The 144,179-nt window shown below is 38.3% G+C and overlaps 1 protein-coding gene, 2 long non-coding RNA genes and 1 pseudogene across 6 annotated transcripts; 3 read left to right on the top strand and 1 right to left on the bottom strand.

Moving 5' to 3' along the window:
* The first annotated feature begins 7,485 nt into the window (after window positions 1-7,485).
* LOC141488032 (PRELI domain-containing protein 1, mitochondrial pseudogene) lies at window positions 7,486-15,535 on the top strand (annotated as a pseudogene).
* Window positions 15,536-15,619: 84 nt separating this feature from the next.
* KCTD20 (potassium channel tetramerization domain containing 20) lies at window positions 15,620-61,119 on the bottom strand. Of its 4 annotated transcripts, none has more exons than XM_074236410.1 (8): window positions 61,022-61,119; window positions 44,392-44,598; window positions 35,140-35,413; window positions 26,602-26,704; window positions 26,142-26,262; window positions 23,983-24,180; window positions 17,595-17,705; window positions 15,620-16,167 (listed from the first exon to the last, which is right to left on the bottom strand). In XM_074236410.1, the coding sequence occupies exons 2-8, from the start codon at window positions 44,549-44,551 to the stop codon at window positions 15,875-15,877; spliced, it is 1,260 nt and encodes a 419-aa protein (XP_074092511.1). In that variant the 5' UTR covers window positions 44,552-44,598; window positions 61,022-61,119; the 3' UTR covers window positions 15,620-15,874. The 4 variants fall into 4 exon arrangements, with proteins under 4 accessions (XP_074092511.1, XP_074092510.1, XP_074092512.1 ...); XM_074236409.1 differs by lacking the exon at window positions 61,022-61,119 and adding an exon at window positions 60,868-60,971; XM_074236411.1 differs by lacking the exon at window positions 61,022-61,119 and adding an exon at window positions 59,524-60,343.
* A 4,644-nt stretch (window positions 61,120-65,763) lies between these two features.
* LOC141523327 (uncharacterized) lies at window positions 65,764-75,983 on the top strand. Its single transcript, XR_012478456.1, has 3 exons — window positions 65,764-66,020; window positions 66,278-66,405; window positions 75,590-75,983. It is a non-coding gene; the product is annotated as an uncharacterized LOC141523327 (long non-coding RNA).
* Window positions 75,984-89,487: 13,504 nt separating this feature from the next.
* LOC141489582 (uncharacterized) lies at window positions 89,488-109,809 on the top strand. Its single transcript, XR_012468943.1, has 3 exons — window positions 89,488-89,765; window positions 92,523-92,659; window positions 107,418-109,809. It is a non-coding gene; the product is annotated as an uncharacterized LOC141489582 (long non-coding RNA).
* Window positions 109,810-144,179: the final 34,370 nt, after the last annotated feature.

Genomic DNA, 144,179 nt, shown 5'->3' on the forward strand with positions numbered 1-144,179 from the left:
GCACTCCCATATCTTTGCCAAATGGGATCATGAAGAGTCAAACACATCTGAAAAATGACATAACAATAGCTCATGTGCTTTCTTTTAAGTGATGGGCTTGTCTTCCTGAATGTAGTTCATTAGTCTGTGATTTCAGCAGGATCAATGTGAGGGTTCTGGTTGGCCACTGACTCCTCCCTTCTATTATTTACAGTACTGTCGCATTTTGCTAGCCTTGAGAGCTTTCAGGCTGAAGTAACTTATGCAATCTCTGGTCTGTTAGAGCAGAGTGTGCTGGAGAAATCCATGTGTCTAGTTTGCATCCCTGATATCTTTGAGCCTTGGGACTTGCCCCTAATGAAGCATTTCTGCATGGAGAGCAGGAGAATAAGGAGAGAGCAAGAGGAAAGACATAGGATAAAAATCAATCTTGTCTGTTCATTCTGACAAAGTCTATGAACGCCCTCTCAGAAAGTTATCTACATTAATACCTGAAAGAAATGTTAAATTTCAGTCAAAGGTTAGTGAAAATAAAGATGTGATTTATTTCCCATCCAGGTTCACAGACCTTTTCCCCCTTACCCTGAAATATAACAATGGATCCCAAGTTTCAAAAAGCCCTGTTCTTTTAAACTGCCAAAATCTTTTTAAAATACTGGTTTGTCTCAATATAGTAATTGGGAAACTGACTTGTGAATGGATCCTAATTATAGTAAACTGTTACCGTGCACTGTTGGTAAACTCAATTCAACAAACACCTTTAAGTGTCAACTCTGTGCTGGATGTCCAAGATGATGGATGAAAAATGACATGCCTTTATAGAACTTAGTCTAGTAACCTCTGCCCTGGGGTTCTCTGTCTTGGTAACTTCCCCAGAACCACCATTTTGGGAAGAACCTCAGGCATGTTTCACCTCACTCTTACCTTGATTCTTTTGCTTTGTGTCATTCAACATTTATTTAGTCCCTGCCAGGCATTGTACTAAGTGCTGGAAATACAAAGAAAAGCAAAAGACAGTCTTTACCTTCAAGGAGCAAGGTGGTGCAGTGGATAGAGCACTGGCCTTGGTTTCAGGAGGACAGAAGTTTGAATCTGGCCTCTTGTCACTTGACTCTTACTAGCTGTGAGACCTTCAGCAAGTCATTTAACCCTGATAGCCTCCTATCCAGGACCATCTTCAGTCATACTGATTTTCATATCTGGCCACTGGACCCAGATGGCTCTGGAAGAGAAAGGCTGATGACTTGAGAGGTACAGCATCCCCTGACTCAAATCCAGTTCACGTGCTTATCATGGCATCACCTCCCTAGTGTCGTGATCATTTTTAAAAGTGAAGGACAAACAAAAATCAGTAAGATATAGACAGAAATAAGTTCCTTCAACGGAAAGATGGCACAAGTATTAAGGGTGTGAAAGAAGTCTTTGTATGCTACCCACCCTCTTGAAAGTACCATTGCTCCTACGTCCCGTGTTGCCAGCCAGCACCTCTGTTGTCGTCTGTTGAAAGTGATGTTCTTGAACTCTAAGGTAGGAACTGCTTTCTTTTTATTTGTATTTGTATCCCCCAGAATTAAAATAACAAATGCTTTATCTGTTTAGTAGAGGATGTATGCAGGAATAGACATGGGACAAAAAATTTAATGAGTATACCAGAAGCTGCAAATGAAGCATTACATGAAATTTTGGGCTAGGTATGGTAAAGGAAAACTTCCACTACCTCATCTCTCTCAGCTGAGAACTTTGCTTCATATTTTACTGAAATAAGTCAAGGCAATGATTCACTGGAAATTCCCTCTATCCTCATTGTATCACCCAGATGCCTTCTGCCACTATCTCCTTCACCTGAAGTGGTCTTTCTCCTTACCAAGGCAAACCTTTCCACGTGTATTTTGATTCCCATTACATCTTACCTTCTCCAGAAGACTTTTCTCCATCATCCTTTCTTTCTCTCTTCCTCTCTATCAGCTGCTTCTCTTACATGCCTGTGTCTCTCCCACTTGAAACAACTCTCACTCAACCCATCCATTCCCTATAGCTATCATTCCATATCTCATCTGCCTTTTTACACTTATTGAAAGACCATCTACAGTTGATGCCTTCAATTCTTGTTGCTGTCTTAACTCCCTATAATCTGACCTTATTAACCAACCAAAATTGCTCTTAAAAGTTACAAACGATTTCTTAGAGCCAAATCTGACAGCTTTTCTCAATCCTCATCCTTGACACCTCTTCAGTCTTTAACACAGTTCTTCAGTCTCTTCATATTCTATTTTCTCTATGTTTTCATGACACTGCACTCTACTGATTTTCCTAAATGACCTCTCCTCAGTTTCCTTTGGATCTTTGGGACATGCCTGCCAACCATGGATGTGGCCTATGTCCTCAACCTTCTCCCTCTGTACTATTTCATTTGATCATTTCATCAGCTCCCAAGAATTCCTGATGATCTCTATCGTGATGATTCTCAAATCTGTGTATCCATCCCCAACCTCTGCTGATCTCTGATCTTGCATCTCCAACTGACTATTGGATATTTTGAACTGGATCTCCCAAAGACATCTAAAACTCAACACATCCAAAACTGAGCTCATTATCTCTGCCTTTGCCCCAATTTCCTTATTACTATTGAAAACACCACTCTCCTTAGAAGTCATCCACAGTGACCACCTTGGTGTCATCCTTAACTCCTTATTCTCACTATCACCACCATTCTCAGTCTGTTGCCAAGTACTTCCCATTTTACCTTTGGAACATTCCTTTTTCCTTGACATTGCCATATAACTGGGACAGGCCCCCATCACCTCATGCTTGAACTATTGTAGTAACCTGCTGTCAGATCTGTTTTTCATAAGCTGTCAAAGTGATCTTCCCCCAAGAAACTCCAGTGACTCTGTCACCTCAAGGATGAAATCTAAGCTCCACAGGTCTAGATAACCTGCCTCTACCAAACTACCCAGTCTTATACTTTACTATATTCCTGGAATAAGACACTCCCTTTTCCAGACTTGACATTTTCATTGCTCTCCACCTCTTGGCTCCCCTCCTTTCCTTTAGGTCCCATAAAGACTTCCACAAGATTTCTTGGTTCTAATTTTAGTGTTTTCATACCAAATTCTTTCCAATTAATCTTATATACAGTTTGCACATAGTTGACTCCCATTAGACTGGGCTCCTTAAGAGCAAAACCAGTCTTTAACTTTAGTATCCCCAGTGTTCAGCACAGGTTTTGCCTCAGTTCCTCATTGGTAAAATGAATTGGAAAAGGAAATGGCATGCCACTCCCATATCTTTGCCAAGTTTAAAATCTCAAATGGGATTAAGAAGAGCCAGGCACAACTGAAACAGCTCAACAATGACAACTTCACCTTTAAATTTGCCTCTATAAGGACCTTCACAAATCTTACTGATTTGTTATGAGCAGGGAAAGCAATTTTATTTTTTTTAATTTATAGAATAAATAATCATTTCCATAATGCAACTAGTTGGAATAAAATAATTGTTTATTGACTGGAGGAGTAAAGGAAGACTTCTAGGAGGTGGCATTTAAATTTAGTTTTAAAGGATGAATGGATGGGACAGGGAGGAAGAGAGGGAGAACAACCACTTTTTAAGTACCTACTGTGTGCCAGAAAAAGAGCTTTTATGGCTTAACTGTGTATGAGGTCAAATTTGAACTCAGATCTTTCTGAGGCCAGGCCAGTGCTCTATCTACTGTACCACTGTACCTGAGGCCTTTGTGAGTAATAATTGATTCTTTTTTTGTATTTTAATCCCTAACTGCTAGTACCAGGCCCAGTGTTTCATAGGCACTTAACTAACTTTTATTGTCAGATTGTAGCCATCTAAGGAGGGTGGTAACAAGGGCCTGTACTAAGTAAGGGAGTTAGATAGTAGGAATAGATAAGAAGGAATGAATGTATGAGACTGTGAAGGTAGAATTGAGAGGCCTTGGTAATGGTTATTTGTAGGAAGGGAGAGAGGGAGTCAAAAATAATCCCAACTGGTGTATGGTTGATGCCATTGACAGAAATAGTGATAAATCTGTGGTTCTAACCATTCTTTTTTTTAATTAGTTTTTTTTTAAGGTAGTAGGGTTTAAGTGGCTTGCCCAAGTCTGAGGCCAGACATTCTTAAAACCTTACTGCTTTTACTGTGTACAGTGTTTGCCTCTATAAGGACCTTCACAAATCTTACTGATTTGTTATGAGCAGGGAAAGCAATTTTTTTTAATTTATGGAATAAATAATCATTTCCATAATTTAGTACAATAAAAAAAAGATGATTACATGTGAAACTGCAAATCTACTATGTACAACTTGTTCTTCGTTTCAAATATACAACAAAAATTATCATGTAAATTTCCCCATTTTTTCTTCCATACTCTCCCATCCTCCTTCCCTAAGACGTGGCAACTATTAGACACAAATAGAGATATAGATATAAATAATAGATATGTAAAATTATTCTGTACTTCAATTTATCAGCTCTTTCTATGGATGCAGATAGCATCTTTTCTTCATGTGTCCTTTATAGTTAATTTTGGTCTTTATAATAGTTAAGATAACTTATTCACTTAAAGTCATTCTTTTTTTTAATTAGTTTTTTTTTAAGGTAGTAGGGTTTAAGTGGCTTGCCCAAGTCTGAGGCCAGACATTCTTAAAACCTTACTGCTTTTACTGTGTACAGTGTTCTCTTGGCTCTGCTCATTTCATTCTCATTTCAGTCAAATCTTATCTATTTTCCTAAGATCATTTAACTTATTATTTCTTATAGCACAGTACTATTCCATCACAATTTTTTCAACCATTTCTCAATTGATGGATATCCTGGCACTTTCTAGTTCTACCATAAAAAGAGCTGCTATAAAAATTTTAGAACATAGAGTTTTTTTTGCCCTTTTTTCCCTAATCCTCTTTGGAAAGAGACCTAGTGTATTGCTAGGTCAAAGGGCAAATACACTTTGGGTATAATTCCACATTGCTTTCCAAAGTGTTCACAATTCCACCAACAATGAATTAGTGTTCCAATTTTTCTACATTCCCTCCAACATTTGTTGCTTTCCCTTTCAATCATTTTAGCCATTCTGGTAGGTGTAAAATGATATCTCAAGGTTGTTTTAATTTGTATTTCTCTAATTAATAATGATTTAGAGCATTTTTTCATATGACTTAAATTGTTTTGACTTCTTCATATTCTTTCATATCATTTGGGGAATGACTCATATTCTTAAAGATTAGACCAAGTTCTTCATATATTTTTGATATGATCTTTATGTAAGAAATTCTCTATAAATTTCCCCCTATTTCCTGCTTTCCTTCTGATCTTGATTACATTTGTTTTAGTTGCCCAAAATCTTTTTTTATTAAAGATTTTATTTATTTTGAGTTTTACAAATTTTCCCCCAATCTTACTTCCCTCCCTCACTCCCCACAGAAAGCAATTTGTCAGTCTTTACATTGTTTCCATGTTTGTACATAATCTTTTAAATTTAATGTAATTGAAATTATCTATTTTACATCTAACCTTGCTTTCTATTTCTCATAAATTGTTCACTTATCCACAAGTTTGATTAGTAATATATTCTGTAATATTCTCATTTTGTTGTAATAACTCTCCTAATATTTAGGTCATCTATTTTGACCTTATCTATTCTATGTGATCACTATGTCACTTGTTCTACCAGTCTACTCTGTGTTAGTCCATACAAGTCTTTGAAGGTTATTCTGAATTCTTCATACTCTTCTTTTCTTATAGTACAATGCTTTTCTGTTACAGTCATATATCATAATTTGTTTTCATTCACTAGTGGTGGATGCCTACTTTGATTCCAATTCTTACAACAAAAACTGCTGCTATAATTTTAAAATGATTCCTTCTCTTCATCTATAACCTCTTTGGAACAGCTGCCTTGTGGTTTTATCACTGAATGTGTGTAGTTAAGGATTTTTTGGATGTAGTTCTACTACTAGTACATTAATGTACTTGTCCTCCTATTGTCCCTTCTACAATCACTGATCTATAAGCATTTATCAAGTGCCTAGGCAATCTGTTAGGTGCTGGGTATACATATACAAATGCAAAGTTATTTCATTTTGTTATCTTTACCACTCTGGTGAATATGAGGTAGGATATTGCAGATCTCTTATTAAAGCATCATATATGATTATTAATAGCATTTATTTCTTTATGTGAAAACTGCCTACCCATATATTTGGTTATTTATATATTGGAGAATGGCTCTTATTCTTATATACCAGAATCAAGTGAAACAGTATTTGTAAAGCACTTAGCACAGTTTCTGGAATGCAGTCAAGTGTTGAATAAGTGCTTGTTCGTTCCTCTTCCACTAGTTGTAACAGCTTCCTATATATCTTAGGGATCAGATGTTTATCAATTTCCTACAAATATTTCCCCCAGTAAACTATTTTCTTTCTATTTCCAATTACATTAATATTGTTTTGCAAAAATTTTTAATTTTTCTGTAATTGAAATTTCTGCTATAATCATCTCTAAATATAGCTCATGGTCACATAGCTAGTAGATATCAGTTGCAGATTTGAATTCAGGTCTTCACCCCAGTCACCGTGCTTGATAAATGCTAAATTAAATTGAAATTTTTAAAACATACATAATAGTAAAGGCTTAAAAATAATTCCTGGAACAGTTTTAACAGGGTTTTAAAAGTCAAATAAGAGGGGTAGAGGAAAAACTAGGAAAGAAATTAGAGTAATGTAAGAAAATCATGAAAAGAGAGTCAACAGCTTGATAAAGGAGGCATAAAGAAATACCTTAACAGAATAGGTCAAATGGTAAAAGAAAGGCACAAAAATCACTGAAGAACACTCCTTAAAAAGTAAAATTGGAAAGTAAAAATGGAAAAGAAGATAAAAAGCATACTAAAGAAAATAGTTCCTTCAAAATTAGAATTGGACAAGTGGAAATTGATGAATCCATGAGACAACAAGAAACAATGAAACAAAATGAATGAAAAAAGAAAAAAAAATGTGAAATGTCTCATTGGAAAAACAATTGATCCAAAAAACAGATCAAGGAGAAATCATGTAAGAATTATTGGACTACCCGAAGGACAAAAAAAGAAGCTAGATATGAAATATCAAAAAGTTACCAAAGACAACTGCCCTGAATGTCAGTCAACAGTTAGTCAAAAGGCCTACCATATATGAGGCACTATGCTAAGTATTGGATGTAGCTTATTTCCTTCAGGAATATATGAATTTATTGCTCACTGTACAAAGGCTATACATTAAGATGAAGAGTGGTTAAAAATCGTATAATTTTAAAATTGTGATTCTAAGGTTCACAAAACACTTCTTTAGATAATTGGCCACCATCTCTTCAGATGTGGTAGAGGATTGCACTATACTGAAGGAAAATTTGAAAATTTTGTACATGTTAAGGTTTGCTGTGGCTCAAAAAAAAATATCATTGCCTGGTAATTGACCTGTTAATTAGCCTTTCTGCTAGATGGTCTTAAAATAGTAAATTGTAGGTTGTGTAGGAGAAACTCCTGACCAGAAGCTGCTGTCCAGGCGACTTCTGACAAAGACCAACAGGATGCCCCACTACATACTTGAGGACTCTATCATGGACCCACAGAACCAGACCATGACCACTTTCACCTGGAACATCAACCATGCCCGGCTGATGGTGGTGGAGGAAAGATGTGTTTACTCTGTGAACCCTGAAAACAGTGGCTGGGACTGAAATCCGAAGAGAAGAATGGGTCTCCTCTAGTTTGTTTGGGGTTTCCAGAGCTGTACAGGAGTTTGGCCTAGCTAGATTCAAAAGTAATGTGACCAAGACCATCAAAGGCTTTGAGTACATCTTGGCCAAACTGCAAGGTGAAGCTCCCTCTAAGACACTTGTTGAAACAGCTAAGGAAGCGACTGAAAAGGCAAAGGAAACTGCCCTGGCAGCTACCGAGAAGGCTAAGGACCTGGCCAGCAAGGCGGCCACCAAGAAGCAGCAACATGTTGCAGCAGCAACATTATGTTTAAAGGAGTCACCATACTGCTTTTCCTACAACAAAAAAAAAAAAGCCCTGCTGCCCTCCCAGATTGCCAGTTCCCAAGGCTGTGAGCCTTTTAGCAAGACCTGGCATTGGTCCCAGAGCCCCAGTCCCTGAGCAGACCATCAGCACAATGCAAGCCCATAGACAATCCAGCTCTTGTCCTTGTTACCCACCCAGTGTCCAAGTTGTAGTTTATCATTAAAAATCAATTTTCAGTCCTAAGCTCCTAGAATTCAGTATTAGACTTAGTATTAGACTTTGGAGAAGACTAAAAATGTTATGGATAAGTAATTGACTGGACTTGATGATAAGTTGTCTGAGGTAAAGGAGAAAATAACTGAAAATGAAGTTCTGAGTAGGGGATTGAGGAAGCAATGATATAAAGGGGAATTTAGCAAAGGCTAACTGGGGTTAAAAGTACACTTCAATTTTTGACACTAATAAGGTGCTTTGGGAGACCTTGGAAAGAAACTGAAGATTTTAAGACAAAAAACGACAGAACCATTGAAATGTAGAGAGACACATCCAGGGGCATTTTTTTTTTTTTAGGTTTTTGCAAGGCAAATGGGGTTAAGTGGCTTGCCCAAGGCCACAGCTAGGTAATTATTAAGTGTCTGAGGGTGGGTTTGAACCCAAGGTACTCAAGACTCCAGGGCCGGTGCTCTATCCACTGTACCATCTAGCCACCCCAAATATTTCACATTTTAAGGAAGGGTTTGAGCCTGATGGAAACAGCAAAGATGATGAAATTGCCTCTAAACTACAGGAGGCACCTTTGTCCTTACTTAGCCAGGCAACTACAGAAGACTACAAAAGGATTCTGGGAAGTATAACTAGCTGACCTGGAAATGACTACCACAAGCCAGGATAGAGTCACTAGCTGAAAGAAGCAGCTCTGAATCAGAAAGCATTTATCAAGCACTTCCTATGTTCCAGATCCTGGACTAAATTCTGGGGATACAAAGCAAAGGGATGGGGGGTCCTTGTCCTGCAGAAGTTTACACTTCTTGGAGTTGGAGAGACAACATGTAAATAACAAGGTACATCCAACATACATAAAGAATGGAAGAGGACCTTGTGGTTGTTGGCTGAGCTGAGTGTTGAAGGAAGTCAGGGGAACTAAGAGGTAGAGGTGAGAATGGAGGGCATTTCAGTTATGTTGGCCAGCCAATGCAAAGACCTGGAGGTGAGAAATGGAGAGCCACACAGAAGGCTAGGACAGACCCCCCCCCCCCACCTGTCCAGAGCTGACAAAGCTCGGGATTGAAGCCGAATCAGACACTTCTGCCAAGCCTAGGGCTAAGACTCATGGCCTTGGGTGAGGGACCATTACTGTTGAAAAGATTGCAATATTCTAGGGGAACAAAGTACCACCACCCAGTCAAGCTGTTTGTTGGCTGAAGGAGCTGGAAGACTGCAGCTCACTGAAGAATGATCCCAAAAATCCAACCCTTCAGCAGGGATCTCAGCTACAACCAAGTCCAGTGATGAGCCAGCTCAGGAACAGGGACTGCCTGCCCCAGGTAATTAGCAGATTGACCTGTTCAGTTGAGACACTGAACCTAAGGGGCAAACCTAGTTGAATCACCATGTCTGTAGAAGGCCAGCTCAGCTCAGCAGTGGAGTGACCATCTCCTCCCCCCCCCAAGAGGACTATGTAGGAAAAAAGTGCTTTGTTGCCCTGCATTTTTGTAATTGGGAGTTACCTTGTCCCTCATGTATAAGGAGCATGCATGCTATGCCACTTTAGCATTTTTAAGTATGTACTCAGTCTTCCTATCATGTTCTTCCATTCTGCCCCCCCCCGCCATGGATTTTGTGTATGTTGATGATTTGGGGAGAAAGTTTATAACCACTGTTCTTGCTATGGCATTTGAGTAAATACCTTTGCTAAAGAATTTAATCTACTGCCTAGATGTTAAGGGAAAGCACTCTGGTGGGGGTGGGGTGGAGGGTCCTAAGGCTCATCAAGTATGAGTACAGTCATCCACAGAGTTGCCCCTAGAAAAATGAAAGTAACAGCAGATGTGTTTCTGGGGAGCCGATCTTTCTGCTCCAATGTGGGTGGGCTGGTGGAATGAGCCTGGGGTGGATGCAGAAGGCATAGAATTTAGAGGGCGGGAGGGGTTTGGGGATTTAATCCTCCCTCATTTTACAAATAAAACCAAGGCTCAGGGGGAAAAAGTGACTTGTCCTTTAGTAAGGAAACTACTTCATAATTAAATGGTGCTTTAAAGTTTGCAAAATATTTTATGTTTGTAATAAAATAAAATTGGATCCTCACAATCCTTTGCAGTGGCGGTTAACATCTCCAATAGATGAAGAAACTGAGGTCAAGAGGGTAAGTGATTTGCCTTGTGGGTCATATAGAAAATAAATGCCTGAGGCTAGATTTGAACCCAAGTTTCATGATCCCAAGCCAAGATTGGAGTCCACTACACTATATACTACAACCAGTCTCTTAAGTCACACAGATCTGGAATTTAACCCAATGCTCTGTCTCCAAATCCTTTCCTATTGTAGTTGTGGTTTCAGTTGCATCCAACTCTTCATGACCCTATCTGGGGTTTTCTTGACAAAGACACTTGAGTGGTTTTCTATTTCCTTTTCCAGCTGACTTTATGGATGAGGAATTGAGACAAGTTGGGTTAAGTGACTTGCCTAAGGTCACACATTTAAGAAAGTATCTGAGGCTGGATTTGTACTAAGTTTCTCATGACTCCAGGCCAGGTACTCTCCCATAAATCTTTATAAGAATAAAATTAGAAGAATAATAAGGGATAGGAAAGGGGCCATCAGAGTGGTTCCTATTCTGCTTCTGTTTCTTAGTCTTAAAACTTCTGGTTTTCATTTTCAGCTTTTCCTTTTTTTTTTAAATCCCTGGTACCCTTTCCCATTTATTTGAAATAGATGAAAACCTTAGATGGTCATGCCTCGTTTCCCCCTTTAAACTTCTATGTGGATCTGATATCCCCTTCTCTCTAGCAAAGGATGTCTTAAAGAACAAGCAGCTTTAAATATTTGGGGGGTCTTGAGAATGAAGGATAGGAGAGCAATGGTCACTGAGGGCCCCTAGACCTGCTAGGTCTGAGGAAAAAACTTGCTATTATATAGTAGACCAAGGCTCAAGGCACACAGTGATTAACAATAAGCTAATATTTACAAAATGACTTACAAATATCATCTCATTTTATCCCACTGCGAAAGGAGGTTCTGATGTATATGTAGTTAACACATTTCAAGCTGGAACAAATAAATTACCATTAGGTGCTCAAGTTTCATTTTCCCCTTAAAAAAACACTCAGGCACACAGAAATAACTTTATTATAGAAAAAAGGCATCCTGATTATAGGATCTCTCATAAACACTGTAGGTGAACAAGTGCAACATTAAAACTAAATACAAAATAAAACCAGCATCCCACTTGTAAATAGAAGGTAGCATTTAAAGGTAACACTTTCTTAGAGTCCATCCTAATCAGGGAATCTTTATCAGTAAAGTTTAATCATTTTTATTTTTTAACATGATAAAAGGGATTGGCTCTTGATCTAAAAGAGAGAGATGAGGGAGAGGTGTCTGCCATATTTCTCCCAGTCCCTTTTCTGACCTTCCTAAAGCTTTAGCCTCCTCTAATTTCTGATCTGGAACAATTTGTCCCTCCTTAGGCAACTTTATTCCAGACCCCCTTCACTACCCCCCTCCACCTTCCCTGCCTGCCATCCTGTTAGTACCTGATAGCATGCATACGTATTGGCCAAACCTACTGCAGCTCATATGCTCCACCAATCTCAGCTTCCCCCAGTAGCAGACATTGTAGGCATGTCTCACTAATTATCCCCACCTCACCTCCCCTAATTCTTAAATTTCTGTGACATGACTTTTCATAAAGGACTCCACATCACACTTTTCAGACATAGTTTGGTTTAAGGCCTATATGTCAATTCAGATTTGTTTGCGTATTTTTAATGGAGGACCCTGGATCAATATTCTGGGAACCCTATTTGTAAATGGTGCCCATTCTTTTAGGTCCCTCTCCATTGTAATTTGTATACTTTCACCTCAGTCAACATTTTTCTCTTGGGTGAGGCTTAAAATAATTCTTGCTCTGTATATTAAAGTGTGGAATTCATTATTCCCAACTATTCTTTGGAGTTTAATTTCTCCATTTGGTGTCACTTTCTTTTTCCCCAACTCTTTGCATTTCTCTAAACAGAAATTCAATCATACATAAGGAGCCTACCCTCAACCCCTCCTTATCAAAACACACCCTGGCAGAATGACTAATTTTCAAAAATTTGAGGAAACTAGCATGAACCTATATAGATGGCCTCTGAGGTTACTTCCAGCTCTGGATTTATATCTATCATCCCATGATGAACTGAGAATGAAAGTGTTCACTAATATAAAATTTCTACCCTATTCTTCCTTCCTTATTCTTGTTCCATCCTTATACTGGAAATATGTCCAAGCCTGAGATAATGCAGTAAACAAACAGAAAGGAACTATCATTTTTCTTAAAAATTCTCACCATGGTCACCAAGGAAGAAAGATAGTCTGAGTACAAATAAAACATCTTTGGAAACAATCTTTCTTCAGGTAATAACAGAACCTGACTAACTTATTTAGGCACTTGGAAAATAAATTGAATTGGATTCTCCCCATTTATATTAGGGAACAAAACATGTCTACTCCAATCCCAGGGTTCTTTTAATATTGGGACTTAAAGAGATGCCCTAGAACCAGCACCTAGAACCCATCTGTTATCTCTGACATCTTTATATGACTTGGAAAGGTTTAAAGAGAAATGATTTTCTGCCCAGGGGATCATTACTTTGACCCTTAAAAGATATCACAATTAACTTGGTGATTCAGGTATTGGTGGGTGTACAGACATCATATAGATTAGATTAGAACCATTAGCATTCAATCTAGTGGCAAAGAATAACACCTCTCTTACCCAAATGAACTCCCCAAAGTTTCTCAGCCATCAACCCTACTGTACCCTCCCTCATTTTGATGACACTGAATAGATAACAAACAAACAATAATAAGAAACTACCAGCTCTGGGAAGAAACCCCAGTGCAATACCAGTTTTCCCTTTATCGATTTTTGCTACCTTGTTTTAGCTCAACAGTCCATGGGCTAGATAATGGGCAAAGTAAAATACCATTTGGGAAAATGATGATGATCTAAGAAAACTTTCTTTCAAATAGTAATAACATCTTCCAATAGATGCAATACAAGTTGTACCTTTTTTTTTAAAAAAAAAAAACCAAAACAGCAATTCCTTTTTGGAGTGTTTGCATTTAATATTAATAATATATAAGCTAAATACTGAGGGGGAATAAACATATACTTCAACAAGAAAATAAATCTTCATTAATGTCTTAAAAATATACAAATAAAGGTTGTAGAATCTGAATGTCTTTGCAGTGATGGGTTTGTGCATTCAGAAACACAAAGGAAGCACCATTTTAGAAGATGTCTTAATGTGAATTAATGCTAATGAGGTCAAGGTTGTACATTTAATTTGAGGATATGCCAATTCCATACAGAGGAAAATATGGTTCCTCACACATGCTGTTCCCCTAACAATAGCTAGCTGACGACTTCACAAATATAAGTTATTGGTTTAAAAAAAGAGATGGAAAAGAGAGCATGGATGGCTCAGAATCAATCACCCCCAATAAAAAAAGCAATTGAGTATCTATCTTTCCAATGGTGGGCCAATAGAATCATTTTAAATCTTAAGAAGACATCATATTATGCATTCTGGATTTTGATACCACAAATAATGTAGCTTAAAAAAGTAGTAAACATAATTTCTAACTTATGAAATCACTGGGTCAAGAAGAGTTACTCTTTCTCTGAGAAAACAGCTGCTACAAAGTGTGTCTCATCCACTATTTTCTTGACTTAGATTACAAAATATTTGAGTCACCATTACAAATTAGAGGAGGGTACCTTGTTCTGTAGTGTCTTCAAGGAATTTGAAGGGTGTAAAAATATAAAAGTAACATGCAGTTTAGAAAGAGACTGTGGAGGGCTACAACTAGTCAACTTGGGATACATCACACCAATGGAACTTAAGAAATAAAATGCCAGAAGAGTAGGACAGATAATACACAATAGAAGATAACTGCTAATCATTTATATTTGGCTCTGGAATCCAATTTGGTTTACAGTTACAAAGTCATCCCAAGAGACATAAGAAATCAGCTCACAATAAATAATCCCCTAGAATGGTCACATCTATTCAAATTCACACTCCTAGAAGTTATAATTAGATAAAATAGGGTCATTGGTTCCAGCCCAATGGAAATATGCAGTACGAATTTGAATGATGGGATCACTTCAGAAGATTAATTATTTGCACAAATCTGGACCTAGTTGTACTCACAGCATTGTCTCCTACTCTATCTCCTGAGTCATAGCCATTGTCTAAGATCTATTGTCCAAGTTGCATATTTAGGAACATGGCAGTTAGGGAACAACATGGGCTCTGGGTGAGTATGAGGTTAATATACTTGACATACCAAAAAAAAAATACTCTTAATTTTCTCTGTCCTGAGCTATTGCAGGTGACACTTGTATAGAAAAACTCCACAACAAACATTGTTTCTTCTCACCTGGCATCTTCTATTACCCTGAGTGAAATGTGAGAGGCTACTTCTGTAGTTGAATGTGCTATCACTACATCCCCCACCTCCCCCCACCAACACACACTTAGTTCCATGAAATAGAATCTGGATAATAAGACCATTTAAGTCTCATCTCTGGAAGGAGAGCTGGAATGAACCTTTGGATGGTATGGAAATGAAAGCCTTCTAAAACTCATGAATGGGGATGCATAATTTCAGCCAGAGTTCAAGTCCCTGATTATTTTCCCTTACCTAGCACCAGGACAAGGCTATATTCTTTGAATCCTGGGATCCTGGCCTTTTTCATCCTGGTAGTAATCTTTTAAGGCATCTTAAAATTCTTTCATTTGAATAACTGATGAGGTTTTGTGAGCTTCTAACTGTGGCTGTATTCATTCCAGCCACATTCCCAGCATAGCTCTGAACTGGTAGCAAAGACAATGGCTTTCCTCGGGATTCCCGAATTTCTAGCCTTGGCTGGGGAATGAATGAACAACCAGGATGGTTTCATTCACCTTAATTTTCATTCTATAATGCACAACCAATTCAGGTCCCCATAATTTCAAAGTTAAAAGCATAAATCCTATTACTATTATCACTTACCCTCTCTCTACCAAAAGATAAACTAGTGCTATATTTTGTTTGTTTAATAAAAAGAAAAAGAAAATTTAATTTAAGCTTTTGAAGGATTACCTTCTGAAAACTCAACTGTTTTGTAAACAAAGCCTCATTCCTCCTAAGTAAGTTGAATTCTGGGTGCATTCTTTAGCTATCTTCAAATAGTCTTCCATGGATATATCTATGCATGGGATGGTGGTCTGGTCCCCTTGCAACTGGAAGTTGCCAAAAAACAATGGGATGTGAACCTGGCAGGGAAAAGGGGATAAAAAGAATGGGAAGAAGGGCAGGAAGTGTTTTGCTTTATAAGGAAATGGACTTCTTTTTAGTTCCTTTTCAGCTTTCTCAAGTTTATTCTAGGACAACACCAATCCTGAGAAGCTTCCTATGTGCCCAGGGTCACTAAAAATGTTTGGTGATTCAGTGACCAGGACTCATTATTCATTTCCTCTTAGGGGCATCAGCTTGCTTCAAAGAATACACCTAAATAATATTAGTGACATGGGGAAGGGTTTGGGAGAAAGTATGTCTCATATTCAGGGTGAGACAAATGAGTGCATCCCAGAAAGGACCTTAGAGACATGGTTGAATGAATGGCTGGCCCTAATCTGGGAAGTCATTAGGGGCCATCTGGGAGAGTGGAGCATTCAGTCGATCAAGTTCATCTACTTGTGGTGGGTGGTGCATGAGGTTCTCCTGGTCTTCAGTGACATCTTCCTCAGCTGCCACTAGGTTGGTGAGGGATTTGCTTCGGACACACTGAAAATCAACATGGCGGCTCTTTCCCTCCTCCTTTTCCCAAGACATCTGGATAAATGGGCGTTGTACATAGTTGTATATGACCTCCGATCGGCCACCTGGTCTCCTCTTAATTTTTTCCTTACAAGTGGGATAGCCTGAAAGAGAAAAGCAGAATTCCTCATAAGCTCTGCCTGGCATCTCTACTGTCTCATTATCTTCTGCCTCAGACTATCTGATGTCCTCCATGACACTTAGGGAAGCAAGGTTCTTGAACTAGCTGTGCTACGAATCACTCTCTCAGTACTCCCCTTCCCACCACTACACTTTTCCTCATCCTTCCTGATTCAGATCATTTGGTTGAAACGGACCTATTTGCTCAAATGAACGTTCTATCAATGAAAACATCTAGACACCCTAGAGGTTTCTAGTTCATGTTTTAAAAAGTGCTTTCAAAGATTACAAAGTAATTTTTTAAAAGTACAAGGATTATGTGATGGAAAGACTATTGGATCTTGAATCAAAGGACCCAAGTTTGAATCTTGGTTCTTCCACTTACCACCTGTCTGACCCTAGGTGAATTCACTCCTCTCTCTGGGCCTTAGTTTCCTCATTTGCAAAAACGAGGGGTTTGGAATAGACACTTCTTTTACAACTCTAAAGCTTGCAGCAAACATGTGGGGTAAGTACTATAATTATTATCATGCCCATTTTACAGTTAAGGAAAACGAGGCTGAAAAAGTTTAAGATTCAAGTTCAATTATCTTGACTTTCAAATTCAGTGCTCTTTTTATTAAGTCACATTAAGAAAAGGCATAAAATTTGGGAAAATCTATCCTACCCTTCCCAGTGAAATTGGTAGAGAACACTCCCATCAGCTTTAGATGTCCTCATTATTGTCAACTCTGGAGACTGATAAAATTTTAATAGTAATAGCTAGTATTAACATAATGTTTAAAGGTTTGCAAAGCACTTTCAAAATATTATTTCACTGAGGATCATACAGTCAGCAAAGAGAAGGAAAGAGAAAGAAAGAAAGGAAAGAAGGAAAAAAGGAAGGAAGAAAAACAGAGAGAGAGAGAGAGAGAGAGAGAGAGAGAGAGAGAGAGAGAGAGAGAGAGAAAGTAAGAAAATAGGGAGCTTTTAAGGTAGATAAGCTCCCAATATATGGCAAGGCACTTCAGAGGGAATGTCAACTTTATCTCCTATCCCAAGACACACTACCCCTAACTTAAACCAGATGCAGTATATTGAGGAGAGAAGGCAAAGAGAAAGGAGGAAGGTGTCTTTTTCTCTCAGCTGTTGTCACCTTCCAGCCTAGATGAAGGAATTTCACTTGTCTTTTTCTTGATAACAAATGTAAATTACTACATTAATGTTAACTATTAGCTATCATTTCTCTGGAAGGGTCGTAAAGGTCTCCATTTAAAGCAACAAAAAACAGAGAAAAAGGAAAATGGAAATTTTGGCAAGAGAAAACAACTAAAACACCATTGATGAAAATGCCATTATTTGTGACCTCTCTGAGGTCCATGGTAGTGTTTATGAGGCTGTAGGATGAAGTCAGAATTACAAGATTTCTTACCTTCAATACCAATTCGAATATTTTTTAGTCCCCGTTCCTTTAATACAGTTTTTGCAACATCTCGATTCTCAATGTACTTGAAGAATCTGTATAGCTTGGAGCTATAAAGAACTAGAAAGAGAAAACCAGGGGTTAATCATAGGGTAAGTAAGGCTTCCAGGGACATCCTTCCTGCCTTACTCCAGTTAGATGGTAAGGTTCCAGAGAACTGAGTCTCTTTGTAGCCTCTCTGACCTCTATATGCTGTGGCTGTGAATCATGAAAACTGTCTGTCCAAATTAAAGAAATGGCATGTGACCCAAAAGCCAATGAAAAAGACGGATGGCATCAGTAGACTGCATTATATTACCAGTATGACTTGCATGCAATTAATTGGACACAAATGAACCAGAAAGAACATACATGTCTGAAAAGGAGGTGAGCTTGTTGAAAAACAAGGGAAACAGACAGTTTCAATGCTTTCCAAAGAATTTGTTTTTTTATTTTTACTGATATTTTTGTTTTATAAAAAGAATATCTCCTAGTACCTTCCTCCTTCTCCCCTTCCCAGAGAACCATCCTATTTAGCAGTTTTTTCTTTTAAATGATATTTTATTTTTTCAATTACATGTAAAGATAATTTTAAAATTTTCTTTTTTTTCTTTAGAATTTTTATTTAAGGGATAATGGGGTTGAAGTGACCTGCCCAAGGTCACACAGCTAGGCAATTATTAAGTGTTTATAAATGTGTTATATCTGACTATCCTTTCCTACGATCTACCCTCTCCTCTATCCCCTATACCCCCCCCTCCCCCTGGTCCCCTTCTCTCCTTTTTCTTTTAGATGTCTATACCCTGTTGAGTGTGTATGCTGTTTCCTCTCTGAGCCATTTCCAATGAGAATGAAGGCTCCCCTATTCCCCCTCGCCTTCCCCCCTTCCATATCATTGCAAAAGCTACATGAAATATCTTAGCCTATTCTACCTCTCCTTTCTCTTACTCCCAGTACATTTCCCTTTCACCCATTGACTCCATTTTTACAATATATTATAAACTTCAAATTCAGCTTTCTCCTGGGCCTCATCTATAAAAGCTCCTTCTACCTGCTCTATTAAATGAGAAGGTTCATATGAGTATTATCAGTATCATCTTCCCATGCAGGAATACACACAGTTCATCATCATCAAATGCCTCATAATTTGCCCTTCTTGTCCACTCTCTCTATGCTTCACCTGAGTCCTGTGCTTGAAGATCAAACTTTCTGATCAGCTCTGGTCGTTTCAACAGGAACATTTGAAATTCCCCTGTTTTAGTGAAAGTCCATATTTTCCCCTGGAAGAGGATGTTCAGTTTTTCTGGGTAGTTGATTCTCGGTTGCATTCCAAGCTCTTTTGCTTTCCAGAATATTATATTCCAAGCCCTACAAGCCCTTAATGTAGATGCTAAGTCCTGAGTAATCCTGACTTTAGCTCCACAATATTTGAATTGTTTCCTTCTAAAATGCCACCTTTTCTAGGAAGCTCTCCCTCAATATTTCCAACCCCCTGAAAAATCAGCCTTTTCCCTACTCTAGACTTCACATAGCAATCTCCTTACATTTTAGAATGTCATTTTCATATATTTCTGTGCAAAAGAGTTATTCATGTAGGTGCTACCCAATGAGACATAAACCCCATAAAGGCAGGGACTGGCTTATCTAAACTCTGTATCTCCGCCAGGGCCTAACATAATATTCTGTACACAGTCGGCATTTAATAATTGAAATAAACTGAATATAAGGAATTTCCTATTTAATAATAAAAAGTAACACAATACCAAGAGGGCTGCCTCTGGAGATGGTGAACACTTTGTCATTGGAAATATTTAAGTTAGAGGCTGGATACCTAGATAGCACATTAGATAGAACACTTGATTTAGAGTCAGAAAGACCTGCATTTGATGATTCTGGGCAAATTAACCTCTTGTAGCCTCAGTTTCCTCATATGAAAAATAGACTAAGAGAAGTTAATTCATAGAGTAAGGCTATTACCTTAAAAGTGAAATAAATAATGTATCTAATGCACTCTGTAAACCTTTTATTTGTTGATTTAAAATATTGTCTTTCTGGTTCATTTCTAGTTCATTGAAGAGGCAAGGAATGGGAATAAGATACTCATTATACATGTAAAGTCATTCTGCAACCCTTTTAAAAGCACAATATAAAATGCTAGGTGGTACGGTACATAAGAGTGTAGGGCCTGGAGTCAGGAAGATTCTTTTTTGAGTTCAAATTTGGCCTCAGATATTTACTAGCTGTGTGGACCCTGGGCAAGTCCCATAACCTTGTTTGCCTCAGTTTCCTCATCTGGAAAATGATCTGAAGAAGGAAATGGCAAACCACTCCAGTATCTTTGCCAAGAAAATCCCAAATACCATCAACAAGCATTATATTCAATGGGGAGAGGCTAGAGGCATTCCCAATAAGACCAGGGGTCAAATAAGGGTGCCCATTATCACCACTACTATTCAATATTGTATTAGAAATGTTAGCATCAGCAATTAGAGAAGAAAAAGAAATTGAAGGAATTAGAATTGGGAAGGAAGAGACAAAACTCTCACTCTTCACAGATGACATGATGGTCTACCTAGAGAATCCCAAGAAATCATCTAAAAAACTAACTGGAAACAATTAGCAATTTTAGCAAAGTTGCAGGCTATAAAATAAACCCTTATAAATCCTCAACTTTTCTATATATGTCTAGCAAGAAACAGCAGTAAGAGCTAGAAAGAGAAATCCCATTCAAAGTAACCTCAGACAGTGTAAAATATTTGGGAGTCTATTTGCTAAGACAGACTCAGAATCTTTTTGAAAACAATTATAAAACACTTCTCACACAAATTAAATCAGATTTAAATAACTGGGCAAATATCAACTGCTCATGGATAGGTAGAGCTAATATAATAAAAATGACAATTCTATCCAAACTAAACTATCTGTTTAGTGCCCTACCAATCAAAATTCCAAAAAATTACTTCAATGAGTTAGGAAAAAATTGTAAGTAAATTCATATGGAGAAATAAAAAGTCAAGAATTGCCAGGAGCTTAATGAAAAAATAAAATGCAAATGAAGGTGGCTTAGCACTACCCGATCTAAAATTATATTATAAAGCATCAGTCATCAAAACTGTTTGGTATTGGCTAAGAAACAGAGTGGTGGACCAGTGGAATAGACAAGGTGTAAAAGCAGGAGACGATTATAGTAATCTGCTGTTATAAGATCCAAATGGTTACAGGACATAGACATAAAAAACAATACTATAAGCAAATTACAAGATCAAGAACTAGTCTACCTGTCAGATCTATGGAAAGGGGAACAGTTTATGACTAAGGAAGAGTTGGAGAATATCACTAAAAACCAATTAGATGATTTTGATTACATTAAATTAAAAAGCTTTTGCACAGATAAAACCAATGTAACCAAGATCAAAAGAAATGTAGTAATTGGGAAACAATCTTTACAACTATTGATTCTGACAAAGGACTCATTTCTAAAATATACAGAGAACTGAGTCATATTTTTAAAACAAAAAGCCATTCCCCAATTCACAAATGGTCAAAGGATATGCAAAGGCAATTTACAGATGAGGAGATCAAAGCAATCCATAGCCATATGAAAAAAATGCTCTAAATCATTAATTATTAGAGAAATTCAAATTAAAGCTTCTCTGAGGTACCACCTCACACCTCTCAGATTGGCCAGTATGACCAGGAAGGATAATGATCATTGTTGGAAGGGATGTGGGAAATCTGGGACACTATTACACTGTTGGTGGAGCTGTGAACTCATTCAACCCTTCTGGAGAGCTATTTGGAACTACGCCCAAAGGGCAACAAAAATGTGCATACCCTTTGACCCAGCAATACCACTACTGGGTCTATACCCTGAAGAGATGAGGAAAAAGGGTAAAAACATTACTTGTACAAAAATATTTATAGCAGCCCTGTTTGTGGTGGCAAAGAATTGGAAATCCAGTAAATGTCCTTCAATTGGGGAATGGCTTAGCAAACTGTGGTATATGTATGTCATGGAACACTACTGTTCTATTAGAAACCAGGAGGGACGGGATTTCAGGGAAACCTGGAGGGATTTGCGTGAACTGATGCTGAGTGAGATGAGCAGAACCAGAAAAACACTGTACACCCTAAACAGCAACATGGGAGTGATGTTCAAGCTTGAAGGACTTGCTCATTCCATCAGTGCAACAATTGGGAACAATTTTGGGCTGTCTGCAAAGGAGAGTACCATCTGTATCCAGATAAGGAGCTGTGGAGTTTGAACAAAGTACAAGGACTATTCCCTTTAATTTGGAAAAAAACCCCAGATATCTCTGAGAATTCTGTTCTCTTTAAGGATATGATTTTTCTCTCTCATCACACCCAATTTGGATCAAGGTACAATATGGAAACAAAGTAAAGACTGAGGGAGTGCTATCTGTGGGGTGGGGGTGGGGGGAGGGAAGCAAGATTGGGGGAAAATTGTAAAACTCAAATAATATCTTTAATTAAAAAAAAAAAGAAAATCCCAAATATTTTGTGACCCAAATAGGTCACAAGGAGTTTGACACAACTGAACAATAAAAAATTTATTTTTATTTTTATTATTATTTTTATGTGGCTTATTTCTTCGATTGGATATTTGAACTAGCAGGCCTCTAAGGTTTTTGCTACTCTAAAATTCTAAGATTATAGAGGATCATGAAATAATTAGGAAGATGACAACTATCATCAATATTAGCACCACATGTGTGCTATATTCTAAGTACTAGAGTGGAAGTAGAGATCCTCCAGCCTATGAGATTAACATAAATTAGGAGTTCATTGCATACTCAAATGTATAAATTTAGCAAACTGTTGAGGTTGGGTCTGATTTTTGGTTCACAGATTGGAATCAATGAAAAAAATATGAAAGAAGATGACCTAACTGTATAAGACCTCAAACTCTATTATAAATCGGTAATCATTAAAACAATATGGTACTGACTAAGAAATAGTGTGTCAGATCATGGGAATAGATTCATACACAATGACATTATAGCAAATGACCATAATAACTTAGTGTTTGATAAACCCAAAGATTTAACTGCTGGGAAAACTAGATAACAGTACAGCAGAAACTAGGTATAGACAAGATCTCAAATCATATACCAAGGTAAGGTCAAAATAGGCATGTGATTTAGACATAAAAGTGATACCATAAAATAGGAGAGCCAGGTTTACCTGATAGACCTATGGATAAGGGAAGAATTTAGGACCAAACAATAGGATAAATTTGTGCCAACAAAACCAATGCAACCAAAATAAGAAAAGCTGAAAACTGAAAAAAATTTTTACAGCAAGTATCTCAAATAAAAACCTCATTTCTCAAATACAGAAAACTGAGTCAAATTTATAATAATACTAGTCATTCCCCAACTGATAAATGGTCAAAGGATACGAATACGAATAGGCAGTTTTCAGAAAGAAACCAAAGCTATTATCACATGAAAAAAATGCTCTAAATTACTATTAGAGAAATGTAAATTAAAACAATTCTGAAATGCCATCTCGCACCTATCAGATGGGACACTAATGCACTACTGATGGAGTTGTGAATGGATCCAACCATTCTGGAGAGCAATTTGGAACTATGCTCAAAGGGCTATAAAACTGTGCATATGCTTTGACCCAGCAATACCACTACTAGGTCTATATCCCAAAGAGATTTTTTTTTAAAGGGAAAAGAACCTAGCTGCACAAAAATATTTATAGCTCTTCTTTTTGTGCTGGCTAAAAATTGGAAATTAAGAGAATACTCGTCAATTGAGGTATGGCTGAATAAGTTACGGAATATTATTGTGCAGAATGATTTCAGAAAAACTGGAAAGACTTATATAAACTGATACAAAGTTAGATGATGAGAGCTAGGAGAATGTTGTACACAATAACAGCAATACTATATAAAGAACAAATGCAAATGTCTTAGCTAGTCTCTGTAATACAATGATCCAAGACAATTCCAAAGGACTCATGATATAAAATGCTCTCAGTCTCCAGAGAAAGAACTGATGGCATCTGAATACAGTTCAAATAATACTATTTCCCTCCCTCCCTTTCCTTCCTTTCTTCCTCTCTCCCTCCACCCCCTCCCCCTCTCTTTGTCTCTGCTTCCACAAAATGACTAAGATGGAAATGTTTTATATCTACTCATGTATAACCTATAGCAGCTTATCATCTCAGGGAGTGGGGAGGAAAAGAAGGGAGGGATTGAATTTGGAATTCAATCTTACCAAAAAAATACAACTGAATGTTAAAAAATTCTTTATACATGTAATTGGGAAAAAAATAAAATATTATTTAAAGTAGAAAAAGAAAATCTGTACAGAGTACCTACTTTGAGAATATTCCTCCCCCATGGGTGGAGGATGATCCTCATCCCAGTCTACAGAGTCCTCATCAGTCAGCACAACGATGTGGCATTCCCGTTCCCCTTTCTTGGCACTGCCCACCATGATGGGCAAGATCAGCTCCTCGAGGTAGTGATCAAACTGCTTGTGAGCTCCATCATTGGAAAGTTCATGCAGTAAAGCACCTGGGGAGAAAATGCATGTTCAAATCCTTTCTTGCAGTCCGGTACTGAGCACAGTACAGGCACTAGATACTCAGTGAGTGACTGACCACTCATAGTTCTAGAGGGAAACAGGCTATGGAACATGAATGATCTTTGTTTTTTGGAGTGACAGTAGAGTAAGGTTATTATCTCACAAATGAGATAATTCATGGATATGATGTACTTTGCACACCTTTTATTTGTTCATTAAAAAAAATTTTCTCTTCCAAGTCCAGCTCCTTTCCCCATCAAGAAGGTAAACAATGGGAATATGATCCCATTATCCACATGAAGTCATTTTGCAAATCATTTAAGCGCTACATAATGCTTCTCTTCCCTCCCCTTTCTCCCATCCCTATCTCCACCCCCCACTTCTTTATATTGGAAGGGGTAGAGCAATGAATGAGAATAAGGGATAATACTAATAACACAGGTAGAATTTATACAGTACTTTTTGATTCATTTCTTTCGATTCTTATGGGAGGTAAGTGTTAATATTGTTCTCATTTTGCTATCAAGTAACCTAAGCAGTGAGAGAGGGAAAGAGAACAGACATCTTTTTGAAGAGTTTGGCTGCGATGAAGGAGACTGGCATATTTGTAGGAAGCAGGAAATAAGTCAACAAATAGGGAAGAGACTTGGATCTGAGTGAGGGGGAGTTGTGCTAAGTCACCAGTCTCACTTTCTCCTCCAGAGTCCTCTGGATCCAGTGGCTAGATAAAAATCGGGATGACTAGAGAGTATTAGATGGGAGGCAATCAGGATTAAGTGACTTGTCCAAGGTCACATAGCTAGCAAGGGTCAAGTGTTTGAAGATTTCACTGAAGATATTTTGACACTGAAGAATGATTACTCTTTTGGGGCATAGGCAATGATGATGATGGTGGTGGCTTGGGACTTTCTTGAAAATAATCACATTATTGGGTCTTCTTGACTTCAGGGCCAATGCTCTATCCACTTTGCCTCCTAGCTACTTCCATTTCTCCCTTTCCTTGAGGGAAGCAAGATGGTGCAGAGGATAGAGCAATGGCCTTGGAGTCAGGAGGTCAGGAATTCGAATCCATCCTCAAACATTTGACACTTACTAGCTGTGTGACCCTAGTAAATCACATAATACTGACTGCCTCATATCCAGGGCCAACTCTATTTGTCCTGATTCTTATCCAGTCCCCTGGACTCAGCTCTGAAGGAGGTGAAACTGATGACGTAGCACAGCCCTTTTAACACTCAAATCCAATTCATGTGCTTATCATGGCATCATCTCCCTGATGTCATGGTCTTCAAGAGTGAAAGATAAACATCATCATCAATGGAAGACTAAGAGAAAAAAGGAAGTTAAGTGCTGGAAATTTGTTAGAGAAGACCGAAGAAGGAATTTGGGGGCTGCTAGGCAAGGAGAAGGGTCACTTCTTTATCAAAACTAGCATTGAGGAGAGAATGGAGGGGAGCTTTCAAGAAATTCTGACCAATAAGACAAGAGGGAATGCATGGTCAAAGGCTTTTATTTTCTTAGTAAAGTAGGAGGCAAGACTTAATGATAATGATAATAATAACAACAACAAAAGCATTTATGTTGTATGTTAAAGTAGACAAAGTGCTTTACAAATATCATTTCATTTTATTCCCCAACAAGTCAAGGAGGTAAGCACTATTATTATCCTATTTTACAGATGAAGAAATTGTGACCCCATTTGGGGTTTTCTTGGCAAAGGTCCTGGACTGGTTTGCCATTTCCTTCTGCAGGCTCATTTTAGAAATGAGGAAACTGAGGTAAACAGGATAAAGTGACTTGCCCACAGTCACACAGCTAGTTAGTGTCTGAAGCTGGATTTGTTCTCAGGAAGATGAATTTTCCTGACTGCAGGCTCAGTGCTCTCTATTCACTGTGCCACCTACCTGCTCTGCATAAAGCCCAGCTAGCTATTAATTTCTTTGGTACTTACTCAAATCTTGACACTTGATGGTGTTGAAGTCAAAGTTAATGCACAGATAATCACAGGTGTCTCTAAGGTCAGGGATGGAAATTCCATCAGGACAGTTAATGATTCCAGTTTTGTAATAATCCTGTAAATAGATAAAGGAAAAAATTGTGGTCACAGAAAATAAAAAATTGCCCCTGTTCCCATTTTATTCATGGTTTTATCAAAATGACATTTAGATTAGGTAATGCCAAATGGCTTTGTAAGGTGAAAAAATTGCAAAAGGGCTCCCTGCTGATCTGGCTGTCCTAGAACTTGAGGAGAGGGGACATGCAGGTCAAGGGGGCAGAAAGTGAAGCTGGAAAGTCAAAGCAGGTAAATCTTGGACTGAAACCTTCTGTGATTTTTGTATGCACTAAAGTGGAATCTCATTTTGGTGGCCTCAGTAGTTTCTGAGAAGGAAAAAACAGGGTAGGTTCCTTACCAGCACTGTTCGAAACACAGTGGCGCTGATCCCTTCAGCAATCTCAAATTCTCCTTTTTCATTGGGCCGGGTAAAGTTATACTCTCTTCCTGGTCCAAACATCCTAAAAGATAACAGGGTTAACTTCCCCAGGGGCACCGAGGTGACCCCTTCCTTCCTTATCCCATCCTCCCTCAGACTGCCGCCAGAGGGCTCCAGGCCAGTCTGTCAGACAACAAAGGGAAAAAACTGGGGAGGCCCAGGAAGGCTTTGACCATCAGGGTAGTGACACCCCAGAGTCGATGACAAATTGGTTCAGGAGCCTGGCTCTTTATGAGTCAAGGGTCCCAGGGAATGAATATGGATGGGGCAGGCCCAACTCCACAAGTAGGGTTGGACTTTGGAGAAATTCTTCAGGAGGCAAAGTTTACTTCTCTGTCCTTGATACTCCAAAACCCTGTGCCCTATACAGCCCCTGAGGCCTTACGCTGAGGCAAACCCTGCCTAGGCTTGTGCTCATCTTTTCTTCCATGTCCACTGAAATGTACCTGTATTTTTTCTAGGTGGCTTTGCTTTCTGCTTTTCTAAGAAGGCAAATGGATTCAAGAGCTAGAGAGAGCACCCTGGTCAATAATAGCTACTGTGGATGTAGTGCTTGAAAGTTTGCATGAGATTTTCCATATCTCATTTAATCTGCACAGCAACCCTGGGAAGCAGGTGGTAGTATTATTCCCATTTTATAAATAAGGAAACTGAGGTAGAAAGGTGACATGACTTCTTCATGGTCATAGATAGTGAGTGGTAGAGCTGTGATTGGATCCAGGTACACTAACTACCAGGCAGCTATAGGATGCCAGGGTGTACAGACTGTCAGTCCTGGGACCAGGGAGATATCTTCCCAAGTTCAAATTCAACCTCAAGACTTCCTGTGTCCCTGAGCAGATCGCTTCACTCTTATTCCCTTCATTCCTTTTCTATAAAATGAGCTGGAGAAGGAAAGATTCCAGGATTTTTGCCAAGGAAATTCCAAATGGGATCGTGAAGGGTCAGATATGATTGAATGAATAATTGTCATTAACTCTTTTCATTATATTGCTGAAATATAAAGCAATACTAAAGGCAGAGGGCCAGGACCCCTCTCTCCCATCACAGCCATTTTAGCAGTGATGATCTGAAAACTCTGCTGCCAATTTGGGGTTTGGCATCCTCAAAGAGTGACTCTAACTGTGAGAATTTCAGCTTAGGTAGTGCCAGAACAGGTCAGCAGAAGACACATTTTGAAGGTGGGTGGGAAGGCAGGTAGGGGTCAGCAATTGCAAAAGTGGCATGGCTGAACTTGAATCAGCCTTGTTCTCAGTACGATCTTAGAGATCCAGGAACAGCAGGGAAGCCAGACACGCACATCCTCCCTTCTGCCTTTGTCCTTCCTTGGGAGGATGGCCTGGTTCCATTTGTTCATTTTCCTTGATTCAGGAATCATAGCCATCTCCCCCCAATAATGGAGAAGGGAATGTTATGATCTAGTTTTCACAAGTTGTTAGCATTCATGCTTGGGCAGGCTGCATTTCAAAGGTCAGAAGAAACATGATCACATGCTTTCCAAAACACTGCCCTGCACACCAGGACTTCATTCCTCTTCGATGTTTTCTAAGAATTCTGGAAGAGCACTCCCAGCTGTAGTGCTTTCCCCTGGAAAGCTCTGGATAGTTTCCCATGGTCAGTAACACCAGCTATCGTTCCCTGGTGCTAAAAACTTTTTTCAAGCAATTTGGTAGCTGGTTAGTGGTCTTCCTTCTCTGTTTCTCCTTGGCCAGAATCCTTAGGGACCGCAACATTCCTGCTGATATCTCCTCTGACAAAGTTGCCACACAATTCTTCTGACCTCCTTAACTCTAATTAAGGAAAAAGTATATATGTATGTATACACATATGTACATGCATGTGCATATCTTATACAACTATGATTTGAATTCAGATTTTTTTCAACTTCAGAACTAGCATGATAGCCACTGTGCCACCTAGTTGCCAATGAAATTTACTGTTCAATCATTCAATTGTGTCTGACTCTTCATGATCTCATTTGGGGTTTTCTTGGCAAAGAAACTGAATAGGTTTGCCATTTCCTTCTCCAGTTCATTTTCCAGATAAGAAAACAAAGGTGAGGAAAACAGGGTGAAGTGACTTACCCCTGGTCACAAAGAAAGTAACTGAGACCAGATCTGAACTCAAGAAGATGAGACTTCCTGAATTCAGGCCCAGTCACCTAGTTGCCTCAAATTCTCATGTATATGTGTATGGCATATATATGTGTGTGGCACTCCTCTGCTCAAATAATCTTTGGTGGCTCCATATAACTTACCAAGTAAAGTTCAGACTTCTCTACCTAGAATTCAAGACCTGCCGCAATCTGACCTCCTCACCTAACCTTTCCAGCCTTTAGAGCTCATATTATTCTTATCATGTACTCTATACTCAAATCAACAACTTCCCCCCATCTCCAAGTATATTCTGTATGTGTATAGCTTTACAAAAGCTGTTTTCTATATCTGAAATAATCTCCCTCTATCTCTCAAAGATACAGCTCAAACTCTTTTGACGAGTGTATCAGTGCAAACCCACATGGCCCACTGTATCCTGACAGCTCCAAATAGGCCTCTCATTCCATTCTTGTCATTTCCTACTTTATCTGCTTTATCACCCTTTCTACCTATTCTTCATATCAATACTGCCATTGCTTCTAGAAATATAGTATAAATCAACTCCTCTATAGTTCTACATTCCCATAACTTTCCAAACCCAAACATCATTTCCCTATATGTGTTATCTTCCCTTATTAGTGTAAAGATGATGTTTGACTGAATCAATCTAACCATCCTGCCCCCATCTAAAGTAGTAGCTTAACCAAATGAGATACCTCTAGTGATTCAAACATCAGATGAAATGGAGTAATGCTCCCCCAAAGGACTAAGTCATGCAGTCATATCCTATGTATGTATCTTCTATAAAACAAAATGTTTTTAACAGCTTATAGAAGAGGGTGCTCTAGCCAAGTCACTGAGAATCCCAATGCTTTGAGGGATAATGATTAAAGTCTATGTCTTCCCATTTCTTCCCTCTCCCAAGTAGAGGATGATCTTGCAACTTTTAAAAGTTCAAAGGATTTAGACACATTAGTGTTCTAAGCAGCATTCAGAAACATCAGTGATTGATGGCACTATCTATATTGCATTGGGAACTGGGGGAAACTAGACAGTAAAGGGAGGTATTTTCGGAATTTTACAATTAGGCCTGCAAACAATTGCACTACTTCTAAGGGGAATACCTTGAAGACTCCAGCAAATAGACTGGGAGCTGGAAATGTGATCCAAACTTAAGAGTCACTTTTACCTGGTCTCTCTGTATGTGCTTGTGGGAGAATGTCATACACTATGGAAGGGAATGTTTTATACCAACTATTCTTATTAAGCTATCTCAGATAATGCCCCTTTGTAAAAATGGCTGACTAATTCATATCAATAGATGAGCAATGGAATGAGTACACTGATGAGGTATTGTGAGCTATAGCATTAGAAAAGTTACTGTCCCCCAAAATTAAAGGTCCCACCAAGACCTGAAGGGAGAAGAGGCAATCTTACTTTCAGAACCTATCTGCCAATGGAGGTGGGGTTTGGGGAGGGTAACTCCAGAGCAAATGCTCCATTAGAATATATGCTCCACAAGGGCAAGGCTATCTCAATTCTGGGGTTTGCCTTTCCCCCATCCCAGCACTCAGCACAAGGATTGACACAGTAAGCACTTGATAAATTTTTTTTCATGAATTCCTGCCTATTTAATTCCTCCCTATCTTTTAAAGCCCAATTCAGATGCTACCTGCACTAACAAAGCTCTTCTTAATTGTTTCATTATATGCTTCCAGAAAACAGCAATAACATCTGACCTAATCATTCTGTCACTGGGAGATACCGGCTACCATTAGGAAGAGAACTAACTTGATCATATAGGACATGAGGTCTGTGTCATTAAAAAAAAATAAGGGTCTTCATGAATTTATTCCTACTCTTAATATCCTAGAATTATAGAACTTTTCAAACGGTCTAAATTCCTTCATTCACAGATGAGGAAACGAGTTAAGAACAAGAGATGACTTTCCAAGGTCACAAAGCTAATAAGTGTAAAGCCAGAATAAGAAGCCAGGTTGCTCTAACACTGAGCCTATATTCTTCCTACCATATAAGGCTACCTAGTCTTTGATCAACAAAATGACACATGCTGCTAAGTCACTTGCCTAGAGTTATGGGTAAACTTTGTATCCACAGATAAACAAAGAAACTTAACTGAAGAATCAATCAATTAATAGTTATTAAGTGCCTAGAATGTGCCAGGCACCTACAAAAAGAGGCAAAGAAGTCAGTCTCCACCTCCAAAGAGTTCACATTTAAAGGAGGGGAGAAAGTATCATCTCCCTAACAAAAGAATTCTAACCATCAAGCTAATTAGCCATTAATTTACTAATAGACATCATTCTTCCTCCATCTAAGTCTAACCCAACGTTAAGACTCACAGTACTACTGCTAGTAGTCATGTTCATACTAGGACCTTGCCATCAACAGTTTGCTTAGCTTTTCTTGTCCTGGCTCATATACTTAAAACTGGAATGCACTGTAGTACACACTGTACCAATGAGAACACATTTTGGCCAACACTGGGAAAGGTAGGGGTGAATAGGAACATGGAACTAAAGAAATATTTTTATATTTTAGCTTCATTCTGTTTCAAAAATTTGAGGAAACATTCAAATTTTCTCCATGTTCAAACTTTTGGTTTATTAAAAATAAAAAAAATTAAATGTCTGTGTTCAGTTTTATAAAAAAATTATCAATCATCTATTATGTTAGCTGGTCGAGGAAACACATGAGACACAGAGACACAATAATAGTTTAGCTACTAAAATTAAGATTTATTAATGTAACTACATTAAGATTTGTGAGAAATCCTATAAAATACCATTAAAGAGACTACCCAAAGTTTTAAATCTAATATAAACTTTTGGGACACTCTGTATAATAATATTAATATAATATAAACATACTGTAATTATATCCCAAAATAAAACCCCCTCTTTACCACTGGGGAGACACACTTTTAGTTGTTTTTCTATTTATGGATATCAAAGTTATGCTAGCCATGTCATTCATTACTCAATTCTTGTGACCAAAGGCATTATTTACAAGGCCACTGGCCAAGACTGGTATTATCACCTGCAGTTACAACATGTTATAATGAAAAGTAAACAGAATGTGAAGACCGCCATTCTAATCCTGGATCTGATGTGGATTAACTGTGTGGCTTTTGGCAAATTACTTCTCTCTGGCTTTCTTATTCATTTCTAAAATTAAAGCACTGAATTAGATAATCTATTTTCCGTCTAGCACTATTTTTTCAAAGTCTAGGAATTTTATTTAATAATGAAAAACATGAAAAAATAGTACTGAAGTCTCAAATGATTTTGAAAATAAAATGGCCTAACTTAGGCTAAAATTCTCAAATGTCCTTTTTGCATTTAATAATCATGAATCCAACTAACAGGCCTGACTGGGCAAACCACTTCCCTAAAAAGTGGGTCTTTTCTAAATTAAAATATGATTTCCTTGGAAATCGCAGGGCTCTCTCAGAAAGTGACATGTGATCTTTGTCATTTGATTAAAATGTTAAATGACATTCTAGGAATGGAAAAGGAAGCTTCCCTAGGTTTGTTTTGGGTGAGGATTTCTTCCTTTCTCTCCTTACCTCTGTGTCTCTGTTTCTTTGTCTCTGTCTCTCTCTCTCTCTCTCATCTCTGAGAGTTTCTGGCAATCTGTCTGTCTGTGTCTGTTTCTCTTAAAGTTGAACCAAAACAGTACAAAGCTGCATCCAACCTTGGTTATTTATTTTTTTTAGGGTTTTGCAAGGCAAACAGGGTTAAGTGGCTTGCCCAAGGCCACACAGCTAGGTAATTATTAAGTGTCTGAGACCGGATTTGAACCCAGGTAACTCCTGACTCCAGGGCCGGTGCTTTATCCACTGTGCCACCTAGCCGCCCCTAACCTTGGTTATTTCAATAGCTTTCTCACACGACTTTCCAGGATGTCTTTCCTGCACATTTACCACACCCAACTGACAAATGAGGGCCAAAAGCAATCATGAGAGGCAGTAGGGGTAGTGGGAGAAATTCTGGAGTTGTAATCAAAGGATCTGGGTTTGAATCTTGGTACTGCCTCTAACTGCTTATGTAAGCTCAGACAAATTACTTAATTCTCAAGCTCTTTTCATTTGATACTATTTCACTTGGTGAAATTTCCCATGATTTCAATTCCCATGAATTCAGTTACTGCAGCATTGATGATGATGATTTGAAAATCTACTATTGTCCATAAAAATCTCATATACTCAATGTTCCAAATTCAACTCATCTTTCTCTTTCCCCTCACCTTCCTTTTCCAACCAACACTTCCCTATTCCTAACTTCTCTATTACTAAGAAGGGCACCACCATCAACCCAGCTATCTAGGCTTACAACCTTGGTGTCATCCTCAGCTCCTCACTATCTCTCACTCCCATATTCAACTTATTGCCTAGTCCTTTCAATGCTACCTAAGAAATATCTTTCCCATGTGCCCCCTTCTCTCCTCTGATATGACCACTACCCTGGCACCCTTATCACTTCATGCCCCAGGCTACAGCCACAGTCTGTTGGTTGGTCTATCTGCCCTACTCTGGTCCATCCTTCAACTCAACTGTGAAAGCAATCTTCCTAATGAGGCTTGGCTGTCACTACCCTACTCAAGGAACTCCAGTGGTTCCCTAGGTTGGCTAGGGTTTTTTTTTTTGTTTAGATTTTTGCAAGGCAATGGGGTTAAGTGGCTTGCCCAAGGCCACACAGCAAGGTAATTATTAAGTGTATGAGGTCACATTTGAACTCAGGTCCTCCTGACTCCAGGGCTGATGCTCTATCCACTGGGCGACTTTGCTACCCCAAGGTTGGCTAGTTTTTAAAAGCCCTTCCTCCCTTTCTAGTCTTCCTAGGTCTTTCTCTGCTCCATGTCTTCTGAGATCCAGTGACACTGCCCTTCTGCCTTTTTTTTCGAACAACTCCCCACTCTGGGTCTTTTTACTGTCTTTTCCCCATATTGGAAAGCTTTCCCCACTCCTCTCAGTCTTGTATCTTCCCTGGCTTCCTTCAGGTCTATGAGAAATCTTTCCCAGTCTTCTTCAATGTTCAGACCTCCCCCCCCCCCCCCCCCCAGGAAAAAGATTTATACAGGATAAATTACAGCTTTTCTTTTTTTTTTTGCAAGGCAGTGGGGTTAAGTGGCTTGCCCAAGGCCACACGGCTAGGTAATTATTAAGTGTCTGAGGCTGGATTTGAACTCAGGTACTCCTGACTCCAGGGCCAGTGATCTATCCACTGCACCACCTAGCTGCCCCCCCTGTATAAATCTTGTTCTTAAGACATCTTAGATTGTGATATACCTTAAATTGTGAACTCCTTGAGGGCAGTGACTGTTTTTGCTTTCTCAGGATCAAGCCCCTGGCTCTTAGTAAGAGCTTAATAAATCATTGTTGACTTGACTTCTTAAAGGCAGGAGATCTTTATTTCACTCTCTCTTGTTTAGTTAAATCACATGAAGTCAAAGTTCAAGTGGGTTATTCTAGCACCTTTCTCAAAGAGTTGGAAGATCTCTTTCTCACACATCCTCCTAGGATTGGACAAAAGCAAGTTTGCCACCTTTGATTGAGGTGGTTCAAAATGAGGCCAGAAGCACAAAAATATGGAAGACAGTGAAGGGTAGTGGAAAAAGTACTGAGTTGTAAAGGATCTGAATTTGAATCTTGCCATTGCTCCTAAACACCTCTGTGATCTTGGATAAATAATTTCACCTCTCTCTAGGGTCCAGTTTCCTCATCTGTAAAGCAAAGGAATTAGACTAAATGACTGCTCAGGTCCCTTTTAGCACTAAATCTATAATGACTGGAGGGGATAAGGAAGAAGCCTTGGTGTTCTTGAACTATTTTCTACCACCATAACTATATTTTATTTTCCTTTTCAGGAATTTATTCAATGAGACAGGTTTTGTGTATGGGTACCAAAAAACTCTATGTCTGTATATATACAGCCCTTACCAGTCTGTTCTCTATTATAGAGAGATAAAAAATATTTCAAAAAGACTGTTGTCATTTTTTTCTAGTCTCTTTTGGCAGGTAAGTGTGTAGCTATTTCTGTGGATAGATTAAATAACAGTTATGACCAGAAGTATGCTAGTAAATGTTTAACAACCAGGTACACAATACACTTTTAAGTTTAATCTGCATCATTAACATTTTCTCTTTCTTACTTTCTTAAATCTAAGACAATAATATAATAAATCAAATCATGATTAGTATTGTTTGTGGATTTATGAAATGTAAATGGCTCACTGAATTTAACAACTGGTTCTGGTTTGTTCTGGTTTCAGCATAACTCTGAGCATAACCATTCTTCCCATTCTAATGAAAACAGTAAACTTGCGAGGAACTTGTTACCTTCCCAACATGGTATCTGGGTGAGCAGTGAATATCTGTGGATTGACCACAAAACGAGTGCCATCTACAAGGAGAGTCACCTTCTCTGGAGCATGGGAATGGGAGTTACTGCTGAAGCCCAAACTGCTATTTCCAAATTGTTCTGGAGCAGTAAAGGGCTCATGGCTCCTCTTAGTTCCAGTTTGAAAGCAAGTCCCTTTGATGTCTTCAGAAAGGGGTGAGTTGTTGGAGAACTGATGAGTGGTCGGCTGAGAGGCATAATCAAGTAACAGATCTACAAACAAACCAAAAATAAACTTTAAGAGGGAAAAGTCTAAGAAGAAGAATCATGTTCTAGGAATTAAAACAAAGGTTTGGCCAGGTGTGGTTACACATTCCTGGAATCCCAGCTCCAGGGAAACTGAGACTGCTGGGTCCCTTGAGCTCAGGAGTTCTGAACAGCATCATTAGCAAATTTCAATCCAAGAGAGCTGTTTATGTACTGCCAGCAATGGATTCTCCTCCATGGAAGGAGTTGGGTCTTCACATTCAGTCTGGCACTAATATGGGAAGTCCCCCAGGAGTGTGTGAGGGGGTGATAAGGAGGGTGAAGAACCACTAGAAGGGTTAAGGAAGGACAGGTTGCTGGCCCAGGTTGGAAACAAAGATTAAATTCCCTGCATCTAACAGCTGTAGAATAGGCTTATAGGTAGAGATTGTGAGACCCAGTTTCAAAAAACAAAAAAAAATAATACAATGATAGCTAAAACCAGAAAGTTTTCAGGTATTCTACAAAGGAAATGTTTTTGGTACATAGCAAATTAAAGAAACAGAGAAAATACAATCTTTTGCTTTCTCTGATTCTACAAAATGGAGACCTATATTTGAGAATGCTTTTTTCAGGTTTGGGGAAGAGGGAGGGCAAGGCAGGCACTATCATTCCAATTCTCCACATAGGAGCAAAACTTCTTTTTGGAAATAAGAGCCATATCCACTATTCTCTAAGTAGGATAGTGACACTAGTTACTCTCAAATCAATTTTCCATTTTTTAAAATAATATTTTATTTTTAAATATTTTAACTCATCTAAAATTTTTGATTTCCAAATTTTCTCTTCCTTCCTCACCTCCCTCCCTGAGACAGTAAGCAATTTAATATTTTTCATTTAAAACAATTCTTAAAAAATGCTGGAAATAAAAATGGTCGATGTGATCACCAGCCACATATATCAATAATTTTTCCCTGAGTCTAAACATAACTTTTCTACTAATCCTGAGTTTTTATATCATGTAAAATGAAGACTATAATTATACTAATAATAACCTAACCTAAGATTTACTATGATATAATGCAATATAATATAATGGATAAATGGACAAATGACATATGATATATTGTATGATATAACTGGGTATGATAAAATACATGAAACATAATTTGGTATGACATATAACCATTTATGATATATTGCATGATATAACTTGACATAATAACAATACCATATGACACAACACATTACAACACAGTATAACAATATAATATTAAGAGCAAGAAATAATTGGGATCCCAAAATTAGAATTGAATTCATAAGTCTAACTCCATACTTTACAATTAAGAAAACTCAAGGGATTTGCCTGGGGTCAACTGGTATTAAGGGTAAAAGGTAAGATTTGAACTTAGGTCCTCTGACTCCAAATCCAGTGTTATGTTCATGGAATCATGCTGTGTCTACTGTTGCTGTTACTAGTGGATGGGGCTCCATTTTAGGGGCATGATCTGGTAGAAAGAACACTGGACTGGGACTAAGAAAGCCTTGATTCTAGTCTCAAGTCCATCACTAAGCAGCTCTATCATGTAGCTTCTCTATACCTTTATTTCCTCATGTATAAAAGAGGATAAGTATGCCTCTTATATGTTTAAATACTCTGAAAAACTATCAACTCTATAGAAGTGGAAGATAGGCCTAATGACTAGTCTAGCCTATGAAAAGCTTATTCACAAACACAGAGGAAAAAAAAGTCAGGGGTTATCACAGAGAAGCAAGGGTGAGGCTGTGTGAATGCCACCAGAGAGGCTGACGGAGAGGACAGAGTGTGATACAAGCTGCATCAGAGCAAAGAGCTCCATCAGTGGGGGAACAGGAAGCCACGAACATGGTAACCCCAAGAGAAGTTCAGAGATCAAGTCCTGGACACCAGAACCAAGTAACTGCAGTGATCAGGGAACCAGGTCACTATAAATCAAGACTTCCAGTGGTGAATCTGCCTGCCCAGGCATGCTGGCAGTTTTGATGCATAAGCACTGCCCCACCTGCCAGCACTCCTGCCAAGTCCTTAAATTTTTGCTAGTAGAAGGGCCAGGACAGGGATATTCTCTTTCCAAAGGGCCTCTGGAGGCATGGGGTCAGGAATACTCCAAATGGTTCTTCTGACCCAAAGTTTTCTCAGACCACAAGATATTGGCATCACACCTACCAACTCTGTGAGCCAAGTCCTTCCTCAACCACAAATTCCTTTTGAGTGGGGACAGGGGCCGTGTATGTGAATAAGAGGGGCCCTGCTGGCTTATTCAAGCAATGGTCACTGGGAGGAATCTACATGACACTGGGGTGCTTTAACAAAGGTCACCAGACTTAATGTTTACACTACTGGAAGGACCAGACAGTCTCTTCCCTAACCTCTAGGAGGGGCTCACTGGTTAACATAGAGATCCAAAATAGACCTTCAACCTGCAAGGGCTATGGGGTCTGGTTTTGGTCAGTGGTACAAATAAACATATGTGGCCTTAGTGAACCCTACCGTATGAAGCAACCCTTCCAAGTAGTGGTAAATTGCCAGGAGAGTGATGTAAGTGGTAAAGGCTGAGAAAAAATAAAAGCAGAACCTGTGGTTTGAGCAAAAAGTATATTTTGATTTTGAGTGTGAATGGAATTCTTAAAATAAAATTCAGAAGTGAGTAAGGTAGAACAGCTGTCCCATGTGAATGAGTCTCCCCAAAATGAAGAGGGGGTGCTCATTGAGTTTTGACAAGTTGGAAATAAATATGTGCTAACCTTCCCAGAGTTCATGCTAATAAAGGACAAATATTACCACAGGTTTTGACCTTAAGGAAAAGCAAAACAAAATTAGGTTAACAAGTGCTTTTATTGATATTTCTGTAAGTTACAAACTTCACCAGCATGCATGGGGAAGTCTAACTAGAGCCAGACCCCCCCCCCAAAATGGTTTACCCTTTACTGTTATCCTTTAATAGCCTTGTCCATTAAGTGTGACCTGAAACATCACCTCCAGCTAGTCCAATCAAAGAAGGACATGACTCCCAATGCTGGATGAGGTGGGGTCCAAGTGGGAAGAGACTGAGAGAACAAATTCTAGTTAAAAAAAAAAGAGTCTAAAAGACCTTCAAAGCTCTTCAATTGAGGGGAGTTCTCTCTAAGTATGTTTCTCCAAGTCTAAAGTGACTTGATTAAAGGTGACCTTTTTGGTATCTAAGTTGGACCTCACCCACCACTCTGTTCTCTAATTTGAGGTGATTTAAAAAGGAAGCTTTATGTGAAAGGTGAATTTGTAATCACTTGTGTTACAAGTTATAAGTTTAAAAAATATTTTTAAAGGACAAAATTCTTTGTTTATACCTGCCTCCTCCATTAGAACGAGTTCCTTGAGAAGACAGACTGTTCTTACTGTTCCTTCTATCTAGTGTATAGCATAATACCTAGCACATAGTAGATTAATTCCTAATGTTATCCAGGAACTGCCCTAACATCTGGGTGGTTCAGTTTGGCCATCTGAGTGGGGTAGGCAGTGACCTCAACATGCAGTGCAGAAAATGAAATGAGCTTCTCAGTCAGGTGCAAGAAGGGTGAGGAGACTGAGGGAATGATTGTGCTGGAATGACTTGCACAAGCATCATTTTAGTCAGACTTAAGTCTATTATCAAGAGGGGGTATCTTGACTCTGGGAGAAACTCCAAGGCTGTAATGATGTTCAAGATGATGTATGAGGGACCAGAGATGAAGCAAGGAAGGAAAAGGATGTCATATCTCTTCAGACTTCAGGATGTAGTCATTTGTCTTTGTACTAAGAAAGAACGTCATGCTAGATCTGGGGCCACCATAAACTCTATAAGACAAGATACAAAGGATCTTTTTTCTCACATGTCTGAAAATCTTTGTCCATTTGCCTTTTAGGATAATTTCAATCCAAGAGAGCTGTTTATGTACTGTCAGCAATGGATTCTCCTCCATGGAAGGAGTTGGGTCTTCCCAAAGAACAGATGAGGGATTTGAGTTAGGACATCTCTGATTATGTTAGGACAGCCACAAAGTTATTTTTTATAATTTTATTTTATTTAAGGCAATGGAGTTAAGTGACTTGCTCAAGGTCAACAGCTAGGCAATTAAGTGTCTGAGCCTTGACAGATCCTCCTGACTCCAGAGCCAGTGCTCTATCCACTGTGCCACCTAGTTGCCCCACAAAAAGCTTTTGAAACGTTAGGATTGTCTTTGTGCTTGTCCTTCACTCCCGAAGAGGACCATGACATTAGGAAAATGAAGTTAGGACCTGCAAGTGAACTGCATTTAAGTGAGGAGATCCTATGCAAAGTCACCAACTTCACTTTTTCTTCCATCACTATCTGGGTCCTGTAGTAAAATATGGATAGGAACTGAAGATGGCCTCGGATGCAGTAGCAGAACTTCACATTTTGAGGGAAGGTCTTAGTTTATCTGAGGAAATGCCCATTCAGTGATTAAGAGTATGTACAAATGAGGTAAATAATGGTCTTTTGAAAGTAGTGAAAAAAAATCAGCCTGGAAGGGAAAGACTCTCAGGGATTCTGGTCAAAACAGAAACAATTATAATTACACTCACTCTGAGTCTTCAGAACTCAAAGAACCAGTGAGGCTAGGGCTCCACCTATTGTTGGCTAATCAATAAGGCCCAGTGATTTGGGTTTGAACCAAGGTCCATAAAAAAAGAAACCTGGCCTAAAAATAAGGGAAATGGATCCTAACCTTGGAACTATTGAACATGGGTTTTGCATGACATGATAAATGAGTGAATGAATCCATAAAGCATCAATTAAGCCTTTACATGATAAATGTTGGGTTACAAATAGAAAAGTAAAGCAATCCCTATTTTCAAGGAGCTTGAGTTTCAAAGTGGGGAGGACAACACCCTTAAAAGGTTTCAACTGTAAATCAGATGTTGAACCACCAATATTCTTAGAGTATAGCTGCAAAGAAGATGCCTCTTCTTTTAGGAAACTGATCTAATAGTTCTATTAGCTCAGGGCAAAGTGAATCTAAAAATCAAATCATTGCTTAAAGAAAAGTACGCTGGGGGGGGGGGCGGGCATTTCAGGTGTTTGAGATTTCATTGATTAACCTGAACTTCCAATGGGTGTTGAGGGTCCTTAGATGTCATCATGTTTCCAAGACAAAAAAAGTGACATACTACTCCCATATCATCTAAACAATTTTGTTGCTGTTCAGTTGTGTCCAATTCTTCATTACCCTTTTTGGAGTTTCCTTGGCAAAGATACTAGAGGAATTTATCATTTCCTTCTTAGTTTATTTAACAGATGAGCAAACAGGATAGTGATTTGCCCAGATTCATACAGCAAGTAAATATTTAAAAGATTTAAACTCTGGTCTTCCTGAGTCTAAAAGGTTTCCTACCTGTCTGACCTTGGATGGATAAGTCCCTTGGCTTCCCTGGGCCTCAGGTTCCTCCTTAATACAATGAAGGATTTGGACCAAATGGCCTCCAAGGTCCTTTCTAGCTCTACATCCATGATTCTAACTGTTCTTGACTATTTCCCTAGACCTATCATTTCTTGTCCCTTAAGGCTGTGTCCTAGACCCACTCCTCACTTTATACACTCTCCATGGATGACCTCATCTACTTCCTTGGGTTCAGTTATCATCTTCCTATAGAAAACTCCAAAATCTACATAAGGAAACCTGATATCTACTACCCCTAAGTTTAGTCTTAGTCAATTATCAGGGAATATCTTCTTCAAATATCTTATCAGGAACTCAAACTCAACATGTCCAAAATGGAACTCATTTTCCTTCTCCTTAACATTCTCCTTCTTTCATTCATTTCTAGTTGAGGACACTGTCATGCTCCCACTAACCCAGGGGCATCAGAAGTATACTCTTCCCTTCATTCCCTCTACATTCAGTTATTCCCTTCTTTTTACTCACACAGCATCCATTTCTGTTCAGGTCCTAATTGCTACCAGTTAAATATTAAGAGTTTCCTAATTAATTTCCGTGCTCCTCTTAAATCTTTCTTTCCTATAGTTGGCAAAATAATCTTCCTAAGATATAGGACTATTCACCACACTCTCTTGCGCAAAAGACTTCAGTTTCTCCCTAATGCCTCTTTGTCAAAATCTGGTATTTTGAGCCCCTCACAACCTGATTCTAACCTAATTTTCCACATGTATCTCACATTACTTCCTTTTATATCAACATTCCAGTAGAACTGGCCTCCAGTTTGTTCCATTTCCCACTTCCTTATACTTGCATAAACTGTTCCTGTTTTTGGAATGCACATAATTCCCTTCTCATCCCTTGCATTCATCTCCTCTCTGCTCATGCAGAAGGGTGGAATCTCTATGAAAGCATTCCTCATTCATTCTGTAATTAAGGCCTTTCATCTCTCTCCAAATTATCTTTTATTTACTTATCTGAATACATGTCCTACCTGACTGTCTACTTCTGCTCAGTCTCTTTTGCTGAATCATCATCACTTGCTGCCCCCCTAATTCTGAAGTCTGCCCATCCTGAGACTTCCTCTCCTTTTTCCTCTCTTGGTTACTCATCAGCTCCCATTTTTTAATTTTCACCTCTATCCACATGACTCTAAATTCTTAATATTCAAATCTCTCCTGATCTTCAGTACCAACTGAAGAACTGAAACTGATATCCCATAGGCATCTTAAACTTACTTAACACATCCAAAACAGAACTCATTATCTTCCCATCTAAACTCATCTCTCCTTTACCACCCTCATATCTGGTCAACTGCTAAATCCTTTCAACTCTTCATCCACAACAAAGTTCACACCCGTCACTTTATTCCAATCATATAATTAATCAATCAACAAGTATTTAATAAGCTATAGAGTCAAAATGAAATAGTCTCTGCTCTCAAGAAGCTTACATTCTAATGGGATAGACAACACATACATAAACGGTTATGTTTGAGATGCTTGCAGAAGAGATACAAATTATCTTTAGAAGGGAAGAAACAGAAGATAGAGGAATCATGAAAGGCCTCAGTCAGAATGAAAGCAGAGACAGAAGTGATGAATAGCAAGTATGACCAGATATGTATCATTCTCAGCCTTTTGAGATCATTCTTGTTCCTACAGCAACTGGTCTTGATTCTGTGTTTTCAAATTCTGGAAAAAACTTCCCTTTTCTTGGTTCCTTCACTTGATTTAAAAAAATTAATGCCTTTCTCACTATCATCCTTGCCCCCCATCATGCAGTCAAAAAAAATCTTTTTTTAACCTTAACAATAAAGCTCTTAATAAAATCTGCAGTCCAGCAAAATAAATTCCTTTACCGGCCATGTCTGAAAATGTATGTTTTGTTCTATATTTTAAATTTATCACTTCTCTGGCAGGAGGGGAATATCTTCATTTTTATCTTCATTCTTTTAGACTCAGTTTTATCACTGTGTAGATCAGAGTTCTAAAGTCTCAGAGTTGCTTTTCTCAATAATGAACTTCTTATTATATGGCTCATACATTTTCCATGGAGTTTAAATTGGATGAATTCCCAGGCAACTTGAAGAATGTTTTCTTCATTCCCTTAGGAAAATTTCTTAACCTACTGTGATATGTGAAATGGTGCAATTTCACAAGGTGGTACTACTCCTCCATCTGAAAATTTCTGTAATTCTGGAACAATTCTACTTCTCAGCATATCAGTATATTTATCAGAGTTCATTATTCTCTCAATGGCCCTCTGGAGGTTTAAAAAAAATCCCTAAAATATTTCTAGGGTAGATTTTAGTCTAGTGAAAAGATTCAACTGGACTTATTCTGACAGCAGTTTTCGTACTGCCTTGAATTAAAAAGTGAGTTTCACCAGTAAAAATTATCTTTTTTCCAGTCTTCATACTGTAAATACCATGAGAAACTGGTTATTGTTCAGTTTTTCCCCAAACTGGGCTTCTCATCAGTTTTCAAACTTCAAGAAACTTATACCACATTTCCAGTGCCAGGTAAAGCACACATCACTGTAAGCTCATTGAGGGGATGCACTGCTTTTCATTTTGTCTCTTTATGTCTAGTGCCTAACAAAGTGATCTGCTGTTGTATCCCTCAAGAGCATGTAAGATCCCTGAAGGCAGGGGCTATTTCACTTTTTTTTTTTTAATCTTTGTCTCCTGAGTCCTAGCAAAATGTTTTCTACATGGAGGGTACTCAATAAATGTTTATTGAATGTTAAATGAATAAATGATTGAGTCTTTGCTTATATATCTCAGAAAAAAAAGGAAGCTGTGTTTAGACTATAAATATACCTAAAAATTCCTCTCCTATGAATTCTAGGTTAAAAGAGACCATTCATTTGAACTCCAAAATAACTGGGTAAACTGTACAAACTGAACCAAATGCTGCCCAACCCCCCCCCCCACCCCCCCCCCCGTCAAATCCAACTAATCATTCCAAAAGATTTATTTTTGCACCGGAAATAGTGACAGACTACTAAACTCAGACTTTATAAAACTTGAGTCTACATTCTTTCCCTTCCCCTAATAAAATCAATGGAAACTGGCTCCATGCTCAAGATCTAAAGTCTACTAATTATTTTTATCTCCTCTGAGCTTCAGACAAGGCAGAATAGGTGATGCTGATTAGGTAACAGGTCTGCATAGGTCCACAAGCTACACCTTTCCTTCTGATAAGCCCTAAAATGATCTCCATTCCAACATTTTTTATGAGGTACACAATTTTTAGAAAATAGATTACAGAGTCATTTATTTTGTCTGGGTCCAAGTTTACATACATACAATGAAGTACAGAACTGTATCAAAGGAATGCATAAAAAAGCCAAGAGGAAAAAACCACTTGGGCCTCAGTTAATTGTACCTTTCAGGGAGAAGATATTTGTTTGGACAAAATTTTGGGGGGAATTGCCTTTTCTGTACTCTTACTAGCATGACCATAGGTTAAAATAGCCTTCTTGATACCACATTGAGTACCAGAGAGTCCCTAAATCCAAGATAATTAAAAATCTTTTTACCATACCATCATTTCTGGAACACACAGGAAGGTTAGGATTTTGCAAGCAGGATGATGTCAGGCAATTTTCTTCTTTTTCTTGGGATGAACCCGGGATATTTTCCACTATGTAGCTAGATTCCTGGCGTATTGACCTGTCACCTTCACTAGCCCGATGAATATTCATCCTTGGATTCTGTAACTTGAATTTTCCACTTTATCAGGAAAAAAATCCTAGGAGACAAGAGATTGAATGATTTACAACTCATATTTTCAGTTTCTCATGGTGTATTGTTTGACTTCACATATCTAAAAACTAACATTTCAGTGGTTATTTATTACACAAGGTTGTTGATGATCATGGGGGCTCCATACCATCCCAAAGTAAGTGATTAGAGATGTAAACTAATTTACACCAGAGTAAAAGGATAAAACTGGTGTGTGTGTGTGTGTGTGTGTGTGTGTGTACAAAAATAGTCAGGAAATCCTCTGATTTCCTAGCACCAAGGTGACTCTGTGGAAGGACAACTAGTCACTGGAATCAGGTAGACCTTAGCTCAGATTCTGTCGCACATACTTGCTTGTGTGGCCTTGATCAAGTCTCTTCATCTGTAAAATGGGGACAATAAAAATATCCACAATAGTACTAACTGTTACTTCCAGGACGCTTATGAGGATGAAATGATATAGCATTTATAAAGTACTATTTATACATAGTATTAATAAAAACTACTGCTTTTACTAATTTTAGCATCTTTACAAACAATTTTGCATAAGTAATCCAAATGGCTGTATACTGACACTAGGATGTCAGTAAAAAAACAGGGGCTACTAGTTCTTTCAATACCATGTTTTTTTCCCCCTACAGATATAATTTCAGGCCAGCTCTCAGAAAAGTTTACATCATAATACTGAAATGTCATTCATACACAGATAAGTAAATGCAAAATATTATCAGAAAAGAGAATACTTAAAACTTGGGAGGAATCAGAGATAAATTCTGAGCTGAACCCTGAACGAAGCTATGGGTTTTGTGAGGTAGAGAAGAGGTGGAATGGAGGAATTTGTGTTTTATCCTACAAGGAATAAGATGCCATGACATATTTCTGAGAAAAAGAAGTACCTTAAGAAAATTATTTTGACCACTATGGGAGGTGAGAGTCTAGAAGGAAGTTATTAGTCTAGGCAAATGATGAGAGCTTTGACTGGAAAGAAGGGGACAGAGAAATGGCTTGTCACAAATCCAAATGACTGGGAAGATAGTGGTGACCTACAAAGGAATAGTTAAGTTTAGTAGAAATGGAGCCTTGGGGGGAATGATGAGTCCTATTTCAGATATGTTGAGTAAAAATTAAGCAATGCTTTGCAAATGTATGTGCCATACTTACATAAGGTTTCATGTAAGTATTTCCTTTCCACCTTCACCAAATATTTATTGAGCATATACTAGGTGGAAAGCATTGTACTACAAGTGGGGATTAAGATCTCTGAAGGTCTAGCTTCCTAACACAGGATGAAAGTATACATGAGTTTTTGCGATATTTCAGCAAAACTAAGACTAAGGGTAGGCAAGAAAGAAAGCCATTAAGATTACATACAAAAATATGGTAACAATGAAAGAAACTTTTTAACATTAAATTTTATAAACAGACATCTTTATTGCTGATAAATTCTACTCTCCGTGGAAGTTAGGAATTTATATAGTTAGGTTGAATGTATTGTAGTGAAGGCTTGTTTCTACCCTTCCCCCACTTCTTTCCCCGATTTTCAAATATAAGAACTTTTCTAGAAAGCATAAAAGCCTTCTTAGTTTTCAAATCCAGATATCATTAGTCAGTGGAGGTAGAAAGAAAGGGAAGGATAACAGGATCATACATTTAAAGCTGGAAGGGGTCTAAAAAGTGATTTCATCCAACATCCTTCATCTTAAAGGTGTAAAAATATTTGTAAATCTATTGCCAAGACAAACCCAGGAATTATATGAACAGTCACAAAACACTTTTCATACAAATAAAGTCAGATAAATCAATAGGAAAAATATCAATTGCTCAGTGGTAGACCAAGCCAACATCACATTAAGGGTGAGGGAATTGAGACTCAGAGAGATAACTCTTTTGGTGCTGAAATTTTTTTTTTTCCTTTTTGGCCCAGTGCTGAATATTTTGTGCCAAATTTGTGCCAAAATACAAATTTCACAAAGAATCAATTTTAATTGCAATTTATATTAGTTTCTTCCTAACTACCCTCTAAATGAACCTAAACCAACTAAATAACACATATTTTTCAAGAGAACATGTATTTTTCAACATAACATGCTCCTGCACTGCAAGAGCTAATATCATATTGGTAGAAAGTGGCAAAACAGGAATTTGAATTTAGATTACAGTACTCCAAGATCAATTCTCCAAATCTGAATTCCTCAATTGCTCAAAGCTTGCATGCCTCCCTAGAATCTTTTAATACATTTTTTATTTTTAATGTAGTTATACCTCACTAGCATTATTTATTAGATTTTTGCTTTTTTCTCAAAACAGGTTTAATTCTGGTCTAAAAATAGAAGATTAGGGCTACAAAAGTAGATTAAAAAATGAAGTTATTTTTCCTAAATCATTTATGACTTGAATGACTAAAGTTCAAAAGTTTAAAATTCTTTGGGCTAAAAAGAGATAAAGATCTCTTAAAGGTACTTGAAAACACTTCCCAAAAGCAATTTTAAATATTCTCCTTAAAAATAAATGTTCTTTACCAACTCACCCTTTTCTTTATAGTGTAGAGAGGATCAACTGAGATATTTATAAAGCCCTCAATACAGTTCCTGTCACAGAGCAGATACAGAATAAATGCTTATTCCTTCCCCACAGTGGCTGGCACATTTTGTTGTTATACGGCTGTTTCAGTTAGGTGAGGTTTTCTTGGAAGAGACACTGGTTTCCCATTTCCTATTATGTCTCATTTTACAGATGAGGAAACTGAGGCAAACAGGGTGAAGTAACTTGCCCAGATCATACAAAGTATCTGAGGCTGGATTTAAACTCAGGAAAATAAGTCTTTCTGATTCCAGGCCCAGCATTCTATCCACCATGGTGCCACTGAGCTGCCTGCACCTAACATATAGTAGGTACTTAATAAATGTTCATTGATTGCTTGACTCAGAGATGACAGGGTCTCTAGAACAATGCAATCACACACACACTTATGTAAAGAGATCAGGTGACACAGTGAGAGACTAAGCCCCACTTCGGTTGAGCTATTCAAAACCTTCATCTCCAACAGAAGTTGGAAATACTTCTGTCTGGTTCTGGTAAACAAGAATTCTTCCCAGGTATGTGGCTGAATTGCCCTTTCATCCAGGAGTCTGAATTTTCATACAATGACATCTTTCAATTCTGACTACATTAGCACCACTAATAATGGTGCAAATTAAAGCAACTTTGACATCCTACCTCACATTTACCTGCTTGGCAAAGATGACAAAAGCAGAAAATGACAAATGTTGGCAGGGTCATGGGAGAAAAAGGCACACTGGTGTAATGTTGGTGAAGTGAATTGGTGTAGACATTTTGGCAAGTAATTTGAAATTCTACCTAGTTTGTGCTCACCCTTTAATGAAGCTATAACACTATTAAGTTCCAAAGAAAGAAGGAAAGGATATTCTATAATGCACAAAAATATTTTCTTTTCATGGTAGTCAAAAATTGGAAACTAGGGTTTGTCCTCCTTTTGTGGAACAACTAAACAAATTATGGTATATAAATGTAATGGAATATTATACCACAAGAAATGGCAAAAAATCAGCAGTTTCTTTTTTTTAGGGTTTTTTTTTTACATGGCAAATGGGGTTAAGTGGCTTACCCAAGGCCACACAGCTAGGTAATTATTAAGTGTCTGAGACCAGATTTGAACCCAGGTACTCCTGACTCCAGGGCCGGTGCTTTATCCACTGCACCACCTAGCTGCCCCAAAAATCAGCAGTTTCAAAGGAAGATATGAAGATCTTCAAGAATTGATACAGAACAACTTTATAGAGAAAAATAACTTTGATAGTCTCTGATCTGCTGTATGCCATGATGAACCATGAATCCAAAAGAATAAAAATGAAATATGCCACCTCCTGCCAGAGAAAAGATGAGCTTAAAAAAACAAAAAGAGACATACATTTTTGAAGATGGCTAATGTAGGAATTTGTTTTTTACCAGAATGTATAGACGTGTATTTAGGATTGTTTAAAAAAAATCTTTTAATGGGTAAATGGATAACAGAAGGGACAGATTAATAACAAATAATTTAAATTTTTATCTGTCCATACAAAACCTTACATCCTAACTTTGCTGCCTACTTGATAGTTTTATAAGAACTTACAATTTGGGAAAGCTATGTGGTGCCATGCCTAATGTCAAGAACATCTGAGTTCAAATGTGACTTCAGACCTAAGTTCAAATGTGACTTCAGACCTGAGTTCAAATGTGACTTCAGACACTCACTAACTGTTTGATCCTGGGCTAATCATTTAACCCTATTTGTCTCAGTTTCCTCATCTGGAAAAGGAAATGGCAAATCACTCCAGCATCTTTTGTCAAGAAAATCCCAAACTGAGTCATGTAGAGTTGGACATGACTGAAATGACTGCACATCTGCAGAACCTACAAGTTTTTCTATGACATCCTTCAAATCATCCTGGGAAAATCCAGAACTGACTTAAGTCCAGTCTTTACATCCCCCCAAAACTATCCTTTTTTCTAGCATCATTCTTTCTTGCATTTAAACCAATTTTATTACTGATGAAACATTTCCCCCAAGTTTCTAATAATACATTTAAAAAAAATAGCTTTCCATGTATGACTTTTATCAAAAGCTTTCTTGAAGTCTAAATATTGTCCATTGGCTCTCTTTGAGAAAGTGGGACATAGCTTCCTCCTACTGAAACAGAAACCATGATGCCTTTCTCCCCCATGGTGATGTCCCCCATAAGAAACCATGTTGCTCAAAATTCCTACAATTTATTACAGTATCTCGCAGTTGGCCAGTAAGGGAAATGTGAATCCACTGGCCTATTCTGGATCAACTTTCAAATGATTGAGGAATTTTTCAACTAGAGAGGTTCTTTGCAAGAATCTCGTTAGTCAGTGGGTCCACAAACTGGAAATCAGTTAAGTTGAGGAGCTAGACCAAAGAGAAAAGATTTATTAGCATGCTAGGGAACTTCTAAAAGCATCTCTAGCTTCCTCAGGAAATGGATAGCAGGGCAAGGTTTAGGTAAACATAGCCAATAAGCAGCATTTCATGGCATTTAACTGAATTGTGGGGTATTGCTTTTCCATTTAAGAAAGTTAATTACTAGACTTAACTTGGGTTTCTATAATGAGAGATTTCAACAGTTTCTTGCATCTCCAGCTAACTCAATCATGCTGTTGATTCTCATGGCTTTGTTAGGTGGAAAACCCCTTCAAGGAAAAAGAATGAGGTTGCCATTTTAGTCATAAAATGTTTCATAAGATATTTCTAAAAAAAAAAAACCAACGGTGTGTCTTTTTCTCCATAGTTCTCCTTTTTGATACTTCTTTAAATAATCATATGGGAATTGTGAAGAGAAAGACCTATCAGATTTTAAGATCTGGTCTTGAATTTAGATTGTTTTGACAACCACATGATTCAGAGACAACCTCATTTGAAGATGGAGGTAGTGTGGGAGAACCACATAAGGTTGATGGGGAGAATATGTACCCCCAGCAGCTTGACATTTACAGATTAGGCCCTGAATTATCATATGCAAAAAAATAAAAAGACTTCCTAGAAGTATGCTCCAGAATGAAGATTCTCCCCATGAATCTAATCTTGAGAATAAATCTCATAGGTTATGCTGTTTAACTTTGGAGAGCCAGGTTATTTACTCTCAGATCCTGAAAATCAGTTGCTCTATCTATCCCAAGGTGTTAACCAAGAGAAGCAAAAGAGTATTAGTGGTTACATAGATAGCCCCTTGGTTAGGCAGGATATAATCTTGTTCAAGACAATGAGAACCATCCTTGACCTTTAATGCCACTGGCCATATCAATTGTTATTTTTATGATGTCAAGGTGAGACCACAGATGGTTGAAGAACAACTATCTACTGTAGGAACTCTTGGATGGATCAGTGAAATCCCCTAAAGAGGTCCCACAATCCACTTGCTTCTGAGGACACGTAACTGGGGTTATGATTCTTTAAAGGGTAGCTTTCCTTTACAGTTCAAGAAAAGATGTACACAAATCTCCAGGATACAATTTTTTTTTTTGTTTTTATTAAGTGACTTACCTAAAGTCACACAGCTAGGTAATTATTAAGTGTCTGAGGCTGCATTTGAATTCAGGTCTTCCTGACTCCAGGACTGATACTCTATCCACTGCCCTCCCACCCCCACGCTGGCCAGGATACAATTTACTTTTAGGAGCAAGCAAGGACAAGCAGTGTGGTTGCACAATTACATGAGTTGCCAGAGAGTCCTCTAATTGTGCAACTGAAATTGTACTCTGACCTGTCCCCTGTAGGGAGAACAGACATGGGAAGCCAATGCAACATTAAACATGGGGGAAGCAGCAGTTGACCTCTGATAAATTGTTGTATTTCTGGAAAAATGACAATCTGATTTCTGGAAGTTGGCCCAAAAGATCCACAAAGTCAAGTAGCTTCCTTGAATGTAGACAAACTTCCTTTGAGGCAGTTGAGTATAAGGTTAAGGAGTTTGATCAGGGGTTGGAAGTTCCAAATTGCAATGTTTGGTGCCTCAATTTTTGTAGTTAACAGCTAAAGAGATCTTTTAGTTGGACTAAAGAAACATTAACAGGTACTGGTTTAGATAAGAAGTCTCAGAATCCCTATTCTGAACCAGGTCCTTGGAGACCGTCTTTGGAAGAGGAATATCCCATAGTTGAGGGAAACCTTGGTTATCTAGCCACAGGAGAGAGTAATTAATTACTAATGGGCTGTGGGGTTTTACTGTTTTTCTTCCTAGAAGGTTTTGGCCCTTTCCTTTCCCCTGCTTTTGATCCTAAGCCAAAAGTGCTAGCCTAGAAATGGCTCAGATTTTTTCACTAAATGTTCTGAAGGCACTCTCTGCTATTGTATTCAGAATAGCTGGTCTTTGGTTCCTAGCCAGACAAGAAGTAGCCACCAGGACAAGTAGAAGACAGTAACAGTAATACTGTTTTGGGACAATGAGGTTGGCTTTGAAATCAAATAGGTACAGAGATTGGAAATGGTCATGAGTAAATTAGTAGTTGGAAAATATAGTGTTTAGAAGAATCAGGACAAAATACAAGAATAGGAGTGACTGGGTGCATGGATTTTCCCTTGAATTCAGGAAGAAGCAGGATTTATTTTAATGGAGGTGAGCTCAGATTTCTTGGACTCCTTTATAGTGTAGGACTCGGGGAATGAATCTTGTCCACTAAGTCACGGGTGCCAGATACTGCTTTGTGGATGTGATTAGGATGGATCCAAGGTAGTCTTCTTCTCAACTTTAGGGCTGTTTGTGTTACAAGAAAGACCTTTCCATAGGGGAGACATGCATGCTTTTGTCAGTAGACTAAAAAATATGTATATACTATATCCCTTGCCTGGATAATGGGACTGGGAAGGTCATACAGAGCAACCCATGAATCTTTGATTTTCTTATGAAGGCTACAGATACTGTACTTCTATTTGATTAATGAAATGACATCCTATACAACAGACTACACTATTATGGCACTCCCCTATTGCTAATGCCTGAATTCCCATTGTCATGGGATGCCCAAAATTTTTCTCAAAAGAGGAGAGACCAAGGAAACTACTGGTGATATTTATAAGTTGTACCATCACTGGGGCAGGGGATATAACTTCCCTATGTCTCATTTTATATCTAGATTCTTTCTATTTGTCCTAAGGATTAGGAGTATTCTAGGAGTTATATAATTTTGGCATATTCTAAGGGTATTTGCTAACTGATGGTTGAACTCAAGAAGTGAAGAAGCTACCTTGATCTGATTCAACCACATTAGAAGGCTAAGAATACTGGGCTCCTAGGGCAGCTAGGTGGCACAGTGGATAGAGCACCAGCCCTGGAGTCAGGAGAACCTGAGTTCAAATCCAGCCACAGACACTTAACCTAGCTGTGTGGCCTTGGGAAAGCCACTTAACCCCATTTGCCTTGCAAAACCCTAAAAAAAAAAAACCAAACAAGAATATTGGCCTTCTTTTCTGACTTTTTTTTTTTTTGCTTCTGTTATAGAGTCTGCTCTCCAAGTAGAATAATTGCCCACCCATTCACTAAGCCTAATCCCATCACCAGGCAATATTTAAATCCCAGGGAGAGTGAGAATTTTACGAAATCTATTTTTGAATGCATGGATGCATTTGAATGCAAGTCTCCTCAGAGTGCTACAATAGTTTTTTTTCCCTTTTATCATGTGATAATTTTTGCAAGTAATGCAACTCTGGATGTGAAAGCAGCTATTTGATAGACCCCTAGGCAAATTACGGTTTCTCTAGTCATGATGCTTTCTCCACTTTGCACATGTGGCCCATCTGATGGGTCACAAGTACAAATCAAAAGATCAGAGATTTGTAGGCAACAGAATTTCTATTCAGTTCAATCTCAAGCCCTGAAAATTAGTCCATCTTGATATTATAGAGGGGGCTGCTGTGTTTATGGAGAAGATGAGTTTATTCAATTTTAGAGGAAGTAACTGATAGGGAAGATAAAAGTGAGGGGAGGTGAGCTCACCTGATTCTACAGATACAAAAAAATCTGGGAGGGAAAAGGTTTCAAGAAGAACAGCTATGAAGAACCAATGCTTTTTGAGAAGGTTCAAGAAGAACAAAAGATCTCTTGTTCTTCCACATCCGCCCCCCCCCAATTACAAAACTCTCAAACAGTGACTCAATTACAACAGCAGTTGCCTAATTTTTGAGATTAAGTACTGGGAATCAGAAGGAAAAAGTTTTTGTTACTCTTAAAGTGAATCTTTACTTGGATTTAGATACTGTCAGAGGTGTGAGGTGGACCTGACGTCAAATCTGGCCTGAGATAATTTTTGCGTGACCCTGGGTAAGTCATTTAACCCTATCTGCCTCAGTTTCCTCATTTGTAAAAAGCCCCAGAGAAGGAAATGGCAATAAAACACCAAAATGGGGCCATGAAGAAGAAGATCCAGGGCAGCTAGGTGGTGCAGTAAATAGAGCACCAGCCCTGGAGTCAGAAGTACCTGAGTTCAAACCCAGCCTCAGACACTTAATAATTACCTAGCTGTGTGGCCTTGGGCAAGCCACTTAGCCCATTGCCTTGCAAAAACCTAAGAAAAAAAAAAGAAGATCCAACTGAAACAATTCAACAACAGAATAGAGGCAAACTAAGAAGGGATGGTATTAGAAGTTGGAAGGACCTGGAAAGGCAACAACAAAAGGTACTACTAGTAATCAGCAAAGCAGCAGGAATCTTCCTTTGGTCTGTGATAGTGGGCCAGGTCCTCTGTTGCTCTGGTGTTTATGTTATATCAGCAGGCACGCCTTTTGGTATAGGAGAGTGCTGCCGAATGCTGCCTATTTGCTGTTTAACCTAAGTAATGCCCAAATACAACTACAAAATCAAGTACTATTTGCTGTAATCTAAAGCTGCTTTCAGTGAGTAGTTGCCTTATCATGCTAATAAATCTCATGGAAAGGGAGAACATTTCAGATCCCAATGAACAGGATGATGGAGTGCCATAAGATCCCCGAGTTTCCGACTAAAATTTATGGGATTCTCAAATAGAGATGGGAGAAGACTTCTGTAATTAACATTATCAAAAGCTTTCCAAAGCACATAAATCCTTTGATGTTCACTGACCTAAGAGTTTCAATACATGAACATTGAACATTATCTGGCAGTTTTGAGGAGAGAAAATGTATTTTTGGCAAGTAGGAAGAAACAGGAAGTGTCATTGTGAACTAGATTTTAAATCCTGTTTTCAAAGTTGAGGTAAAGACTATTTTAATGTTTTTTTTTTAAACTCATTTCCATGATCTCTGCTCCTTTTTCTACTCTAGGATCTGTGCAGAAGAATTTGGAAGGTTTTAAGAGTCTAAGTCTCATGAGATCAGATTGGTCAATATAAGCAGCATGGATGGGAAAGGTGATGGGGAAGGAGTTAGGGGATGGGCAACAGGGAAGGAAAAGGACAAGGTTGAGGTTGAAGGGAAAAGGGCAACAGTAGTAATAGAAGGAAGAGGAGATCACAGATTGGAGAAGTTTCCTGGTTGTTCAGAATAGGATTATGAAGGAATAGAGAGGAAAAAGGAAGAGGCAGAAGAGGTGAAGAAGACTGGAGGGCAGCAAATGGAGTTGAGTTTATCCTACTCATTCAGAAATGATTTTTTGTGATTTGAGTCTCAGTGGGTTTGGGTTTGATGTGAATCTGCTTCTCCTACCTTACTTTTGAGCTCTTTAATTTGGTATTTTACTTTTCAAGGGAATCTAAGGTCTGAGATGATAATTTTCTGTTATCTTCATTTGTTTTGGTCCACCCAAAGGAAACAATAGTGCCTTTGTTTTGGATGGGAATCTAGGCAACTCTAAAGTGAATCTTCAATGGTTATTGCTGACTCGCATCTTGATAGCTATACCCTTTACAAATATGACAGAGGTCAATAAGAGTTAAGAAACAAGCCAGCAGAAAGCTTGGGAGAAAATCTTTAATTATCTGAGTTGCAAAGGGGTGACCAAGGAATGTGAATACTTTGTTGGCTGCCCATATTTCATCTAACCATCAGACTGAATCAAATTCTCTATCTTCAGAGAAACTGCTTTATGGAATTTCACATCTGTGAAAGAGGCAAGGAGTAAAGAGTTGAAAAGAGGAGAGCCTTAGCATGCTAAGGATGCTACTTGCTAGAACCAGCTTTAGCTTTCTCAGGAAATGGTACTTGGTTATGTAGCTGTATAGTATGGAAGGTTTAAGTTACATGGTCAATATAGCATTTAACTGGACCAATGGAGGTAATACTGCAGCCATACAAGAAAAACTGATTATTGGACTTGACTTGGATTTCTATAATGAGAGGCTCAATATTCTGTGGCATCATCAGCTTGCTATTACCCAGACTGTTAAGTTATTGCAGCCTGGCTTGTAGTTCTTGTTGGCCAGAAAAGTCCCTTTAAGTGAAAAGAATTAGGTTGCCATTTTAGTCACACAACAGATTTCTAAAATAGCATATCTTTTCTTCCACAGTGGAAGGGCATAATTTTCAAAGGTACAAATTTTTCTTTTCCTTAAGAGGCAACAAGGAGTATCAGAGTCTTTGTGGAAAGGCATGGGTCTGAATCCTGCCTCAGAAACAAACTGTGTGACCACTGACATGCCACTTAACTTCTCAATTACCTTATCTATTAATGATACACTTACTTCATAAAGAACAGAAGAAAAGGATTTGCAGACATTATATGTATAACAGTAGAAAGTGAGACAGATAATAAAAATAGCTAGCTTTATTCAGCACTTTAAGATTTAAAGCACTTTACCAAATTTATCTCATTTGATCCTGACAACAGATCAAAGATCTTGATGATGAGGAAACAAAGGCAGACAGAGATTAAGTGACTTGTCCAAGGTCAAAAGAAGCAGCATGTGAGCTAAGGTCTTTCCACTCTAGATCTAGCATTCCATCCACTCTAGACACCAAGAGCTTCTAGCCTGAAGAGCTGCCCAGGTGCCCATGGAATATTCAAAGGCCTGTGAAGTGGACAGATCCTTCTGTGGCAGAGCTGTGAATGGGCACGAACAAGAATTGCTGAGGAGGAGAAGATACAGATGGGCTAGGACTTGTGGTGTTAGAGGGCTTATTTCAATAGATAAGATAACAGATCCACTGGAATGTAAATTTCATAAAAGGAGAGAATCATAAGGAAACTCGCAGACCCTAGTCTCTAGTCCAACTTCTTTACTTTCTTTTTTTTTTTTTGGCCCGGGTCTGTGGTTTTCTTTTCTTTTTTGTTTAGTTTTTGCTAGGCAATGGGGTTAAGTGGCTTGCCCAAGGCCACACAGCTAGGTAATTATTAAGTGTCTGAGGCTGGATTTGAACCCAGGTACTCCTGACTCCAGGGCCAGTGCTCTATCCACTGTACCACCTAGCTGCCCCTTCTTTTTTTTAAACCCTACTTCCTCCCCTTCCAACCCTTCTATGCCCCCACTCTTACCACCCTCCCCCTCCCTGACTTTCCTTGATAAAAGGTAACCCCAGTGAGGAAATTCCCTCTTGCCAATGCAGATCTGTGCATTGTTTAGCATTCCTCAGTCAATGGGAATCTGCATGGTTTCTAGTCCTTTACTACTACAAAGAAATGATATTTTGATGTATGTGGAACCTTTTTTTGGGGTCAATGACCTGCTTTGTCTATGTGATGGTAGTGGAAACTCTTCTCTCACACTACCACCCATCTGGTAAATATCCTCATCACCTCATGCCGATACTATACTAGCATGCTATTTTGATTTCCCAGCTTCCAAGCCATATTCCACTTAACTGTCACATTCAGCTTCTTCAAGTACAGCTCTGACCACTATTAAATAAACTCTACCAGTTCCCTATCTCCTCTAGGATCAAATACAAAATCCTGTTTGGGATTCCAAGTCTTTCCTAGCTGCCCTGCCCTATCTTCTCTGGGCTTCTTCTACTCAATTTCATTAATTCTGGGATCCAGTGACGTCAATCCTGGCTGTTCCTCAAACAGAACAGTCCAGGCCCAGCACCAGACATTTTCATCAGCTGGTCTCCTCTGTGCCTCCAGGTTTCCCTTTTCACATCTGCCTCCCGGTTTCCTTGACTTCCTTCAAGGCCCAGCTCAAATCCAAAGTTCTCAAGAAGCCTTTCTTCCCCTTCATTCTAGTGTCTGCCTTCCCTCTATATATACTACACAGGGCTTGTTTATACAAAGCTATGTCCAAGCTATCTCCCTCATTAGCAGACTGACCTCAAGTCTTAGAGTTACCTGCCTGGGGCACTGAGATGCTAAGTGAATTTTCTAGAGCCATAGAGCCAGTCCATATTTCTTCTTCTTTCATATCCCCCTTAATTCCTTGTTATATAGGATTGCTCCTTGGAAGGGTGTAAAAGGGGATAATAACAGCATCTCCCTCACACAGCTGCTGCGAAGATAATATCTGTAAAATTCTCAGCAGTCTTAGGAACATAACACTATAAAAGTGCTTATTCCCTTCCCCTTCCTCTCTCTTTTACTCTGGGACCCTACTGTTTCCCACCATGGCCCCTAAAGGGCAGAGGTGATTTAGAGTGAGGAGCATTAAATCTGAAGGCAGTGAGCTAGGGTTTGAATCACAGGACTACTGATTCAGAGCTGTAAGGGACCCTAAACTATACCCATCTATACCCATCCACTCCTGTTTTACAGCTGCAAAGACCAAGAGAAGTCAACTGGCTCACCCAGGTAGTCAGTGATGGAGGATGGATTTGAACCCAGGGCATCAAACCCCAAATCCAGTGGTGGTTCCCCTTTACCACAATCTTGCCTCTGCTACTAGTTACATGATAACCTTGAGTTATCTTCTTCTTTAGAATTAGGTGTTTGGGGGGGGCAGCTAGGTGGTACAGTGGATAGAGCACCAGCCCTGGAGTCAGGGGTACCTGAGTTCAAATCCGATCTCAGACACTTAATAATTACCTAGCTGTGTGGCCTTGGGCAAGTCACTTAGCCCCAGTTGCCTTGCCAAAATACATATACATACATACATACATACATATATATATATATATAGAGAGAGAGAGAGAGAGAGAGACAGAGAGACAGAGAGAGACAGAGACAGACAGACAGAATTAGGTGTTGGATGAGAGCTCTAAGGTCCCTTCTGGAGCAGCCAGGTGGTGCCATAATGCATAGAAAGATGGAACTGGAGACTCATTTTCCTGAGTTCAAATCCAGCCTCAAACACATACTACCTGTGGACTCTGGACCCTGTTTGCCTCCTAGAGGAGATGGCAAACTACTACAATATCTTTGCCAAGAAAACCCCAAATGCAGTCACAAAGAGTTAGACCCAACCGAAACAACTGAACAACAACAAATATCACACAAAATGCAGAGCAAATGAAGGGGCAAAAGAATGGAATAAGCATTTATCCAACATTCAATGTGTTGGGCACTGTGAAGTATTTTATAAATATTATCTCATTTGGTATGAAAGAAGTGGCACTTTCAAAATGAAATAAATATAGAAAAGCATCTAAAGTGTTATGGACTGTAGAAACTGTTAAATAATCTCCTTATTACTCAGTCCTAATCAGATTAAAAGTACGAGGATAAGTTCAGTGAACAGCCAGTTAGTATTTATTAAACACCAACTATGTGCCAAAAAGAACACTAAGCATCACAAGAAACATGATCCTAAGAATGCAGGAGGCACAGTGCTATCTGTGAGAGAACTGGACCTGAAATCAGAAAGATAAGTGTAAATCCTACCCCAGATACACACTAGCTGGGCAACTCTGGGCAAGTCGCTTAAACTCTGCCTGCCTCTTTTGTAAAAATGGATCTAACAATAGTGTCTACCTCCCAGGATTGTTGTGAGGATCAAATTAGATAATAGTTATGTAATTGCTAGCTAGTATTATTAGATGATATAAAGAATCCAAAATGGTGTTTAAAGGGTTAAAGACAGGCAATAATAAGAGAACAGGAACACTGGAATTCTTCCTCTTAAATAAAATTGAAAAGCGATTTAAGAAGCATCTTTGAGCAAAAGATTAATTAAAATGACCTTTTCTTTTCCTTTGTAGGCCAAAGAGAAACTACAAGACAGAAAGAAACATGAGGAATTTCTAGAGAAATGAATTTCCCAATATGGGAAAATTATCTTCTCTGGAAGGTTTTAAAACCAATGGCTAAAAGAAAAACATGTTATGTTTCTCAAGTTCTTTTACAGAGCCAATAAATTCTGTTTCTGTGACCTAAGGGATAAGCCTATCAGCCTTGGACCATGTCCACAAGAGGCCGCCTGATCATCCCCAGCGGCCTGAAATACACTGAAGATGCCCGCGCCTGATGGCAGAGTGCAGAGCCCTTGCTGTGTGTTTCCTGAAATAGCTGTGAGCTCTTATTTTTTCCTATCTTCTGCAAAAGGTTTACCTGACTTACCTCTAACTAAAATGACTCACCTTGACTTAATAAACACAGTGGCCTGTGCAAGGCAGTCATTCTGTAGGCAGCTGCCAATGTCTTTTTGCTGTATGTGCCTTATCTTATTCTTTTAAAGCAACCTAAGAGATGTTCTTTATTTGGAAAGCTGTACAAAGGAATAGGTTATCTCTTGTCATTTGGTGGGGAAGAGAGAGTGGTTGCTTGTTTCAGTTGAGAAGGAGATGGTTCCAATCCATTGATGAGGTCAGGGTGGGAATGCAGGCTGGAATGAGGAGGACCATCAGTCAGCTAGGCCACCGGGGTGGGAGTTGTGGGTAGGTTGGTGCTAGGAGAAGGGAGCGATCTACACTCCCAGGAAACATTTCCTCTGTAAAGGTGTGAAGGGTATTTGTGTACTTTAGAAAGTATTAGTCCTACAGTTCTATGCTTAAAAATCTATTTGGGACACAAGAGGAGGAGGTAATTTTTAAAATTTCATTAAACGGATATGATTTTAATGTATAGCTAGAGATGATTTTGATTTAAGATGCTATTTGAAGTTGGCATTATTTTCTATGTTGAAGAAACTGAGGTAGACAGAGGGTAAGTGAAGTGCCCGGGTCTAACACAGCTAGTAAAAATCTGATGTTGGATTTGAACTCAGATGTTCCTGATTCAAGTTCTGAGATCTATTCACTATACCAGTTACCTGTCCTTTACTAAAGACAAGACCCTGTGTCCGGGGTAGGACAATGAAGACGATGATCATGTCAAATGCGTGGAAGGAGATTTAATTTGGGATTAAAAAACTGAGGGAGGAAAACTAGAAAGACGGCCATCGGCAGCGGCAGCTGCTTGCGTTCGGACTACAAAGCGCTTTTACCCGGTTTGACAATCTTGAATAATTCAAACGTTATCAGAAGCGTGAGCCTAGCCGCGCTTCGTGCCAGGATGAGGAGGGGTGGGCAGTCGGGCTCCCCTGCCATGCAGCCTCGGGCCGCGCGTGCGGCGTGGGGTGGGGGCCGTTACTGCGGGGCCCGTGGGGACGGCGGGTCAGCCTTCCTCCTCAAGGCTGAGCCTTGGCCTCGGAACCAGGATGGTCGGGGCCCGGCGCGCCCAATGCGGGGCATCGTGTAGGGCACGGCAGCCCCGGGGGGCGCGGGCTGAGCTGCGGGGCGCTCTGCCCCGAGTGCCCCGCGGCACTCCCCGCGCCCATGCCCGCTCCTTTCCTCCTCAAGGGCCGAGGCTTCTAGTGAAGGTCCCCAGCGAGGGGAGGCAGCGGCAGGCAGCGAGTCGTGCCCGGCCCCGGCGTCACCACTGCCCTCCCCGGGCCCCACGGCCTCCCTTCTCTCCCCTCCCCCGCCCCTTCCCTCGTCTCTCACCCCGACTTCCGAGCGGCGACACCGGAGGACGACGGGGACTGCGGAGCGGCGCGGCCCTTCCCGGGCGCCCCGAGGCCCGCCCCGCCGCGGCTTCCGCTCCGGCCCTCCCGGCCCTTCCGGTGGGCGCCCCGCCCCCGCCCCGGCCTCTCCTCACCTCTCACGGCCCGGGGCCCCGCCGCACCGCCATCCGGGGCGTCTGGGGCGGAAGCCAGGCCGGGGCCCGCCCCCGCCCCGCCCCCGCCGGGCGGAGTCACCTCCGCGTGTCACACTAAGAGTCCTCGCGCTAAGCATGCCGGGCCGAGCCCCGGCCGGGAGGCGCCGCGCCCCTCCACCCCCCAGGACGTGCCGCCTGGTGCCGAAGCGCTCAGTGCGGGCTTTTATTTTCCAGTTCCTTAAATCCAAATTTAATATTTAGCTCCATAAATTAGGAAAGGAGAAACTTCAGTGTTCTCCTGATCTCATAAAGACCAGTGAAATTCGGAAGTTGAGTCAGACTGCTGCTGCTGTAGAGTTTCAATCTATTTTTCATCTATATGAAAATCCATTTTCAATCTATATCCTTTAAATTAAATAAGTATAACTTAAAGCTGGCCAGCAGGGGCGCCAGACTTTTACTCTGAGCGCAATACCTCCGGCCGGCCAGCAGGGGGTGCTGGTTCCTTTGCCTGAGCTGCGGGGGGGGGGGGGGGGCTGTGATTGTGTTCGCTCTGGAAAGAGCTGAAATGGAGGCGTGACCGGAGCAGGCCGGGGTCCATGCCTGGCACCAGCACTCTCCTGCCAGCTGCTCCCCAGTTGGTCCGTGCCCTGTGACCCGCTGACCAGCCAGTCCAGTCCTCAGGCTCTCAAGGCTCCCCAGATTCTACCCAGCTGCCAATCAGGCCAAAGAGAAACCGATCCAGGCGCGCTCCGGCAGAAACTGCCTTCAGAGCCCGGACTCAGCCCATGAGAGCAGGAGGCAGAGGTGGATGTTCTCCTGGCTTTTCTTTCTAGATTTTGTTGATCAGATTTCTGTTAAGCCGTGTGGCTTCTCTCCGCCATCTTCCTGTTTTTGTTTTTTGGGGTTTTTTAGGTTTTTGCAAGGCAATGGGGTTGAGTGGCTTGCCCAAGGCCACACAGCTAGGTCATTATTAAGTGCCTGAATCCACACTTGAACTCAGGTCCTCCTGACTCCAGGGCCTGTGCTTTATCCACTGCACCACCTAACCACCCCGAGTCCTGCTTTTTTCTATTTAATTTTAAAATGAATAAAAAATTTGAAAAAAGCCATGTCTCTCATTTGACCTATAAATGTCTAATTTTTAAAAAGATACATTAAAATTAAAAAAAAAACTTGAGTTCTAAATTCTCTCCCTTCCTCCCATTTGATCCCCCTCCCCATTGAGAAAGCAAGCAACTTGATAGTCATTATATGTAGTCATACAAAATATTTCCAAAATGTTATGAAAGAAAACACAGGCCTCCCTCCAAAAGAGAAACCTCAAGAAAAGTAAAGTTAAAAATACATGCTTCAATTTGTATCCAGACACCATCAGTTCTTTTGTTTATTATAAGTCCTGGATCACATTATTGCTGAGAAAAGTGAAGTCATTCACAGCTGATCATCCTCCATCATTGCCATTACTTTGTACATTTCATTAGCTAAGTGAGAAAATGTTTGAGATCCCATTTGAATTCAGGTCTTCATGCTGGGCACTTTACCCCAAATCACCTATCTGCACAACAAATTCTAATAGCCTCCAAAATGGCTTCATTTCTTTTCTGACTCAGGAACTTTCAGTGGTATCTTATTAGCCTGGAATTTAAGGTCATCCACAAGCTGACATTTTTTTTTAATCTCATTTTGTATTCCAGCCAACTTGGACTACTAGCAGCTATTCCCTTCACTCTACAGATAGTATTCTGTCTCCATATGTTTGCAAGACCATGGAACACACTCTCTCTTTGCCCAAATCCTTCTCTTCTTTAATGCTCAGCTCAAGTGCTTTCTATTAGTAACTTTTCCTGATTTTTTTTTTCAGATTGACACAAGCTAAAAAGTTTATAGTCTTGGGGTGGCTAGGCCATGTGACCTTGGGCAAGCCACTTAACCCCATTGCCTTGAAAAATCTAAAAAAAAAGTTTATAGTCTAATAGAAAAGGCAACACATCAAGGCAAAAAGAAAGGGGTATCTCAACAGAAAAATGGGAGCTTCTTCATGCCCTTTTGACAGGAATGGGAAAAGGTTCCTTCCAAAAATGTAGTCAATTAGAACCAGTTATAGAATGTCCACATGTACTTCTCTCACCTATCATCATGATTCTCCCTGTGTGCAAATATATATGCCAGACCCCCATTATTATTGCATTTTCTCTTCATTCCTGCATTTCAGAATCCTTGACTCCTTTCAAAACCTAGTTCAGGTGCCAGCTCCACTGTGAAGTCTTTCTTTGTCTTCCTAGTTGAAATTGTTTTATTCCTCCTTAAATTTTCTCAGATCATTTTGTCTGGATCTCTTTTTTTTCCTTTATCATATTCTGTCTTGTATTATTAAACCCATCTATTTAACTTCAAACTTCTTTCCCCTATATAACTTAAGCTTCTTGGCTGTGCCATTTAAATTTTTGTATCTTCACTGATGAGGTTTTCTCATGACAATTTTTAAAAAGCTTGTGGAACAGAATTGAATTGGAAAGCTGAGTATAAACTACTCTAGAAGAAATTTATATAGTGCAGATTCAATATAGAAAAAATCAATTATTAAATAAGAGATGATCACAGCTATCTTTTCAACCAAAGCAAGTTTTTCTAAAGGTTCTTATATGTCAACAAAACAATATGCTAATTAATTTCTAACAGAAGGTAAACAAAGAGAAAAAAGAAACATGGTAGCAATGTGTGTTAAGCTAAAGCAGCCCTATATACAAAACAACATATTGATACAAATCATAAAATATAACATTGTTGGTGAATTCTTCTTTTAAAAAGCTATACATGACCCAACTTGTCAGATCACAGCAGGTTTTCAGACATGTCAAGAAACCCAGGTAAGGAATTATTTATTTTAACTAAAATAATTACTCAAAAAAGTTTCTCTCTCTTGGTTTGTGGGAAAGCAGACAGGGTAAAAAAGTAAATTAATGGAAATTAATTTTATTGAGAAGGTATGACATTTTAAATGTCCTAAAACCTTGAATAAAAGCTGTGAAAAACCTAAAAATTGTTTCATGGCAATATCACTTTACTTCTAATTTGGCTATACAGAATTGTGTTAATATCAACTTCAACTAAGATTAAATAACAAGAAAAACCACAAAACTAAGTTAGGTTTTGCATTTGGCTTGAATATATGTATATAAATATACATCTCTGTCAAAATAAGACAAATTTCAAATAGAGACCTAACTGGTCTATAGCTTGGCCTTACTTGTTTTGGTATGAATTCAGTAACAGAGCAGATAAATGATAAGTTTTGATTTATTTCTAAATCCACCACAATTCTGTTAAGTGTTTTGATTAAGAATAAGAAGATTCAAAGAGAGGCTTATGGATTGTTAATGGTTTAGGGACCAGAATAAAAATTCCTTTGGTGAAGGAGTTTAATTATCAGGGTTAGACCCAAGCCTCAAATTCTTCAATACTAGAATTATACTGTACAATTATTGGTTCAATCAAATTATGTCCATTCCACAGCAGCCATAAGAAAATGAAAAATTTAGTCATTAGAAAATCTAGATTTTAGCTTGATAATTAAAATAATTGCTAAGATTTTTACATTTTATCCAGATATTGTAAACTGGAAGGCTCAATATTTTTGGTACATAGTAAGCTCTCAATAAGTGTTCATTGATTGATAAATCAGAAAAATTCCATATTTTATATAAAAATAATGATCAGTATTGATATTTTCCCCAATGATAGTGATCATAATGTCTTTATTAAATGAACAGTTGGTTTTCCAGAAAAATTTAAAACCCAATAGCTGACCAGATGATGATGTTCTCTAACTTATCTAGACCGTTCCTTAGTTTAAAAAAAAAAGCTCCTAAGCTGTATCGTTCATCACTGGGCCCAGGTGCACCTCCACAACATCCTCAGCCCAAAGACTTGAGAGGAAGAAGAATATGATGAACATTGCAATTTCTTTTCAATGAGCTTTCCCAGCCACATTTTTTTTTCCTTTTCCGGCATCCCTGCTAATTTCCCCTCCACGTCTTAAATGAGCCACTTTCCATCCCGGGTGTGTCCAATATTGGCTTTGTTCTAGTTTCTCAAATGCACTTTCCATTCTGAAGGGAGAGGGCTCAGGAAGGAGCCCAAGCAGCTTTTGCGGATGTGTGCAGATGGGCACAGATGGGTGCTTTTCAGGAACCAGCCCGCTCTCTGCCAGCGCCTTTCCACACCCAGGCGTGCGGGCAGCGCCTGCAAGAGCCGGCCGGTGAAGAGTTCCCTTTTCTACCCCTCATTTCTTATAATTTGTAAAGAATTATAATGATAATTTAACTATAACGTGTTATAGATGCATTATAGGTGTATTTACCGTGCGGCCGGGCCGGGGGGAGGGGGCGCGGCGGGGCGGGGGGCGCTCGTCACGTGACGCTCGGGGGCTGTTTCCTGCTCCCGCCTTTGGCCCATCTGGGCAGGAAAAGCCGGGCTCCGTGCTTGCCGCGGGGCAAGCGGGCCGAACCCCGGGCTCTGGCGCCCCCCGCCCCGTTATTCTTTTCCCTATAGTCGCGGCGGGAGGGCGAGGGGGTGGGGCGGCGGGAGTTGAGGTTCGCGCTGCGCAGGCGTCCATCTTTCCCCTCCCCCTGCAGCCCCGCCTGCCGTAACCGCTTCAGTGCGCAGCCGCGCGGCATTTGCCCTTTTCCCCAGGATCCTCTTCGGCTACCGTGGGAGCGCGCGCCGCGCCCTCTGCCGATTGGCTGCTGGCTCGGTGACGCACAGCGGGCCATCCCCCCTCCCCCCCCCGCGCTCGGGCCGGCCCTTGGGGGGGGGGAGCCGGCGGGGCTCCAAAGGTCCCTGTGGAAACGGGAAACTGAGCTCGAAACGAAGAGCAAAACTCGGGGTCCTTCTTCCTGCTGCTCTCATGGGCCCGAAATGGGGAGAACCACTTGATTTCGCTGTATCCTAGGAGCTCCGGGATCATTTCTTTCCGCCTCTTGAGCTGTCTGCTAAGGTTCACCCCTTCGCCCAAGAGAAGGGGGAGTGTAGCCGGCTGCTGTCGGCAGCCCCACTCTTTATCAATGAGTGCTGCTTCCTTTCATCTAGATGATCCAAAACCAGGAAACAGGGCAGGATTTCTGGGGATAGTGTTGAGGGTTCACTATAAATAATTTTTTGGGGGGGGAAATGTTGAGATATTACAGGCATGCCACAAATTTCAGTGGTTGCACGTTTAAATTTTAACACATAGGTTACAATCTACCCACACAGGTGCTTACACATTCTCTCACTTGAGAGAGAATAATAGCTGTACCTATGATGAAGAAGAAATGTTGCAGAAGTTGGCCTTTCAGCTGAGACGCACTGGAGATGGAATCAATAAAAGAGTGGTTCAAGAGGTGAGATATATCATATAAACCCTAATAGTGCTACCAAGTAGATATGGAATGAAGAGAAAATGTTTCAAAAACTTGGTGTGATTTCCAGGAACTATTTAGAAAAATTGGAGATGCTTTGCTGAAATAAAGGCCTCGTGTGGATTATAGCATCTTCATCTGAAGGTTGTTGTGAGGATAAAATTTTTTTCCTTTTTCTTTATGTTTTTACAAGGCAGTGGGGTTAAGTGACTTGCCCAAGGTCACACAGCTAGGTAATTATGAAGTGTCTGAGGGCAGATTTGAACTCCTGACTCCAGGCCCAGTGCTCTATTCACTGCACCACCTAGCTGTCCTGTGAGGATAATATTTTTTTTTTGAGGATAAAATTTCAAAACCAGCTCATAACCTCTAAACATCAAGTTTCCCTTCATAATCTGTCACTGTGGATAACTTGAGTTTTTCGTATCTTATTTGAAGTCTATACTCATAAGTGGATTTTTCACCTCTCTAACTGCTTGGGGAAAGGAGTGGGATGGATAGGACAAATATTTTCTTGTATTTATCACTGTCCAACCAGGAATGCTTTTTCTTTTTCTTATTTTTTAAATTGGTGGGATTATGTTTCTTTGCCATATTCAATGTAGAACAATATCTACATTGTGGTTTGAGTTAGCAAATCTAAGTTTTCTAAAGACTATTATTTCCTTATAAATACTGTGTTCATAATTCTAGTAAATTCTCTTCAGGTAGGTTCTAGTGGCTGGGTTCTAAAAATCAGTCATTCAACAAGCATTATTAAGTGTTATTTTTAGGTGCCAGACACTTTGCTGAACACTGGGGATGGCAAAGAAATGCAAAAACAGCCCCTTTCCTGAAGAACTTATATTCTAAAGGGAATAAGATATCATAGATATGTATAAAATAGAGTAGATTTACTGTATGAATTGACTCAAAGAAATATAACATTTTTTCTTTTTCATTTTTTCTGTTAAAAAAGAGTGCTTTGTTTTTTTTAAATGAAAACAATGTAATATTTATCATACAGATTTTCTTGAAATGGAAATTTGTTGTTTCAAACTGAATCTTCTCATAGATTCTACTATCTTTTGAGAATAATTATGATTAAATGCCTAAAATAAAATAGACTGCATTGTAGCTATAAAGAAAATCAATAACTTTTAAATAAATGATTTGTTCTTGTGCAAGATTTTTGTTGCCGTTTTGACCCTGGGCAAGTCACTTAACTCAGTTTACCTCAGTTTCTTCAATGAGCTGGAAGAGGAAGTGGAAAAGAGCTCCAGTACCTTTGCCAAGATTCCCCCTCTTTCCTCCCAAAAAAATGTTAAAAGAGTCACAGTTTGAAAATGACCAAACACAATGCTATTTCTTTTCCTCATGCAGGACCAAAAATCCCTTCAAAAGTATCCACTGATCTTTTGAGATCAGCAGGTAATCAAAAGTCAAAGTCCTATCTACAGAATAATCTAGATACTGTTTCTCCTGATTTTCATTCTCCTTCCCCTTCCTCTCCTCCTCCTTGACTTTCCTGGTGCCAAATACAGAAAAATCCTGGTTTGTATGTATCAAGCAGGCTTTTCCATTAATGCCACTAATGAGATTGTAAACCTTTGTCTGACCAGATATCAAAGTGATAGGAATGAGTATTTGACAAGAAGTGAAATTTATTAAATAAAGATTCAAAACCATATAGAAATATCAACTATAAAATGCATAGTCATTTGAACATAATGCTTTTTGAATGCAGGTAAAGAGGCTTAGATTTTGGAGGGATAACCTTCCAAGGGGAAAAACTACTCAAAATCATGATTGTTCTTGTATATGATTGTTCTTGTTCTTTCTCAACAATTCTTTGCTGGTACCACATATCTCTTCTACTGCTGGGTCTCAGTTTGAATATCCCCAGTTGTATAAACAAGGGCTGTGATGCCTGAGGAAAAAGGTATAGATTTGATAATCCTCTTTCTTTCCTCAGACAAGTAGTAGTAGTAGTAGTAGTAGTAGTAGTAGTAGTAGTAGTAGTAGTAGTAGTAGTAGTAGTAGTAGTAGTAGTAGTTGCAGTTCTCCAAGAGTTTAAAAAAGTGTTTTGTTAAAAGTTAAGCATAAGAAATTACTAATCACAAATTTATCCAGCCTATATTAATATTAAAATTGTTACTGCTTATTTTAATGTCTGTGCAGATCTTTGAATATGAGAATTGAAGATCTTGTGCTCACTTCTTCCATTTTTGCCCAGTTAGTCAAATATCATTCATCCCCTCAAGTTATGCCCTTCAGATTGGTCATGTTTAGGCTTATATCTAATATGATCAATAAACAGTCCATCTGTTCTCCCTTATTCTTGCTACATGACCTACTTAATATCTTTTTGCCAATTAAACTGCTTTCAATATAGCTATCATACTTGTGAAGACATATATAGTTTCTCATTTGACATAGATTTAGATATAAATTTCTTTCTATTGAATACTTTTATGGGAAATTTCTACTCTATACATTCTGTAGAAGACCAATATTCTGATCAATGTAGGCAGAACTATGGAGTTAAGACATTTCTGCCATGATCTTTATAATAAAAAAACTTTGCTTCTCATGGTTCATTCATTATACATAATGTTATCTTGCTTGAGTTAGAAACTTAACGTAACCATGTTCCATGGTCTCTTCTATCTGCAGTCCAGCTACATCTTTACTATGCTTTGTGTATAGTGTTTATTTCATATAATTTTAGAGAAAGATTATTGAAAAGAAAGTAAATAGTAAACTCTCTGTGCAATGTTTCTTCTACTTTGAAAGTCATGCAAATATTTTTTTTTTAGGTTTTTGCAAGGCAAATGGGGTTAAGTGGCTTGCCCAAGGCCACACAGCTAGGTAATTATTAAGTGTCTGTGACCGGATTTGAACCCAGGTACTCCTGACTCCAGGGCTGGTGCTTTATCCACTGTGCCACCTAGCCACCCCTTATGCCCCTAATGCCAAAACTTTGAACTTGGGGTACTTGACAATGCTCCTGGTATTTTATACAATTTCAAGGGTTCTTGGAGTTAAAATGAAGGGCATAATCTGTAAAATGCAGATAATAACAGCACCTACCAAACAAGATTTTTGTGAAGATGAAATGAGATAAATGAAAATTCTTTACACACCTATAAAGCAATATTTATATAAACTATTATTGTTCTACTACATGTTGTATCAATGGGCAGATATTTCAGACGAGTGAATCTTTGTTGATGTTTTATCAAGAAGAAATCACCAAAGTTCACTATGTGATGTCAATGAGGATGCTTATATTTTCTCTAGGGAAATATCTTCAAAGTTTCTTTCTCAAAGGTTCTTTCCTTTTACTGTGTTAATATTGACCAGGCTACAAGAGATTTATTCATCTGAATGTTTAGTCATCAAAAATAATCTGGGAAAAGTGAATGGAACTGATTACCTAAATCCTGAGTTCAGGGCCTCTATCATTTCTATACAAGTGAAGTGAGAATTAGGAGATGTTGCTCAAATCTGAAACAGGAACTTAGTGGCAGTTCTCATAAATGATTTGGGATTTGGAACAAGCCTATGAAAAGGAAGTCATGTAATGTTTCAGGTATAGAAACTTCACGATTTAGAATAAACCTAAATTCAGAAACTAATCTAGATTAAAAAAAATAAAGTATCTTGACTTAAAGACAGTGTTGGGACAAGGAATGTGAAAGAGGCAGAACCCCTTTGAGTTGGGTCAGTCAAGACAACCTGTCACTGGATCTTTGTTAGAATAGCAAAAGAGATCTGTACTCCATAAATTTAGCCCTTCTATTATTTCATATTGTTTTATTGTTCTTTGTTGCCTAGTAAAGTTCTTTTGAAAAAAAAATGAAAACAATTTTGTGTCTGCTGAACAAATTAAAAAAGTGAAAATTCAGGATTGGTAAATGTATGTATCAGTTTTTCAGTGTTGGTCCTGTAAGGCCCTTGGAGGATAGAACATTGAGGGAGGTGCAGTAAGAGGAAACACTGGCTCATTGTTAGAAGGAAACTATTACTACAGAGAAATTTGTCCTTTACAATATAGCCCATATTTAATCCTTAATCATTTCATTTGCATTTTTGACTGTCCCATTTGACTCTCTGACTTTGTCCTTTACAATATAGCCCATATTTAATCCTGTCTGACTGATTTTCATTTCATTTGCATTTTTGACTGTCCCATTTGACTCTCTGATTTTGTCCTTTACAATATAGCCCATATTTAATCCTGTCTGACTGATTTTCATTTCATTTGCATTTTTGACTGTCCCATTTGACTCTCTGACTTGGCTTTGGTGGTTCTTAATATCCTTTTCTGCTTTTTCCCTTGGCTTAATGTACTTTCCTAATATAGACTGGGTGCTGATTCTTTGTGTGATTTGCCAAAAACTTCATGTCTCAATTCCTTTTCAGTTCTTGAGTCTGTCCTCAGCATAGGCTATCCCACGCATAGGCTATCCCAAATGCTTCATCTCTTTGCTTCCATGATTTCCATCAAACCCCAAGAAAATACAATCTTCTACCAGAAATTTTTATTAAATTCTTAAATTTCTTAAATTCCCTTAACTTGTGTCTGTATTCTATTGATTATTTCTAATTTATCTTGTATTTAGCTTGTTTATATATGGTTGGGTACAACTTTTCTTCTCCTTTAGATTTTTAGATCTTTTGAAGACAGATACTATTTTTTGCTCTTCTTGGTATCCCTAGCACAATCCTTATCACATAATCAGTGCTTAATAAATGTTTGTTGCCTGACTGTCCTCTCTGTACCTGCTCACAAGCTGCTGACTGGAATTGAAGGAAGTTGTCATGCAGCTGTACTGATTTGGTCCATTACAAACTCATTATAACTTGGTTGCATTTGAATTCTTTCTTTTTTGCTCCTTGCTGTATTTTTTCTTTGAACTAGAAGCACTAGATTTTGACTGTAATATTCCTGGGAGTTTTCATTTTGAGATTTCAAAGAGGCCTAATATCAGTGGATTCATTCCATTTCACTTTGCCCATTGGTTCTAAGAGATATGAGTAGCTCTAGTTTTTTCCTACTCAATCTGATTTCCATTTACTTCTTTTTTTTCTAATCTCTTGCCTTGATATTTCTTCTTGTATCATGGAGACAGACAGTGACCTCTATTTGTCACATTTCTAATTTTCAAATTGTATACCTGTTGGACAAACTGTTCCATTTCTGATTCTTTCTTCCAGAGTTCTCATTTCTTTTCCATTTTTTACTAGTGCTTGCATTTCATTTATAAAAATTTTATAAAGAACTCTTCCTTTATCACTTCTAGCAGTTCTAGTTTAATTTGTTCATTTGTGTTTTTCTTTAAGGCTTCGTTTGTAGATGTTTTGTAGTTCTTTTTTTTCCCTGGGTTTTATGTTTTGAGTATCCCTGTTACTATAATAGCATTTTGTGGTGGGATTTATTTTTTGTTTGTTCATTTTCAGAGACTACTATGAAGTCAGAAGACTTCATATTAGGAACAGACTCTGTTAACTTCTGGTGGGAAGATCTAGGTTCGTAGTCCTGTTGCTGCTTTCTTGGGGTATTGAGTACTGTATTATTATGGATCACAAGGACAGCTAAGTCTGGGGACCTGGTCCCAATTCAGAACAAGTTTTTCTGTCCCACCCTCATCTTAGTTTTTCAAGTTCTTGACCTGAGTCTGTGTCTGAACAACACTAGACCATTGTTGAATTCAGATAACCATCAGCCAACTGGGAAGGTGTGCTGGTTCAGTGTCAAAACTGTAAGCTTACCTTCATTGGTGGTGAATTCATCCTTTTCATTTTTGATACTGGTAATGTTTTCATCTTTTTTAAAATCAAATTAACCAAAAGTTTATCTATTTTGTTGGTTTTTTCCTTAAAACCAACTCTTTGCTTTATTCACTGGTTCAATAGTTTCCTTACTTTCAATTTTATTAATCTCTCTTTTAATTTTCAGGATTTCTAGTCTGGTATTTGAGTATTTTTATTTTGTTCTTTTTCTAGTTTTTTTTTAGTTGAATGCCAATCCATTGATCTCTTTCTCTATTTTCTTCATCCATTTTATTCCCTATTTTATGCATTTAGAGTTATAAAATTTCCCCTGAGAACCTCTTTTGATGCATCCCATATGTTTTCTTGTAAGCTTCTCTTTGATCTGGGCTTCCTTTCCTGCTTCCTTCTGTAGGCTGCAGATTGGGCCAGAGGTAGAACTGATAGCCCACTTTACTCCTGACATCTGAAACATATCATTATTGATTGCTTCTGAATTTGCTCCTTTCTAGTTAAACCATCTAGGATCTAGAATCCCACCTCAGAAGCAGTTTCCTTCCTCAGTCAGCCCTAGATTTGTGACCTAGTAGATGCCAGTTGGCATCTGTCCCCATTGCAGTGCCCTGGTCTGAGGCCCGGATCTTCACTTGGCCTTATGTACAGTCTTTCCCTGTGCTATATAGAGCTCTGTATATACAAACTGTGCTCCTGAGCAGGACCCCATATCCATTGACCAGACCCCATATCCAAATATCCCCCATGCTGACTGAGGCTAGAAAATAACTCCCTGTGACTTTTTCTTGGATTTCCCCATTGATATTTGTTCTAGTAAATTTTCTAGGTTTGTTTGGAGAAGCTTTGGAAGAGGAGAACTCAATGTATTTCCTGCTAATCCTATCTGGGTTCTAGCTGTCTTGAGATTACTAATTCTTTTCCCTTTCCCCATAATTCTACCCCCCCAAAAGCATACAAACATAATAAATTCCCTCTCCTACATTCTTTTCCAGACCTCTCTGATCACCAAGCCTTTGGTAATACAATTTCTCTTTCCTGGAAATACCTCTTAGGGTACCTTCCTTCCTTTAGGGTTCAACTCAAGCACACCTTTTATTAAGTATTAAGATCATAGGCTCATAGATTTAGAAATGAAGGAGAAGTTAAAGACCCCATCTCCCCTCACCACCTCCACTTCTGCACTTTACAGATGAGGGGTCTGAGGCATAGAGAGAATAAGTGACTTGCCCAGGGTCACAAAGCTAGTGTTTGAAGGAGGATTTGAACTCTGGTCCTACTGTTTCCATGTCCATTGCCATATCTATTAAGACATATTGCCTTCCCCCAAAATGATTTCTCCCTCTTCTGATCTGATAGCTTTTGCTTAGATCTGTCCTTTGTACTTATCTCATTCTCCATTGTATCAGTTTTTTTTTAAATTTTAGAAAGGTTTTATTTATTTTGAGTTTTACAATTCCCCCCATTCTTGCTTCCCTCCCCCACCCCCCACAGAAGGCAGTTTGTTAGTCTTTACATCATTCCCATCTAAGTGATGAGAGAGAAATGCAATTTAAATGTGATTAGAAAGAAATCATATCCTTAAGAAAGAAACATATGGTATGAGATATAGCAGAATTACATAATAAGACAATTTTTAAAAATTAAGGGGTGGCTAGGTGGCGCAGTGGATAGAGCACTGACCCTGGAGTCAGTAGTACCTGAGTTCAAATCTGGCCTCAGACACTTAATAATTACATAGCTGTGTGGCCTTGGGCAAGCCACTTAACCCCATTGCCTTGAAAAAAAATAATAAATTAAATGTACATAGAAAGTCTTTAGTCTTTGTTCAAACTCCACGATTCTTTCTCAGGATACAGATGGCATTCTCTGTTGCAGATATCCCAAAATTGTGCCTAATTGTTGCCCTGTTGGTATGAGCAGGTCCATTAAGGTTGATCATCACCCCCATGCTGCTGCTGTTAGGGTGTACAGTTCTTCTGGTTCTGCTTATCCCGCTCAGCATCAGTTCATGCAGATCCTTCCAGGCTTCCCTGAATGCTCATCCCTCCTGGTTTCTAATAGAACAATAGTGTTCTATGACATACATATACCACAGTTTAAGCCATTCTTCAATTGAAGGACATTTACTTGATTTCCAATTCTTTGCCACCACAAACAGGGCTGCTATGAATATTTTTGTACAAGTGATGTTTTTACCCTTTTTCATAATCTCTACAGGGTATAAACCCAGTAGTGGTATTGCTGGATCAAAGGGTATGCACATTTTTGTTGTCTTTGGGGTATAATTCCAAATTGTTCTCCAGAAAGATTGGATGAGTTCACAACTCCAAACCTAGATTTCCCACATCCCTTCCAACATTGATTATTGTCCTTTCTGGTCATATTGGCCAGTCTGAGAAGTGTGAGGTGATACCTCAGAGATGTTTTAATTTGCATTTCTCTAATAATTAATGATTTAGAGCAATTGTTCATATGACTGTGGTGTATCATTTATTTGTTAAAAATGTTTCATCACCACCATTAGATTATAAATTCCATGAAAGCATTACTACTGTTATTATTAATCTTCTAAATTTGTATCCTCAGTGCCTATATTCCAAATGCTTAATGAATAAATGTTCTGTAATACTAATTTAGCACTTTCTGTTTCTGCTTTTTCATTCAAAATAAGTATAATAAATATTCCCCACTAAGTAGCAAATTCCCTGAGGGTAAGGATTCCTTTTTTGCCTTTGTATTCAGGAGGATTCCATTCCTAATTTTAAATTGGAGGGGGTGAAATTCTGAACAATCATTTGTTGACTTAAGGAAGCAGTCTACACATTTCACACATAGATAGACCTAGCACCACCACTACTATAAACATTTTTCATTAATATTTTTCCTTTAGTTTTTCTCATCACTGATTCTATTTAAAATTGATACTATATACCTGAATTCAAATCTGGCCTTAGACACTTAATGATTAGCTAGCTGTGTGGCCTTGGGCAAGTCACTTAACCCCATTGCCTTGCAAAAAAAACCCCATAAAAAATAAAATGGATACTATAAATAGAACCCAACTGATCTCCAAATGTCCTTGAAATCAGTTTAGACAACAGTACTGAGATTATTTAATGTTAAATTTTATTTTACCAATTTTTGGACACTTGGCATTTATTTCTCTTGTAATAAATTAATATGTTCATTGTCAAGATGGAAATTTTTTTGAGGAGGAAAGAAAGAGTAACATTTTCAAATTTCCAAGTCATTTTCAAACAGAAGCTAGCTTAAAAAAGCCTTTCGGTTTTTGAAGAAATGTATGAATTATAACTGAAAATATAAGTATAACAATTGTATTTTTTATAATTATATTGAATTTTTAACTCAATAATCTTTTATGTCTTTTTTACAGGCTCTTCAATTAGAAGAAGTCAGAGACAAAGTGGCTCATTTTGTCTTGTTTATGCTTAGAAAAGCTCATTTGATTTTGAGCTATTTTTTGGCTAACCAGCCAATGTAAAACAAATTTCAAATTTAAGCTATTTGTTTTCTTTCTCCTTTTTTGAAATACACAAGTTCTTCCTATTGAATTGTAAACTCCTGAGGAAAAAGGCTGATCATCCTATCTCCCTGAGTGGTTTGTACCTATTTAGGTACAGAGAAAAGGGACAGTATGGTATGAATGCTGGAATTGTAATCAAATCTCAACTGAAATCTGGCTGTGAAAATTACTGACCATGGGACCCTGGACCAGTCCTTCACTTGAATCTGTTTCTGAATCAATAAAATGAGTTATAATGCTTGTATCACTGATCTCTTAATATTGTTATAAGGAAAACACTTTTCCTCTCTATTTTCTGCACAAATCAGGAACTTAATAATATAGAACAGAGTGAAATGGAAATTAAATTGTTGATGATGATAAAGGTAAGGTAAAAACCTTTCTTTTCTCCCTTGTATGATTTTATCACTGGCAGGTTCATGTTTGTTGCAATCAGAGAATGTACTGAATCAATAGGTAGATATATGTGGATGGAGTGGCTACCTTTGTTGCAGCAAATTTTTATAAGGAACATCTATGAAATTAAGCTCACTTGAAAAAACCCAACATATTGAAGACTTAACCTTTGCAGATTTATGTGAACCTCAACATTTAATCTAGAGATGAGAGAATTAAGTTCATTCAGTTTGATTTTTTTCTTGATGTACTATGTCATTTCATTGACCTAAGAGAGCTTTTATGTGCCACTGACTTCAATGTTTCCTGTATATTCTCAGAACTGTATAATATATTTCCCATTCTTTGGTTATCTCTCTTAGATATCTATCTATGCTCCCTCCTATTACCAATTTCAATGTTCCATTAGTACCTTACCGTCAAATACCCACCTTTTTTCTCTGCTCTAGCCTTTCATTACTCTTAGGTTACAACCACTCATATAAGCAGAGAATACTTTTTTCTCAGTAACTCTTAAGTCTCCCAACAACCACAGGACTTAGCATTCTTCCGTTCATTCAAATTAATCAAAATCTCTAAGTACTTTCATCACCTCTCCCAAATTTTAGTCACTGTTAACTATTTTCTCCCTTTGGTTAAAACAAGAAAATAAAGTTTTATAAATGAAGTTTAATTCTCTCTAGATCTTACCATGGGTTTCCATGGGTGGATGGCATCCTTACAAATGCCTAAAACAGAAAATTTTGTGGACAATTTATATAGAATGAACACAGAATCATAAAGCTTTTGGTGGCTAACCAGTCAGGTTATACATTTGTTTGTCATTAATTACTTTAATGTTTATTTGACAAGAGTCAGAGGTCTATTCCTGTGTCAAACTGAACAAGATCTGATTTTTTCCAGGATTATTGTCTTTTCTTATGAAGGTGTCAACCAGAGCAGTTTTCCTATCTGCCCAGGATGACTCCATCTAATATACAACTTGAAAACTATTCTTTGAGATGTACATCTCAAAAGGTCTGCACAGACCAAACTTTTTCCTTTTGATCTGTCAAAATGACAGACCCTGTGAGGGGGGGTAGAGATAAATATTCTGAACAGGAGAATTATAGAGATCAAGAAATGTTAATAAATTATTAAAGAATATTAAGATTAGAATTTCCCGTTTTGATCAAGCCAGATCTTTGTCCTTCATAGATCAATCATATAAAAATTTTTAGAATAATGAATATATTGAAGGGGAAATCATATCAGTGGGACTTAGATTCTCTAAGAAACGTGGGCAAGTAATACAACACCCATTACAACTTTAAAAATAATACAATCAAAAGATTACAGAGATTCAAAAGGAACAATCCCTTTATATATATAGATAAAAATGCACAAGAGAAAAAATTTAAGTCCATTTCTTCTGTAACACTTGATGTAGTTCTGTGGCTTAAAATGTAGTTTCAGAGATTTCAATGCAGGTTGCTTGTAGAGATTTTTTCCCCATTTTCTGTTGAAACTTCTTACTAGAAAATGAAATCCTGTAATCCCTTAGATCTTGAGGATTTATAATTTGATCTGGTATTCACAGAAAATTTAGTTACGTACAGAGATTCTAATCATTATCTTTGTTATTCCCCAATTTGGAGAATACCCTTTCACTTTAACAAACTTTCATGATAGTTATGCCAAATTACACACTTAATTGAGCTGACTTTTCAAATTTAGATAAATGTTGGTCATAATTACTTAAATTTCTAAACTTGATTCTAAAATTGATGGTCTGACATGATCATAGCAGTTTACCATAAAAAATCAGAGACATACAAGAAAGGACAATAGTTCCTTATATATTTTAGATGTTTGCTCCAGGTGGAGGTGGTGTAGAGTAGCTGAGTCAGACCTAAATTCGCATTCTGCCAGGTGAGAGACATTGTTCTGAAAATGACACATTCGTTAGAACTGAGTCAGAAGTCCAGTCTCAGCCTAAAAAATTGCTTCTTACATTCTCTTACCCCAAACAACGTTTTTTTCACCTGTAAATTTCAACAAAAACCCCCTCTTGGATTTCTTCTGGCTTCTAAAGATCGCTCACCAGGCTTTTCCTTTTATATCTGGATTTCAGACTTAAGATAGGAAGCCAATTTCAGTCCCCTGACATTTGTATAGCAATTTTCTATAATCAGAGATTCATCTTCTAAACTTCATAAACTAAAGGATCAGAAATAATGTCATATTTTGATAATGATTGTACAGTGGTAACAATCACAAAATGTAAAATGTTGCATAGATGATTTTACAATAAAAGGTCTGAAGCAACACATAGAAACAAAATTTCTTTAAAATTTTCTATTAATATGCTTTAATACGTGCATATATAAAAGCACACAGATGTTCTGAATTAAAAATGTAACAATATATTGCAGGACAGTTGGAGAAAAAAATGAGAGAAAAAATTATTTTTCTTTTTAAAAGTATAACCTCAACTGATAAGTATATATATATTTGAGAACATTATTCATAATATATTTGATATTACAGAATATCTACTACCATATTTTACTGATATCACTATTGCTTCATCACTTTCCCTGCCCCCTTTAATCAAAGGGGCACATAATGTCATTTGCAGACCAAAAGAGAGAAAAAGGATCTTTTCACCTTTACATTTCCTCAGAGGATATGAGGGGAAGTTCTAATTTTAAACATTCCTCATGTGACCCTGGGGTATCTATCCCTTCCATCTCATGCAATACAGATGTCATAACCTTATTCACCAATGTAGTCTCATATCAAACATTGCAAGAATTCATCAACTTGCAATCTTAAAATGCTCTTTCCAAAATAGTAAGTATCATCACATTATTTGTAGTAAATTAGGTTACAGATTTGAAAACTTAGTAGACTTTATACAAAATATATTTTAAAAAACTTTTGCAAAAGTCTTTTTCAGAGTCTTGCAATAAACATTCCTGATGTTAAAAAGGACAATATATTAATTATGAACTTGTAAAATGATGGACATCTCTCAATTTTAAAACAACAACAACAAATTCAGAATTGGAATTTATCAAACTTAAGTTAGTGTAAAAATTTATTTTTATATATTATAAATTAATCCCACACATTCTTCAAGGGCAATAAATCCAAATTACCACATAACTTCTAAGTACCACCTTCCTTGAACTCTAGGGTGTATACAAAAAGGAAGGGTCTGTTAGTTTAAAACATGGAGAAATATACCTAATTAAATTGCCCTTACAAACAACCCTAAGTCAAATTCCTTCTAAACATTGACTTTAAAAAGTGACATCATGTAATTAACTCATTAATTGATGATTAAGGTAAATAAAATGACTAAAATCAGGTGGCTAAAATTGTTAAATGCCCATCAGACTTCTTTACAGAAAAATTCTTGATAAAGATTTATGACTTGATGGTTCTAAAAATCTTTTTTCTTTATAATTCCAATTATACTTAACAATCCTATGAAGTTCATAAGTCAAATGTCAAAAACTATAGTTACAGTAAGCCACAATAATACATGAGAAATTTAGTTTTCCTTCATGTTGTTTGTTAATAGCACAATTCTAAACTCCCAATTATTAACCAATATTTCTTAATGTTAGAACATTTATGAATATCACAGTGTCATGATTCAAATTATGTATTTTACAAGTAAAAATAAACTTCTTAAGTTACACAATGTATAAATTTAATAATGTACAGAAAATCAACCCATTTCTTAATTTATATATTCCTATTACCTTTTCTTTCAGTACTAAATTTTGGATTAAATCAACCAAAAATCTGGACTTATAGATCCTTAACATATAAGTTAGATATTCCTCTCTTCTATATAAATTTTTTTAAGCAAAACAAAAACTTTTCTTTCTGCAGTTTCTAACTGAAAAACAGCATTAAAATAAGATTTTCAACTTCCATTCTATTTTGAAACCAACACTTTATTTTATGAGAACTAACCAAACCAGACCTATTTAGAGATCAAAATTGTACACTGGCATCCCATGTTGTAAGATTTTAGGGGCTCTGGCCTAGTCCTCCCAAATCCTCAAAAAAGTCCAGTGACCTCTTCTTAGATCTCCAGTCCAGAGATGAAAGAAGAGCTGCAGGGGGAGCAAATCTAAATTATTATTATTAGTTTTTTTAACATGCTAATTAAGACCAGTCAATATAGTTTTCCAGATCAGTAAATAAAACCCTACTATTCAATCAGACCAGAAAAGAAACAACAGGAAATAATAGAAAATAATAGAACCCTCTCCTCCTCCCAGAACAAGCATGATTTTCAGGAAAATTTGTCCCATGGCACCAAATCATGAGTTTTTGGGAAAGAAAAAGATCTACTTTTGAAAAGGAAGAATAGAGAGGAAGAGTGACCAATCAGAACACAGAGACACCAGCAGACCTGACCATGCAGAGAGATAGCTGAGAGCTTCCCTCTGCCTGTAATTTAAAACAAATGCATATAAAACACATAAAGCGCACTGCGAACCAGAGAGCCCCTGCCTTGAACTCCAGGGAAAACCCCATCTTGCTCTCACACTAGAGGGTCCCCTAAACACTACACAGACAAAGACAAGGGTTTCCAGTCATCTCCTTTATGCTTATGTAAGAATAAGTCTTCAGCACCCTCCCCAGCAAAGAAAAAAAAAAAGCAAACCAAACACCACAAGTGACAAATCTCCAACAAAGTAGAGGTAAAAATCCAGAGAACATTACATTCCCAAACAATTGAGTTGAGCCTTATTACATTCCAAATATATATATATATATTTAAATAAGCTTATCCACGTAGATTGCTCGCCTTCCCATTTGAAAATGTATTTACTGCTGGAAGAAACAGGTATGGAAAGACAGCTATTGCATAGATCAGCCACAGTGAATATTGCAGCAGAGGGAGGACTGGACACCACAGGAGAGGGGGCAGGACAGTAGCTGAAACTGGTTCTGTCCAAGAGGTGCAAAAAATGGTGAGTTTTAAAAACTTGGAAGGACTGTGGGGAAGGACTTCTTAATTTCTGGTTTTTATTATTATGTTCTAAATCTCTGAGAAGGGATCTACACTGTTTTTTTTCTGATGTCCAGGCTTTTTGCAATTATGACAAGCCCAGGCTGCCTGATCCTCAGACTGCTTCCTAGCTGTAGAAGTGTCTTGGGTGGGGGGGTGTCAGCTGATTGAGTTGCAGTCAGAATCGTATTTTGCTTTGCCCTTTATTCTCTCTTTTCTTGGAGATCGTTTTCTTTTTTGCTCTATTAAATTTTGACTCAATTTCTGAGACAAATCGACAATGTATTGAGGATGTTTATCTTGCCAACTCGGCTCACTTATCTTAATATTCCTGGACCGAAAAGGTTGCAGATTGTTAATAAAATAAGGGAGAAACTGAGTCTGTCCTCCTCCTTTCTTATCATGCTGCAATCCTGAATTTGCATAGAAGGCTTCTGCTAATCTTTCAAAATATTGGAACACTGTTTCATCTTCCTTCTGAACAATAGTTTTAATTTTTGAAAGTTTTACATCAGAAACATCCTGTGCTCTGTTTGCAGATTGAACAGCCTGAGGACATGGTGTGTTTATTACCTTGAAAGGAGGTAACAGGTAAATGAGATAGTGTAAGGAGAGAGAACAGTCAGGGAAGAGGGAGGAGGTGGATAATCAGGAGGGGGTCGAAAGAATGAGTTAGGAACAATGCTCACCGCCTGCTCAGGAAGGGGAGGGGTGCAGAGTCAGTTAGGAGGCTTTGTGCCTCTTCTGTTTGATCAGAAGAAATTTTCCTTCTCCCCCTAAATGAGGCCTTCTCAGATTTTCTAACATTTCTCCATACCAAATATAGAAGCACTGCTATTCTTTTTTAGTTTTTAATTTTGTCTTAACTTTAGTCCTGTCAAAGGAACCCCACCTAGGCCAGTTAAACTGGGGATTATCACTAGTTAATTTTTGTCACTTCTGGCAAAATGTGTGATCACTGGAATTGTAATTTTTAGTCATATAAAAAGCAGGAGTTCTCTCTACTGGATCTCTGATCATTGATTTAGTGCTAACCATAATATCTTTAGGCTAAAAATGAAATGACAAAGCTAGTTTTATAAATGAAGTTTAATTCGCTAGTATCTTACCAAACCCATAGGTGGATGGCATCTTTGCAAATGCCAACAACAGAACTAACTGAATAATCAATATTTATAGGATTTTGACAAAGGATCATAATTTTTTTTGCAGCCAACCAATCAGGTTTCACATTTGAACATAAAGGTAACATTGATTACTTTATGGTTCTCTAACCCATCCATAAGGTCTGTCCCATGTCAGAACTGACAAAGATTCAATAACCCAGGTCTCCTCTTCTGATATGATATTTTATGTTGCTATTAGATATGATATAGACATAAAACATACGAATTTCTTCCTTTCCAAAATGTCATAATTTATTCAGGTTCTCATTTAGATAACCAGAGTAGATTCCTGCCTTTTCAGGATGGTCCTTTATTGATTGTTTACATAGCTTTTGCAGATGCAATTAGAGGGGCATTAGGCTGTTTCACACAGAAAGAGCCTCCCTTCAGATTTATAACTAAACACAGACCTTGTGCAGGGGCAGAAGGTGGACATTCCAAACTTATAGACTTCAATTAGAGGCTGATAGAACAGCTTTTGATCAGAAATATAGATCAGAAATATTTAATTCTAAATTAAAGAATAACAGGTTAGACAAAAGTGAAGTGCTCTGTGCAGTTGAGAGAGAACAAGTCTGTTCTGTCATGGTGCTTCTTTCTCTAGGTCATTCTGTATATTCACCAGCTCACTTTTCCATATACTACCTAACCTCATTATAATATGTAGCTAGAACCTATTCTTCTAATCTTTCCTAGGCTTTCTATTCTTACTTAATCACTTTTGCAATGCTAGTCCTCCAACCTTTGAATTGACCAAAACCAGACTGGAAGTTACTTCAAAATGCACCTTCAGATCCTTAATGTTTTTGAGGAATAGCTGATTCTTCTTTTTCCTTTGGAGCCTCATAATGCCATAAGCTCCTGACATATCAATGCATCTAAATGGAAATATGGTCCACCAGTATTTAGGAAGGGAACAAAAGAGAGTTGGTAGAATTGATTTTATTAGGTGCTCAAGGGAAACTCATTTCATTGGACATTTGGTCATTTTGTTGTATACTCAAATATGCATGATGGGCATAACAAACAGACTGAAGATGATTAGAATTTATTCACCAATGTTTATTATAGAGAATGAGAAAACGAAGTTTTATAAAGAATTTGACAAAGTCTCCAAATTAAAACAATGTTGACTTTGATGGCAACTGCCATTGGAAGAAGGATGACAAAAACTGGAAAATATGATTTAGAACCAAGAAATGAAAGAAATGGAAAGCTTGTAGGTTTCATGCTTCTATATAATGTACATGCACTTTAAGAAGAGAGAAGGCATTGGATAAGGCAAAAATTGAACAGCATCTATGTTAAAAGTATGAGTAGATTGTCTCACTGGCTAATTAGAACAAAGATCAAAGTGAATACCAAAATGGATGAGATGAGAAGGCTCTAAAAGAATTCCTTTTTTCCAAAATTGGATTGTGTAACCTTTCTATTTTATGTTTGTAGATAAACTTTTATGCCTTTTAAATTTTCAATTTTATGGGAATGTAACTGTATATAACAGGTGCTGACAATTCTGTTTTAAATTTTTTAATCTGTCGACTCAGATTAAGTTAAGAAGCATTTATTTAGTCTTACTATGAGCCAAACATTATACTAATCCTGGGAATACAGATAGAAGCAAAGAGAACACAATCCTTACTTTCTAGGAACTTACATTCTAATGGAGGAAGAAGCCTGAAAAGGAGAGGAGAAATTCCCTAATTTTCTGGGCATAACTGGAAACTTCAGAATATGGAGAGTATTATGCTGCTATGTGTTTGATTAAGTTTCTCTTATTTTTAACTAATGTGCACTCTGGACTAATAAGAGCAAACACCTTGGAGTCATGTACTGTGATTTGTAAGTGGATAATGATCCTCCTCAAAAAAATGAGGTAATTCTCTGGGGACCTACAAGTGAGGGGAGATGGAATGTCAAGTTTGGGAAATAGCTAGTAAAACAGTTTAACTGGAAGGAAGAGTGTAAAGAGACAAATATAAAATCAATCTGGATTTGAACTCAGGTTTTCTGAATCCTAGTCCACTGCTTTGATCATTATATGACTATGTCTCTTTACATTTAGTGTGAATCTTAGGTCATTTTTTTTCTTTTTCTTCTTCCTGAGGCCTCACCTTCTTTTTCTTGATGAGGTATATGGGCAAGGACTCAGACATAGCAACTGAATCCATAGGAATTGAAGGGAACTGAAGGAAGAAAGGAAAAAATGAAAAGAGTCCAAGAGTGTACCTTGTGGAAACAAGGACCTAAAAAACTAATCTATGCATTTAAGGGACCTGGAATTAGACTGGAAGATTCAAAGAATATATCATATTTCTTTCTGGAAACACTCTGGTGTCTGATCAGCCCTTCACTTACCAATACAACTTTGAGTAGGGTGAAGGAGGGATACAATCAAAGCAAGAATCAGGGTGATTACTTCCTCTATATTCATTCATTTCTCAAACACTTACATTCTAGCTTCCGACTCCACTCTCTGAAAGATTAATAACAATATTTTCTCTTTCATTGTGTGACCCTTTTCTTTTCAATCTTTCTCCTCTTTGACTTTTCTATACCTTTTGATAGTACCCCTTCCCCTCACTTTTATCTTTCTGACCACTTTTTCTTAGTCTTTCCATTGAAGATCTTCCCCAAGAGGGGAAGAGGGACTCTTTTCCTTTCTTTTCTTTCCTCATTCTCTCCCTTGGGAATCTCATCTGCTTCCATGGTTTCAGTTATCTCTGTACAATCGACTCTCCTGAACTCTTGTTAACTAGAGTTCATATCCTGTTTGCTGAATATTTCCACCTAGATTTTTTATTGACATATCCAATCTAGTCAATAAACATTTATCAAGTAACTACAATGTGCTAAACACTAAGTTCTTTAGATACAATTAATAAAAAGAAAGACACTTCCTACTCTCAATGATTTTATAATCTAAAGAGAGAGACAACACATAAAAGGAAGGGGAAAAGCAAGGATAGGAGCGAAGGAACAACAGGGGTTACTCAGCAAGGGGACTTCTTTTTCCATGGGTTGATATCTGGTAGGACGGCAGTTGCAAAGCAGAGAGAGGGATCTGAGAGGGTAGTTTCTGTCCTCCATAAAGGAAGACTGTGGGAGGAGTTTGCTACTCTGTCCTCCAGCCCTCCCAACAGAAGGGAGGTGAGATTAAGAGAGGTAGAGTCAACCAAAGCATCATGATAGTGAGTTTAATGAGTTTATCCTGGTTAGGATGGAGAGCATCTTGTTCTGTGGAATTGAAACCAGGCAGGTGGCACATGTCTGAAATGGACCTTATTACTTTCACCAGTAAATCTATCCTCCAAAATTCTTCTTATCTTTTGAGATCACTACCCCTTCTCAGCCACCCTGGTTTGTACACTAAGGTGATGACTCTTACTAGGCCAAACAGAGTGCTCATTAGTTCAAAATAAGAGATATTTAATCAAACAGCATAACAGCATAATACTCTCCAGATTGTCACCATGCTCCTACTAGGGAGTTTCTCCTCTTCTTTTCAGGGTTCTTCCTCTATTAGAAGGCAAGGATTGTGTTTGATTTGCTTGTATCTGTATCTCCAGGATTAGTGTAAGGCTTATAGTAAAGACTAAATAAATTTATTACCCTTCATTCTTTCCTCACACTCAATAGGTTGCCAAACCTTGTTTTTTCCACAACTTTCCTTATATTCAACTCTTTCAACTCACAATTCAGGTCCTCATCACATATTGCCTGTACAATTGTAATAGGCTCCTAATGATCTCCCTACTTTTAATCTATTCCTTCTCTAATTCCTTCTCATAGCCACTAAATCATCTCCCTAATACCTAGGTCTAACCATACCATTTCCTCACTTAAACATTTTTTATTGTTTCAATGGTAAAATTCAAACTTTTCACTGGCATTTTGTACCCAATCTGGCTCCTATTTGCCTTTCCAGTCTTATTTAACATTATTCCCTGGATTTCAGTGAAGTTGCTTCCCTGAGCCCAATCATCTATCTTTCTCCTCCATGTCTTTGCAGAATCTCCAAGACAAAATGTACAAATTAGTACAAAATGCACTAATGATTACAGAATTTCAGACCTATAAGGGACCTTAAGTGGCCATCTAGTCCATTTCATATACAAAGACCCCATGTTGTAGAACATACTCAGAGTCGTCACCTAATTCCTGTTTGAATGACTCCACTTCTAGGGAACCCACAACCTGGCAAATTTGCCTTTTCCACTCTTGGTCAGCATTTTTTTCCTAGCCAAACTTCCCAATTCCTTCATTTGACATGGACTTGAAATCTTTCCACATCCTCTGAATCCTCTCTAGCTTATCAGGGCCCTTTCTGAAATGTGTTGCTCAGATCATGATATTCTAGAAGTATTCTACCCAAGAATTACTATTTTTGTCATCAATGGTTCTCAGAATGCCTGTCTTCCTTGAAGGGTCTTCCAAGTTGTCTATCTTGATCTTTCTTCTTGTGTCTTTCTTAAATTACCTTCTTCTTTACCAAGGATTCCTTTTTTCCCTTTTAGACAACACTTTTAATATTAAAAATTGGAAACCAACCAATCTGACTGATTGTTTCAAAAAAAATATTAAAAAAGAATTTTAAGAGGGGCACCTAGGTGATGTAGTAGAGAGATCACTGGCCTTGGAGTCAGGAGGACCCGAGTTCAAATTTGAACTCAGGGACTTAATGATTACCTGGCTGTGGGACTTTGGGCAAATCATTTAAGTCCATTGCCTTACAAACAACAAGAAGAATTTTAAGAACTAGTAATATAAGGGACTCCACTTTCCTCCAGTATGCTTTTCAGATTATTCAGGCATTTGAGCATCATTTTACAAACATTTTATGAACCTTAAAAATTAGAATCGTTCAGAAGACTATGAACTAAGAAGGAAGATATGGGTGGCGGACAAAAGAAAGACTATGAATTAAATTTGTGATGGAGTCTTAGAAATCTTTTTTTTTAAGGGTATCCAAAATGTTATCTTTAGTCAATCTCATTTCCAGGGACCCTGCTATTGAAGTTAAGCTATTAGTTATAGTAGGAATTTTAATTTCTATTCCATACATATTCTAAAGAAACAGTTTATTATCTATTCACCTATTAAGTATAATATTTGTCCAAGTTCTTTAATGTCAAGAGTGAATTTTCCCTAACCTTAAGTCCTTCATATCTTTAGTAAAAAGCACCATCATGGGGTGGCTAGGTGGCGCAAGTGGATAGAGCACTGGCCCTGGAGTCAGGAGTACCTGAGTTCAAATTTGACCTCAGACACTTAATAATTACCTAGCTGTGTGGCCTTGGGCAAGCCACTCAACCCCATTCGCCTTGCAAAAACCTAAAAAAAAAAAAGCACCATCATACATCTTATTATACCAGGGTTCATAAGACCCCCACACAATCCTTGAATAGATTTTCAAAGAGTCTATGATTTATATCATAAATTTGTCTTTTTAATATTCTTATAACCATTTCAATATAATTGATTTTCTTTACAATCTTATATTTTCCCTTTATATATTTAAAAATATCATTCTAAAAAGAAATACATATGCTTCACTAGACTCTCAGTGTAGTCCATGACACAAAAAGGCTAAAAACTCCTTAACTATCACTTTCTACATATATGGTCTCTCACCAATAGATGCAAGATTTTTGAGAGAAAAAGCTGTTTTATTTATTTATTTTTAGGTTTTTGCAAGGCAAATGGGGTTGAGTGGCTTTCCCAAGGCCACACAGCTGGGTAATTATTAAGTGTCTGAGACTGGATTTGAACCCAGGTACTCCTGACTCCAGGGCCGGTGCTTTATCCACTATGCCACCTAGCCACCCCTGTTTTATTTTTGTCTTTGTATGTATGTGTATATTACCTTGTGTGATCAATTCACTGCAACCATCATAAAGTAGGTACTTAATATAATTGCATTAAATTGAGTAAATTGTAAGGGGGGTACTTTTGTAATTGCTGAAATTTAGTACCAAGATTCTCATTATTAGGGCAGTTAGAAGGAGTACATATAGTCAGAGGGCACAGATGTGAGTTTAGCATGATGAGATGCTATCTTTAAAAATAAAATTAAGGGGTGAGAAAGAAATACACTGTGAGAAAGAGAAAGGGAGATATAGGATGGGGTAAATTATCTCATGTAAATGAGGCAAGAAAGAGCTATTATAAAGTAAGAAATGCTTGAACCTTATTCTGATTGGAACTGGCTCAAAGAGGGAATAACATACATAACTGGGGATAGAAATCTGTCATACTTGAGTAAAAGTAGGAGGAAGGTAACAAGAGAAGGAGTCGGTGGATTGGGGAAGCAATAGTCAGAAATAAAGCACTTTTGAGGAGGGACAGGGTGAAAGGAGAGAGAATAGAATAAATGGGATGGAGAGAAATGCAGTTAGCAATCAAAGCTGTGAAAAAATTTTGAAACAAATTTCTCTGATAAAGGTCTCTCATCTCTCAAATATATATAGAGAAGAGAGCTATTCCTCAATTGACAAATGATCAAAAACATGAAGTCATTTTTCAGATAAAACAATCAAAATTGTGATAAAAAAGTATTATCCATGTCGAGAGAAAGAACTCCTGGAATCTGAATACAGATCAGAGTATGCTTTTTTTTTACTTTATCTTTTGAGGATTTTATTTTGTCAGTTTTCTTTTACAACCTATTATGAAAATGTTTTGCATGACCACATTTGTATAATCTATATCAAATTGTTTGTCCTCACCCATGAGGTGAGTGGGAAGGGAAAAAGAGAATTTGGAACTCAATTTTTAAAGTGAATGTTGAAAATTGTTTTTACACGTAATGGGGGGGAATAAAATATTAAATAAAATAATTCCCATTTTGCTTCCCCAAATTCTGTCCTCCCAAATTAGTTAAATGAGCATTTCTTCAATGCCTACTTTGTGCCAGGCAGTCCACTGGACATATTTGGTCAAGGGCTCTGGACAAAGGTTGTCTGGAATCCCTCAGGCTGAACATCCGTCCCGCGGGTTGCCCAGCCCGGCAGCACCTCGGACAGGCGCTTCAGGGAGCTGAGGATAAGGGGGGGAAGGCGAGGACTTGGAGGGGGAACAGGGGTGCAGGAGCCCATGGGCACGTTCCGGGGGGTGCAGGAGCCCTGTCCTTGTCTCCTGTCCTCCGCCTCCAAGGGGTGGGGGTGGGGAGTGGAAGCCCAGATCCTGCTCTTTCGTTTTCGTTTCCCAGAAGGATACCAACTCCCGCAGCCCATTACTGCCCGGCAGTGCGAGCTCCTGCTCCCCAGCTCCCTGGAGCTCCAGAAGAATTTTCCACCTCACGCCCATCTTTCCTTTTCCCGGTCAGGGATAAGGGTTTGGAAGTGAAGTCCAGGGAAGCGATGACCAAGGTTCCCTTGCAAGAGTTGCCAGCTCCGACCTCATGAAAAAAAAGCCGGGCTTCTCTCCTCCACCTGTAATGCAGGTAAGACTCCATGATCCTGAAGAAGTCCACGACCTAAGCAAGGTTCAGTTCTTCCCCTTCATCCTACATCCCTGGCCCAGCTCACTGTAACCTATGCTCTACCCATCTCTCTCCACAGACTCCTTCTCTTCCATTCCAAGAGTTATACTTCATCCACCAACATATACAATGTGGATTTGGAGTCACTGGATTTAGATTGACCTTTGAATCTCAATGTTCACATCTGCAAGATGAACTGTTTAGATTAGACAATCTCTAAGATTCTATCCTAACTCTAAAGTCTATCACAGGATCAAGTTTCCATTCATTCCCACTTCCAAACATTGTTTTTCCCCAGCCAGCATCACCATTCCCTCTCTGTCATCCACAATTATATTCAGTCTCCCAGTCAATTTGCTTTGTCACATTTTCAGCTCTAATCAGTCTCCATATAGTCCCCCCCCCCTTCAGTTTCTCTTAAATTCAATACCCCTGAACTCACTGGAACTCACAGTTAGCATTCACCCTAGTCCCTTAATCATATTCTCCTCCCACTGAATATTTTGCACTCTTTACAGAATCCTCACCACCATTACCTTTCTTCAGGGCCTTGGTTTTTGCTAGCAGTTTTCTGAGGCTACTGGACTCATGTTTTTCTGGCAGTTATTAGCCTTGCAATTCTTTATCTGAGCAGTTATCATTTGACAAAAGGTGGAAGGAGGTAAATACCAGATGTATGTAATGTGATTGAAGAACAGGTGGAGTACTGGTCTATCTTCAATTTTGGAGGGTAGAAATGATTTTTCCCCCCCTAGGAAGAAATTCCCATTTCTATGTAAGAGTAGTTGTGTGTGAACAATTTGTCAGGAACTGAAACTGTTCATTTCTGTTGACTCTTTTGCCAAACTGCATTGAGTACTGGAGGTTGGGTTCAAGATCCATCTCTAACATATTGGGCTGTCAATTTCTTTACTCTTGACAACTCTCTAAGGCTGTAAATTGTGCAGGCAGTTTCCTTACCTGGGTATTCTCTAGGAACTACATTTAAAATGTCACTAAATCACTCTTTGGCCCATGAAATTACAGATTTAATCCCTACCTCTACTAACCAAGTCTACTTTGCTGCCATCACTTTTAGAATCTTTTTATACAAATGGACAGCACATGAATGCAAAAATGTAGAAGATCCTTGATAAAAGAGTAGAAGGTTTGCTTTTTTTAAAATTTTTAATCTGAAACTGGTTTCACTTTTACTTTTCTTGAATTATCTATCATGGGCAAGGAGACTCAATTGACCTATTTCTTAGAACAAGATTTGATATTGAGTCTCTTTTTTGACACACATTAGAGTGAAGAGAAGAGAGCACTGCATCTGGAGCCTGAGGATGCTGGCTCTGCTATTTCCTAGCCCTGGGAGTTTAGACAAGTTATTTATTTCTCTGAACTTCAGCTTCAAAAGAAAAGGTTGTATTAGTTTCAGGGGTCTTTAACCTTTTTTGGTGTCATGGATACCTCTGACTCTAGTGACATCTATGGTTCCCTTCTTAGACTAATGTTTTTAAATGCCTAAAGTTCATGGAAATGCAAAGGATATCAATTATATTGAAATACAGATATCAATGCACATGTATAAGCTATATCATATTGTAAGCCATCTTGGGAAGGGGTCAGGGGAGAGAAGGAGGGAGAAAAATTTGGAACTTAAAATCTTTCAAAAACTGAATGTTGAAAATTGTCTTTCCATGTAATTGTAAAAAATTAAATACTATTAAATAAGAAAGAAATATAAAAATATTTATTTTTAAAAATTACAGATCCTCCCTAGTTAGGAATGCCCTGATAAAATGATCTCTAAAGTTGCTTTTTGCTCTAGAATCAATAATCTCACTATTTTAGAGGCTAGATCATTGTTGGGTTAAAGTGATTTTGAAATACTATTAAATGAGATGGCACTTGGGAGGAGGGAAACCAGAGTAAAGGCCTATTTTTCCTTGTGCTCTTTTTTCATGTACTTCATGTAAAGGATTTTAAAAGCATGTCAGTGGGAAGTACCATTTTTTCAGGCCCTACAATTTTATGCATTGGAAATGAATTTATAATCAGGAATCCTCTGGTGAGGCATGTACTAGCAAGTCTGGATTAAATAAAAATAAAGTATCTGTTTTTATTTTTTTTTAAAAATGATCTTAATAGCAAAATTGTGTGAAGATTAACTATGATAGACCTAGCTCTTCCCAGAAATATAGTGATCCAGGACAATTAAAAAAGACTTGTGATAGAAAATGCCATCCACATCCAGAGAGAGAATTATGGAGTCTGAATACAGATTTTTTTTTGTATTTAATGTTTTATTGATTGTCCAGCCTTAAGAAAGTGATGGAGAAAATGTTAATAAAGCAAATACAGCTTAAAAGTGTAAATGCCTACTGAATACAGATTGAATCACACTTTTCACTTTTTAAAATTTGCGTTCTGTTTTTCCCTTTTGTTCTGTTTCTTCATTCACAACATGACTTTCATGGACATTACATGTATAACCTATATCAGATTGCTTGCTATCTTGCAGAAGGGGGAGAGATGGGAAGGATGGAGTAAAATTTGAAACGGAAAATCTTACAAAAATGAATGTTGACAACTGTCTTTACATGTAATTGGAAAAAATAAAATACTCTTAAGATTTTAAAGAAAAAAGAACTTTTAATAGATTAGAGTAGTAGAAAAAGTATACTTTCCTTTGAACCAATTTGTTTTGTCTTGTTTCGTTTCATTTCTCTACAGGGAGGAGAGTTGACCAATTCTTCTTCCATCTCTATGTCAGCAACACCACTCCCCAGTCACTCAGTACCAAGCCAGATGTGAGGCTAGAATGCTACATATCCATGAGGAGGAGATCTGCAAGTTGCCAAGCAGATTCGGTGAGTAGAGGAGAGATAAATGCTGATTTTTTTCCTTTCAAAAACAAGAACCTGAATTGGTATTCTACAAGGTAAACCCACTGGCCCTTATCCCTGGTTTGCACAATCTACTCTCATTTTATTTAGCTTGTATTTGGAGATAAGTCAGAGAAGGTAAATTCGAATTCTTGCTCTTGATGGTTTTGACTGCCTATGATAGCTGTGGGCAGCAGGTACTTTCTTCTTCTGTACAGAAAGGGAATGGAATTGTCCCTTCCAGACCTAACATTCCATGGTACCATGAAAACTAAATAGGGGAAATAGCCAAATTTTTTTTTCTCAGAAGAGAACTTTGAGGGTCAATCAGTTCAACCCCCCTCATTTTGGAGAGGAGGAAATCAAGTTGGGATTTTATGTTGCACCATTGTACATTGCCCACAAGGAGAAGAATACAAAGACAATGGTAACAACAACCCTTCCATTGAAGGCTCCTTACAAAAAAGGAGGTCCTAGGTTTTTTCTGAGAAGTTCTTCCTATATGACAGTAGAGTCCAGGTCATACAGTGAATAGCACATTGGATTTGGAGATAGAGATTTCAAGTCCTGGCTTTTCCTCTTAGTACTGACATTTAGGGTTTGCAAAGTACTTCACAAATATTCTCATTTGAGCTTCCTAAAGCACAGTTCTGATCATATCATTCCTTCCTTCTCATCATTTGATAAACTCTTTTGACTTCCTGACACTTCCAGGATCAAATATGCAATTCTCTGCTGTTCAAATCCCTTTATAACTTAGTCCCCTTCTGCCTTTCCAGTCACCTTACACTTTATTTCCAGTCACTCCCCCTCCTTCCCACAATTCTGCTATTCAGTGTCACTGGTCTCCTTGCTGTTTTTCTGCATAAGGCACTCCATTATCCCAACTCTGAGTATTTTCACTGGCTGTATCCTATGTTTGGAATTCTCTACTTCCTTATCTCCATCTCTTAGATTTCCTAGTTTTTTTTTATGTCAAGTCCTGACAAAACCCTATCTTCTATAAGAAGGTTTTCCTCATCTCCCTTAATACCAATGCCTCCTTTTTATTCATCATTTCCAATTTTTCCTGTTTTATTAATATATTGTTTGAATTGGATTAAAAATGCTCCTTCAGAGCAAGGATTATTTTTGTCTTTCTTTGTGTTCCTAGTTCCTGTCACATAGTAGGGTCTTATTATTATTTGTTGACTGACTGATCTTCATAACAATCCAAATAGATGCTCTTATCATCCCCATTTTATAGATAAAGAAATGGAGGTAGGGACAATAATATACTGTAAATCGAGCCAACCATTTGGAGAGCAATCTGGAATTTATGACCATATAGTTATAAAATGGTGCATACCCTTTGATTGAACAATATCAACACTAGGTCTGTTTCCCCACGGTGATCAGGAGAAAGGGAAAAGAATGCTATCTGTCTCTGTGGTGGCAAAGAACTAAAAATTGAGGCAATGCCCATCAATTAGGGAATGACTGAGTAAATTTGCTTATTGTGAGGAAATACTACTCTGCTATAAAAAATGATGAGCAGGTTTATTTTAAAAAAAATATGGAGGGGCAGCTAGGTGGCGTAGTGGATAAAGCACTGGCCTTGGAGTCAGGAGTACCTGGGTTCAAATCTGGTCTCAGACACTTAATAATTACCTAGCTGTGTGGCCTTGGGCAAGTCACTTAACCCCATTTGCCTTGCAAAAACCTAAAAAAAATATGGAAAGATATATGAAATAATGCATGAAATGAGCAGAACCAAAAGAATATTGTATATGGTAACAACAATATTGTTCAGAATAACTGTGAATGGCTAAGCTAAGATATTCTGAGTAATATGAACACTCAAAGTATGAGGGAAAATAGTATCCACCTTCAGAGAAAAAAATGATAAGTGTAAGTATGTATGGCATGCTTCCCCATAAATATCTATGTAGCAATTGAGTGGTACAGTGATTAGAGTGCCCAGAGTCAGGAAGACTCATTTTTCTGAGGTTTGAGGCAGCTATGTGACTTTGGGCAAGTCACTTAACTCTGCCTTAGTTCCTCATTTGTAAATAAACTGGAAGAGGAATTAGCAAACTTGCTTTAGTATCTTTGCCTAGAAAACCCCAAATTAAAAGAAAGAATTGGAGGAGACTTTCCCCAGGTTATATCACTAGTGAGTGAGTTAAGAATTGAATTCAGGGGTGGCTAGATGGCGCAGTGGATAGAGTACCGGGCCTGGAGTCAGGAGTATCTGAGTTCAAATCCGACCTCAGACACTTAATAATTACCTAGCTGTGTGGCCTTGAGCAAGTCACTTAACCCCATTGCCTTGCAAAAACCTAAAAATAATAAAAAAAAATTTTGAATTCCCATCTGCCTGATTCCAGGCCTAGTACTCTTCACTGCATCACTTAGCTATCAATGAGACCTTTCAACAAAATCACTTCACTTCTCTGACTCTCAGTTTTCTTCTCTATGAGGGGGTAGAATTAAATGATTTCTCAGTTCATTTCTAGATCAAACAAAGTCCTATTACAGTGGGCTGATGTGTTAAGCTTTATTCCTTTTTTTTCCCAGTTTTTTGCAAGGCAATGAGGTTAAGTGACTTGCCCAAGGCCACACAGCTAGGTAATTATTAAATGTCTGAGGCCAGATTTGAACTCAGGTACACCTGACTCCAGGGCCGGTGCTCTAGCCACTGTGTTACCTAGCTGCCTCAAGCTTTATTCCTCATGGACATTGAAGCCCTTAATATAAAGAATTTCAACTTAATTTCCCTGCTTAAACATTTTATAGAGCAAAGGTCATGTAGTTGAATATCCTATACAGAGCAGGGGGAATCTACTCTACAATATCCCCAACAGATAGGTGGCCCTCAAGCTTGTGCTCATTTATTATTTCTGAAAATGAGGAGCTCTTTATCTAGTTAGTTCCTTTACTGAACATTTTGAATATTGTAATCAGAGTATTCTATTTTACCTCAAATTGGAACTGCTGAGATCCTCCTCACATCATCTGAGAAATCATGAAAATATGCATTGAAATGCTTCTGAAAATACTTTAGTAATTTTTAGTCATATCTGACTTTCTTTGAGCTTATTTTGGGGTTTCCTTGGCAAAGATACTGGAGTGACTTGCTATTTCTTTCATCAGTTCATTTTATAGATGAGGGAACTGAGGGAAACAAATTTAGGGGGTCTGCCCAAGTAGGAAGTGTCTGAGGCCAGATTTGAATGGGGCTCTCTTATAGCTTCTTAGAACTGGTTAGAACTATAACTGAAATGAATTCTTGTAGGACTGAATAATGTCCCTGATAGTTGGTCATCTAGTTTCCTCCCATAGCCATGAACCCTAGGGACCAGCACAGCCTTGTTGGAAGGAAGGCTTAGAAATTATCTATTCTAATACCTTCATTTTACAGCTGAGAAAACTGAGATCCAGAGAAGTTCAGTGACTTATTCAAAATCACACAGAGAGCTGCTGTAAAACTTCAATTTAGTGAAAACTTATTTGGATGATGGGGAAACAACTGAACTCTTTCTCCAGAATCTCTTTGTTTTATCTGTCCTTTTTCCTTGTCCTCCCCATCATCTCATGCTTCTTCTCCTCCTCCTTCTCTTTTCTTCCTAGGTCTTTCTATTCCCCCCCCCCCCAATAGATTTGTAGCAATGCCTCTCACAGCTCAATCTCATTAATGATAGGCATAGGAACTTTGATTTGTTCTGTTTCTGAGTTGGATCAATTTAGTTTTCTTCCCCAGCTAATGATACCTGCCTTAGTGCAGCCCCCATCAGTTTAGCCCTTTGCAATTCACAACTCCTGAATGGGATTATTCAGTAGCCTCTGCCTTCATCAACCACCATCCTTTGCTTCCTAATTATAAGAATTTGACTGAATTATGTTATTTTTTCCCAGTAGGAAACCAAGGAAACAAGAACAACAAAACCAATCCTCTTTCTCCTCTCCTTTTCTCCCAGTCCCTACATATCCCTCTTCACTTGCCCTACAGCATTGCACAATCATATGGCTAGGGAGAACAAATACTCTTAAGTGTCCAGGGTTATGACCTGGCAGACACATATGATCAGTGACAGAACTAGCTGGTTATAACATCTTCATCTTCCTATTTTGTATCAATATATTCACATTTCTGTTCCCTCTTTGGAAAATAAATATTCTTATTTCTCTTGAAGAGAAGGAAAAATCCTCATCTTTTATAGTTGCTATTCTCTGTCTCTGAAACAGTGGAATATTGTTAATAGTTTAAGTTTCCGCAGTATTTAAAGGATGACAAAAGACTTTATGTGCATCTTCTCTTGTCTGTGAAACAAACAAGGTAACCAGAGTCACTGAATTGAAGAATATGAGTTGGGGAGATGTATGTAAACAATTGGAAAGGTAGGAGGAAAGTAGGTTATGAAGGGCTTTGAATGCTCAGTGGAGCATTTTGTATTGGCTTCTGGAGGTAATAATCAGAACTACGTTTTGGGAAAATCACTTTAGTGACTGAATAGAGAATGGATTAGAGTGGATAGAGACTTGAAACAGGCATCAGATACACCAACAGTTGACTGTAAGTAATCAAAGCATGAGGTAATGGGGGGTCTTAATCAAGGTGTTAGAGGAGAGGAGGGGGTATATTGAAATGTTGCAAAGATGAAATGGCCAAGCCTTCACAATAGCTTGGATATGGAGAATGAAAGACATTTAGGAATCCATAATGACTTCTAGGCAATGAACCTGAGGGATGGGGAGGATTGTATTGCTCTGTACAAGAACAGAAATATTTTGGACAAATTGACTTTAAGAAGTCTACTGGTCATCCAGTTGAAGATGTCTGAAAGATAGCTGAGATGAAAGATTGGAAGTCAGCAAAGAGATTGGGGTAAGATAGGTAGTTTGGCAAACTGTCAGCACAGGTAATTAGATCTGTTGGAGTTTATGATATCACCAATTGAAATAGTATAGAGAGAGAAGAGAAAAGGGCCTAGAGCAGAACCATAGGGGACTAATCTATGATGGTTAGAGGGCATTATATGGAGAAGGATTCAGCAAAGCAGTCAGAGAAAGAGTGGTCAGATAGGGAGAAGGGGCAGGAGAGAATGGTGAGAAGAGAGTATCAAGAACAGAGGGGTCAAGAATGTCAAATAGAGAGAGGTCAAGAAAAATGAGGATTAAGAAAAAATTGAATTTAGTGATTAAATGATCATTAGTCACTTTAGGGAGCAAAGTTTCAGTGTAATGATAAGATTGGAAGCCAGATTAAAAGGGATTAAAGAAACTGTAAGTGTAAACTGAAGATTCTTTTTTGAGAAATTTAGCTACAAAAGACAGAAGAGAAATAGGACAATAGTTATCAAGGGTGGATAAATTAAATGAGGATTTTCTCAGGGTAATATTTATAAGTAGTCAGAAATGAGCCAATAGAGAAGGAGAGATTGAAAATAAGGGAAAATGGGGTGTCAAGGCAGCATTTCCTGGGAATACCTCCACCCCCCAAACTCCAAAAGCCAACAAATTATGACTCTAGCCAAAATTTGGAGGGGCAGAACCCACAGAAAGACCCAGTCCAAGATAACTTAGAAGTTATCTTGGGGGTTGGGAAAAAGCCGGGGCTGTGGTGCAGCCCAGCCCAGCCCAGCCCAGCCCAGCCCAGAGATCACCTGCAAGAGCTTGAAGGGGCAGGGAGAGAACTCTGCTACACTAGAATGAGTGTGGAATGAGGAGCATCAGCTGCAGAATCTGCAGCGAGAATCTGGAGAAAGTAGCCTGCATTCCCAGAGATGGTAAGAGGGTCAGAGAAGACTGCAGAAATTTCTCTGCTCTCCCTCGGGGTAGGACTCTGCTGAAAGCCTACACTCAGATCCAGGTTGCAGTTTGGGCTTCCATACCAAGTAACCAAGCAGGATGAAGTGAAGTGGTCATTTACATATCAAAGCACAGGCAAGAGAGCATAAGACCTTGGAGGAATAAAGGTCCCAGTGGGGTGGCCCCCTCAAAAAAACCTAAAGTCTTGGAAGTGCTGTCTTGGACTGAGGAAATGAGTAAACAACAGAAAAAGAAGAATCTGACCATAGAGAATTACTTTGGTCCCATGGAAGATCAAAACACATGCTCAGATGACAGCAAAATCAAAGCTTCCATATCCAAAACCTCCAAGAGAAATGGAAAATAGGCTCAGACTATGAATGAGCTCAAAAAAGACTTTGAAAAGCAATTAAGGGTGATGCAGGAAAACTTGGGAGGAGAAATGAGAGTGATGCAGAAAAATCATGAAAAACAAATCAACAGATTGGTGAAAGATATACAGAACAATACTGAAGAAAATAATATGTTAAAAACCAGTTTAGGCCTAATGGAAAAAGCAAAACCAAAGGCAAATGAGGAGAAGAATGCCTTAAAAAGCAGAATTGGCCAGCTGGAAAAGGAGATAAAAAAATCTCTCTGAAGAAAATAACTCCTTCAAATGCATAATGGAACTAAAGGAAGCTGATGACTCTGCAAGAAATCAGGAAGAAATAAAATTCTTCCAAAAAAGTCAAAAATTAGAAGAAAATGTAAAATATCTCATTGGAAAAACAATTGACCTTGAAAACAGATCCAGAAGAAATAATTTAAAAATTATTGGGCTGTATAAAAGCCATGACTAGGAGAAGAGCCTAGACTCCATTTTTCAAGAAATAATACATCAAAATTTCCCTGAGATCCTAGAAGTAGAGGGTAAAATAGAAATTGAGAGAATTCACCGGTCACCTCCTGAAAGAGATCCCAAAAGAAAAACTTCCAGGAATATTATAACCAAATTCCAAAACTTCCAAGTCAAAGAGAAAATACTAAAAGTTTCCAAAGCCAAACAATTCAACTACCATGGCTCTATAGTCAGGATTACACAGGATCTGGCACCATCTACATTAAGGGCTTGTAGGGATTGGAATATGATATTCCAGAAGGCAAAAGATCTTGGTTTACGACTGAGAATCAACTACCTAGCAAAACTGAACATCCTCTTTCAGGGGAAAAGATGAACTTTCAATGAAACAGGGGACTTTCAAACTTTCTTAATGAAACAACCATAACTGAATAGAAAGTTTGATCTCCAAGGACAGGACTCTGGTAAACCATAGAAGGGGTGGAAGAGAGGGACTAACTATGAGGAACTTAATGATATCAAACTGTTTGTATTCCTGCATGGGAAGAAGATATTGATAACTCATATGAACTTTTTCATTTATAAGAGCTGTTAGAAGGAACATATATATAGACATGACATAGGAAGGAGTAGAATATAATGGTATAATATAGTAAAAAGTTGGAGTCAATGGGTGATAAAGGAAAGTATTGGGAGGAAGGGAAAGGAGATGAAGAAGAAGCTAAGAAATTTCACATAAGAGTCAAAAGAAAAAGCTTTTTCAATGGAGTGGAAAGCGGGAAGGCAAGGGGGAAATGATGAGCCTTCCTTCTCATCCAAAATGACTCAGAGAAAGAGAGAGAGAGAGATGAGCAGAACTAGAAAAACACTGTATACCCTAACAGCAACATGGGGGTGATGATCACCCTTAATGGACTTGCTCATCCCTTCAGTGCAACAATTTTGGGCTATCTGCAATGGAGAATACCATCTGTATCCAGAGAAAGAATTATGGACTTTGAACAAAGACCAAAGACTATTACTGTCAAATTAGAAAAAAATAGTTATATTATTATGTAATTTTACTATCTCATACTTTATTTTTCTTCCTTAAGGAAGATATCCCTATCATCACATTCAACTGAGATCAGTGTACAACATGGAACCAATGCAAACACTAACAGAATGCCTTCTGTGGGGGGGTGGGGGAGGGAAGCAAGAATGGGGGGAAAATTGTAAAACTCAAAATAAATAAAATCTTTCTTAAAAAAAAAGAAATGGCTCAGAGAGGGAATAGCATATACACTTAATAGGGTGAGGAAATCTATCTTACCCTAGAGAAAAATGAGAAGAAAGGCATGGGATAAGGGGGAATGGGGGAAGGAAGGGGAGAATAGGTGATAGAAAAGAGGGAAGATTGGGGGAGGGTACTCAGATTTAACACACTTTTGGACAGGGTTAGGATGAAAGGAGAGAGAATAGAATAAATGAGAGTGTGCAGAAATAGAGTGGAGGTACAGCTAGTAATAGCAACTGTGGGAAAAATATTGAAGCAACTTCTCTGGTGGACTTATGATAAAGAAAGCAACTCACCCCAGAGAGAGAGAGCCATTGGAATCTGAACTAAGACTGAAGCATGTTTCTCTCTCTCTCTCTCTCTTCTTGAGGTTTCTTATATTCTTGGGAGGGGGAGAGGGTTTATGTTTACTCATGTTTACTCTTATAACACATTCAATTTTGATCAATGTATAGCATGGAAACAATGCAAAGACTATCAGACAGCCTTTTGGGGCGGGGAGGGAAGGGGGGAAATTGTAAAATCCAAAACCTTATAAAAATGATAGGTAGATACTACTATTGTATATAATTGGAAAACATAAAATGTTAATAATAATTTTTAAAAAAAGAAAATAAGTGTAAATAGTGGGGATGGTAGAGGGAGCAGAGAAGAGGATGTAAGGGAATTACTTGGACAAAGTAGAGAAGTTAGCTTTAGAAATGAATAAGAGCATTTCATCATGTGAGAAAGGGATGGAAGGATAGTGACAGAAGGCATCTGACTGATGAGAAATGAAGAAGGGTGAAAAAGGAGTTCACAGCAAATAGCCTCTATTTTTTCTGTAAAATATGATACAAGATTTTCTGCTGAAAGGGTGGGGGCAGGAACAGAGTAGGTTTGTGAGGTCTGAGGAGAGAAAAGTTTAGAAAAGCCACTGCAGAGAGTGGAATAGTGAGTTGATAATGAAGATACCTTCAGGAGGATTATCTAGCAGCAGTGAGGTTAGACAGTTGCTATTATATTTCTAGGGGACCCAATCAGAACAGTCATCTGATCTTCACCTTTGCTCAGCAACACATGTGTAGGCATGAATGGGGGAGTGATCCAAGGCTGAAGCTTGATTGAATATAGTAGATGATGTAATAAGTAGTCTAGGGATTCAAAAGAGAAAGACACTGTAGAAGTGAATTGGCTTACCAAGGGGTCAAACTGGGAAAAAGAAGAGAGAATGGCTAATGTAGGGGAAATGGCTTGGGAGGGGCATTCCTTGAAGAGTCAAGGAATTGAAGCTTCAAAGGGATATGAAAGAGAAGGCAGAGGCAGAAATGTCAATAGAATTTTTGTTGTTTGTTTTTTTAATTGATATTTTATTTTATTTTTCAATTACATGTTCAGGAAGTTTTTCAACATTCATCTGCTTGCATATTTACTCCCTCCCCTCGGAGGAGTCTGGTAAAAATTTATGTGTATTTTTGCATTTAACATATTTGCATATTAGGCTTTTTGTGCATGAGGAATTAGAACAAAGGGGAAAATAAAGAAAACCATGGGATAGGAAGGAAAATCATAAGAGAAATTTTTAAAAAGTGAACATAGTGTTCATTCAGATTCTTTGGGGTTTTTTGGTTTCTTTGTTTTTTTTTTTTTCATCTGGATGTGGATGGTATTGTCCATAACAGGTCTCTCAGGATTGTCCTAGCTCTCTGAACTGTTGAGAGGAGCTGTGTGCATCAAGGCTGATCAACTCACAATGTTATTGTTAATGTGTACAATGTTCTCTTGGTTCTTGCTCCATTTGCTCAGGATCAGTTAGAATCCAACCTTTCATAGTTTGTTATAGAACAATAGTACTCCATAACATTCATATACCATAAGTTGTTCATCTGTTCCCCAACTGATGGACAACCCCCTCAATTTCCAATTCATTGCCACTACAAAAAGAGCTGCTATAAATATTTTGGAACATGTGGGACTTTTCCCATTGTCTTTGATTTCTTCTGGATATAGGCCTAGTATTTGTATTGCTGGGTCACAGGGAATGATAGATTTTATTACTCTTTGGGCATAATTCCACATTGCTCTCCAGAATGGTTAGATTAGTTCATAACTCTCCCAACAGTACATTAATGCTCCAATCCTTCCATGACCTCTCCAAAATTGATCATTTTCCCTTTTGTCATCTTCACCAATTGATAGGTGTGAGATGGTATGTCATGAGTTATTTTAATTTGCATTTCTCTAATCAATAATGATTTGGAGCATTTTATCATATAATTATATATAGTTTTAATTTCTTCATCTGAAAACTGCCTGTTAGTATCCTTTGACCATTTATCAATTGGGGAATGACTTGAGATCTTATAAATTTGATTCAATTCTCTATATATTTTAGAAATGAAACCTTTATCAGAAAATTGTTTCCCAGTCTTCTATTTTCCATCTAATCTTGGTAGCATTAGTTTTATTAGTGCAAAATTTTTTAAATTTAATATAGTCAAAATCATCCATTTTGCATTTTATAATGTACTCTATTTCTTGTTTGGTTATAAATTTCTCCCCTTTTCATAGAACCAACAGATGGCATATTTCTTGAACTGTTAATTACCCTATGGCATCCTTTCTATCTAAATCCTGTACTCATTTTGACCTTATTTTGGTTTTGGGTGTTTAACTGAATTTATAATTAAATGATAATAATTAGCACTTATTTATCAATTTAATTTAAGCAAAATGCTTTACATATATTTTTGGTAACTTTGCAGAGGACAGTATCAGTTGAGTAATGAACTCTGTGTTTGGAGTCGGATGACTTGAGTTCTAATAACAGCTACTTTAAATAGCTCTGTGATCTCAGGCAAGTCATTTCATCTCTCTGTCTCCATTTCCTCATAAATAAAATAAAGGGATTGGACTTAAATGACCTATGACCCCCTTCCAACTTGATGGAATTGGGTACCACCAAAAGGTCGAGAAGTGAGTGAGGGAAGAAGTGGAGATAAGGAATATCTTTTTTTTTAAAAGAAGTTTGAAAAATGAGTAGAGAATGTAGATGGTTTCTTGAGTAAATGGGTCAGGTCAAATGAAAGTTTTTAAAGTTGGGGGACACTGGACATTTTCTAGACAGCAGAGGAGCCTAATATGAGAGAAACTGAAGATTAAAGGAGAAATGATGAATAGAACTGGTGGAGAAAGATGGGAGGGGATTAATCCAAGTACAAAAGGTGCTGGTCTTGATTAGGAAAAGAGCTACTTTTTCATCAGAGTTTGGACTAAAGAAGAACAAATTAGGGGATGGAAGTTGTTGATTGAGTACTCAATGTCATCATACTTCTGAGCTGCTTTTCTGGCTGGTCCCCAGAGATACTCCATGAATAATTAAGAATGTGCCATTCATTGCTAGAATTCAAACCTTCAAGTCCTCCAGAGTCTTAAGACTCTAGATATTATAAAGGGCAGTTTCTCAAAGAGGTAATTGAAGCCAAATGACTATTCAAACTGGACACTTGAGAAAAGCTGTCCGGGTCTGATAATACTTTGTTCATTGTTTCCAGCTAAGACTGTGATAGCACAAACAGAATCCTCATCCATAGACCCTCATTCTTGCCCAAGTTATGGATCCTCCACGGATGTAGAGGAGAAAGGGAGACCTACATGTAGGAACAGTGGTTATGTTGTGCCTTCTTTTCCTCCACCCCTTAGTCATTGATAAATGCTTGTTGATCCATTCTGCCCTCTCCTCCTCACCCTCAAGCTGATTGATTTAGTTTGTGGTGCCACCTGGTGGCCAATGCAAGAAACTTGTTGACTAAATACCTTCCCTTAGCTGCTCCTGTATTTTCTTTGTTTTTTTTTTTTTTTTTTTTTAGTTTTTTTAGGCAAATGTGGTTAAATGGCTTGCCTAAGGCCACACAGCTAGGTATCCTGTATTTTCTTTGAAGGAAATCGAGTGTATACACATATCTTAGTTCCCACCTTTGTCCTCTATATACACTTTTATGATTTCAGTTTTACTTATTCCATTGCAGACAATTTCTTTTTTATTATCTGTTTTTTAATTTTTATTGTTTTTAAATTAATAAATCGATTTTTCCCTCCCACTTTCTACCTCACTGAAAAAGAAAGAAAAAGAAATTCCTTCACTGGCCATATTAAAAAAAATTGTCTCATTCTGCACCCTGAGTCAATTGCTTCTCTAAAATCCTATGAAATTATGAATGATCATTCTATTGATCATGATGATGTTTGCCTTTCATTCTTTTTTTTTTTGTTTTGTTTTTTATGTCTATGTCCTGTAACCATTTGGATCTTATCTTGGTAAAGGGTGTGAGGTGTTGGTCTAATCTAAGTTTCTTCCATACTAACTTCCAATTTTCCCAGAAATTTTTATCAAAGAGGGAGTTTTTATCCCAATGGCCAGACTCTTTGGGTTTATCAAACAGCAGAGTACTATAATCATCTCCTGCTTTTACACCTAGTCTATTCCACGGGTCCATCACTCTATTTCTTAGCCAATACCAAATAGTTTTGTTGACTGATGCTTTATAATATAATTTTAGATCTGGTAGGGCTAAGCCACCTTCTTTTGCACTTTTTTTCATTAAGCTCCTGGCAATTCTTGACTTTTTATTTCTCCATATGAATTTACTTACAATTTTTTCTAACTCATTAAAGTAATTTTTTGCAATTTTGATTGGCAGGGCACTAAACAGATAGTTTAGTTTTGGTAGAATTGTCACTTTTATTATATTAGCTCTACCTATCCATAAGCAGTTGATATTTGCGTAGTTATTTAAATCTGATTTAATTTGTGTGAGAAGTGTTTTATAATTGTTTTCAAAAAGATTCTGAGTCTGTCTTGGCAAATAGACTCCCAAGTATTTTATATTGTCTGAGGTTACTTTGAATGGGATTTCTCTTTCTAGCTCTTCCTGATGTTTCTTGCTAGACATATATAGAAAAGTTGAGGATTTATGAAGGTTTATTTTATAACCTGCAACTTTGCTATAATTGCTAATTGTTTCCAGTAGATTTTTAGATGATTTCTTGGGATTCTCTAGGTAGACCATCATGTCATCTGCAAAGAGTGAGAGTTTTATCTCTTCCTTCCCAATTCTAATTCCTTTAATTTCTTTTTCTTCTCTAATTGCTGATGCTAACATTTCTAATACAATATTGAATAGTAGTGGTGATAATGGGCACCCTTGTTTCACCCCTGATCTTATTGGGAATGCCTCTAGCCTCTCCCCATTGAATATAATGCTTGTTGATGGTTTCAGATAGATACTGCTAATTATTTTAAGGAACAGTCCATTTATTCCTACACTTTCTAGTGTTTTTAATAGGAATGGATGCTGTATTTTGTCAAAAGCTTTTTCAGCATCTATTGATATGATCATATGATTTCTGATAGGTTTGTTGTTGATATAATTGAGTATATTAACAGTTTTCCTAATATTGAACCAACCCTGCATTCCTGGAATAAATCCTACTTGATCATAATGTATTATCCTAGTGATGACTTGTTGTAATTGTTTTGCTAAGATTTTATTTAGGATTTTTTATGCCTTTCATTCTTGAAGAAGACCATGACTTCAGAGAGATGATGCCATGACCAACACATGTACTGGATTTTAGTGAAGGGTGTTTTTTCTCACTTTCTCCTCAAGAACCAACTTGGATCCAGTGACCAGATATAACTCAACATGCCTGGATATGGCCCTGAATTTGAGGCAATCAGGATTATGTGACTTGTCCAAGGTCACATAGCTAGTAAGAGTCAAGTGTCTGAGACTGGGGGCATTTAGGTGGTGCAATGGATAGAGCAGTGGCCTTAGAGTCAGGAGGATGAGAGTTCAAAAGTAGCCTTTTAAATATTTTTGTATACGTAGAACCTTTTCCTCTTAATTTGCTATCTTTGGGATGTAGACTTAGTAAGGCTATAAAAGAGGAGGCCCAATTTAGAGTGGTTGTACCAGTTCACAGTTCTGCCAGCAGGACTTCAATGTACTTCTTTTCCTGAACCCCTTCTAAGTTTTCCTTTGTCACTTTTACTAATCTGATGGGTGTGAGGTAGAACCTCAAAGTTTCTTTAATTCTCACTGCTCTAATTATTGGTGACTAGGAGTATTTTTTCCATTTTCCATTTCTGTAGCTATAGATAGTTTGGATTTCTTCCTTTGAGAACTTTTTGTTCATATCCTTTGGTAGCTTATCAATTGGGAAATGAATTTTAGTCTTATAAATGTGAATCATTTCCTTAAATATCTTGGAAATGAAACATTCATAAGAGAGTTCTGTTGTATAGATTTTTTTTCCAGTTAATTTCTTCTAATATTAGCTAAGTTATATTGGTGTAAAGCCTTTTTAATTTTATATAAAATTGCCTACTTTATCTTCTGTGATCCTTTCTATCTCTTGTTTGGTCATGAATTTTCCTCACCAAAGCTCTGAAAGATAATTTCTTCTTTGTTTCTCTAATTTGTTTCTGATATAAGTTTTACATCTAAATCATATGTCTTTTTGGACTGTTGTCTACTTTTTCCCCAGAAGTTTTTGTCAAATAGTGAGTCCTTATTACAGTAAATCAGTTTTAAAAAAATTGAATAGATCTTTAGAAATATCTTGGTATAATAGGAGAAAAGAATGTAGTAGGTTAGATATTCTAGGTCCTAATCTCACTTTTTTATTCACATTACTTTCACAAGGAGTTAGTCTTGTTGATCTTCTATTCCTCAGACAGGGGGATTCTTATGGCCCCTTACAGATATCTTATTCTGTCAGTAGTTTTTGTTCAATATAAATGAATGAAACCCTAACTTGTCATAACTTTCCAAAATTTTTTTTCGTTTCCACAGCCTAAATGGATCAGACAGTGAAAATGAGGAGAAAGGACCTGTGCTTACCTCCTTCAACATTGAATTTGAAACTGACTCTTGTGGAGGGCACCTTCTCCTGATATTTCATGTACAACAGTGTTTCCCAAAAGATAATATGTTAGAATCGATGTTTTGAAAGGTTTGCCTTGGAATGAAAGAAGAGAAATCTACAATGGGGATAGAGAGAATTTTTCTAGCTACTTTCTAGATTGAGATTCTGAGTAGGAAATGAACACTTTTCTGAATTTAATGAGCCATCACTCTAATACATGTTAGAGATGCATGCTGGTGACAACTGAAGCAGACTCATTCCCTTGGTTTGGACAGAGAAAAACTCTTTTCTGTTCTCAGGAGACTGTACTTCAGTTATATTAGGTTTTCTCTTCAGATACACACACACTCAGACACAGGTATTCTGTTGTTATTAAAGCACATTCCTGGATGAATATTTATAAATGAGCAGAAACTGTAGTAAGACTCCCTCACTAAAGACTGATTTAATAAGAATATTGCTTTTCCAGAGGTTTTCAGTAACTTCTGGAGTCTGTGATGAATGGGGAATGTTTTTCTCTTACCCCATCCCAGAATTGAAAGTCTTTCTAGAGGAAAGACCGTTTTTTTTATTGGAAGGACTTTTTACTGTCATTATCTACACAAAATTGATGTTATGGCAACATGGAAGTGTGAGGGGCAAAAGTGCTGACTTTTCAGAAACATAGTGCTAAATTTGTCTAAGCCATAAGCCTTAGTTTCTATTTCTCAAGAATCAGGTGAGCGTGAGAACCCAGATCTCTGGCTAGAAAAATTATATCACCCTAACCATATAAGATGTAAACAAAGACAAACCCTCCTGGGAAAGCTTAGGTACACTCCCCTTCTCTTCAGACCATCAAGTTTGACCAACTGTTGTAAGGGTCAGCAGAAAAGAGGAGGGGGAATGGATTGTGGTTTTTGTGTTTTTTTAACCCTGCTTTAGCTTCTGTAATTCGGCGTTTCCTGCTCTCTCTCTCTCTCTCATAGAGTTAGGAACTGCCCAGCTTCTTGCAAGAACCGAAAAAATTTTAACTCTTTGCTGCCACTCTGAGAGGAGTCTGAGGAGTCATTTTGGATTAGGGTCTCAATGCCCCGCACAGAAGTTAAGCAGGAAAATCTAGTTTTCTGTAAATTTCAACTATTTGACTTGTTTCCAGGGAGGGAAACTCACTTATTTGCCAGTTAGAAACAGATAGGAAGTAGCAAGCTACTTTTTAAAACCTCACTTCTCAGATATCTGTTATGTGTACAGTAATAGGAATAGTTGCTTCTGAGGTCATATGCAGAATACAAATTCTGGATCACAAATATTGAGTGGATGGATAAAGCACCGGCCTTGGAGTCAGGAGTACCTGGGTTCAAATCCGGTCTCAGATACTTAATAATCACCTAGCTGTGGGGCCTTGGGCAAGCCACTTAACCCCATTTGCCTTGCAAAAACCTAAAGAACAAAAAACAAAACAAAACAAAACAAAACAAATATTGCATGGAGCAAAATGAGAAGATTTAGGTTTGTGGCTTGGGGATAACACAGGAAAAAGTAACTCCCTTTAACTTAGAGAATGGGTTTGTGGCTATAATGGAAACTTGATCAAGAGATCATATTACTTTTTTTTAGGGTTTTTTTTTTTTTGCAAGGCAATGGAGTTAAGTGGCTTGCCCAAGGCCACACACCTAGGTGATTATTAAGTGTCTGAGGCCAGATTTGAACTCAGGTACTCCTGATTCCAGGGCTGGTGCTCTATCCACCTAGCTGCTCCCATATTACTTTTTTTCTGTATATGTGAATGATGTGTCCTGGATGGAGGCTCATGTAGAAGGGTGCATCTCAATAGAAATTATAGCTTTTTTGAAATTTTCCTTATGCTTCATTAAGTAGATTAATGCAGCATGTGGGGACTCATTCCCCTTCCAAAAGGTTGAATAGTCGATGAGTCTCTCCAGGATTTAGTTTACTTTCATGAACAATTGAACCTTCATTACAGTTTCACTATTCTAGGACCCTATGGTACTTTTAGACCTCAGTTTTACATGATGGAAGATTTAAGTTAATTACATGATTAAGCAGCTCACAGCATCCCTTGTTGCCTTTGCCTTACAGAGTTGTTCTTCTGAACCAGAGTGATATAGAGGTTACTCTTTGAAGCAGTTTAATTTTAAATTGTAATCCCTTTATTATCTTTATATTCTGGATCTCCTTTTGATTTAATCAGGGGAATTCATTAAATGTTCCTGGTGCTTTAATTACAGCTTTTTGGTCCTTTCTCATTTATTCAATACTAGTTAGCCTGGATGTACATCAACTGAACACAGTTACCATCACTATTTATCACCAATGAAGCTCCATTATTTCTTTTTTTTCATTTAATATTTATTCTCATTTTGTACAAATGTTTTTTTACATTAATAAAATATTATTGTTTATTTGCTTGAGTGATAAAGGGAGAGAAAAAAATTAAAATAAAAAAAAATAGTAATAATTGTAGGTATGGCCAGGTGGTGCAATGGATGGAGCACTAGCTCTGGAGCCACGAGCACCCGAGTGCACATCCAGCCCTGTACACCCAACAATCACCCAGCCGTGTAACATGCAAGCCACCTGAACTCCACTGCCCTGAAAAAACCAAAAAAAAAAAGGAAAAAAAAGACACAAAATCAAATAACATAGTATTAATAGTAGGGGTGGCTGGGTGGCGGACAGAGCATTGGCCCTTGAGCCAGGAGCACCCAAGTCCAAATCCGGCCTCAGACACCCAACCATCACCCTGCTATGCGGCCCCAGGCAGGCCACCCAGCCCCATTTGCCCTGCACCTCCCCCCCAAAATAATAATAATAAAAAATGTGCTTGAGTCTTTGTTCCAACACCAACAACTCTGTCGCGGGTGGATCACATTCTTTATGATAAGTCCATGGCAAAAGTTACTTCCATATTTTTCCAATGTGTTGCCATTGCTGATTGCAACTCCCTCCTTTCTTATTTCTCCACTACCATGCACTATATTTTCTCTCTCCTTTCACTCTGACTCTGCTGTAGGGTAGCTGAGTGGCACAGCAGACAGATCTCCAGCTCTGGGGCCAAGAGGCCCTGAGCCCCCCCCCCCCCCCCACCTATTAGGCCCAGCATCCATCCTGGACAGGCCATCTAATCCCAGCCCCTTGCAAGAAGTAAAAAAAGAAAATGTGTTATATCTGACCACTTTCCCACCATGGTCCATCCTCTCCTCCATCACTCACATCCCCCCCTTCACCCTGTCCCCCCACCTCCTTCTTACTCCAGATGTCTATACCCCATTGAGTATATATGCTGTTTCTTCTCCTAGCCTCCTCTGATGAGAGTGAAGTTTCCCTCATTCCCCCTTGCCTTCTCCTCTTCCATATCATTGCAATAGCTCATTGTAATAAAGAAAAATCTCATTATATGAAATATCTTGGCCTATTTCCCCTCTCCTTTTTCTTTTTCCCATTGCATTTCTTTTTTTTCTATTGACTCCATTTTTACACCACATATTATCTTCGAATTCAGCTTTTTCCTGTGCTTCAACTATAAAAGCTCCCTCTACCTGCTCTATTAACTGAGAAGGTTCATATGAGTGTTATCAATGTCATTTTTCTATGCAGGAATACATGCAGTTCATCATCATTAAGTCCCTCCTATTTTCCCCCTCTCGTCTAATCTCTATGCTTCACCTGAGTCCTGTATCTGAAGATTAAACCTTCTGTTCAGCTCTGGCCATTCCAACAGGAACATTTGAAATTGCCCTGGTTCATTGAAAGTCCATCTTTTTCCCTGGAAGAGGACATTCAGCCTTGCTGGGTAGTTCATTCTTGGCTGCATTCTAAGCTCTTTTGCCTTCCGGTATATTGTATTCCAAGCCCTACGAGCTTCCAATGTACCTGCTGCTAAGTCCTGTGTGATCCTGACTGCAGCTCCACGATATTTGAACTGTGTCCTTCTGGCTGCTTGTAATATTTTCTCTTTGACTTGGGAGTTCTGGAACTTGGCTATAATATTCCTAGGGGTTGTTTTTTTTGGGATGTCTTTCTCCGGGGGATCGGTGGATTCTCTCCATTTCTATTTTGCCCTCTGCTTCTAGAATATCAGGGCAATTTTCCTGTAGTAATTCTTTGAAAATGGTGTCAAGGCTCTTTTCCTGATCATGACTTTCAGGTATTCCAATAATTTTAAAATTATCTTTCCTGAGTCTGTTTTCCATATCAGTTGTTTTTTCAATGAGATATTTCACATTTTCTTCTAATTTTTCATTTTTTTGGTTTTGAAGTATTGATTCCTGATTTCTGGTAAATTTATCAATGTTCCTGAATTCTATTCTTTGTCTGAAGGATTTATTCTCCTCAGAGAGTTTTCTTAACTCTTTTTCCATCTGGCCAATTTTGCTTTTTAAAGCATTCTTCTCCTCAATAACTTTTTGAACTGTTTTATCCATTTGACCTAAGCTGGTTTTTAGCATGCTATTTTCTTCAGCATTTTTTTGGATTTCCTTGACTACGCTGCTGACTTCATTTTCATGTTTTTCCTGCATCTCTCTCCTTTCTTTTCCCAGTTTTTCTTCTAACTTCCTCATTTGATTTTCAAAGTTTTTTTGATCTGTCATAGCCTGAGCCCAATTTCTGTTTTTCTTGGAGTCTTTAGGTGCAGGAGCTTGTGCTTCCTCATCTTCAGACTGAATATTTTGATCCTTCTTGGGCTCATTTGTACAATATTTCTCAATGGTGTTCCTCTTTTTTCTCTGTTTGCTCATTTTCCCAGTCTGAGCCTGGTTTTGGGGTGCTTCCTGAGCTTTTGGGGCATTCCCACAAGGATCTCAGTGTGTGAAGCTCTGTCTTCCCTCCTGGTCTGTAAATGACCATATGTGCCCCCCCTCTGCCACGGGGCTGAGGTGGGGGGGCCCCCTGCTGTTCTATGGGGGGGCCTAGACTGCGATCAGGATCTGAATGTATTCAGAACCCCAGAGTCCTCTTCCAGGGGCAGAGGACAGAGCTCTGCAGTCACTCTCTTCACTCCCCTCCCTAGGTTCAATGGACTCATGCCCTGGGGCTCCTGCTTACCGGCTCCACCTGCTTCTGTTCCTGGATCTGGGCTGTGCTGGCTGCTGCTAGCTGTGTGCTCTGAGGGCTGGGCTTCATGTGTTCGCCCTGGCAAAGGTCCCTGCTGTTCCCCCAATTTGTGCCTGGCGCTCCCCGGGGTGTAGCTCAGGAAACTCCCCCGCTGCTGTGAGCCACAGCTCCCAGCGCCCTGAGGCTGCCTCGGGGAGGCTGAAGTTCTTTTGCTCTGGCAGGCTGCCCCTCTGGCAGGCCACCCCTCCGACCCCAGGGAGCAGAGCCTTTCTGCTCTTTTCCAGGTTACCTTGAGTAGGAGAACTGCTTCCCTGGGTCCCTCTGTGGGTTCTGTCTCTCGAAAATTTAGTTAGAGTCCTTAGTTTATGAGTTTTATGAGAGAGAGCCTAAGACAGGATCCTTTCTTGTCACCATCTTGGCTCTGCCCCCCACTCCATTATTTCTTGCTCTTTTTCAGGCAGAGATGTTCGTTCTTCCAGGAAGGGAAAGGTCTAGGTACAACCAGGGTTAGAAAGAAATTCGTGAGACCTTAAATCAGAAAGGTCAAAGTGGCTTAGAATTGACACTAAAGAGTTTTGACCAGGAACTCAGTGTGAAATGGAGAGATGAACAAGAAATAACTAAAATCAAATTTTGTTTAGCTCTCGGAACTATGATGTCAACACATTCGTGTTGCCCAAAGCAAGGGACTCAAGTGGCATGAAGATTTTGGAAACATTTCATCTGAGGAATGTTTGAAAGAATTGGGAATATTTAGTTTGAAGAAGAGAAGACTAATGGGATATGTGAAAACTGTCTTAAAATTTTTTAAGAAATTTTGTGTGGGGGTGGCTAGGTGATGCAGTGGATAAAGCGCCTGCCCTGGAGTCAGGAGTACCTGGGTTCAAATCTGGTCTCAGACACTTAATAATTACCTAGCTGTGTGGCCTTCGGCAAGTCACTTAACCCCATTCTCTTGCAAAAACCTAAAAAAAAGTTTTGTGTGGTATCAGAACCATGTGTTACAACAAGCCTCTTTTATCCTAGTCCCTTATGCAGTCCCAACCCCTTGACCCTCTACCTATTGGCTGGGCTCACTATCTTTTCTCTAGTATCTAGCCAATTGGCACAAAGCATTTTCAAACCCTAATTGCATAATTATTCAGATTCAGTTTTACCCTATCAGAGAGAGATAATTCTGTATCCTTCAAATATGGGGGGGGGGGGCAGTGTCAATCAGCACCTTGTTTACCACCTGACCTTGGGGAAGTAGAAACTTTGCAACTCTTGCTGATGTGGCTTTGGGAAAAAGGAAGACATCGGAACCATGAGGGAGGCTTCACTTAGTTATAATCCCAATCAATCTCATATACAAAGAACAATTAAATTTATTCATTATTGCTTGAAAGGGAAAAAAGCTAGGACCATTGTAGGTGGAGAGGACAGGGAAATTGCTTTAAGTTCAAGTTGAGTCTCCTAATGATTGAAGCTTTGGAAGAATGGAATGAGCTGTTCCATGAGATAAATGAGCTTTCATAGAAAGCATTGAATCAAACTCTGAATGTTCTTAGGAGTAAGTGATTTACCCAGGGTCACCCAGTTAATTAATTACTAAGTGTCTGAGGTCAGATTTGAACTCTGATCCTTCTGACCAGAGTCCAGTGCTCTTATCCTAACTTTCAAATCAAGAATGAATGAACATAAATCAAAACGGGGAATCAATATGTTGTTTAAGTTCTAACCTTTGAAGGAAACTTCTGGCTATAAACTAACCTCTTGGACCTTACAATTCCTTCTAAAAAGAGTTCCTCCACCAGAAATAAGGAAAGATTGGTGGTCCAGATGACCTCTAAGATGACTTTTTTAACTTTGAACATTTTTACGATATCTTGATTGCAAAATGCCATTTGATTATCAGTTAGTCTCTTGTGTTATTTAGTGTGTTTATTCTTTTTGTCCCAATTTAGAATCCAGTTTGTTTTAGCTCTGAAAACAAAAATGCGTGTTTTTATTGCACTTACTTATTACTTGTTTATTTATTTATACTTGTTTATTGATATTTTGTTTGATCCTGATGCTTTGATACAAGGAAGAAAGAGATCCAGTGAACATGGAATATGACAAAAGTCTGATAATGTTTCATTGTAAGATACTTAACAACTGAGAGCTAATGAATTTTGGTGGTGGTCCTGCTGAATTGCCCTGAGGTTGCTGGGGAAAAGAGCAGCAAGTGACAGGGACGGTTTGGGTAAATATTTGTATTTGGTTGTTATATGTAGCCTTGCTCCTCAGAAGTGGAGAATACTTTTCTTGACCTCATATGTATGGAAGTGTACAAAGAATCTGGATATTCAAGGTTAAACAGAATTAGAACTGACTATTTAATCTCAAGTCTGCTAAAGCAAGCCTCTTGAAATTGTATTCTTAATGATTGGAAGGAACAGGACATTTGGTTGTGCTTGTTATAAACTCTCAAGTTGCCATGATATAAATTAGTTTTTCTTAGGAAAATTGCCTAAAACTGACTTGCTCTTATAGTCTAATATTCACATGGTATCATGTAGAATCAGAGGTAGCAGTGGGTGATCGTCCTGATCTAAAGTCATACTGGGGCCCTGGAATGGACACTTGGAGGCCTGTCAGTTGTGCCTGGTCATCTTGGGTGATTTTTACTGATTCACATTTTTTTTTAGTTTTTGCAAGGCAAATGGGGTTAAGTGGCTTGCCCAAGGCCACACAGCTAGGTAATTATTAAGTGTCTGAGACCAGATTTGAACCTAGGTACTCCTGACTCCAGGGCAGGCGCTTTATCCACTGTGCCACCTAGCTGCCCCTAATTCACTTATTAATGTCTTTGTTTTCATATTACATATATATCCAACTATATCTCTTCCTCTTCTTCAGGGAATTATATCTCAGAAGAAAGAGTACTTTTAATGTAACTTGTAAGGATAGTTACAGAGCTGTGTATTATGCCAGAGCTGATCATATCTGATTTCATTTTGTACATTGTAGTTTGCCACCTCTCTATAAAGAGGACAGATTTACGTTTTATCATTAACCTTTATAAAGTTAAAGTTAGCAAAGTGACATGTCCCCAAATGATAGGAAATAGAACTTCATTTCATTGACTTCAGGTCACATTGTGTGGCCAAAAGAGAAACTGCTTCTTATCTGTTATCTTTCTTGATTCTGATGGAGGAACTCTTAAGGTTTAGAAGGCAATTCCAAGATTAGTTTACAGCCAGAAGTTTTCTTCAAGAGACAGGTAGATGGTGCAATGGTAAAAGCACTGGATTCTGGTCAGAAGGACCAGAGTTCAAATTTGACCTCAGATACTTAATAATTACTTAGCTGGGTGACCCTGGGTAAGTCACTTAACCCTATTGCCATGCAAAAACCAAATAAAAAGTTTTCTTAGAAGGTTAGAACTTAAACAACATATTGATTCCCAGCTTTGATTTAGTTTCATTCATTCTTTACTTGCTTAATAGTGCAGAAAATTTGAAAGTTAAAAGACATGGGTCTGAATCTTAATAATTATCTTATCTTGGGCAAGTCACTTTAATTTCCTTTGTCTCAGTTTCTTCATCTATAGAAGGAAAATTGAAAAACACTGAAAAGTTGCTTCCAATGCTAAATCCTATCATTTTAGTAACTCCATTCTCCTTCCCTTCTTTGTCCTACCCATGCTGAAGCCTTTTCCTTTTGGTTTGATTTAGAACACAGGAGAGTCTGAATTCCACAAGGATTCCTTTGCAAGATGACCACCTATTTTTGCTCTTGAGCAGGTGTCATGGTTCCCAAAATGCCCCACTGAAATTTCTGATAGCAAGGAGATGCATGAGTAAGTGATTGTGGGAAAGGTAAGGGGTGTACACAAAGAACACCCTTCACTTTTGATACTATCTTCTAAACTTTCTCCATCTATACAATAATGCAATTTAGACAGGTTTATGAAAAGGATGTAGCTTGACTATACTGACAGATTTTTATTGTCTTTCAATAGATGAAGAATCTGAAATCAAGAAAATTAAAGTGACTTGCCCAAGATAACATAATGATCCTTAGAAGATTAGGTTTTAATAATGTTTGTTTGGGAGACCTGCATTGCTTTCCTTGTATCAGTTGACTTATTGGTTAGCACAGAATGCCTGGGATCTCTCTTTAATTCTTCTTTTCTCAGTCATCATCTGATGGAATTTATCAAATATTCATGTATATTTTAGAATGAACTGAGTATCCTTTTGAAGTACAATATCAATGTTTGTGAAATTCCTGTATAGAAAGGGGTCCTTGACCTCCTTCTGGGCCCTGAGAAATTCCTTAGAAATATAACTTTGACTGGGCACCTTTGGGTCTGAAAATAGTCTGATAGGACCCAAGAGGTCATGGATATAACCATAAAATTGTCTAAAGATTTACAAAGCATCCTTGTTAGCCTAATTATCTTGCTGTATCTGTTAAATTACAGGACTGCCTCCCCCTTCCCCAGATGCAGCCAGAACCATAAGATAGTAAATTCCTGACTCCCTCCATCTCAGACAATCATTACACAAAGACCCTGACCCCTTCTCACCCCTATCTATACTGAGCCATATGTTTACGTGTTTGTATTAGTATAACAAGATAATATATCTAACTGCTGACTTTGCTTCTGTATCTTGCTTGGTCTCAGTACCCCCCCACAAAAAAAACCCACTATAAAAACCCTATCCCCTGAACACTTAGGTACTGTCTAATTTGGGTACTCAATCCCCAGATAGTCCCCGGGAATAAAGATCTCCAACCTTATCAAATTCTGGTCTCTGTCTCACTCTTTGGGTATAACATTTCCTGCTAGAAAATTGAAAAGTTGCCAATCCTTACCCTTAGACAACATATGGGGGAATGTAGGGCTTCCTAGGGTGGTTGTAGAATCTACACCTAAGGAATATTAAGCATAAAGCAACCAAGTGCTTCCTGAAGATAATAACTCTGGGTGGATCATTTGAGATGCAGGGAATCGGATATTTATAGTCCCCATCAATATCTCCTTTCCTATTTGTTCTGACATGTTTTAAGAGTTATCTCTGGAAGTTACCTTAGAGACCATATAATATGAACTCATTTTTATCAATGAGGAAACTAAGTTTCAGAGAATTTAAGAGGCTTGCATGCTTTTCTTGTCTTTGACCTGAGTTTAACACAATGCTTGGCACATAATAGGCACTTAATAAATACTTATCGACTGACTGATAAGCTGTTTCTCCTTCCTTGAATACAGTACCTCTTACCTCTCAGAATTCATATTCTATAGGTAACCCTAGTGACACCTCTCTTAAGAGATTTTCTTGATTTCCCTTCTCAAAGTTTCCTAATTTACTTGATCTTCTTTGCTTTCTTGACCTCTTCAGTTTTGTCCTACATTGTGTTATACTTATCTGTTTGCATTTTCTTTACCCTCTCCTCCTTCAGAAAAAGACAATTTTTTAACCTCACTCCTTAACTTGTACTTAATGAATATTTGTTTAGTTGAATTGCCCAAGGTCAAAAAGAATAAGTAGCAGGAGTACTCAAATGAGATCATCTGACTTCCTTTTCTGTGTTCTTTTGTGCTTTAACTTCACTAGAAGATTAAAAATTCTTGGAAGTCAGGGTAAAAACATCACTTGCACAAAAATATTCATAGCAGCCCTGTTTGTGGTGGCAAAGAATTGGAAATCAAGTAAATGTCCTTCAATTGGGGAATGGCTTAGCAAAATGTGGTATATGTATGTCATGGAATATTATTGTTCTATTAGAAACCAGGAGGGATGGGAATTCAGGGAAACCTGGAGGGATTTGCATGAACTAATGCTGAGTGAGATGAGCAGAACCAGAAAAACACTGTACACTCTAACAGCAACATGGGAGTGATGATCAACCTTGATGGACTCGCTCATTCCATCATTGGACAATTTGGGGCTGTCTGCAATGGAGAATACCATCTGTATCCAGATAAAGAACCGTGGAATTTGAACAATGTTCAAGGACTATTCCCTTTAATTTAGGGGAAAAAACTGATATCTTATTGTCTGATCTTGTTATCTCTTATACTTTATTTTTCTTCCTTAAGGATATGATTTCTCTCTCATCACACTCAGTTTGGAAACTGATCAATCAGTTTGGAAACCATTTAAAGACTGATAAATTGCTTTCTGTGCAGGGTGGAAGGAAAAATTGCAAAACTCAAAATAAATAAAAATCTTTAATTTAAAAAAAAATTCCTGGAAATCAAGGTAAGGTCTTTTATTATTTTTCCTATATCTGAAGAAGAACTTTTAAAAACCAGAAAGGACAGGAGCTTTCCTCTTTTTTACATATATTTGACATGGACTTTCTCTTTTCCCTTTTACATACTCTGTATTGTGCTCTGATTCATCTCTTTTCAACCATGAGGCACTACATATAGAAAACATTCTTTTAACATTTAACCTTTTAGAAAATGTAGTTAGAAATTTCTATTTTTATTAAGTAAAAATACTTATGAAGAACCTAGAATTGATGCAACTGTCCTTTCTGGTTGTGAATTGTTGTGGTAGTAGACATGTAGAGGGTGAGAAATCTGAAATCATCCCATGTTAGTCTTTTTCTGGGTTTTTTTGTGTCAGGCAGCAAATCCAAATGGCTTTTCAGAAGCATTCTAGAAGGAAACAATGTCTTGGCAAGCAAGAGCTATTGGTCCTTATCCCATCCTCACTTGTCACTTAGGATTTAGGTGATTATGGGAAAATAACTAATTAAAAAAAAAAGCTAATTTCTCAGAGTTCCCTTACAAACAAAACAGGGATAATGATAGCTTCCTTAAGAGAGGGGGGAAATAAATGACTTGTAATTCTGAACAAACACACATGCACAGACACAGACACAGACACAGACACACACACACACACACACACACACACACACACACATTGCAAAAGACAATAGGTATGTGTACATACAAGTATGTACACATGCAATTACCCACATAAGTGTGTATGTATTGTCTAACTCCCCTTGTATTTGCAAGTCCAATGTGGAATTAAAAGGATAATTACCCTCTCCAAATTGCTGATTTTCAAAAAAATTTATCCTACTCAAAGATAAAGGCTCTTGAAGCCTCCTGATAGACAACTAACCTTTGTTTCTCCCATTTCACATACCTCTCAGTTGTTAGAATGCTAGATTTGCTTTCTGAGGTCTCTTGTTTCAGTTTATACTTTGCTAACTGCTTCACAGGTGTGTGTGCTGGTCAGCAGACCCAAGTGTCCTTCATTCATTTCCCTCTACTAAGCATTTCTGTACTTCCCAATTGTAGTAGCTTTTAGAGTTGGTGCTTCGAGAAAATTTAATTGAAATAATGTTGATTTAGTTTTCCAAGTTCCAAATGATTTCTTCAAAGTCCCTGATAGCAGAGGAATTCTGTCAAGCTTATGGGAAAGTGCAGAATCAAATGTAAATGCTTCCAGAACCTGTTTTCTGCTTATTTTGCCGAAATGAAAATGAAGAACTAGGACAATACCACTCATACTGAGAGTGGAAGTATAAGTTATCCAGAGAACGGTGTTTGTGTTGTTGGGTCAAGGAAGGTCCTTGATTCAAATTATTTTCCAATAACCATAAAAAAATTGCCTTCTAAGATGTTTTTCTTGATTCCTTGATGAATGTGTTGTGATGTGTTTTCTTCCCTCTTCTCATCTTCCATATCTCCTTGACTGGACAGTTCAGGCTTCTTAAATTTAGCTCCTTATACACAGGGCTAACAACCAAGCAAAGTCACACAGATAAGCAGGTGTTAAGTGACTGATGTCACATTTGAACTCAGGTCCTCGACTCCAGGGCCAGTGCTCTATCCACTTCACCACCTAGCTGCCACTCCCAGGAAATTTTAACAGACATTTTGAAGCTTATTCTTGGTTAGCATCTGCTGACATTCAGGAGCCACTTAACTAGAGGTTCTCCCTTTACCTTGGGGAAAGACCAGCTGCTATCATGAGAGCTCCATCTTGTACTTGCCTGCCCAAAGGGAATATGTTTTGGAAATTGTCAGCTGTTTCCTTTGTTGTAACTATACTTTCAAGCCATTTGACTTCCAAGCAGAAATATATTAGAGCTCTTAATGCTTAGTCCTCCAGCACAAGGGTATGAAGTAATCCCTTTTCTTTGCTTTTAGTCAGTGTGCTCTGGAAAGATTGCTGATAGTTAAGACTTCTTCCCATTTTTATTATATTCCATAGAAATCTCTTCCATAGTCTTCATTGTTTATAATAATCTCACCATTTTCTAGATCAGAGAGAATAGCTGAGCTAGACAAACCTGGAAAATTCATTTAATTACCTTCAATCTCAGTTTCCTTATCTGTAAAATGGGAATAGTAAAGGCTGTATTATAGCTACTTCTCAGTATTGCAGTGCAGATCAAGTGGACTAGTGCAATAGCACTTTACAAACCTTAGATTGATAAACACATGTTGATTATTGGGATCATTAAAGCACTAATGATGAACAGGAATATTTCTACCATCCTTTTAAAGAAGCATTTTCATTGAGGTTGCATGGTCTGATCTAGGGCTTAGGCCTGACTCATGCTACAGGATGAAGCAGTGCTCCTGGGTACCTTGGCATTATAAAAATAGGAGAGCAAGGAGAAGGGGAAAAGGGGCAAATGGAAGATGATGGAGTGAATGGAAGCAAGAGAAAGGAAGGAGAAGTGGAAAAGAGTAAATGCATATAGTGATGAGAGAGGAGAATACCAGTTACTATTGTTTTAGTTGCTCATTCCTATTTTAATTTTAAGATTAAAGAAAGACCAGTCAGTATTCAGAAAGTCTGAGTTTTAGATCCTATTAACTGTCTGGGTGAACTTGAATAAGACATTTATCTCTCTGTGCCTCATTTTCTCCAGGAATAAATGATAATCTTTTGTTCTGTGATCTTCATTGGATTCTTATGAAGATACAATGAAATAACCTGAGGGGAAAATCTTATAGAATAAAAATAGGCTAAATTCTAGGAATGACTGATTACATCATAATTTTCATTATCTAGTAATTGTAGAAAAATTGAGAAGTGTTCTGGAGAAAAAGCATCTCCTGGATGTGATTGAAAACCTGTCCTGGAGGCAGCTAGGTGGTGCAGTGGATAGAACACCGACCCTGGAGTCAGGAGTATCTGAGTTCAAATTTGACCTTAGACACTTAATAATTACCTAGCTGTGTGGCCTTGGGCAAGCCACTTAACCCCATTTGCCTTGCAAAAACCTAAACAAACAAACAAACAAACAAACAAACCAAAAAACCTGTCCCAGTAGTGGGAAAGGATCTCACAGAGATTATGTTCTTGGTGTAGTGGATTCTTCCCTTCTTTCCCCTTAAATAATACCAACTGAACTCTCCCCTTCCCTCCCCTCTTTTTTCCTCCCCAGACTTCTCTCCCCTCCCTTCCTCTCCCCTCCCCTCCTGTTTCCTCTTTTTTTCCTGACATCCTTTTCTAGGCATCCCTGTTGAAGGACAGGTATCCAGAGCTTCTGTACTTTGCTGATGGGTGTGCAGGCCCTGGTGGCTTCTCTGAATATGTGCTTTGGAGGAAGAAGTGGCATGCAAAGGGTTATGGAATGACCTTGAAAGGATCCAATGACTTCAAGCTGTAGGATTTTTATGCAGCTTCCAGTGATCTTTTGAACCCTACTATGTTATGTATTATGTAATTCTAGAAGAGATGGGTCAGAAAACACTCTTGTGTTAGAAAAGTGAGACTATGCTGGTAGTGATGTCAGTGTTTGACTCTCTTTGCCTTAGAGTCCAAGCAATTAATTAATTTAAAATGATAATAATAACATTTATAGAGTGCTTCAAGAGTTGCAAAGTATTTTACAAATATTATCTCATTTGATCCTCACAACAACCCTGGATGATAAGTGCTATTATTTATCCCTAATTACAGATGAGAAAACTAAAACAAATTAGAAGTTCAGTGACTTGCCCTTGGTCACACAACTACTAGGTGTCTGAGATTAGATTCCAATTCAGCAGCTCACTGAGCCAGTCTGAGCTTGTTTCCTTCTCTGTCTGTTACAGTCTAGCTGCATATAGTTTCAACACTAACCATGGCAAATACTTGTCAAAGTTATTCATTCACCCTTTTCAGAGGTAATTTGAATGATGGAAATGTTATTAAGAAATAGAGTTCCTATTCCTTTCACCAACTCTGAGTGTGATGGATAGCTCATTTCCTGTACCTGTCTATCCTGATTGTTCTGGGCTTGCTACCATATCTCTCCATCCCTTTTCATCCCTAAGGTTTAGTTAGTAGTAAAAAAAAAGAGAGAGAGAGAGAGAAATCTTCTCAGAGGCCAGCAAATAAGTCTAGAAACAGTACTTTTCAGTTTTCATTGATAACTTCATTTTTTTGTATCACATTCATTTTTGAAATAGTCCTAGTAAATCTGCCTTTGTAATAATAGGAACAACAAATTAAGCAAAACCAACCAAAAAAAATTATTCCTGACAATATATACATTTCATATCCACAGGCCTCCAGCTCTTTCCCCCTCCCTTTTACTACAACAGGAGGGGAAGTGAACAGCATAAATTTTAGGGAAAAGATTTAAATTTAAATGTACTATTTTGAAAATGAGGTTAAAATCATAATAAAAGCACCCTGCTGCCTTTAAGAAGTACCCTCTGTGTATAGAAAACTCAATTTTAATGACTCTTATATGAAACATACTATCAGTCCTCTGAATTGATTTTATTAGGCAAAACTCTTGACTTCAGTCTATCTTCATGTTGAGCTTCATGATTAGAACAATTTAATGAGGGCCCTCAAATAGGAATTCCTTCCCCAAGGGATTAGAGGATGCCTTAGGTAATGTCCAAAAGAGCTGTGTTTACTAGTCCCTAGGAAATGAAAGACTAACCACATCATGTCTTACCAGGTGAGTGTAGAATTGATGGAGATGGGGATAAATTACCCAAACAGAGAACATTGTCACTTTTTGAAGTGTTGTTCTGGATAACACTGATTGCATCACTTTATGATGGCTGATGGGGTAGGTGACATCTCCCTCCAAGAAGCTGACTTCTTGCCACAATGCTCCTCTGGAATGCTTCTCATTCCCAGTACAGGATAAAGTTGAATCATGTCATCTTCTGATGTTGTTTAGCATGGGCATTGGTCTCCTAGTTGTAGTTCAAATTTGAGGTGGGGAAGGTAGAAAGATAGTGTTATTATGCTGTGTGTACATTATTTTGTGAAGGCCATGGTCAAGACTGAAGGGAGGTTTATGTGCTTCCCCTGGAGCAAGTTGGTATACTCAACTCTTCTTGTTTGGCTCTGAGACACGGCAGGTTAAGAAATAAATATGGGGGCAGCTAGGGTGGTACAGTAAATAAAGCACTGGTCTTGGAGTCAGGAGGACAGGAGTTCATATCTGACCTCAGACACTTGACTCTTACTAGCTGTTTGACCTTGGGCAAGCCACTTAACCCTGGTTGCCTCACATTCAGGGTCATCTCCAGTGGTCCTGATTCATATCTGAACACTGGATTCAGATAGCTCTGGAGGAGAAAGTGAGGCTGGTTACAGCATAGCCTCCCCTCACTCAGATCCAATTCATCTACTTGTCATGGCATCTCCTCCCTGATGTGGTCTTCAAAAAGGAAGGACAAGCATTAATTAATAACTAAGATAAACCAGCCAGAAACCAAACAGGGAAAAGTCCTAAATCATTTGTCAAGCTTGGTATTTCTAACAGCCCTTTATGGATATATACACTATCCAGATTTAGCTGGTCCCAGAACTATTTGACAGGTTGACATGCAGAGGTACACTTAATACCCCCGCTCCAGCCCTCCTTCCTTATTTCAGGGTAAGGAAGACAGTAGTGGCATGGAAGGTAATCTGTAGCTGGAATCTACCAGGAGTTAGTCTTTGGTGAATTGCTCAAGGGCCCTGTTTCCAAGGCAACTCTTTAAGGGAGAGAAATAAATCCATGATGGTTTTCTTAGGCAACAGATTCAGTCATGGCTAATTCAACCCTCCAAAGAATCTTTGCCTAGGGTGAATTACCAGGCCAGGGCCAAAGAATGCTGGGTTTAGTTCCTTTATTCCTAAGAGGAAAGGGGAAGTGGAAGAGGGCAAAATCTTTTAAGGGGCTAGTTTTAAGATAAATTCCAGCAAGTTCTCCAAATTTCTCCTCTGTGACATGGAGGCATAATTAAGAGCCCTGGAAGAGTGAGGGCAGCATGTCAAGGATGGCCTAATTTAAAAGATATGGCACAACTGTGGTTGGCAGGTAAGTCTAACCTGAGGAACAGTGAACAGTTAGGAAAACTAGCTTTGATCTGACTGGAAATGGGGCTGCTATTACACACACATGGTGGTAGGAGCCACAAACATTTATAAGATACCTGGTAATATTTCAGTCCATCACCTTTTGATTCAAGTCAACATCTGTTAAGCCCCTTGTTGAGTGTGCGCAACCCTGTGCTAATTGCAGAGAGAAATCAAAGAAATATGTGACATGGTGCTTACTTTCAAAGAACAAAATTACATTTATTTAGAGAATAAACCTAGCACATGAGAAATGCCAGGAGAACAGTTATAAAGCAGTGTGCTAACAGTGCAGCATGAGAATCATTTGCTAATCAGCACATGGCAGTTGCCTGTGAGCTTCATAGCCCTGGGTTAGGTGAGGGAGATACAAAGGGAAATAAGATGTGAAAACCTCCCTTACTGAGATGATACAAGTGACATATGTGAGCACCAAGGGAACATGGGGGACAGAAAGTTATCAGGGAAGTAAAACTAATATAGGGAGTCTTCCTGGAGTTGAGATCTAGTTTCATAGTCTACTTTATTTAGAGAAACCTAGTAATTCCAGTCAATTAAAGGAAATCAATGGTTTGGTTAGAATACAGAAAAGAGGTGGACATGGGAAGAAATTCTTTGGAACACTTGGCTGGGTAGGAAAGTGAGCAAGGCCATAGCTTCCTTTCCCTTTTCAGCCTGCTCATGGGTCTTTCTGATTAACTAACCTCCAATTTTATGAGAGACCCAGAGAAGTATTGTTCATGAGCATCCTAGGTAGATGGGTGGGTGGGTGAGTGAGCCAGAATATGTTTCTGTGTGTGTGTGTGTGTGTGTGTGTGTGTGTGTGTGTGTGTGTGTGTCTGTATGTGTGTGTGTGGCTATGGCTGTGGCCATGGCCAAGGCTGTAACTGCCTTCCCCTGGCCTAGTTTTACATATAGCACAAGCCTTCTGAGCATCAGTTGCTGGTTTTTCCCACAGGACCCTGAGTGAACCATGGCAGGCAGAAACCAGCAAAGGATGCCTTTAGCTCTGGGAGGTGAGTATATCCATCCAGGGCAGAACCTAGCAGGTTGCTTCCTGGATTGTCCTAAAGGGAGTATTTTTGGCCTTAAATGCTTCCCTGATTACTTCCATCCATTAAGGACCAGACTGATGGCTGAAAGGGTCTGCCCTTAGGGAGCCCTATTCATTCACTTAGCCTTCTTACTCTGGGTTCCTCCTTTCACTTGTCTCAACTTAAGTGCTTCCCTGTGGCCAGATATCGAAGTTGTTACTCAAGGGGTGGTGGACAGGCGAGGTAGAGTTGGCAATTGATTTTTCTGTGTAGCTACACTGATGTCAAAGATGACTAGAGGGGGTGGCTAGGTGGTGAAGTGGATAAAGCACCGGCCTTGGAGTCAGGAGTACCTGAGTTCAAATCCGGTCTCAGACACTTAATAATGTGTAGCCTTGGGCAAGCCACTTAACCCTATTTGCCTTGAAAAAAAAAAGATGACTAGAGCAAGAAGGTGATATCAAAGGGAATTTGTGATATCAATTGGGAATTTGTCTCTAGCTTCCTGTTCAAACCCTTCACCCTGGTTTCACATGACAGTCTTCTCCTCACCTCCTCCATCCATTCTGCCCCCCGCCCCCCGCATACACAGGAGATAGGACAGTCAGTGAGTTCCAAAACTAAAATTGTTTATTTTTTTTTAGATTTCAGATCAAGCCAGAGTTGTTCTCTCTTCTTCAGATCCAAAGTCTAAGTTCTTTGAATTGATCTAGGTGAGTGAGGTGTCTGGTATCTGGAAGAAGGCTGAGATTATGGAGATGAGAAATGAGATAGTCTGGTAGCATTTTTCCCCACCCCACTCTCCCCTAAGAGTCTTGATTGTGTCCCACCCCTCAGTAAAAGTTTTAGCTGGCTCTCCCCCAACATCCCCAGGGAAACTGTCACTTCAGCTGATGGCTTCTTCTCTCCAGATGCATCCCTGTTAATTATCGATGTTCTCCTGAGCAATAGTGATAATTACTGCTTTCCAGCTTGACTCCTATGGGATTGATTCACCGTTAAATCTCCTATCGACATCTGTATGGAAAATGGATTCAGCTTTGTAGATGGAGGGCTGAAGCAAAGCAAAGGAGCAGAGATGACTCCCCCCACCCCCGAAGTGCTGAAAAAATTAGAATTTAGCGTTAGAACTTAGGCTTCCTGACCTTGTCCAGCTCATCAAACAATTCTCCCAGCAATTCCCAGGCTCTCAATCTCATTTCTAGTCAATTGGTCCTAGCAGTTCTTTGTTCTTCACCTTTCCCAGTCCTGTGCTTTCCCTGAGTTGTGTTTGAATCACTGAGAAGGCAGTAGCCCTTGTTCTGTGGGAATGTGTGACAAGTGGACCTCATGGAAACCATAAAAAATTTGACTTTGGGGGTAGCTAGATGGTGCAGTGGATAGAACACTGCCCCCTGGAGTCAGGAGTACCTGAGTTCAAATCCCACCTAAGACACTTAATAATTACTTAGCTATGTGGCCTTGGGCAAGCTACTTAACCCCAAAGCCTTGCAAAAAAAAAAAAAGCTTTGTGTGTTGAACAGAACAGGAAGGAGAGAGGTCTTAACTGCTCTCCACAAGTAAACAGCTTTGGTTTTATTGAAGGGCTGGCTTTTATATTCTAGTGACATTTCCTTAAAGCTGCTGGTGAATTGTTGTGCCTGCATTTGGGGACTCTCTTCTTTTCTTTCCCAGTGTCTTAAAATAGATCCTAAAGGAACACATCAGACAAACTGAAATATTCAGTATGTGGTTCAGTCAAAGGAAAGTGCAGGGGTACAGTGCTCAGCCCTCTTCACTAGGGTGGGTCATCCTTCTTTTTAAATATCCTTTCTCTCATTTCTTCTTTAGGGCACTGTCATTGATACCTTCAGTTACAGGCCTATTCTACTCAACTCCAAAACCTTGGATAAGATTTACTTGGTTCTGGACTGTTGCTGTATGGTGTCAGGGAATGAGCAGCAGAAATTTCTTATTGGCTTAGGGGTGAGTGGATTGGGTATATTTGTACTTAGTTTCCTAGGTTGGGTTTCTGAACCTAGCATGGACCTCTGCACCTGGTTTAGGGCAGCTTCCTACAACCTCCAGAGGTTATTGCTTTGCTGGCTGATTGTGTTTAAATGTTCAATGTAGGAGCACATACTATGCTTACCTGGAAACGGAACATACTTATGACCAGGAAGGTAGTTTTCTCAGAACAAGGTTCAGCATCACACTTGGACAATGCTGACACCTAGGATTTCCCCATGTATTTTTTTTTTAGTTTTTTTTTTTTTTTGCAAGGCAAACAGGGTTAAGTGGCTTGCCCAAGGCCACACATCTAGGTAATTATTAAGTGTCTGAGACCGGATTTGAACCCAGGTACTCCTGACTCCAGGGCCAGTGCTTTATCCATTATGCCACCTAGCTGCCCCTTCCCATGTATTTTTACAACACATTTTAATAGAAGGAGAAGAAACAATATTCCTTTAAAACAAAAGAAAGATAAGGTCTTCAAGGGTCTTAGAGTTAAGATTTTTGCATTTATATTCATTAGGGAGATAGGTCCATAATTTTCTTTCTCTGTTTTAACTCTTCCTGGTTTAGATATCAGCATCATATTGGTTTCATAGAAAGAGTTAGGCAGAGTTCCATCTTCCCCTATTTTTCCAAAGAGTTTATGTAGAATTAGAACCAATTGTTCCTTACATGCTTGGTAGAATTCACTTGTGAATCCATCAGGCCCTGGAGATTTTTTCTTAGGGAGTTCAATGATGGCTTGTTGAATCTCTTTTTCTGAGATAGGGTTGTTTAGGTATTTAATCTCCTCAGCATTTAACCTGGGCAATTTATATTTTTGTAAATATTCATCCATTTCACTTAGATTATCAAGTTTATTGGCATAGAGTTGGGCAAAATAATTTCGAATTATTACTTTAATTTCCTTCTCATTGGTGGTGAATTCACCTTTTTTCATTTATGATACTAGCAATTTGATTTTCTTCTTTCTTTTTTTAATCAAATTGATCAGAAGTTTATCAATTTTATTAGTTTTTTCATAAAACCAACTATTTGTTCTATTAATTCAATAGTTTTTTTTGCTTTTGATTTTATTGATTTCTCCTTTAATTTTTAGAATTTCTAATTTGGGGGCAGCTAGGTGGCACAGTAGATAAAATACCGGCCCTGGGTTCAAATGCGGTCTCAGACACTTTAATTACCTAGCTGTGTGGCCTTGGGCAAGCCACTTAACCCCATTTGCCTTGCAAAAACCTAAAAAAAAAAGAATTTCTAATTTGGTCTTTAACTGGGGATTTTTAATTTGTTCTTTCTCTAATTTTTTATTTGCATACTTAGTTCATTGATTTCCTCTTTCTCTTATTTATTCATGTAAGCATTTAAACATTATAATATATCCCCTGACAGCCACTTTGAATGAATCCCATAGATTTTGGTATGTTGTTTCATTATTGTCATTATCTAGGATAAAATGATTAATTCTTTCTATAATTTGTTTTTTGGTCCACTCATTCTTTAAAATGAGGTTGGGGCAGCTAGGTAGTACAGTGGATAAAGCACCGGCCCTGTAGTCAGGAGTACCTGGGTTCAAATCCAGTCTCAGACACCTAATAATTACCTAGCTGTGTGGCCTTGGGCAAGCCACTTAACCCCAACACCTTGCAAAAAAAATGAGGTTATTCAGTTTCCAATTGGTTCTGGGTCTATGTCTTCTTGTCCCAATATTGCATATGACTTTTATTGCATTGTGATCTGAGAAAGATGTATTCACTATTTCTTCCTTTATGCAGTTGATCATGTCCTAGTACATGGTCAATTTTTGTAAAAGTGTCATGTACTGCAGATAAAAAGGTATATTCCTTTCTATCCCCATTCAATTTACTCCATAAGTCTACCATATCTAGTTTTTCTAACAATATATTTACATCCTTACCTTCTTTCTTGTTTATTTTATGATTTGATTTATCTAGAACTGAGAGCAGGAGGTTGAGGTCTCCCACTAGTAGAATTTTGCTATGTCTTCCTGTAGTTCTTTCAGCTTCTCCTGTAAAAATTTGGATGCTATACTATTGGGTGCATATATATTCAGTATTGAAATCACTTTATTGTCTATGGTACCTTTTAGGAGGATAAAGTTTCCTTCCTTATCTCTTTTAGCACTATCTATTTTTGCAGCTGCTTTGTCTGAGATAAGGATTGCTACCCCCGCTTTTTACACTTCAGCTGAAACAAAAATATATTTTGCTCCAACCTTTTACCTTTACTCTATATGTATCTCTCTGCTTCAAATGACTTTCCTGTAAGTAGTATATTGTAGGATTCTGGTTTTTAATCCACTATGCTATTCACTACTTTTCAAGGGAGAGTTCATCCCATTCACATTCAAAGTTATAATTACTAATTCTTTATTGCCTTCCATGCTATCTTCCCTCTGTTTGTATTTTTCCCCTTCTCTTTATCTGTATTCCCCAGTATTGTTTCTGAATACCACCCCCCCCTTCAGTGTGTTTGCCCTCCTATATCCACCCCCTCCCATTTATTTCCCTTTCTCCTTCTTCCCTTTTTCCTTCCCTTCCTTTTGTTAGTTCCACTTTGTTCCCCTTCCCCCTCCCTTTCTCCATCCCCCCTCCCCTTTTCACCTTTTTAGTACTTGAAAGGTTAGATGTTTTTTAAGTTAAAGGAATATGTGTGTAAATTGACTTTAAGCCAAGTCTGATGAGAAGATTCAGGTGTTTCTCATGTCCTCCCTTCTTTCTCTCTATTAGCATAGATATTTTATACCACTTAGTGTAATGAGATTTACCACATTCAATCCCCTCCCTCCTCCTGTCTCCTTCCTGTCCCCCTTTTTAAGGGGGTAGTGTTTTTAAAATCATTCTATGAGTCATAGAAAATTCTGAGTATCCATCACTTCTAGCTAAGTACATTATATCTAATAGAGTTATATTGCTTGAGAGTCATTAGAGTCTTTCTCCCAAGTAGGGTTATAGCCAGTTTCATCCATCCCATTGGATAGCAGTCTCATGGATAAGTCATGAGTGTTCATCACTTCTGGCTAAGTATATTCTCTCTGTTAGAGTTACAATTCTCAAGAGTTATGAGAATCTTTTCCCCATGTTAGGATATAGCCAGTTTCAACTTATTGGATAGCAGTTTTTTTTTCCTTTACCCCCCCTTTTGTTTTTTAGATTTTTCAAGGCAATGGGGTTAAGTGGCTTGCCCAAGGCCACATCACTAGGTAATTATTAAGTGTCTGAGGTCAGATTTGAACCCAGGTACTACTGACTCCAAGGCCAATGCTCTATTCACTGCTCCACCTAGCTACCCCCCCCTTTTTTTTTAACCTTTTCCTGTGTCTCTTGAACCTCCTGTTTGATGTCCAAATTTTCTATTTAGCTCTGGTCTTTTCATCAGGAATTTTTGGAATTCTTCCATTTTGTTAAATGTCAATCTTTTCCCCTGAAAAAGAAGGCTCAGCTTTGCAGGATAGTGGATTCTTGGCTGCATTCCAAGCTCCCCAGCTCTTCAGAATATCTTGTTCCAGGCCCTTTGATCCCTTAATGTTGATGCAGCCAGGTACTGCATAATCCTTACTGTGGCTCCTTGGTATTTAAATTGTTTCCTTCTGGCTGCTTGCAGGATTTTCTCTTTTATCTGATAGTTTTGGAATTTGGCCACAACATTCCTTGGTGTTTTCATTTTAGGATCCATTTCTGGAGGGGATCAATGTATTCTTTCAATAAATACCTTGCCCTCTAGTTCCATGATATCAGGGCCATTTTCCATCACTATATCCTGTTATATTAAGCCCAGGCTTTTTTTCCTCTTCAATGTTTTCAGGAAGTCTAATAATTCTCAGATTGCCCCTCCTTGATCTCTTCTCGAGGTCAGTGGTTTGCTGATGAGGTATTTTACATTTTCTTCTATTTTTTGATTTTGTTTAACAGGTCCTTACTGTCTCATGGAGTTTTCTTCATTTACCTTTTGCAACTCCTTTTCCACTTGGTCAATTCTACTTTTGAAAGAGCTTTCCATTTGACCAATTGAGGTTTTGAGAGAATTATTTTCTTTTTTGCATTTGCCCAGTTGAGGATCTGAGAGATTTATTCTCATTTTGTATTTGTCCAATTGAAGATCTGAGAGAATTATTCTCATTTTGTAATTGTCTAATTGTATTTTCCAATATTTGTTTTCTTGTTGCAAGGTGTTAATCTTCTCTTGGGTTTCTTTTTTCAAATTTTCTGATTGATTTTTAAACATCTTCCTTATTTCTTCAAGGAAGTTTTTCTGTGCTGGAGACCAGGTCATATTCTCCTCAAAGGTTCTAGGTCTCTCTGAATTAGGGTCTTTTCCTTTGAAGAATTTTTCTGTGGATCCACCTTTCTGCTGACCCTTCTTCATTTTGCTAAAACCTTGAGTTGGGGAGGGGCTGTTTCATAGGGGTTTAGTGTTTGGGATCCCTAGAGGCTTTACTCACTGAGTGTCTGTGACCTTGATTAAGGCCTTCTCCCTTAGCCTGAAGGGAGTGGTTAAAGCTGATAAATCCTTTTGCCTTTAATCAATGGGGGGTCTATAGCCTGGGGTGAAGTCATTCCTCTCCCTATTGTCAGCTGGACTGGTTCTTCTCCTCACACCCCTGTGCCTGAGGCAGAAGTAGTCTGTAATTGTGTTTGTTCTAGGAACAGGCCTCAGCTGCAATGGAGGTGTGGACTCAGAGTTTCTCAGACCTGAGGAGCCCAGGGATGGTGTCCGAAGCTCTCTTGCACTGGAACTCTCCCCCCAGCTCTGTTGGCAAGCTCCAGAGGGTCACCATCAACACCAGTGCCTCTGCTCCCTAGTAGACCCAAGCCCTCACAGTCTCACCCTGCCACTGATCAAGCAGGTCCAGCATTTGGGCACCTATCCAGCCCCTTATCCAGCTGATCCTCAGCTGATCCACCCTCTGTGCCCAGACATACCCACTGCTGCAGGAGACAAATCCTGAAGTAGATGTTCCTTCTCCTGGCTTTTCTTTCTGGTTTTTTTTTTGGGGGGTTGGAATTCTGTTAAGAGTTTTGTTTTATATCATAGATGGGGAAATATCAGGAGTCTTTAGAACTGTGCCTGTCTTCTCTTCGCCATCTTGGCCAAAAGTCCCAAGGGTCTTAGAGTTAAGTAGGATAAACAGAGGAGCTAGGGGTGATTTTGTTCTGTTTTGATGTTCTTAAGAGAAGAAAGAAGAGGAAAAATGGAACATACTAGAAAAAAGTGAGTGGAATATTTCCAATAAAACCATTTCAGTGTTAATATTCCTAGTGAAGTCCTCTCAGGGTTAAAAATTATTAAAGAAAGAACAAACTATTATTTTTAAACTATTTCTAGAAGAAAGCCCCTTGTATTCCAAACAGGTGGCTCACTCTCCTAACTTTTTATAAGACTATTTTACTGACTACTAGAAGGATAGTGGTCTTTTCCCCATGAGAAAAACCTTGCATTCCAAAGAAACTCATAAGCCTCCTCTTGTTTGATGATAAGTAGACTTGTCCTAGGCCAAGTATTCCAAGACAAGGTACATTACTTCAACAAGATAGTTATAATCCTGAAGGTTATTCTCACCATCTGGATGGTGAGGTAATGTTTTATGAAAACCTTTCATTCTTTTCTTTGTTGCTGGGGTAGATTTTCACAAGTAGAATGTAACTTTGAATGCTAACCAATGAGGTGATAGGGAGGAGGAGGGGATCATATTAGGCCATATAATCTTGTTTGACTGTCAATTCAGGACAGTTCCTTAATCTTCACTATTTTTGTGAAACTTGGAGTATGTCCTTTTCTTGAGAAAAGCCAAAATAATTTTTTTTTGCTCAGAGGAATCTCTATAGTTTTTTAAGTGGATTTTATCTCACACAGTTTGGTGTGTTGTCTGGGAAATTAACCCCCTCCTTAAGACTCTCCCGGGCTCAGACACAAGCAGTGCCATACTGGATATTGTCAGCAGCTTGTTATTTAGTGCCCAGGCAGATCCCTTGAGAAGTGAGGGAAGAATTTGAAGAGAGACAGTTTGAGCAAAATTGAAAGCCGGAAGACCTCCAGAGGCAATTCAACAAGGGAGATGCTCCGCCACAAAGACCCAGAGATGGCACCGTGGTCTATAAGTTTGTGTACATAAGCCTAGGTGTAGCCCTGGGTGACCTAACCCTTGCTGCTCCCACACAGCTCAAATCTGCAGATTGAATCTGATGGGAGCAGGAAGAAAAGGGCAGGGGCAGAAATACATCCAAGCAATTAATACAATTTATAGGGAGAGGTTCCAAAGAAGTCCAAGTGGTTAGAAGCCATAGGGACAAGACAGAAGGGTCCAGAAGTGCCAGCTGAGAGCTCTAGGGTCTAGACTTAATAATGGGGAAGAAATATAAAATAAAAAGGGAAAAGTAAAGAAAATGATAAAATGCTGTTGACTTTTTCTCTTCCCTGCTTCTTCACTATGATTCTGTGTTGCTAGAATGCTTTCTCCTCCTCTCCCCCTCCTTGCCAACTCCCTACTTCTTGTCTTTGGGGCACTTGCCTGGTTTTTTTTGGGGGGGGTTGTTATCTTTGACCTTGGAAGGGAAACAGGAGCAAAAAGGGAATTTATTAAGAAAAAGGACTGATTAATAATAATAGAGAGTTAAAGAAACAGGAAAGAGATAGTGAATATTACCAATTATGTTAAATAAAGAAATCATAGTAAGAAATGCTATTTTATAAACCCTCAACTTTTCTATATATGACTAGAAAGATACAGCAGGAAGAGCTAGAAAGAGAAATCCCATTAAAAGTAACCTCAAACAATATAAAATACCTGGGAATCTATTTGCCAAGGCAGACTCAGAAACTTTTTTGAAAACAGCTATAAAACACTGCTCACACAAATTAAATAAGATTTAAATAACTAGACAAATATCAACTGCTCATGGATAGGGAGAGATAATATAATAAAAATGACAATTCTACCAAAACTAAACTACCTGTTTAGTGCCTTACCAACCAAAATTCCAAAAAATTACTTTAATGAGTTAGAAAAAGATGTAAGTAAATTCATATGGAGAAATAAAAAGTGAAGAATTTCCAGGGATTTAATGAAAAAAAAGTGCAAAAGAAGGTAGCTTAGCCCTACCTGATCTAAAATTATATTATAAAGCATCAGTCATCAAAACTGTTTGGTATTGGCTAAGAAATAGAATGGTGGACCAGTGGAATAGACTAGGTGCAATAGCAGGAAATGGCTATTTGATAAACCCAAAGAGTCCAGCTATTGGGATAAAAACTCTCTCTGATAAAAACTGCTGGGAAAAATGGAAGTTAGTATGGAAGAAACTTAGATTAAACCAACACCTCAAACCCTATACCAAGATAAGATCCAAATGGATACAGGATTTAGACATAAAAAAACAATACTATAAGCAAACTAGAAGATCAAGGACTAGTTTACCTGTCAGATCTATGGAAAGGGAAGCAGTTTATGACTAAGGAAGAGATGGAGGACATTACTAAAAACAAACTAGATGATTTCTGTTATATTAAATTAAAAAATTTTGCACAGACAAAACCATTGTAATCAAGATCAAAAGAAATGCAGTAAACTGGAAAACAATCTTTACAGCTAGAGTTTCTGACAAAGGACTCATTTCTAAAATATACAGAGAACTAAATCAAATTTTAAAAAAAGCCATTCCCCAACTGACAAATGGTCAAAGGATATGCATTGGCAATTTACAGATGAGGAGATCAAAGCAATCCATAGTCATATGAAAAATTGCTCTAAATCATTATTGATTAGAGAAACGCAAATTAAAGCTTCTCTGAGGTGCCACCTCACACCTCTCAGACTGGCCAATATGACCAGAAAGGATAATGATCATTGTTGGAAAGGTTGTGGGAAATCTGGGACACTATTACATTGTTGGTGGAGTTGTAAACTTCAATTGGGGAATGGCTTAGCAAAGTGTGGTATATGTATGTCATGGAATACTATTGTTCTACTAGAAACCAGGAGGGATGGGAATTCAGGGAAGCCTGGAGGGATTTGCATGAACTGATGCTGAGTGATATGAGCAGAACCAGAAAACATTGTACACCCTAACAACAACATGGGGGAGACTGTTCCTTAAAACAATTAGCAGTATCTATCTGAAACCATCAACAAGCATTATATTCAATGGGGAGAAACTAGAGGCGTTACCAATAAGATCAGGGGTGAAACCAGAGTGCCCATTATTATCACTACTATTCAATATTGTATTAGAAATGTTAGTATCAGCAATTAGAGAAGAAAAAGAAATTGAAGGAATTAGAATTGGGAAAGAAGAGACAAAACTCTCACTGTTTGCAGATGACATGATGGTCTAACTAGAGAATCCCAAGAAATCATCCAAAAAACTACTGGAAACATTTAGCAATTTTAGCAAAGTTGCAAGTTATAAAATAAACCCTCATAAATCCTCAACTTTTCTATATATGTCTAGCAAGATACAGCAGGAAGAGCTAGAAAGAGAAATCCCATTCAAAGTAACCTCAGACAATATAAAATACCTGGGAGTCTATTTGGCAAGACAGACTCAGAATCTTTTTGAAAACAATTATAAAACACTTTTTACACAAATTAAACCAGATTTAAATAACTGGACAAATATCAACTGCTCATGGATAGGGAGAGCTAATATAATAAAAGTGACAATTCTACCAAAACTAAACTATCTGTTTAGTGCCCTACCAATCAAAATTCCAAAAAATTACTTTAATGAGTTAGAAAAAATTGTAAGTAAATTCATATGGAGAAATAAAAAGTCAAGAATTGCCAGGAGCTTAATGAAAAAAAGTGCAAAAGATGGTGGCTTAGCCCTACCTGATCTAAAATTATATCATAAAACATCAGTCATCAAAACTGTTTGGTATTGGCTAAGAAATAGAATGGTGGACCAGTGGAATAGACTAGGTGTAAAAGCAGGAGATGATTATAGTACTCTGCTGTTTGATAAACCCAAAGAGTCCAGCCATTGGGATAAAAACTCCCTCTTTGATAAAAACTGCTGGGATAACTGGAAGTCAGTATGGAAGAAACTTAGATTAGACCAACACCTCACACCCTTTACCAAGGTAAGATCCAAATGGTTACAGGACTTAGACATAAAAAACAATACTATAAGCAAATTAGATCAAGGACTAGCTTACCTGTCAGATCTATGGAAAGGGGAGCAGTTTATGACTAAGGAAGAGTTGGAGAACATCACCAAAAATCAATAAGATGATTGCAATTACATTAAATTAAAAAGCTTCTGCACAGATCAAACCACTGTAACCAAGATCAAAAGAAATGTAGTAAACTGGGAAACAATCTTTACAACTAATGATTCTGACAAAGGACTCATTTCTAAAATATACAGAGAACGGAGTCATATTTTTAAAACAAAAAGCCATTTCCCCAATTGACAAATGGTCAAAGGATATGCAAAGGCAATTTACAGATGAGGAGATTAAAGCAATCCATAGCCATATGAAAAAAATGCTCTAAATCATTAATTATTAAAGAAATGCAAATTAAAGCTTCTCTGAGGTACCACCTCACACCTCTCAGATTGGCCAATATGACCAGAAAGGATAATGATCATTGTTGGAAGGGTTGTGGGACATCTGGGACACTATTACACTGTTGGTGGAGCTGTGAACTCATCCAACCTTTCTGGAGAGCTATTTGGAACTATGCCCAAAGGGCAACAAAAATGTGCATACCCTTTGACCCAGCAATACCACTACTGGGTCTATATCCTAAAGAGATGATGAAGAAGGGTAAAAACATCACTTGTACAAAAATATTCATAGCAACCCTGTTTGTGGTGATAAAGAATTGGAAATTAAGTGAATGTCCTTCAATTGGGAAATGACTTAACAAACTGTGGTATATGTATGTGATGGAACACTATTGTTCTATTAGAAGCCAGGAGGGATGGGAATTCAGGGGAGCCTGGAAGGATTTGCATGAACTGATGCTGAGTGAGATGAGCAGAACCAGAAAAACACTGTACAGCCTAACAGCAACATGGGGGTGATGACCAACCTTGATGGACTTGCTCATTCCACCATTGCAACAATCAGGGACAATTCTGGGGTATCTGCAATGGAGAATATCATCTGTATCTAGAGAAAGAATCGTGGAGTTTGAACAAAGACCTTTAATTTACCAAAAAAACCCCATTATCTTATTATGTAATTCTGCTATTTCTTATACTTTATTTTTCTTCCTTAAGGATCTGATTTCTCTCTTTTCACATTCAACTTAAATCAATGTATACCATGGAAACAATGTAAAGACTGCCTTGGGTGGGAGGGGGAGGGAGGGAAGGAAGATTAGGGAAAAAACTGTAAAACTCAAAATAAAATCTTAAAAAAAAGTATAATCCTATTGGGACACTGCTACTGCTAGGACTGCCTAGTTTCTTATAAATTCTAAAATTCTTCCATTAGAGATTCATTCCTTTGGGTCAAGTCTTTATGTTTCCAGGTAACTTCTGGACAATGTAAATACCTGTGGTAGGAATAATAGGATAATGCATGAAACATTTATCAGTTATTTGTGATGCCTTATTCAAAATTAGCATTAGTGGTTTGGTTTTTTGTTACCATTTTTTCTCCAATGACTGAAAGTACTGAAAAAACAATAATTTTTATGGGAAAATCAAGAAAGGAATGTTTTTGGGGTACTGGGTATACATATCCTGGTTCAGAAATGGGCAGCTTAGAGCTAGGAAATGCAGGATGCTAGGCAGGGCTCTAGATGTGGCTTCAGCTTCCTCCTCAGAGTCTACTGAGACTTGGGTCCTGGTTATCTACTGTAATCTTCATTTCACAGAGCAGAAAACTAGAAATCCAGAGAGGTCAAAGATGGCAGAACTGATTTCAAGCTGATTGTGGCTTCTTGCCTGTCTCTGAGAGACTTTATTTTTGTTGCAGAATTCAGCTCGTTATGAAGTCTGTGAAAGCCATTGCCAAACCCAGCAGACCTGACATGAACCCCATTAGGTGTGTAGGTGATGCCAGTCCTGCTATCTCATCAAAGGTAGACCTGCTGGCACCCTGCTTTGGCACCCATCAAATTACAGCACAAAAGTGGCCTATGAATATAGGTGGAATCATGTGTCTAAAGATAATCCTACTGGGGACATTGCCACTTATAGGATTGCCTCTTTGCTTCTTAGGTAAGTTTCTTATAAATTCTAAAATTCTTCCATTAGAGATTCATTCCTTTGGCTTAAATCTTTGTGTTTCCAGGTATCCTTTGGACAATGTAAATATCTGTGGTAGGAATAATAGGATATTATGTGAAACATTTATTATTTGTGATACCTTATTCAAAATTAATATTAGTGGGTTTTTTGTTATTTTTTTCCTCAATGACTAGAGGTAATGAGGGAACAATAATTTTTATGGGAGATCAAAGAATGAATGGTTTGGGGATACTAGGTGTATATATCCGGGTTCAGAAATGGGTTGCTTAGAGCTAGGAAATGCATGGAGTAGTGCCGGAGAAAAAGGAAAATACAGAATACAGAATGCAGAAAGGAGGCTGAATAGCAAATGTCTCTTAAGTTCAACTTTTTTGCCTTGTTGTGAGGGTCTGGCTAAACAAAAAGAAATGAGCTCTTGGATTATCTTCTGGATAGTTATCCCTGCTCCTTGAGATTGAGCAAGTCTGGACTTTTTTATTTGTACTTCCTATAAAATTCCTGAAAGGAAGCCTCCAAGATTCCTGGCTAGCATTTATGTGGCCCAGCATCACAGCTCTATGTTATCCCTTCCAGGGGGATTTTATAAAGGATACTTGGGCACACAAATTTTAACTGCAAGGATAGTAAGATTTTAGACTTACTAAAGGCAGATGGGATGTCAAAGAGCCCAGTTTTTTTTTCAGGTGTGGAAAGAAAAATAAATATTTATTAAAAGAAGTTACAATACATAAGAAAGCAGTGGGTAAAGAGAGAGACAGAGATAAAAGAATAGTCAAGCAGAGCTGACTGGGCCAGAGAGTCAGACAGATCTGGCCCCAAGCAGAGGTCCAAACCATATTTATAGGGTCTTGCCCCTTATCCAGAGGCCAAAAGGTGGATGGATGCCCTTCCCCCTTACTGGACCAGGACTTAGGTAGAGGGTTGAAGACTGAGGAGATTGTGATACAAATTTTACATTAAACAATGAAACAACAGTAGTGGATTTACATCTCAAGAGTAGGGAACCTCGACCCAATTTAACGAGATTTATTTTATTTTATTTTTTTTTAGGTTTTTGCAAGGCAAATGGGGTTAAGTGGCCTGCCCAAGGCCATACAGCTAGGTAATTATTAAGTGTCTGAGGCCGGATTTGAACCCAGGTATTCCTGACTCCAGGGCTGGTGCTTTATCCTGCGCCACCTAGCCGCCGCCCCCCCCCCAATTTAACAAAATTTAATAGTCTTTAAGATTATAAATTTGTTTCTGCTAGTTCACAATTCTCTACATCTTTCCCTTTTCTACATCATTCCCCCCTCAAAATTATTTGGGACCCAGATTCTTCTGGGCCTTTCAGAGTCTATTTAGAGATGAATGCATTACAGGGAGGACTTCATTGAGTCAAGGTACAGAGAATGGTTGGCTGGCAAGTTGATTGGCATCCTGCTGAGGCTGGTCTTGGAGCCATACAGCTAAGAGAAACAAAACTCAAGGGGAAAAAAATTGAGCAAGCAAAAACTAGAGATACTGTAACAGAGAACACTATTCAACAGAGGTCCAATAATTAGGAAAAACTAGATCTATAAAGAACAAGAATTATACTTTATAATCTTAAACCAGTATCAAATACCTTTTAAGAGAACATGGGTTCCAATATAACAACAGATGCATTAATGGATGCCACATAAGTTTTTTAAAAAAGCATTTTAAAATTGCACATGTCCAAAACGTAATTGGCAACAAAATTTCCTGTTTTGCTTTAGCCATGTTTAGAATGAACAAAAATTCCAGTTGAAGAATGGATCTTTTTTTATAAAGCAGTTAAAAATAGACCAATGGGCATTATCTTGATATAAGCAGCCATACTGATATTTCATTTCCTTAATGGAACTTGTGATAAAAAGTCACAAGCTGTGTTAAAAGACCAAGACAAAAATACTTGCCAGTTATTTAAAATTTAAAAGATAGAGTTCCAATGGCTCATTCTTATACTTAATTATGATGCACCTGGAATAATCATGGCAATTTGCTGTTCTAGAGCAGAGAGGGACATGAGGACATGTTCTTTTCAATGAGCCAGGTGAGGAATTCCTTTAAGAGAACCCTACCCCAGTTGAGACTAGGGTCATTCTTTCAAAAGCTACTCACTCTATCTGCAGTATTTAACATCAAACCCCATAGGGCTAATGGCTTCATTGGCATATTGTTGACTCTATTTTAACCTGATGTCAGACAGATCAATTATCAAAACATGGTAATATGGCAATTACCTATAACCAGAGCTTCAGGTAGCTTGAGCACTAAGGAGAATCAAGAGTGTGCCAGGCTGTAATTTGATATAAGAGATCCAGGGAAAAAATAATTCAATTGTTGCTCATGTACCTAAGGACAGTGCTTCAGAGGGACCACATGATTGCTATGTTCAGTCAGTCAGAGTTGCCTACAGAGAAAGTCCATGTTCTTGACTTCTGTGGAGCTCTATTCAGTTTCCCAGGCCTGGTCACAAATTTCTCCTGACTGGTTTGTCAAAATGTCGCCATTAGATTGTTTGAGTTTGATTCTGCCTGTGAGGGATCACTATTAGACCCGGGGAAGGCAAGTGTGGAAAGAAAATAAAAATTTATTAAAAGAAGTTACAACACAAAAGAAAATGATAGAAAAATTAAGAAGAGTTTAAAGAGAAGATCATGTGGGTTGCTGATTGAACTGGCAGGTCAGCTGGCAGGCTCAGCTGAAGTTTGGAAAGGAAGAGAAAAGGACAGGAAGCCATGAGGCTAGTGGCTAGCATTATCCAGGCCACATGGTGAGGTCCATGGAGCTCCATGTGGTTTAATGAAGAGCCAGAGGAAGGCTCATCCTTCTGGAGGGGAAGTGGAAGAAGCAAGAGCAAAGAGACCAGGTTTCAGAGGAATTTCTCAGCATCTATCCCAGATTCTTTTCCCAGGGGCGTCTGGGGGAATAGGGTAGAAAACATTGAGGAATTGATTGGGCTGGGTTACTATAGATAGATATTACTATCTATCTGCAATACTTATCTTTTAGGGATTTTCTTCTGGCATTCAACTTTGTTCATCATTTAAAGTAACTGGAAGGGGCGGCTACGTGGTGCAGTGGATAGAGCACTGGCCCTGCATTCAGGAAGACCTGAGTTCAAATCCAGTCTCAGACATTTAATAATTACTTAACTGTGTGGCCTTGGGCAAGCCACTTAACCCCATTGCCTTGCAAAAACCTAAAAAAACAAAACAAAACAAAAACAAATAAAGTAACTGGGGTATAGGTTTTCTCCTAAATAAATACAGACCAGACTAAAACAGACATCTGTTGGGACTATTTGGCCTCTCTCTTTTTTTTTTTTTTGGACCCTTTTCTTCCCAATTATCATCATGGCATCATCTTCCTATCTTCCATAGATCAGGATACTTATTGTAGGAACAGGATTGACCTTGATTGGCCTTGATGCCTGGGGTACCTGGAGAAAGAGGAACTGTGAGGTATATTGGGAGTTTTCCTTTTCAAAGGGAAAAAAGGGAAGAAAAGACAGGGGGCTGAAAGTAGAAGGATGAGATTAAGATGCCAAGTCTGTTATGCCTAGCCTGCTCAGCTAGATGGGACTATGAATAATACCCATGAAAGTACATATGGCCCTTATTTCTTTTTTTTTCCATCCTATCTCTACAGAGTATAAAGAAGTATACAGACTGGAAGACAGAGAAAATTTTTTTCAGCTGAGTAATTAGAAGCAACTGAAGGGGTAGAACCTTTTGCATCAGTAAACCAACATACCTCATGGTTTGGTAGAATCCAAGGTGGTTTTAAGGATCAATACTAGACATCTTTGATGGTTCCTAAAATTCATAATCAGCTCCTTGGCCCTGACCCTGTAAGAGATATGCCCAATTAAACTTGCAAGGATGGGCAAAGAATTAGGAAGTTGTTAGGATATCTCTATACCTATAGAGGCTACTATTACACCTATGCCCTACCATATTATAGGTCATGGCCTCAGCTGGGAACTCTTAGGACCGAGAACTAATTCAGTCTAGGTTTGAGACATGTGTGAGGCAGATAGACCTCAGGCAGAAATACAGGTCCACTGAGACCAAGAATTTTCCCTGTGAGAAGCAAAACGACACCACAAATGAAACACTGCAAATTCTAGCTTGGTAGGTGTGCAGAGAATAAGTTGCTTCTATTTTTCCTGCAGTGGCATGATCCATGTGAATGCACCTATGATGGTTGCAGTACATGTGTCTATGTGTGTTGGTCTGTAAATGAGTCTGTATATGTCCATATTTCTAGATTTATTAGTGTATGAATTGGAGCCATGATAGGCTGCAGTTCTGAGCCTCATCTCTTTTCAACTAAATGTTCATTTAGTTCCTGGCTATTTAATAATAACATTTCCTTGCGGTTTGCAAGATGGAAGGGAGGATGGGGATCCCTAATGGTCATTAATGTTAGTTATACAGTGTGCCCACCCATCTTTAGTAGTAGCATCTGGAAACTCAGACAACAGCAGGATACATTCTTTGTGATGTGAAGGTGATACTAGGCTAGGTTTGAGGAATCCTAATCATCAAAAGTGGAAAAGACCAGGGGCAGCTAGGTGGTGCAGTGTATACAGCACCAGCCTGGACTCAGGAGGACCTCAGACACTTAATTGCCTAGCTGTGTGACCTTGGGCAAGTCATTTAGCCCTACTGCATTAAATAAATAAAATTAAATTTTTAGAGTTTAAAAAAAGAATGGAAAAGACCAAACAGATTATGTGGTCCAAAATGGTCATATTATACAGGGGAGACACTCATTCACCTAGAATCAAGCAAAATCAAGCAACTGTTTAGTGGCTTTTATGATCCCCAGAATAATTTTTTTCTAATCCCATGAGACCTGCCACTGACTCACTATATGATCCTAGGCAAGTCCCTTACTTCTTGGCAATTAAGCTTCTTCATTTTTAGATGGGAGTCTTAATAACATACCCTACCTAATTCACCAGATTGCTGTGAGAATCCATTCAGATAATAATATGAAAACATTTTTAAGACTCTAAAGCTAGGTATTGTTATTATCAATAGATATGGGTT

This window comes from Macrotis lagotis, chromosome 5 (genome assembly GCF_037893015.1).
Source record: "Macrotis lagotis isolate mMagLag1 chromosome 5, bilby.v1.9.chrom.fasta, whole genome shotgun sequence".
NCBI lineage: Eukaryota > Metazoa > Chordata > Mammalia > Peramelemorphia > Peramelidae > Macrotis > Macrotis lagotis.

Excerpts from the sequence above, each read along its gene's own strand:
- KCTD20 (XM_074236410.1), bottom strand. The coding sequence starts at position 44,551 with ATGAATATTCATCGGGCTAGTGAAGGTGACAGGTCAATACGCCAGGAA. Across the intron at positions 26,263-26,601 it reads CTGTGTTTCGAACAGTGCTG|GATTATTACAAAACTGGAAT; the intron begins GTAAGGAACCTA and ends ATCTATTTACAG. Across the intron at positions 24,181-26,141 it reads CATCAAGTGTCAAGATTTGA|GTGCTTTACTGCATGAACTT; the intron begins GTAAGTACCAAA and ends TTTTCTCCCCAG.